At 45.2% G+C, this 142,556-nt stretch overlaps 6 protein-coding genes and 4 non-coding genes across 24 annotated transcripts in view; 4 read left to right on the forward strand and 6 right to left on the reverse strand.

The window, feature by feature from the left end:
* Positions 1-5,417: 5,417 nt before the first annotated feature.
* LOC121580718 (kinesin-like protein KIF1A) lies at positions 5,418-63,852 on the reverse strand. 6 transcript variants are annotated; one of them, XM_041895717.2, is made up of 48 exons: positions 63,400-63,852; positions 60,361-60,551; positions 55,683-55,756; positions 55,195-55,377; positions 46,787-46,855; positions 45,069-45,247; positions 44,825-44,936; positions 44,420-44,497; positions 44,134-44,199; positions 44,009-44,026; positions 43,757-43,835; positions 43,510-43,588; positions 43,043-43,185; positions 41,722-41,921; positions 41,120-41,199; positions 40,932-41,007; positions 40,690-40,769; positions 40,302-40,408; positions 35,454-35,552; positions 34,989-35,169; positions 34,815-34,887; positions 33,864-33,960; positions 33,593-33,753; positions 32,416-32,594; positions 32,117-32,254; positions 31,713-31,831; positions 31,477-31,571; positions 31,216-31,351; positions 29,291-29,489; positions 28,049-28,139; positions 27,757-27,875; positions 27,605-27,678; positions 27,386-27,494; positions 27,204-27,270; positions 27,036-27,120; positions 26,577-26,682; positions 26,284-26,307; positions 25,631-25,745; positions 25,365-25,498; positions 17,224-17,285; positions 16,590-16,735; positions 16,111-16,299; positions 15,860-15,931; positions 13,900-14,006; positions 13,565-13,687; positions 11,456-11,648; positions 9,403-9,521; positions 5,418-9,189 (listed from the first exon to the last, which is right to left on the reverse strand). In XM_041895717.2, exons 2-48 carry the CDS (start codon positions 60,464-60,466, stop codon positions 9,150-9,152), a joined length of 5,181 nt encoding a protein of 1,726 aa, XP_041751651.2. In that variant the 5' UTR covers positions 60,467-60,551; positions 63,400-63,852; the 3' UTR covers positions 5,418-9,149. The 6 variants fall into 6 exon arrangements, with proteins under 6 accessions (XP_041751651.2, XP_041751656.2, XP_041751654.2 ...); XM_041895722.2 differs by having other exon boundaries at positions 27,605-27,660; positions 29,291-29,471; positions 31,486-31,571; ... (2 more) ...; positions 41,722-41,852; positions 63,400-63,851; XM_041895720.2 differs by having other exon boundaries at positions 31,486-31,571; positions 33,593-33,741; positions 35,454-35,537; positions 41,722-41,852; positions 63,400-63,851.
* A 5,608-nt stretch (positions 63,853-69,460) lies between these two features.
* On the forward strand, positions 69,461-74,072 carry LOC121581451 (serine--pyruvate aminotransferase-like). Its single transcript, XM_041896948.1, has 11 exons — positions 69,461-69,928; positions 70,328-70,520; positions 70,690-70,754; positions 71,741-71,841; positions 72,004-72,074; positions 72,258-72,342; positions 72,491-72,589; positions 72,665-72,734; positions 72,913-73,008; positions 73,271-73,399; positions 73,663-74,072. The coding sequence occupies exons 1-11, from the start codon at positions 69,683-69,685 to the stop codon at positions 73,768-73,770; spliced, it is 1,263 nt and encodes a 420-aa protein (XP_041752882.1). The 5' UTR covers positions 69,461-69,682; the 3' UTR covers positions 73,771-74,072.
* A 1,352-nt stretch (positions 74,073-75,424) lies between these two features.
* On the forward strand, positions 75,425-87,017 carry thap4 (THAP domain containing 4). Its single transcript, XM_041895732.1, has 5 exons — positions 75,425-75,599; positions 81,418-81,571; positions 85,514-85,623; positions 86,123-86,226; positions 86,591-87,017. Exons 1-5 carry the CDS (start codon positions 75,575-75,577, stop codon positions 86,705-86,707), a joined length of 510 nt encoding a protein of 169 aa, XP_041751666.1. The 5' UTR covers positions 75,425-75,574; the 3' UTR covers positions 86,708-87,017.
* A 55-nt stretch (positions 87,018-87,072) lies between these two features.
* On the reverse strand, positions 87,073-94,663 carry LOC121580719 (bcl-2-related ovarian killer protein homolog A). Of its 8 annotated transcripts, XM_041895727.2 has the most exons (6): positions 94,556-94,659; positions 94,307-94,380; positions 93,539-93,869; positions 92,397-92,525; positions 88,898-89,061; positions 87,075-88,533 (listed from the first exon to the last, which is right to left on the reverse strand). In XM_041895727.2, the coding sequence occupies exons 3-6, from the start codon at positions 93,744-93,746 to the stop codon at positions 88,408-88,410; spliced, it is 627 nt and encodes a 208-aa protein (XP_041751661.1). In that variant the 5' UTR covers positions 93,747-93,869; positions 94,307-94,380; positions 94,556-94,659; the 3' UTR covers positions 87,075-88,407. The 8 variants fall into 8 exon arrangements, with proteins under 8 accessions (XP_041751663.1, XP_041751662.1, XP_041751661.1 ...); XM_041895729.2 differs by having other exon boundaries at positions 87,073-88,533; positions 93,539-93,712; positions 94,307-94,663; XM_041895728.2 differs by lacking the exon at positions 94,307-94,380 and having other exon boundaries at positions 87,074-88,533; positions 93,539-93,811; positions 94,556-94,657.
* Positions 94,664-121,866: 27,203 nt separating this feature from the next.
* trnav-cac lies at positions 121,867-121,939 on the reverse strand. The gene has a single exon. It is a non-coding gene; the product is annotated as a tRNA-Val (tRNA).
* A 6,724-nt stretch (positions 121,940-128,663) lies between these two features.
* On the reverse strand, positions 128,664-128,736 carry trnav-cac. The gene has a single exon. It is a non-coding gene; the product is annotated as a tRNA-Val (tRNA).
* Positions 128,737-129,313: 577 nt separating this feature from the next.
* On the reverse strand, positions 129,314-129,386 carry trnav-cac. Its single transcript has one exon. It is a non-coding gene; the product is annotated as a tRNA-Val (tRNA).
* Positions 129,387-130,109: 723 nt separating this feature from the next.
* Positions 130,110-130,182, forward strand: trnav-aac. The gene has a single exon. It is a non-coding gene; the product is annotated as a tRNA-Val (tRNA).
* Positions 130,183-130,735: 553 nt separating this feature from the next.
* Positions 130,736-137,057, forward strand: stk25b (serine/threonine kinase 25b). 2 transcript variants are annotated; one of them, XM_041895733.1, is made up of 12 exons: positions 130,736-131,141; positions 131,589-131,819; positions 132,049-132,105; positions 132,422-132,530; positions 134,509-134,666; positions 135,036-135,221; positions 135,611-135,756; positions 135,989-136,094; positions 136,183-136,254; positions 136,371-136,507; positions 136,614-136,628; positions 136,739-137,057. In XM_041895733.1, exons 1-12 carry the CDS (start codon positions 131,112-131,114, stop codon positions 136,776-136,778), a joined length of 1,287 nt encoding a protein of 428 aa, XP_041751667.1. In that variant the 5' UTR covers positions 130,736-131,111; the 3' UTR covers positions 136,779-137,057. The 2 variants fall into 2 exon arrangements, with proteins under 2 accessions (XP_041751667.1, XP_041751668.1); XM_041895734.1 differs by lacking the exon at positions 136,614-136,628 and having other exon boundaries at positions 130,737-131,141.
* Positions 137,058-139,421: 2,364 nt separating this feature from the next.
* The window catches only part of sept2 (septin 2), an 18,796-nt gene continuing 15,661 nt past the window's right edge, over positions 139,422-142,556 (reverse strand). For both annotated transcript variants that reach the window (XM_045224671.1, XM_045224672.1), the window contains exons 12-13: positions 141,438-141,535; positions 139,422-141,083 (exon numbers count right to left, since the gene is read on the reverse strand). In XM_045224671.1, coding sequence (XP_045080606.1) covers positions 141,449-141,535 — 87 coding nt within the window. In that variant the 3' untranslated portion in view covers positions 139,422-141,083; positions 141,438-141,448. The remainder of the gene's footprint in view (positions 141,084-141,437; positions 141,536-142,556) is intronic.

Below are 142,556 nucleotides of genomic sequence, written 5' to 3' on the forward strand. Positions count from 1 at the left end.
CCGTACTGGGAACACACACCACTGGCTTTAAACGGGGATCAGGAACGGGCCGGACCGGACTGGCAATACACCTCAGTACCTCTCGCCGTGCCTCTACGACTTCCTTCCCTCCTCTCGCCAATGGCTCCCGTAACCCGGTGGCCTTCTCTCCTCGTCTCCTATTTCGCCCTGTGGCAGCCTCCTGCTGCCCAGTCGCCCACGCCGTGTGCCCCCCTAAAAATTATTGGGGATGCCTCCCGTCCGTCCGACGATGGCACTGCTGACGCCGCTGCTCCTCTCCTGCCTGGGTCTCCCCCTTCATAGCCCTCCGGTACCGGACGGCCTCCTCCTCGGTAATCTGCCCCCAACCGAGGAGGACATCCACCAGCGTCACCTGCTGCGTGTGTTCCTGGACACGCTGCTTGGTCGTTGTATGGTGGGTTTTTCTGTCACGATCGTCGTAGGAGTGAGTAGACCAAGGCGCAGCGTGTGAAACAAACATGACTTTATTTAATTAAAGTTATCAAAACAAAACACGACTCGTGAAGTCCACGGTTAACAATACCGACACGGAACAAAAACCCACAACACCCAAGGGAAAACATACAGTTTAAATATGGCTCCCAATCAGAGACAACCAGCAAACAGCTGACACTCGTTGCCTCTGATTGGGAGTCACATCGTCAAACATAGAATAAAACAAACTAGAATACCCAACATAGAAAATGAACACATAGAATGAACACACCCTGGCTCAACATATAGAGTCCCAGAGCCAGGGTGTGACAGCCTGGCAGCGCTTCTGCACAGACACATTCTGGATCTGCCTCTCCAGGTAGAACAGGTTGTCCTCAGTCAGCAGCTCGAGAAACGGGCCCAGGATGGTGTTATGAGCCTGCGAGTACTTCCAGCCTTCCGCCTCTGAGTAGCTGTTAGCCATGTCCTGGTGGTAAACCAAAGGGAAAGGTTAACTTTCAACTTAAAACAATGGAAAGGTTGAAGCTAAAAGGGTTAGCATAATCAGCTACAAGCTATCATTAACTAGCTAAAGGCTAAACAAAACTGGTGTTGCGTCATAAAATACTTTGTTGAGAGGTTGTTAAAGATTCTGCTACAATATAAATGGCACAATCCTCAGACACCCAGTGGTCGTTTACTCCAGTCCATATCCTGAGAACTATGGAAGCAGATTGATGCCAGTATATTTATTTGTATTTATTTGGCATGAATGTGCTTCTAGAATACATCGACGATACTGAACGCTGAAGACGTACCTTCATCCTTTGCTCCTCCTCGTCTTGCAGCCTTGAGTTGGTGCACCATCACCTGCCTCTTCCACTCGGCTATGGGCTGACCGCTCTCGTCGTGGGTGAGCACCAGAGAGTCTATGTCAGCCAGGATCCGTTCCTCTATGGGGATGAGCTGTAGTAGCTCCCCCTTATAAGGTTCTGTCTGACATTTCTGTCAAAAATGAGTTAGTCACATATCTTTAGATGGTTCTTCATACAGTATGTCTGTGAAGTTCAATTTTTGGAAAAGTACCCATTTGAACATGGCGCTATAAGGTTCTATCTGCAATCCAATCACAAGCCAGAACAAATACAGACTGACCCATCAGAACACGTCTTTGCCATCTCCCTCTAAGTATGGTCTAGGCTAGTCTAGCCAGCGATAATGTCAAGCAAAAAAACCACAGTCAGAAATCTTAAAGTAAATGTTGTCACATTGTTGTTCAGTGATGACAGTAATTTGTCTGATGATCATAATACATTTCTTAATGTATTTGATGATGGATTCTGACTCTATCTCTGTAAAATAGTGTTATTTTATCATTTATGTATTCAAATGGCTACAGTTGTCTTAAAAACCGAACATGTCAAATGTAGAAGTGTCAGATAGAACCTTATGGCTGGATGTGAAAACTTTGATAGTCAATATCTCAGATCTATGCTTTGCGCAGATAGAGCCTTATAGTCCAAAGGTCACAACATCATGATAGAGCATTATATTACTGTACATGGAGCCTATCAATTATATTTTATTTATATAGGCCTACATTGAGTTGTGTTGCTCAACACTCAAGAACAAAAAACAATTGAAACAATTGCATAAGTATTCAGCTCCCTGAGTGAATACATGTTAGAAACCGCTATTATTTCACACAGAGTCCGTGTAACTTATTATGTGATTTGTTAAGCCACATTTTACTCCTGAACTAATTTAGGCTTGCCTGAACAAATGGGCTGAATAATTATGCAAAGACTACATTTTAGCTATCAAATTTTTATTCATCTTTAATTTTTCTTTCACTTTGACATTACAGAGTATTTCGAGTATATTGTTGACAACAAAATTACAATTAAATCCATTTTAAACCCACTTTGTAACACAATAAAATGTGAAGAAATCCAAGGGGTCTGAATACTTTTGCAAGGCACTGTATATTATATTATATTATATTACATGTTTTCTATATATTTATACTGTATAATATTCTATGATACATACAACACATCAAAGTATGAAGTTCACAGTTATCTCCATTACATTGTGAACCTTTTGACAGGAAACTATTAGATGGTGACTAGTTTCCTAGACTTTAGGGTTGGTCACCTTGCTGGTCTCCATTTCAGCCTGTGGATTGGTTTCTCAAGGTCAAGGTCAAGGAGTATCTTTGGACCCAGATCCTCCTTTGCTTTTCTTTCGAAAACAATGACATTTCTAAGTGACCCCAAACTTTTGAACGGTAGTGTAAGTATTCAGACCCTTTGCTATGAGACTCGAAATTGAGCTCAGGTGCATTCTGTTTCCATTGATCATCCTTGAGATGGTTTTACAACTTGATTGGAGTCCACCTGTGGTAAATTCAATTGATTGGACATGATTTGGAAAGGCACACACCTGTCTATATAAGGTCCCACAGTTGACAGTGCATGTCAGAGCAAAATCCAAGCCGTGAGGTCGAAGCTCCGAGACAGGATTGTGTCGAGGCACAGATCTGGGAAGGGAACCAAAAAATGTCTGCAGCATTGAAGGTCCCCAAGAACATTTCTGAAATGGAAGTTTGGAACCACCAAGACTCTTCCTAGAGCTGGCCGCCCCACCAAACTGAGCAATCAGGGGAGAAGGGCCTTGGTCAGGGAGGTGACTGAGAACCCTATGGTCACTCTGACAGAGCTCTAGAGTTCCTCTGTGGAGATGGGAGAATCTTCCAGAAGCACAACCATCTCTGCAGCACTCCACCAATCAGGCCTTTATGGTAGAGTGGCCAGACGGAAGCCACTCCTCAGTAAAAGGCATATGACAGCCCGCTTGGAGTTTGCCAAAAGGCGCTTAAAGACTCTCAGACCATGAGAAACAAGATTCTCTGGTCTGATGAAACCAAGATTGAACTCTTTGGCCTGAATGCCAAGCGTCACGTCTGGAGGAAACCAGACACCGCTCATCACCTGGCCAATACCATCCCTACGGTGAAGCATGGTGGTGGCAGCATCATGCTGTGGGGATGTTTTTCAGCGGCAGGGACTGGGAGACTAGTCAGGATCAAGGGAAAGATGAACGGGGCAAAGTACAGAGAGAACCTTGATGAAAACCTGCTCCGGAGCGCTCAGGACCTCAGACTGGGGCGAAGGTTCACTTTCCAACAGGACAACGACCCTAAGCGCACAGCCAAGACAACGCAGAAGTGGCTTTGGGACAAGTCTCTGAATGTTCTTGAGTGGCCCAGCCAGAGCCCGGACTTGAACCCAATCGAACATCTCTGGAGAGACCTGAAAATAGCTGTGCAGTGATGCTCCCATCCAACCTGACAAAGATTGAGAGGATCTTCAGAGAAGAATGGGAGAAACTTCACAAATACAGGTGTGCCAAGCTTGTACCTTTATACCCAAGAAGACTCGAGGCTGTAATCGCTGCCTAAGGTGCTTCAACAAAGTACTGAGTATAGGGTCTGAATGTGATATTTCCGTTTTGTACTTTTAATAAATTTGCAAACATTTCTAAAAGCCTTTTTTAGCTTTGTCATTATGGGGTATTGTGTGTAGATTGAGAAGGAGAAAAACACGATTTAATCAATTTTAGAATAAGGCTGTAACGTAACAAAATGCGGAAAAAGTCAAGGGGTCTGAATATTTCTGAATGCACTGTATGTATGTTAGAGAACCAACGGCTAGGGCAGGGGAAATAAATGAAGGCCTGTCAGTCAGATTAACCAGAACAGAGGCATTGAATACTTCTTGGCTGACTGGGTAGCCTTTATGTTGGAGCATTGGAGACATTCATTGGCATCAGGCTGTTGATTGATAAAGAGATTTGGCTTTGCAGTGATGGGGCCAAACAAAATGAGTGAGGCTATAGGGAGAACATGTGTGATAAGGCATAGCACTAAAGCCAAACACACACACACACACAATACAATAATAATTATAATTCCACATACAAACAGGCCATCTTCCCCAATATGTCACAGATTACAAAGGCCCTTTAATCCCTGAATTGGGCTGGATCACACACTGGCGCAGCGGTCAACCAAACAACTCATCGTCAAGTACACTGAACAAAAATATAAACGCAACATGTAAAGTGTTGTTCCCATGTTTCATGAGCGGAAATAAAAGATCCCAGAAAGGTTCCATTCGCACAAAAAGCTTATTTCTCTCTTTTTTTTTTGCACAAATTTGTTAGTGAGCATTTCTCCTTTGCCAAGATAATCCATCCACCTGACAGGTGTGGCATATCAAGAAGCTGATTAAACAGCATGATCATTACACAGGTGCACCTTGTGCTGGGGACAATAAAAGGCCACTCTAAAATGTGCAGTTTTGTCACACAACACAATGCCACAGATGTCTCAAGTTTTGAGGGAGCGTGCAATTGGCATGCTGACTGCAGGAAATGTCCACCAGAGTTGTTGCCAGAGAATTGAATGTTAATTTCTCTACCAACGTCGTTTTAGAGAATTTGGCAGGACGTCCAACCGGCCTCACAACCGCAGACAGCGTGTATGGCGTCGTGTGGGCGAGCGGTTTGCTGATGTCAACGCTGTGAACAGAGTGCCCCATGTTGGCGGTGGGGTTATGGTATGGGCAGGCATAAGCTACAGACAACAAACACAATTGCATTTTATCGATGACAGCACAAAAATACCGTGACGAGATCCTGAGGCCCATTGTAAGGCACTTTTTTTTAAAGGTATCTGTGAAGAAAAAACCTGCACACCATATACAGTAGGGCCCCAGGACCAGGACTGAACAGCACTACATTAGAGACACTTACAATTATAGTTGTCCAGTTTAGTTGTTTTGTTGCTCTGTGAAGTCCAAAAATAAAATGTTTTGTACAAATTTCAAACCAGCACATCCTTGCATAAGGTAGAATCTATGAGTTTCAGCTAATTATTGATGCCAGACAACAAAATCCAGACAAAGGACACAAGCAAATGTTGCATAAGTTTCACATTTATTTCACTTTATTTTGACAAATTGTTACGTGTCCACAAACATTAGAAGACACTAGAACTCCAACACTCAAAGATAACGTGAGCACTGAGATGACATCACAGGCCAGTTATTATGGAACGGGGGTTACACCTGTGTGATAGGACCCACCACAACCAATCAGGTTCATTATTGACAAGACAAGAGCCAATCAAATGTCAAGGTCAATGCAGAGTCATTTAGGCGGGCGTTTAGTCTACAGGGCTGTTTCTTTACAGGGCTGTTTCTCTACAGGGCTGCACTGAGGGGGATAGGGCGTCATTAGCAAGCAGTGAGGGAAAGAGAGAGAAGGGTGAGGAAGAGGCCGATCCACATGCTTGGATCCAGGAAACGTAATGCCACGTAAAAAAGCTGTCAAATCAATAACAGAACCCATCTGTATTCGTATATAGCCAACTCACGGAACTTCAAATGCGTCGTTGTAACTTCTTCTTTGAGGACGGAACTTCAGATATTCTAGTTTTAAGAAGTACCCTAGTTTTAAGAAATATCCTAGTTTTAAGAAGTACCCTAGTTTTAAGAAGTACCCTAGCTTTAAAAAGGACCCTAGCTTTAAGAAGTATCCTAGTTTTAAGAATTATCCTAGTTTTAAGAAGTACCCTAGTTTTAAGAAGTACCCTAGCTTTAAGAATTATCCTAGTTTTAAAAAGGACCCTAGCTTTAAGAAGTATCCTAGTTTTAAGAATTATCCTAGTTTTAAGAAGTAGATTTAAGAATTACAGTAGATCAGTCCATTCTTAATATGATAAATGATGATGTGATAAATACAATAAATTATACTTGGATGACAATTCAATAGCCCTAATATTCCCTAGTCACGTAATCCACCTCCACATAGAAACAAGAATTCATAAATAAAGCTTTCTTTTCTTCCATTGTTCAAGCAGGCAAAATAGTGGCATACTAGTGTAGACCAATGTAAAAAATGGCACACAACACACACCAAGATGACCACAACCCGTTCAGCAGGTAGGCTAGCGGTTAAGAGCGTTGAGCCAGTAACCAAAAGGGCGCTGGTTCGAATCCCGTAGCTGAAAAAGTGAGAAAAAACAAACATCTGTTGATGTGACCTTGAGCAAGGCACTTAACCCTAAATGCTCATGTAAGTCGCTGTCTGCTAAATGACATAAATGTAAAAAAACGATCCACAATATGAAACCCAGAAAACATAAAGAACCACTAGATTTTCCACAGAAATCAATCAACTCTCAATTATCACACGCAATATATTCCTTATAGGAAGGATATAAGAGGACATGTTCATAATTGAGGATATAAGCGCTTATTAACATCAGTTAGGGAACATCATGTGTGAGAATGTCATGACTTGCATGTTGCTCCCTTGCTGTGGCTATCTGAGCATGCTCTATAGGTTGGCAGATCTAAGGCATGCATAAACCCAACACTGTGTGTTAGACGGGAGAATTGTGTTTGACCAAAACACGAACCTCGCAGTACAAAAAAGGAACAACAGTAGGACATGATCCAATTGGCTGACTGGCCATGGCTGCACTCACACACGATGTTGCTGTAAACACAACACTAACACTTGTTTTTGAATAATGCAAAAGAACGTACAAGAGCATAGAACACTCAGACTATGAGACAACAGGCAACTTTAGTTAGAAATTGCCCATCTCCTATGGCTGCTAGACCAACGTAGCACTGAAGAGTCACTTTACCTCTGTCGGCAGTGCCCCCTTGATTCACTTTGGACTATTCTCATTTCAGATAGCAGTTTGTGGTCATCTGGGTGTGAAAGTATGGTCACAGCAACAATAAACCGCCTCCAAAGTCCCCAGGATGTGCGACTTCATAACATCTACAGGTTCATACTGTATAGGTTTCTGATACAAGCACCAGGCTGTAAAACAGCTATACAAAAGCGAGGATGTTAGCTGCTACTTTACACAAGGAGCTAGTGTAGTCTATAGACTGTACACATATTAGTCAAAATGGATAGAATCACATGGACACATTGCATCAATATAAGGTTCATAGCAACAGAGTAAATAAAAGCTTGCTTCGATACATGTAACATTGAGCTAATGTGGTGGACGTCAACGATATTAAAGTGTGGACTTGATGAAAAACAGGAAAAAGAGAGAAGTGGAGCAAGGGAGGCACTACCTGGTGCGTAACGATGCACTTTCAGACACAACTCGACTGGCGGAAAAAAGGTCCAAAATATCCCACTAACATATCAATAGAGTATAATCACAGGGTTCCTTTAAATTATTCAATATACTGTAACCCACCACCATAGAACGCAAAGTAACCCACCACCATAGAACGCAATAAACATCCTCTTGCTGGAGAGGAGCCATTCTTAGTGTATCCACGTGGAATATTTCACTTATAAACAGACATTCAGGGCCAATAGCAGAATCATAGGTTTCACAAAGGATTACATTAATATCTCACTAAAACCTAGGAGCCATTTTGTCAAGTCTACATGACGGACGATATCTTCACTATTTAAAATAGACAGGAATGCTTTGGTTAAAAACAACTGAGTGAAATGAACAGACATCAAGTCAAGAGAATAAAGTGTATATAACGCAACAATAAAGTGCCATGCGACAAAACCGGTCAGTAAAACAAAACAAAACAAATAAATAATGTATATACACAAAGAATATGTAAAAACACACAAGTCAAGGACACATTACTCTCCACTGTAAGTCAGGCAGCTGGCGTATTAATATGCCTAATACTCTACAAACGTGTTACTATGAAATGTCAACACAGTGAACTCACCATTATCAAAGCATGGAAGGCAAAGAGTAATCCTATTTTCCTATCATATCCCTATCTGTCCATTGCATTCTCAAACTATTACAGCACCCCACATCTATCCCACTGTGTACTGTCCAGAACCTGGATACAAAACACAGTCTTATTATATCACGTTCATCCTATACTGTCTATAACCTGGATACAAAACACAGTCTTATTGTATCACGTTCATCCTATACTGTCTATAACCTGGATACAAAACACATGCAACGACAATGAGTTACAGTATGCGACCGGCAGCCATTTTAACATGAGGTAAATGTGGATATGCTGTTTTAACATGAGAACACACACACAGAAACAGAGATGTCTTATGAGACGACTAGAAAAGGGAATATACCATTATTATTTTTCTTATCAGTCTACAGTGTTTATAAGAAATACATGAGAGGTTTTGATCTGGGGCATAATGTACAGTTAGAGTGGGACGGTAGTAAGTAGCAGAACATTGGAAGTGATAACGACTCGGACTAAGACTTACAGACTATAACGTTTCTCTTTGTTTTGCTAAACCCTATGGGGACTGTTAGTCTGTTAGATAATGGTAAAGTTTACATGCACATTACAATGGGGAGCGTCACAGCCAGCAGGGGTAAGCCCCACTACACAGGGTTGGGTTGTTGGTTAGTCTTATATGGGTCTTAATGGTGTTCAATGGGTAGTTTATACCGTGCATGTTCCAGGTAACCAGGAAAAGGCTTCAAATAGGGCATCAGCTGGGATGGTTTTAAGCGCCGTTTGAGGACGTATCAGCGACAGGATGGAGCACTGTTAGGACAGGGAGAGCTGTTTAGATGAGCTATATACAGGAGAGGGTAGGTGGAGCTTTGAGATTGTGTTGTTTTTTTGTTCCCCCCTCGCGCGTGTTCCTCTCTCTCACATCCTTGGGCCTGACTTTCTTCTGGAGAGCTTAGACCTTGGGGAGGGAGGGGGAAGAGGGGAGGGTTAATGTTTGACTGAGAATGATTGTGGGGAGACACTGAATTTGAAATTAGCTTGAACAAGTGTTTACTAGAAGATTTAAGTAACCTGGTATTACATAATAAAGGTTTGAGGAGGGGTTTCAATGAATGAACACATGAGGTAAAAAGGTTGAGGCAGTGAGGGTTTGGGTTAGGGGTTACTATACCTGATGGTTCCGGCGAGCAGGGGGTTAAAAGCATACAGCCAGTCGTGCATCTCCTTGTCATTACTGGCTTGGAGAAGTATTCCGCGATGCTCGGTGCACACTGCAAATGTGTTTGGAGTCTAAAAGCAGAAATTATTTAGTTACTAAAAGGACGGTACCTGGTAAATTAATTACAATTGGACAGATACAGGAAATCAATGGTATAAATATATATTTATTATATATATACAGTGAGGGGAAAAAAGTATTTGATCCCCTGCTGATTTTGTATGTTTGCCCACTGACAAAGACATGATCAGTCTATAATTGTAATGGTATGTTTATTTGAACAGTGAGAGACAGAATAACAACAACAAAATCCAGAAAAACGCATGTCAAAAATGTTATAAATTGATTTGCATTTTAATGAGGGAAATAAGTATTTGACCCCCTGTCAATCAGAAAGATTTCTGGCTCCCAGGTGTCTTTTATACAGGTAACGAGCTGAGATTAGGAGCACACTCTTAAAGGGAGTGCTCCTAATCTCAGCTTGTTACCTGTATAAAAGACACCTGTCCACAGAGGCAATCAATCAATCAGATTCCAAAGTCTCCACCATGGCCAAGACCAAAGAGCTCTCCAAGGATGTCAGGGACAAGATTGTAGACCTACACAAGGCTGGAATGGGCTACAAGACCATCGCCAAGCAGCTTGGTGAGAAGGTGACAACAGTTGGTGTGATTATTCGCAAATGGAAGAAACACAAAAGAACTGTCAATCTCCCTCGGCCTGGGGCTCCATGCAAGATCTCACCTCGTGGAGTTGCAATAATCATGAGAACGGTGAGGAATCAGCCCAGAACTACACGGGAGGATCTTGTCAATGATCTCAAGGCAGCTGGGACCATAGTCACCAAGAAAACAATTAGTAACACACTACGCTGTGAAGGACTGAAATCCTGCAGCGCCCGCAAGGTCCCCCTGCTCAAGAAAGCATATATACAGGCCCGTCTAAAGTTTGACAATGAACATCTGAATGATTCAGAGGAGAACTGGGTGAAAGTGTTGTGGTCAGATGAGACCAAAATCGAGCTCTTTGCCATCAACTCAACTCGCCGTGTTTGGAGGAGGAGGAATGCTGCCTATGACCCCAAGAACACCATCCCCACCGTCAAATATGGAGGTGGAAACATTATGCTTTGGGGGTGTTTTTCTGCTAAGGGGACAGGACAACTTCACCGCATCAAAGGGACGATGGACGGGGCCATGTACCGTCAAATCTTGGGTGAGAACCTCCTTCCCTCAGCCAGGGCATTGAAAATGGGTCGGGAATGGGTATTCCAGCATGACAATGACCCAAAACACATGGCCAAGGCAACAAAGGAGTGGCTCAAGAAGAAGCACATTAAAGTCCTGGAGTGGCCTAGCCAGTCTCCAGACCTTAATCCCATAGAAAATCTGTGGAGGGAGCTGAAGGTTCGAGTTCCCAAACATCAGCCTCGAAACCTTAATGACTTGGAGAAGATCTGCAAAGAGGAGTGGGACAAAATCCCTCCTGAGATGTGTGCAAACCTGGTGGCCAACTACAAGAAACGTCTGACCTCTGTGATTGCCAACAAGGGTTTTGCCACCAAGTACTAAGTCATGTTTCGCAGAAGGGTCAAATACTTATTTCCCTCATTAAAATGCAAATCAATTTATAACATTTTTTACATGCATTTTTCTGGATTTTTTTGTTGTTATTATGTCTCTCACTGTTCAAATAAACCTACCATTAAATTATAGACTGATCATGTCTTTGTCAGTGGGCAAATGTACAAAATCAGCAGGGGATCAAATACTTTTTTCCCTCACTGTATATAATTTTATATTTGTCTCTAAACAAATATACTTATGGGAAAAATATACCCAATAAGTATATTCCAACAAATATATTAGTGGTATACTGTATTTTTGGTATATCCATATATATTTTTAATAAATTAGTGATTCATTTGTCAAATGTATATGGTATATTTGTAATATATTTTGGATATATTTATGATATATTTGAAAGAAGTTTCTGTCAGTCCTACCCGGAGCAGAGTCTGCTTGTCCTCGCTGTATTCCACCTTGGCGGAGGAGAGGTTGATGACAGCGCGCTCCACACTGTCCCTCTCGTTGCGGTACAGGTAGACGTAGGGCCGGCGCACCACCACGAAGCGCTTCACCCAGCCACTGGTGTGGGGCTCCAGAAAGTGCAGGTAACCTTTCTTCGACACGATGGGGCTGCAGCCCAGGGGAGATAGAAGGACAGTTATATTTCACTTATATATGAAGTAAACATTATATTTTATTATTTATTGTTGATTTAGTAGAAATACAGCCCATTCGATACATTGATTATTATCCAAATAACTTAAGTATTGCATATATATTTTTTCATCTTTATAGTGATTCCAAACAATTAATCTAGCAGCGATACAGTGCTGCTTGAAAGTATGTGAACCCCTTGTCCAATTACAGATTTTTTCAGTTTTTACCATGAAATCTTCCTTTAATCAGAACCAGTCTTTTTGATCGGACATAACAGGTTTATATTTACCAATACCATATGTTGGTGTAGAGGAAATAATGCGTGTAGTAGAAAAACAAAATTAAAAAGGAATTAGTGCAGGTGCAAAAATAAGTGAACCCCATGTTGCGTTGGTTAAATCAAGTAGGTAAGCAGAATCAGGTAGGTAAATAATTAGCTACCAAATGAATCAATCAAAGGAGAGATCGTTAGGAAAGAGTTTGGGCGGGACTCTGATAAATAGAGATAGGAAACCTGGTCCGTTTGGTGTTACCCATCCAGATGAATGCAAAGCACACCATGCCGTGAGGAAAGGAGATCTCAGAGGCCATCAGGACGAGGGTAGTGAGAGCACATCAGTCTGGGGAAGGCTATAAAATCATCTCAAAAAGATTTTAGCTCCATCAGTCCACTGTGAGGCAAATACTTTACAAATGGAGAGCATTTAACATGACAGCAACTCGGCCTAGAAGTGGACGCCCGTCCAGAATATCCACAAGAGCCACAAGAACAATCATAAATCAGGTAAAAGCCAACCCAAACATAACATCTAGAGATTTGCATTCCTCCCTTGCTGCATCTCAGGTAACTGTGCATGCTTCAACAATAAGAAGAACACTGAATCGAAATGCCATTCATGGGAGGGTTGCTAGGAAGAAGCCTCTGCTGTCAAAAAAGAACCAAACTGCCCGTCTTAACTTTGCCAGAGACCACCTGGACAAACCTGAAGGTTAATGGAAGTCCATTCATTGGACCGATGAGTCCAAAATTGACCTTTTTGGTCACAATCAACACCGCTATGTTTGGTGAAAACCCAACGCTGCCTACCACCAAAATAACCTTATACCAACAGTCAAGCATGGTGGTGGGAATGTCAAGATCTGGGGCTGCTTTTCCTCCTCTGGACCTGGACGACTCCACATCATTAAGGGAACCATGAATTCTGAGGTATACCAGGAGATTCTTGAACAGAACGTCAGGCCATCAGTCAAGGAACTAAAGCTGGGCCGAAAATGGGTCTTCCAACAAGATAACGACCCAAAGCATTCAAGCAAATCTACCAAAGAATGGCTCAGGAGAAAGAAGATTTGTGTTTGGATTGGCCAAGTCAAAGTCCTGACCTAAATCCAATCGAGATGCTGTGGCAGGACCTGAAGCGGGCAGTTCATGCCAGACACCCCTCAAACCTCACTCAATTGGCTGAGTTCTGTAAAGAGGACAGATGTCAGAGACTGATTACTGGCTATAGGAGACGTTTAGTCCATGTTATCGCTGCTAATGGATGTGCCACAAGCTATTGACTGAAGGGGTTCACATATGTTTACACAAATCAAATCTGAGTTTCTGTTAAATAAACCACTTTTGTTAAATAAACAATGAAAATATATATTTTTTGTTTCTGTCATTTACCTGGAATGTCTTTATTAAGAATTGGTGTTTAGATAAGGATTTTATGTTTATATGAATATTTTATAGCAAAATAATGACCTGCCCTGTAGGGTTCACATACTTTCAAGCAGCAGTGTATATCATCATTCACCCCAATATCAAACTATGACTCATCTGACCTCTATGGAATCCTGTACAGTAGTCTAGCCCTAGTTTAAGCCCCAGAGTGGTCTGGTCTCACCTGACGCGGATCTCCTGGATGTCAGGGACGAAAGTGCAGCCTCTACCCAGGGTCCTCTTCCTATCTACAGGGCTAAAGGGGTCCAGGTCTGGGGTTGAAGCTCCAGAGCTGGGCTCAATGTGTCTGCAGACCAGGGACAACGTTCCATCAATGTTCTCTCAACGTTCTCAAAACATTCTCTGTGCTTTCTCAATGTTCTATCAATGCCCTTTTAACAAAGCTCTTTCTACAAAGAGAATCAATGAATTTGCATATATACTACTTGTCTAGCAGCAGGTCTGGGGTGAATAAAATGGGAGTGAGGGGTGACAGTTGAAAGGTGAAAGGACATATACCTGATGTCATAATGTCCCTCCACCAATGAGGGGCAAGTAGAGGACGGAGTTAGCGTGCTCAGACCAGAAGAGGTCGGTGACATCAGCGACGCTGACATCTCAGACAGCTGAAACACGTACACACAAGCACACAACGCATACAGATAATCACACAGACACACACAAAATAAGCACACACAAACACGCACATACATTGACACCATTATACATACATCAACAGTTCCCATGTATTGCATTTGGAGGGTCAGCAAGGTCTATGACATAATCTGATACTCATCAAGCAATACGATGAGTTCATGAGAGGACATGTGTTTCAGCCCCAGGCTTTGGTTAAACATGTTAGAGACAACATGCTGTAGTAGGTACAAAGAAGCCTGCCATTCTCTGAGAGGTGGGTGGGAGGAGAGGTGGGTGGGAGGAGAGGGGGGTGGGAGGAGAGGGGGGTAGGAGGAGAGGGGGGTGGGAGGAGAGGGGGGTAGGAGGAGGGGGGGTGGGAGGAGAGGTTGGGTGAAAGATTCCATAGAACAGAAGTAAATCAATGGAAAAGATGGGACCTCAGGGGATGGGGTTTACACCCTCAGCCGATTGGGTATACGCCCTCAGGAGATTGGGTTTACGCCCTCAAGGGATGGGGTTTACGCCCTCAGGGGATGGGGTTTACGCCCTCAGGGGATGGGGTTTACGCCCTCAGGGGATGGGGTTTACGCCCTCAGGGGATGGGGTTTACTCCCTCAGGGGATGGGGTTTACGCCCTCAGGGGATGGGGTTTACACCCTCAGGGGATGGGGTTTACACCCTCAGGGGATGGGGTTTACGCCCTCAGGGGATGGGGTTTACGCCCTCAGGGGATGGGGTTTACGCCCTCAGGGGATGGGGTTTACGCCCTCAGGGGATGGGGTTTACGCCCTCAGGGGATTGGGTTTACACCCTCAGGGGATTGGGTTTACACCCTCAGGGGATTGGGTTTACACCCTCAGGGGATGGGGTTTACACCCTCAGGGGATGGGGTTTACGCCCTCAGGGGATGGGGTTTACGCCCTCAGGGGATGGGGTTTACGCCCTCAGGGGATGGGGTTTACGCCCTCAGGGGATGGGGTTTACTCCCTCAGGGGATGGGGTTTACTCCCTCAGGGGATGGGGTTTACGCCCTCAGGGGATGGGGTTTACAGCCTCAGGGGATGGGGTTTACACCCTCAGGGGATGGGGTTTACACCCTCAGGGGATGGGGTTTACGCCCTCAGGGGATGGGGTTTACACCCTCAGGGGATGGGGTTTACACCCTCAGGGGATTATCTTTACGCCCTCAGGGGATGGGGTTTACGCCCTCAGGGGATGGGGTTTACGCCCTCCGGGGATGGGGTTTACGCCCTCAGGGGATGGGGTTTACGCCCTCAGGGGATGGGGTTTACGCCCTCAGGGGATTGGGTTTACACCCTCAGGGGATGGGGTTTACGCCCTCAGGGGATGGGGTTTACACCCTCAGGGGATGGGGTTTACGCCCTCAGGGGATGGGGTTTACGCCCTCAGGGGATGGGGTTTACGCCCTCAGGGGATTGGGTTTACACCCTCAGGGGATGGGGTTTACGAGTGATGATGAGCAACTGAATATTAATTAATTAATGAAGTGAATCAGGTAGTTATTTCGTTTTAAGGTTAAGTTCTTCGTTAGAATGTATTTCCTTGTTAGAATTCAGTTATTTGTTAAGAGTTTAGTTCTTTGTTTAACCAAGAACTAAATGATCAGAAAGGCTGCGTGTGTGAAAGAGACAGGGGATCAGGAGGGGAAAGGATGAAGATGTCTTGGGTGGAATCAGTGAGAATGGGCTGGAATCTATAGGGGGCACGTTTTGATGGGATCCAAAGTGCTTTGGGCTAGGGGCTGGTTGGGTAAAAGTATCCTGCACGGTGTACTGTAAGTGGGTTATAGAGGGGGTTAAAGGGCCTTGGGTCTGGGGCTCACCTTGCTCTCACTGGCACTGCTGCTCACCTGGCTGTACTCCCTGTTGAAGGTGTGCATGAGCAGCCGCAGACACTGAGACCACAGGAGGAGAGGAGGAGCAGAAAAATTGATTATTATTACTCATAATAAAAACCATTAAAAGTCCAAAAACGAGAGAGAACCAGAAAGTGGCCTAGCAAGCACGTGTTGTATTAGGAGCTCCAAGGTAGGCCGGGCCTGGTTCCTAATAGAAGCCAGGGACTTGTAGTCACCTTGGCAGCCAGCTCCCTTTGCCTCTGGCTGGGGCTCTCCAGGGCGGGACTGCCCCCGGGGATGTAGCTGAGGATGGGGCTCTTGGCAAAGTCGCTGATGTCGCCACTCTTGCAGAGCGCGTCCTGCCCCGCGGCCAGGGAGGCCTCTAGTTTCTCCCGCAGCAGCAGGTAGTGCCTGGTCTTCTCTACCTGTAGAGACACACACAGAGAAACCGCTGAGTCTCTGGCACAAAATGGCCACTGTCCATCATCCAGGTGAGTGACTCATTGGTGAGTAGTACCACCACACAATACTATTGTGAAAACAGCTACTGTTTATGATTGGAAACCATAATTGATTATTTATTATTCAGACCACATTTCAATGGCTGTTTATTTATTTCATTCATTCATTCATTCAACTAATTATCACACTTGACTCCACCCCTTTGGATTCTAGCCCCACCCACCCTAAAGATCCTACCAATCCCAGGCCTCACCTCCTGCAGAAGGCTGAGTTTCTCCAGCTCCCATTGGTGGTCCAGGATGAGGCTGTCACTACGGGGCCTCCACCCAGCCAGGTTCTCCTCTCCACGGACGTACGCCACTGAGGTGTCCAAGACGCGCCTGCGCCGCCGCTGCATGCCTGAGGGTAAAAAGACAGCACACAATGTCAAATATATAGCTCTGGAAAAACACAACTACATCTATATACTGCCAGATGTATCTCCAGATATAGAGTGACTGAATTGTTAAATTGACAGTTGCACACACAAGTTGGATGACATGCAGCCCAGATGCTTGTGTAGAATTAAGCAATAAGGCACTAGGGGGTCTGGTATATGGCCAACATACCACGGCTAAGGGCTGTTCTTGAGCACGACGCAACGCGGAGTGCCTGGATACAGCCCTTAGCCGTGGTATATTGGCCATATACCACAAAGCCCCGAGGTGCCTTATTGCTATTATAAACTGATAACCAACCTAATTAGAGCAGTAAAAATACATGTTTTGTCATACCCGTGGCATATGGTTTGATATACCACGGCTGTCCGCCAATCTGCATTCAGGGCTGGAACCATCCAGTTTATAATCATGTTTACAGTGAAGCATTCTGCCATTCCTTTACTCTACCTGGACTTCCGGCATCAGCGACATGGCAGAGACTGACTTCATACACTCCAGTGACGCGGTTACTAAGGAAGAGAAGAGAGAACAGAGTAAGTACTGTCAGATTCCACAGAGATGGCTTGAGGTTATATATAGTGAGGTTATATACAGTGAGATATATACAGTACCAGTCAAAAGTTTGGACACCTACTCATTCAAGGGTTTTTCTTTATTTGTACTATTTTCTACATTGTAGAATAATAGTGAAGACATCAAAACTATGAAATAACACATATGGAATCATGTATTAACCAAAAAAGTAGCCACCCTTTGCCTTGATGACAGCTTTGCACACTCTTGGCATTCCCTCAACCAGCTTCACCTGGAATGCTTTTCCAACAGTCTTGAAGGAGTTCCCACATATGCTGAGCACTTGTTGGCTGCTTTTCCTTCACTCTGCGGTGCAACTCATCCCAAACCATCTCAATTGGGTTGAGGTCGGGTGATTGTGGAGGCCAGGTCATCTGATGCAGCACTCCATCTTGGTCAAAAAGCCCTTACACAGCCTGGAGGTGTGTTGGGTCATTGTCCTGTTGAAAAACAAATTATAGTCCCACTAAGCGCAAACCAGATGGGATGGCGTATCGCTGCAGAAATCTGTGGTAGCCATGCTGGTTTAGTATGCCTTGAATTCTAGATAAATCACCCGCAAAGCACCCCCACACCATCACACCTCCTCCTCCATGCTTCACGGTGGGAACCACACATGCGGAGATCATCCGTTCACCTACTCTGAGTCTCACAAAGACACAGTTGGAACCAAAAATCTCAAATTTGGACTCGTCAGACCAAAGGACAGATTTCCACTGGTCTAATGTCCATTGCTCATGTTTCTTGGCCCAAGCAAGTCTCTTTTTCTTATTGGTGGCCTTTAGTAGAGGTTTCTTTGCAGCAATTTGACCATGAAGGCCTGATTCACACAGTCTCCTCTGAACAGTTGATGTTGAGATGTGTCTTTTACTTTAGCTCTGTGAAGCATCTATTTGGGCTGCAATTTCTGAGGCTGGTAACTCTAATGAACGTATCCTCTGCAGCAGAGGTAACTCTGGGTCTTCCTTTCCTGTGGCGGTTCTGTTCAAATATTTTTTATTGAACACACACAAGAATGGTGTATAGGTATGAAAGACATGTGTACAGTTCTTATCTAAACATAAGAGAACAGACATGAACAACAAGACCCAGAGTTCTGGACACAAAACAAATATTACAAAACACGACATACAGAACAGGGACAGGTAGAAAGAAAAAGGGTAGATGTAACCCCCCCCCCCCTATTCCACCCTATTCCCCTCCCGACTGCTCGAGTGTCGGGGCCAGCACACGCTGCCCAAAGGTATATATAAATATGACAATTGAGAGTGCGTTAAAAAGTACAAATTCACAGCACCGACTGGTCCAGGTAAGAGAGGAAAGGCTGCCAGATTTGATCAAATGTTGATAATTTATTGTTCAGAATATATCTAATTCTTTCTAAGTGTACAGTTTTTGCCACTTCGCTGAGCCATAATATGGTAGAGGGCGCTTCCCTCCTTTTCCAAAACAACAAGATTATTTTTTTTGCCGAGATGAGACTGTAAGAGATGAGTTGTTTTTGGGAGTTGGTTAATCCGTTTAGGGAGTCGGACACTCCCAGGATTATCAGAAGCGGGTCTGGGTCTATTGAAGTCTCCAGAACTTCAGAGAGGACCCCAAATATTCCACACCAATAACCATACAGACTAGAGCATAGGGCAAAGCAGTGGAGTAGTGTACCCTGCTCAGCCTGACATTTATCACACATAGGGGATGTATCAGGAAATATCCTATGCAGTTTAGTTTTGGAATAGTGTAATCTGTGTAATACCTTAAATTGTATGAGACGATGTCTGGAGTTAATGGAGCAGGTGTGGATATACTCCAAGCTATCCTCCCAGTCTGCCACCGAAATATCAGTCCCTAGTTCTTCCTCCCATTTTGCCTTAATGGCATCTGTAGAGGGTGCGCTAACAGATTGAAAAGCGTCATATAGACGAGATATCAGTTTGTCTGAGGTGGGGCATATTTTTATGCATCCGTCAAACATGGAAGGTTTAGCATTCTCAAATGTTGGGAGGTGTTTTCTAACATAGTCTCTAATTTGTAGGTATCTGAAAAAGTTACTTCTGGGAAGGTTATAAGTTTCCCTCAGCGCTTCAAAGGAAGCAAAGGTCCCTCCTATATATAAATCCCCTATGGTACTTATCCCCAACTCTCCCCATCGCTCAAAGGTGTTATCAAGGTTAGAGGGGGCAAAGGAGGGATTCCTGGCAACAGGGAGCATGAATGATATTGGTCTAAGCTCAAAGTGGACTTTAATTTGCTTCCAGATTTCGGACTGTGCTATGTATAATAGGATTGTTATGGTAAAGTGACATCTCCAGATTAACAGGTGACAAAATCACGGCACCAATAGAGAAGGGGTGACACTCCTCCCGCTCCATGCTAAGCCAGCTGGGTGGCGGGGTTGCGTCATCCAGCAAAAACGTAACAGCGCGGAGGTTAGCGGCCCAATAGTAAAATATACAATTTGGGAGAGACAATCCTCCTTCCATCTTGGATTTACATAGGTGTTTTTTACCTATCCTGTGTGTTTTATAATCCCAGATGAAAGGATTGATAATAGAGTCCAGTTGTTTATGAAATGATTTAGGTATGAATACTGGGATGTTCTGGTATAGGTAGAGCAGTTGTGGGAGGAAGACCATTTTAATGGCATTAATTCTTCCGAGCAGAGAAATTGGGAGAGTTCTCCAAAACTGTATGTTTGCCTTGAGATTTTGCATCAGAGAAGGGAAATTCTCTTTAAATAGTAAGGAGTATTGTTTGGTAACTACAATTCCAAGGTAGATACATTTTTCTGAAGATAACTTAACTGGAAGATGTTCTAGCCAGGAGGTGTTTTGCAACCGTATGGGCATTAATTCACTCTTGTTCCAATTTATTCTGTATCCCGAGAAGGTACCAAACAAATTAATCACCTCAAGAATAGCTGGAATACTAGCTTGGGGTTCTGTTACATAGAGGAGAATATCATCTGCATATAGGGAAATCTTATTTAGAGTATCTTTAGTATTATAGCCGTGTATTGCTGAATTAGATCTGATCGCTTGAGCGAGAGGTTCAATAATTAGGGGCGAAGAGCATAGGCGACAGCGCACAACCCTGCCTTGTCCCTCTGTGAAGGTTAAATCGGGGCGACATTGATTGGTTAGTGAGTATTCTCGCACAGGGGTTCCTATATAAAAGCTGGATCCAATTTATGAACCCATCTCCAATATTAAATTTCTGTAGGACCTTGAATAGATAGGGCCACTCAACTTGGTCAAAGGCCTTTTCGGCGTCAAGAGATATAACGGCAAGGTCCACGTTAGGTAACCTCTGAGAATACATAATGTTGAAGAGGCGCCTGAGATTGAAGAATGAGTTTCTATTAGGGATAAAGCCGGTCTGGTCCGAATGGACCAATTTGCCAATTAAAGTGCTAAGCCTGTTAGCCAGAGTTTTTGCTAAAATCTTTTGGTCTGTATTAAGGAGGGATATTGGTCTGTATGACCCTACCTCTTCCGGATCTTTACCCTTCTTATGTATAACTGTAATAAACGCCTCATCCAAAGTAGATGGGAGAGCTCCATCCTCATTGGCCCGAACCAACATTTTGTGCAGGTAGGGAGATAGCATGTTGCTGAATGTTTTATAGAATTCACCAGGGTATCCATCTGGGCTCGGGGTCTTGCCACTCTTTAGAGATTTAATTGTTTCTCTAATTTCTTCAAGAGATATTTCCTTATTCAGGAAGTTAGAGTCTTCCTGGTTCAGGGCAGGAAGATTACAGTCCTCCAAAAAGTTTTGCATAATTAAGGGGTTAGGATCCGCTTTAGATGTATATAGAGTCTCATAAAACTGACGGAATCTGTCATTGATGTCTTTGGGGGAGGAGAGTAATTCCCCAGATGCAGATTTAACTTTGTGAATCATTCGGTCACTCACGTTTTTTCGAAGTTGTCTGGCGAGTAATTTGTGTGGTTTGTCACCAAACTCAAAATATTTTTGCTTGGCATAGAGAAAAGATTTAGCAATTTTAGCCGAGAGGATCTGATTGTATTTAAATTTTAAAGACATAATTTGTTTATGTTTCTCCATAGATGGATGTCTAGCATTCTCCCTATCCAGTAAGTGAATTTGTCCCTCCAGTTCTACCAATTTTTTCTGTTTTGCCTACTCTTGGCAGTCTGAAAGGAGATGATACAGCCTCTCAAATAAGCCTTCAGCGTTTCCCACAATAATGCTGGGGAAGTCTCTGTGTTGTCGTTGGTATCAAAGAAAAATGTAATTTGGTCTTTAAGATGTTCACAGAATGTTGGTTCTGTGAGGAGCTGAGGATTCAACCTCCAGACCCTCTCGTTTGGTACGATGTCACCCAATCTCAGGGAGAAGGTGAGTGGACTGTGGTCAGAGATTATAATATCATGATATCTCACATTACAGGTATAGGGGGAGTAGTTTAGCATCAACCAAAAAGTAGTCAATTCAGTATATACATTGTGAACATGAGAGTAAAAGGAGTATTCCCTACCCGTAGGATTAGAGATCCTCCATATATCAAATAAATTAGAATTTTTTATGTAGGTATTCAAGAATTCGCTTGAATGGGAGGTAGGGGTTCGCCGGGTAGAGGATCGATCCAAATATTGGTCTAGTACACAGTTAAGGTCCCCTCCAATGACCAGATTAGTATGGGAGATATCTGGAATCAGGGCAAGGACTCTTTTGAAAAAAGAGGGGTTATCAATGTTTGGCCCATAGATATTTAGTAGAGTTACAGAAGTAGAATGGATCTCTCCTATTACGATCACATAACGACCCTCTTTATCCACAATAGTGGTTTTATGTAGAAAGGGAATTCCTTTCCGTACCAGAATCGCTGTGCCTCTCGTTTTGGCAGAGAAGTTAGAGTGATACACTTGTCCCACCCACTTACATTTAAGTCTGTTATGAGATTTGTTTTTCAGATGGGTTTCTTGCAAAAATATAATATCAGACGAAAGTGCTTTCAAGTGGGCTAGGACCCTGCCTCTCTTAATTGGTTCGTTTAAACCCTTGACATTCCAGGAAGTGAATGTAAGTCCCGCCCTCATTTGTAGTTCCTATGGTGGCCTGCATTACATGTAACTCACTAAAAAGGTAAGAAAGCGCACCAAACCATCACGATCAGCATATGTAGCACCTACACCCGAGCAGTATCCCGAAGCACCTTTACTCTCCACCCTGTTCCCCTACTTTCCCCAACCTTTACCCCCCCCATCAACCCACATTTAACAGGCATACACACATAGGACAGAAAAAAAAATGAAAATAAAAATAACAAACACATTGTCTGGCCGATGCCAAAAAAGCACGGCGCGACCTCGAACAAGAGGTAAAACACAAATAAAATCCCAACTATGCGCTCACCTCTCACTATCCTAGAACTTCTACTAACATATGAACTGAGGAGGCTCCCGCACTTAAAGTGTTCAATTAGCATCTAATAAACCTAAACAGAATAAGTTGCAACTTAAACATATTGCGCACTTAAGGTTCATCTTGGGTCAATCCCTGAGATAAGCAAGATGTATCATCACAAGATTCTATTGCTAAGCAATACCGGTCTAAACATAAACCATCAGTAACCGACATAGACAGCAGTACAGTTACATATTGTGGGTTAGGAGAAGGGAACAAGGATTTTGATAAATTGAACGTACCCCCCAATCAAAAAAATAACAAAGTAAATAAAAATGTAAAAATTTTTAAAATACATATGTGCACACATACACATACACATATACACATCCACACACACACATACATACATACATACATACATGTGTATACCTACATACATACACACACACACACACATACGTATATATATACGCACACACACACACATATACACACGTATACACGCACACATACATACACACACCCAAAAAATATATACATATAAAATAAATATTCTTAAATATATACAGATACATACACACGCATCTACATACACAAACATGCATACCCCAGAATAATAATCTATACAAATTTAAAATATACACATACATAATACTAAAATGCTAAGAGAAAATAATAATAAAGTACAAATAATTATTATTATATGTACACACAGGAATAATGTAAGAATTGAAAAATAAATAACGAAACAAAACAAAAATGGGGGAATATAAGTATATCCATCCGAAAGTGTCAATGATCCGACCTGGAAGGCCTCCCAAACAGGCATCGCTCTAAACCCAGTCGGAATGAAAGTGAAATTAACGTTAAGTGAGAGCTCTGACCACCCTCCATTGGTCAGCTCATCGTATTACATGTTCGGTAGCCCTTGCTGAGACCGTTGAATACGGTTTCACCCGTTATGGTATGGTATGGTAATTCGAGTCCGTGAGCAGACCTTAACACACAATGACAAGGCACTCTAACCTGTACGGGGGATTGGAGTATATTCCCGGACAAACTTCTCTGCGTCCAGAACCGAGGAGAGCCAGATCTTCTCCCCGGAAGGCGGGGTAATTCTTAGTCTTGCAGGGAAGAGCAAGGCTGGGCGAAGATGGAGTTTGTAGAGTTTGGTCATGACATCTCTGTAGCCAGCGCGGTGCTTTGCCACATCGGGCGCATAGTCCTCATAGACACGAAAGGGGTGCCCTTTATGTAACAGGTTGCCCCTCATTCGAGCCTCGTGCAGGATAAGATCCTTGGTCTTGAAACTGTGACAACAGATGATTACTGGGCGAGGACGCTGGCCCGGTCCAGGCACTGGGACAAGGGCGCGATGTGCACGGTCCAGTAGGGGATCCGACGCCAAAACATCCGGTCCCATTGCATCCTTCAGTAGCTTGGCGAAGAAGTCGGTGGGGCGAGAGCCCGCCTCCACCCCCTTCTGCCAGACCCACCACGCGAAGGTTATGACGCCTGGATCTGCCCTCCAGGTCGACCACTTTCACAGAAAGCCTCTGCACATTATCCTGCAATGACGTGCATAGCTTCTCTAACTCGTCGATCCTACCAGCGTTGAATTCAGAAGCTTTCTCAAGGTCCACAATACTCTGGCCCTGCGAAGCGACTCGTTCGAATGGTGCTCTCGATTTTAGTGTCCAGTTCAGCAATAGTAGCCTTAAGATCCTCCGCTATAGCAACACGTAGTTCTCCCAAAGCCCGGGTAAGTTCTGTAAGTGTCACGTTGTTACCTGTGCCTTCCGCCATGTTTGTCTCGTTGTTTGGTGGGGAGTAGGCCTCTGATGTAGATTTATTGTCCTTTGGTCGCTTATTACTAGGCATTTTCACATAGAAAGTTACAATATTGTATTAGAAAGAAAAGTTTGTTGTAACAAGTGCAATAAAGTAAGTTAGGTTAGATTATTTCGCAAAAAAGTTGCGGGAGCCTCTCACACACAGCCGTTCACTCCAACATGCTAGCTCCGCCCTCCTGTGGCGGTTCTCATGAGAGCCAGTTTCATCATAGTGCTTGATGGTTTTTGCGACTGCACTTGAAGAAACTTGACATTTTCCATATTGACTGACCTTCATGTCTTAAAGTAATGATGGACTGTCGTTTCTCTTTGCTTATTTGAGCTGCTCTTGCCATAATATTGACTGGGTCTTTTACCAAATAGGTCTATCTTCTGTATACCACCCCTACCTTGTCACAACACAACTGATTGGCTCAAACGCATTAAGAAGGAAAGAAATTCCACAAATTAACTTTTAACAAAGCACACCTGTTAATTGAAATGCATTCCAGGTGACTACCTCATGAAGCTGGTTGAGAGAATGCCAAGAGTGTGCAAAGCTGTCATCAAGGCAAAGGGTGGCTACTTTGAAGAATCTCAAATATAAAATATATTTTGATTTGTTTAACACTTCTTTGGTTACTACATGATTCCATATGTGTTATTTCATTATTTTGATTATTCTACAATGTAGAAAATAGTAAAAATCAAGAAAAACCCTTGAATGAGTAGGTGTGTCCAAACTTTTGACTGGTAGTGTATATAACCTAGAATAATATGTTCTAATTCTATTTCAACGGGCCTAGCTACCTCTCTGAGGGCCTGAGGCAGCCGGTACTGAAGAGGTTCCTAATGGATCGAGAGGCGGGGAGCTTGGCGTCACGGGAGTAGAACACCATACAGAAGTCTTTGGTGATCACCGTCGGCTGGGTGCAGTTCTCCATCTGAAAGGAATGGATCAGAACCAGCACTAAACTCACAGCCCTTTACATTGTACTGTACAGGCTAACTTTCCCTGTCAATATAGAGAGCCAACCTGGGTGATGTTTTGGGGTTGCAGCGAGGGAAATGTTTACCTCTAGGTAAGCTGAGAGGGTGATGTAGATCTTCTCTCCATAGGGAGTGACGCGGTTCAGAAGGAGGGAGTTGTGCATGGAGCTGTCCCACGCTGCCTCAAATCGGTAAAACGTCCTGTAGGTAAACGTAAGGGCAAAAGTGAGTGTTTTTTGTGTATAGCACAGGAGGCTGGTGGTACCTTAATTGGGGAGGACGGGCACGTGGTAATGTCTGGAGCGGAATTAGTGGAAAGGTATCAACAACATCAAACACATGGTTTCTGTGCGTTTGATGCCATTCCATTTGCTCCGTTCCAGCCATTATTATGAGCCGTCCTCCCCTCAGCAGCCTCCACTGGTATATAGATGTCGTTTTCAATTTGTCAATGGTGAATGAATGGAAACATGTAGTATGACTTTCCTTCATCGTCATAGATCAGGCAATATCAGGAGGAAAGAGTATTCAGTTGCGCAAGCCCCTCAAAAGACAAGGGGTAGTGAAACAAACTCTATACATGGACAGAAACAACAGCTTTTTAATTCACTGTTTAGCGTCAAGTCAAATGAACACGTGGGATTAAAAAAACAGCAGAAAAATGTTCGAAAAAAAAAGATTTAAAAAAAAGAAAGAAACAGAGTTGAGAGGAGAGAAGGGAAAAGGTTGTGTGTTATACCTATGGTCAACTCCCAGGGAAACACTGCAATACAGCGAAGCACAAAGAGAGAAGGGGGAGCGGGTTAAACAAGCAGCTTGGCTGTGGATTTCACAGTAGCAACGTGACAACAATACACAGTGCTAATATACAACAACAGAAAGAGAGAAAAATAGACATACTGCAGCATCACATTAAGGAAAATCATATTCAGTGCTGTTGTGAAAGAGAGAAACAAGCTAAGGCCATTGATACATAACTACAGTATGTACAGTGTGTACAGTAAAAGCTCCGAAAGGGGAAAGCGTACGTACTTGTCGTCATACGAGGGCCAGACGTAGCCTGCAGACAAGATGTTGAGGGAGAGGATGTTTGGGTCAATGATGGTCTCGTCAGCCTCCGGAGTGTTCCGGATACGCCCTGAGAGAGGTCAAAGGTCAAAAGTCAGAGATGGATCTTTATGATCCACCCGACACAGCCAGAAGAGGACAGGCCACCCCTCAGAGCCTGGTTCCTCTCTAGGTTCCTCCATAGGTTCCTGCCTTTCTAGGGAGTGTTTCCTAGCCACCGTGCTTCTACATCTGCATTGCTTGCTCTCTGGGGTTTTAGGCTGGGTTTCTGTATAAGCACTTTGTGACATCTGCTGATGTAAACAGGGCTCTATAAATATATTTGATTGATTTATTGATGTACTGTAAAGATGGAGCTAGTGGATCTTTATTGTCATTACGCTCTGTTGTCTCCTAATAAAGCATTCTTCCATCCGTACTCACCCACCACCAGCTCCTTGACCTCCTTCCACTCTACGTAATTTCCTGTCTCGTGCGCTACGGTAACTGTGATCCTCCTCTGGATGCCCTGTGGACAGGCCAGCAGACAGGAAATCAACACTGGAAATAGATTCAAATCAACTCCCCTCTGAAAAAGTTGCAATTCTTTACCTGGTGAAGGAGGAAGGTTCCATGGCAAGGCATGCCACCTTTGTGGTCCACCACTGAAGGGATGTAGCTGAGGACAGACACAGAACACATTTACAAACTATATGAGTGGATTATGATTGTTGTGTCCATTTGATTCCTTGATATGAATGGGGAAGTAAGGAAACAGATGTAAGGTTGCTCACTCTCCATTGGCCTCCAGCTCACAGATCTCAAAGAAGGCCATGAGGTCATATTTGGAGTGACATGGGCCAGCCGTGGAGCGGGTTAAGGTGTTTAGCTTGGTGGCCGGCACTGTGAAAGAGAAGGAATGAATGAATCTGTTCTGGTTAACGTTCTGGCTCTGTGACAAAATACTTTGCTAAGATAAAGAGAAGAACACAAAGCCACGTTTGACCCCTCACCTGGTTTAGACAAGGGCATGACCCTCGGGAATTGCCTCCTAGAAGGTCGAAGGGGACTGGGAAAAAAGTGTGAACTTTTAAAATGGACTGTTTTAGCAAGACAGTGAAACAGGACAATTTGAAGAAGAAGAGAGCAAGTACAGTTCTATCACCTGATGAGGTCTTTGCAGAGGGGTGGGAACGGCTGTTTCTGGTAGTGGCCAAACACCTCAAAGACGATGGGCTGGGTCTTGATGTACTCCACAAACGACTTGGTGACCTCCACTGTGATCTAATAGACAAATCAAAAGCGAGGTTAGCCATCACTCAATAAGGCGTATTACAATGGATGATACAAGGAAATACAAATTCATGATTAATTCATGGTAATATCATAGAAATAACACTTGTAGTCACCTATTAGTTGTAATGAATAAGAATATATCGTTTATGGTCAGTACTTACATTCTGTACATGGTAGAATCCCAGAGGAGGACCTCTGCCAGTGTTCTTCAGTGGCTCAGTGGAGAACGCCTCGTCATGTCGGTGGATGAAGCTGTAAGTAGGAAAACACATTCAATCAATATTAAATATTCAGTAATCATGTACATTGAGTGTATACAAAACCATATACATTATACTACTGCACTGTAACACTAATATACACTGAGTGTACAAAACATATTTCCATGACATAGACTGACCAGGTGAAAACTATGATCCCTTATTGATGTCACTTGTTAAATCCACTTCCATCAGTGTAGATGAAGGGGAGGAGACAGGTTAAAGAAGGATTTTTAAGCCTTGAGACAACTGAGACATTCAGAGGGTAAAGGGGCAAGACAAAATATTTAAGTAACTTTGAACGGGGTATGGTTGTAGGTGCCAGGCGCACCGGTTTGTGTCAAGAACTGCAACACTGCTGGGTTTTTCACACTCAACAGTTTCCCGAGTCCATGCCCCAACGAATTGAGGCTGTTCTGAGGGCAAAAGCGGGTGCAACTCAATATTAGGAAAGCGTTCCTAATGTTTTGTACACTCAGTATATACTATTTACTACTTGCAATATGCTGCACTGATTATGATCACATTTGGTGGACACTTGTCTTTCACCATCAGACGAGTCTGCCATAGGAATAACACTAACCCTTAGGAATAACACTAACCCTTGGGAATAACACTAACCCTTGGGAATATCACTAACCCTTGGGAATATCACTAACCCTTAGGAATAACACTAACCCTTGGGAATATCCCTAACCCTTGGGAATATCCCTAACCCTTGGGAATAACACTAACCCTTACGAATAACACAAACCCTTACGAATAACACAAACCCTTAGGAATAACATTAACCATAAGATTTTTGTTTAAATCAAGAGAGGATGGGGTGGTTTCTGGATAGAGAGAAGTGAAAATTCCTGAATGGCACGGCGTCGTCATAGCAATGAGCTATGAGACAGTTAGAATATGAGGACTGCCTGAGTTAAAGTACTTGAACCATAGACACTTGCAGTTGTTCCTAAGAGGAGATTTTAGAAACAAATGCCCCCATATGCAACATCTTGTCATCATCATCATTCCAAATGCTTTTCCTCACTGACATCTTGTCAAGTCTCTCTCAAAAACATTTAACCTAAACCTCAAAACACTTCCTGGTCAAATAAAGTATAAAATACATCAAAAAGCTGGGTGGGAGGCACTCACTTGAACTGGCAAAAGATATCGGCATATTCGGCGGAGATGCTGGAGGCCTGCAGCACGGTGACCCTGAAGGTGAAGGTGGATCCGATGCGGAGGTGGGACAGGCCCTTCTCCTGGTTCAGCTCCAGAGGTAGTTCCAGACCCAGAACCCCCTTCAACGGGCTCTGAGGGGCCTCCGGAGTGGCTGTGACGGGGGACAAGTCTGTGGTCATAGTGAGTACACGTCGACCTTTCAGTTTACATTTCATTTTCATATTATGGTTTATTTGGATAGGGACCGATACGAAACACATCGACACATTGAATAAACAATTATCCGATGCATTACACCCTAGATAGGCGTACATAAATACAGTGGGGAGAACAAGTATTTGATACACTGCCGATTTTGCAGGTTTTCCTACCTACAAAGCATGTAGATTGTCTGTAATTTTTTATCATATGTACACTTCAACTGTGAGAGACGGAATCTAAAACAAAAATCCAGAAAATCACATTGTATGATTTTTAAGTAATTAATTTGCATTTTATTGCATGACATAAGTATTTGATACATCAGAAAAGCAGAACTTAATATTTGGTACAGAAACCTTTGTTTGCAATTACAGAGATCATACGTTTCCTGTAGGTCTTGACCAGGTTTGCACACACTGCAGCAGGGATTTTGGCCCACTCCTCCATACAGACCTTCTCCAGATCCTTCAGGTTTCGGGGCTGTCGCTGGGCAATACGGACTTTCAGCTCCCTCCAAAGATTTTCTATTGGGTTCAGGTCTGGAGACTGGCTAGGCCACTCCAGGACCTTGAGAGATGCTTCTTACGGAGCCACTCCTTAGTTGCCCTGGCTGTGTGTTTCGGGTCGTTGTCATGCTGGAAGACCCAGCCACGACCCATCTTCAATGCTCTTACTGAGGGAAGGAGGTTGTTGGCCAAGATCTCGCGATACATGGCCCCATCCATCCTCCCCTCAATACGGTGCAGTCGTCCTGTCCCCTTTTCAGAAAAGCATCCCCAAAGAATGATGTTTCCACCTCCATGCTTCACAGTTGGGATGGTGTTCTTGGGGTTGTACTCATCCTTCTTCTTCCTCCAAACACGGCGAGTGGAGTTTAGACCAAAAAGCTCTATTTTTGTCTCATCAGACCACATGATCTTCTCCCATTCCTCATCTGGATCATCCAGATGGTCATTGGCAAACTTCAGACGTGCCTGGACATGCGCTGGCAGTGGGACCTTGTGTGCGCTGCAGGATTTTAATTCATGACGGCGTAGTGTGTTACTAATGGTTTTCTTTGAGACTGTGGTCCCAGCTCTCTTCAGGTCATTGACCAGGTCCTGCCGTGTAGTTCTGGGCTGATCCCTCACCTTCCTCATGATCATTGATTCCCCACGAGGTGAGATCTTGCATGGAGCCCCAGACCGAGGTACAGGTAACGAGTTCATACAGGTGCAGTTAATACAGGTTATGAGTGGAGAACAGGAGGGCTTCTTAAAGAAAAACTAATAGGTCTGTGAGAGCCGGAATTGTTACTGGTTGGTAGGTGATCAAATACTTATGTCATGCAATAAAATGCAAATGAATTACTTACAAATCATACAATGTGATTTTCTGGATTTTTGAAAATCAGCAGTGTATCAAATACTTGTGTATCAAATACTTGTTCTCCCCACTGTATGTCTTCTCTAAACATATTTGTGCGGTTAATATCTGTGGACCACAATGGGAATAAGTCCTTGACTTTGTTTGTCATCCTCAATGATTTGTACTGTGGGCGCTGCCATTGTACACCATTGAATATCTATTTATAGTAGAAAGTGGGGCCTAACTTTGAGACCACACTTGCAATACCAACAGAACTTACATAACACATTATATTATAGAGAAATCAGGTGTGATGATGATGAAGATGATGACGAAGATGCCCTCACCAGCACAGGTGTTGTTGTTGACCTCATCAGGGTCAGCTCCTATGTCAGAGGTCTGTCCCTCCCCCTCAACAAAGCGGAGCTCCTCTTGGGAGGTGTTAGAGTGGGACATGCCGCCAGAACACGACTCTGTCTGGAACTGACCAGACAAACACTTGATATTATATATATTAGAACCCTTTTAGATAATGACACTGCATTGTTTTAGATACAGCATGCAGACAGTGGCTTGGCAAATACTCAAGTTTTTATATAATTTCTTACTGATTCTACCTTCTCAAACTGTTGGTCCTCAAAGGAGATCTTGGCAGTTCCTGACTGTCTGACACCAGAGCCATAGTCAGGGGCTTCTTCATCAGCTGGGGAGAGAAGACAGCTGGTTGGTTACGACTCCAAACACTCAACAAACACTCGAAGCATCCATAAACAAACTGTAATAGCTGCTGGATCACTATGTCTTAGTCGGTCTCAGTCACACTACAAGAGTCAACTCTCAGTACCTGAGATGGCCTGCACTGCCACCCTAAGGAAGCCCTTCACCTCTCCCTTCTCACTGACGATGGCCACACGGTGCACCAGGGGCACGGGGTACAGCAGGTTACTCAGGTACACAAACGCCCTGTGGACGGGGACAGAGAAGGAGAGCGGGAGAGATAGAGAGGAGGAGCAGGAACAGACACAGGGCAATCATTTCAGAGCGTCGTAGAATCTTGAGGTGGTCTCTAGTGGGGCCCTGTTCAAATATTTTTCATGTGTATCCTCCCCTCCGTATCTGTATCCTATTGGATCTGTTTCCATCCTTTTGCTCTCATAATGAAAACACTGTCTGCTTAGTGATTACCTCAAGGAAGGAAGGGAAAGACGGATACATTTGAAAAGAACAGGGACTGGGTCCATGACTGACCTGCCCACCAGACGGAACCATGGGAAGCGGTCATAGAATGGGTCTCCCCCGGTCAGGGCCTGGTCACAGTCCTCCACGGTGCTGCTGGGCACCTCCGCCGCACGGTCGTACATCTCCCTCATCAGGTCCAGCCTCTGTCTACAGGGGGCAGAACAGTCAACACACAGTCAGCACAAATTACGTCAAAGCAACAGACACAGTAAAGTAGATGCTGGGTAACGTAAACCCATATAGTCCTACATACCTGAGCTACGTTTAAAATAAACCTGTACAAACTCCCACGATCCCCCCACACATACCTGAGTTTCTCCAGGGTCCAGTAGTGTGTGGCCCCGTTCTTCTGGTCCTGGACCTCCACTGCTACGATGGTGCGGGGGAAGGGCCGTCTCTCCCTCTCCTTGGCCACACTGGGGGGCAGCAGGTCCGGGGGCAGTGGGGAGTACAGTGTGTCGGTCAGCAGCACAAACTGGAACTGGACCTGCAAAGGAGAGAGAGGATCATTTTTACATTTTAGCACGTTAGCAACAAAATAGTTTTGTTGTAGAATGTTGTTGTCAATTTAAATCTCATTTCACTGACTCAACGAACCGATTCACAATTGTAAAGGTTCAATGACAACGCAAGGATATTTTTTTTCAATACCAGTCTTTGCTGACTCATTGAATGGATTTACAGTTTCCATTTAACATTTTTATACTTTAGTCATTTAGCACACTCTCTTATCGAGAGTGACTTACAGCAGTGAGTACATACATTTTCCTATTTTTTTGTACTAAGAATAGTAACCGTCTAATTCTATGCACACTCATTTGGTAGATTGACTGAACTGATTAACAACGCAGTTTCATTTGACTGATATCTTACAGTTTCTACGTGGAATCTTTGTTCTACTTTATAGATATAATGTACAGTGAGCTCCAAAAGTATTGGGACAGTGACGCATTTTTTGTTTTTTTGGCTCTGTACTCCAGCACTTTGGATTTGAAATGATACTTTGTGCCCAATAGAAATTAATGGTAAATAATGTGTTGTGTCATTATGGAGTCACTTTTATTGTAAATAGGAATATCATTAATTACGATTCATTTCTATTGAGCACAATAATATGAAACACAACTAAAACAAACAGCAAATGCATCTAACAAGTTTGTAGAGTCACAAGCTTGATGTAATCATTGCGTGCTATGGAATATGGGACCAAATACTAAACTTTTGACTACTTTAATACACATATAAGTGAATTTGTTCCAATACTTTTGGTCCCCTAAAATGGGTGGACTATGTACAAAAAGTGCTGTAATTTCTAAATGGTTCACCCAATTTGGATGAAAATACCCTAAAAAATGCTGTTTAACCTCATAGTCATTGTATCATTTAAAATCCAAAATTCTGGAGTACAGAGCCAAAACAACAACAACAACAAATGTGTCACTGTCCCAATACTTTTGGAGCTCACTGTATATAATGACAGTGTACCTTCTTCTTCAGCTCCACACTGATGGCGTTGGCTTCCTTGAGGAAGATGGCGTTGCCCCACAGCAGGTCCCTCAGGGAGGTGAACTGGTAGAAACGCCACTTACGGAATGCCCACAGTGCAAGCTCCGTCTCACACTTGGTCCACGGAACTATGGGAAAAACTTCAAACATTCCATCATTCTAAAAATGCTCCATTGTCTGGCCTCAGCAACGGGCATCTTATTTCAAAATTATTGTAAAAATGTGAAGAAAAGGTGGATCACTGTCTCACCTTCCTCCTCAGGCTCCTCCTCTTCCTCTGGGGACTCCAGGCAACGGGAGTTTCTGTCCACCTGTTTCTGCAGGGCCTCCAGTTTACTCTCATAGTCCTAGGAGAGACCGCGGTACAGACACATCAAATCACATGACAGAAGCCCATATATCGGCCATATATCTCCTATATACAGGTAAAAGTCAGTAAATTAGAATATTTTGAAAAACTTGATTTATTTCAGTAATTGCATTCAAAAGGTGTAACTTGTACATTATATTTATTCATTGCACACTTCAGCGTCTCTTGGTGGTGGATCTTGAAGCCCTGACTCCAGCAGCTGTCCACTCCTTGTGAATCTCCCCCACATTTTTGAATGGGTTTTTTTTCACAATCTTGACTAGGGCGCGGTGATCCCTATCGCTTGTACACTTTTTCTGACCACAGTTTTTCCTTCCCTTTGCCTCTCTATTAATGTGTTTGGACACAGAGCTCTGAGAACAGCCAGCCTCTTCTGCAATAACCTTTTGTGTCTTTCCCTCCTTGTGCAATGTGTCGATGGTCGCCTTTTGGACAGCTGTCAAATCTGAAGTCTTCCCCATGTTTGTGTAGGCTTCAGAACTGGACTGAGAGACCATTTAAAGCCCTTTGCAGGTGTTTTGAGTTAATCAGCTGATTAGTTTGTGGCACCAGGTGTCTTCAAAATGTAACCCTTACACAATATTCTAATTTTGTGACACACGGAATTTTGGATTTTCATTTGTTGCCACTTCAAATCATCAAAATTAAATGAAATAAACATTTGAATGCATCAGTCTGTGTGCAATGAATAAATATAATGTACAAGTTACACCTTTTGAATGCAATTACTGAAATAAATCAAGTTTTTCAAAATATTCTAATTTACTGACTTTTACCTGTATTTATAAAAACAACACTTTTAAAGGGGTATCTCTTAGTGGCCTGTCTTACCAGTCGCTGTTGTTCCAGAAGGTTACTGGCCTCCTCTCGTTCTCGGCGGTATTGATCTTCTAACTCTTGAAGCCTGGAGACAAAATTGGCACAAATCAGTTTTAACAAAGTCATACTATATAAAAGTTCATTACAGCTGGTGCTTTGCCAAAGGTAGTCCATCGATTATTGTACCTTGACTCCATCTCTTGCTTCATGTCGATGCCCTGTTTCTCCAGCAGCTCTCTCTGGGCGAAGGCCCAGTCCACAGGCTCCACGGGGGTCTCAGCGCAGGGGGTCCTTTCCCGCTCCTGCCGCGCCTGCTCCGGGTCATTGAAGCGAAACACATGGCTCTTCCCCATGATAATGCGGTTCCCTGGGGTCAGGAGTCAAAGGTCAATCAGAGGTCAACCGCATCACGCCTCAGTCATTTCATACATTTTAACCTATTGATGTTTTTCTAACCCTGGAGTGTTCACGTGTGAATCACCTGGGATGATTCTTTGTGTATTTGTAGATGTTGTATATGGAAGCAGATTCATGCCAAAACAAATAAAACATTTATAAATAAAATCCTTATAGGGTTTTTCAGTATGTTTTACGTGTGTGCTATATATGTTTTGCACGCTCAGTGGAAGACGCTGAGGAGTCAAGACTTACCTGAGCGAAGCAGAGTAGGCGTGGTCACCAGTTTCCCGTTAACGTAGATCTCCGCCCCCTCGCAGGGCTCCAGGATGACGTTCCCTGTGTCATCATCATCAACAGACAAGAACCACCGGGGATGGTGAACATTTGGCCGTTCTACAGTGGCTCCCTTTCCTACGCTACATGTACTGAATGGATAATTGTTTTGCCCTCAACGAGCTGTGATCTACAAAGCCTGGATAGGAAAAGGCAAGTGGGTAAAAGGCAACTGGTTGGCTAGCTACTGTCTGCTTCTGCTGTGATTATACTACTATACCTATAGTCTATAACCTCACTAGTCCACGTCTCTATAGTCTAGAACCTCACTAGTCCACGTCTCCATAGTCTAGAACCTCACTAGTCCATGTCTCTATAGTCTAGAACCTCACTAGTCCACGTCTCCATAGTCTAGAACCTCACTAGTCCACGTCTCTATAGTCTAGAACCTCACTAGTCCACGTCTCTATAGTCTAGAACCTCACTAGTCCATGTCTCTATATTCTAGAACCCAGTCATCCTAATCTATAGTCTATAACCCAGTCATCCTAATCTACAGTCTATAACCCAGTCATCCTTATCTCTAGTCTATAACCCAGTCATCCTAATCTACAGTCTATAACCCAGTCATCCTAATCTATTGTCTATAACCCAGTCATCCTAATCTATAGTCTATAACCCAGTCATCCTAATCTATAGTCTATAACCCAGTCTTCCTCATCTATAGTCTATAACCCAGTCATGCTAATCTATAGTCTATCATCCAGTCATCCTAATCTATAGTCTATAACGCAGTCTTCGTAATCTACAGTCTATAACCCAGTCATCCTAATCTATAGTCTATACCCAGTCATCTTTTCAACTCTGCATTGTTGGGAAGGGCTTGTAAGTAAGCATTTCACAATAAAGTCTACACCTAATCTATAGTCTAATCCTCTCCTCTCTTCTCCAGACCATTTCCGGAGACCTTCTCCCTTACCTCACCTCGCTCATCAACTCATCCTTGACCGCTGGCTATGTCCCTTCCATCTTCAAGAGAGCGAGAGTTGCACCCCTCCTCAAAAAACCTACACTTGATCCCTCCAACAACTACAGACCAGTATCCATTCTTTATTTTCTCTCCAAAACTCTTAAGCGTGCCGTCTCTAGCCAACTCTCCTGCTATCTCTCTCAGAATGACCTTCTTGATCCAAACCAGTCAGGTTTCAAGACTGTTCATTCAACTGAGACTGCTCTTCTCTGTGTCACGGAGGCTCTCCGCACTTCTAAAGCTAACTCTTTCTCCTCTGCTCTTATCCTTCTAGACCTATCTGCTGCCTTTGATACTGTGAACCATCAGATCCTCCTCTCCACCCTCTCCGAGATGGGCATCTCCGGCGCTGCTCACTCAGACGGAGCTGCTCTTCCTCCCGGGGAAGGACTGCCCACTCCATGATCTCGCCATCACGGTTGACAACTCCATTGTGTCCTCCTCCCAGAGTACAAAGAACCTTGGCATGACCCTGGACAACACCCTGTCGTTCTTGCTAACATCAAAGCGGTGACCCGATCCTGCAGGTTCATGCTCTACAATATTCGCAGAGTACGACCCTGCCTTACACAGAAAGCGGCACAGGTCCTAATCAAGGCACTTGTCATCTCCCGTCTGGATTACTGCAACTCGCTGTTGGCTGGGCTCCCTGCCTGCGCCATTAAACTCCTACAACTTATCCAGAACGCTGCAGCCCGTCTGGTGTTCAACCTTCCCAAGTTCTCTCATGTCACCCCGCTTGTCACGCCCTGGCTCTGGGGACACTGTTATGTTGAGCCAGGGTGTGTAGATTTCTGTGTTGTAGTTCTAGGTGTTTCATTTCTATGTTGGCCAGTGTGATTCTCAATCAGAGGCAACGAGTGTCAGCTGTGGCTGGTTGTCTCTGATTGGGAACCACATTTATACAGGCTGTTTTCCCACAGTAGTTGTGGGATCTTGTTTCTAGTTGGTTTGTGTTAGACCGTGAACTGTCATGTTATCGTTTTGTTTATGTTGTCGTAATATCGCTAAATAAAGAGTATGTTTGCCTGCAACGCTGCGCCTTGGTCCTCCTCTCTTACCGACGATCGTGACAGAAGATCCCACCAGAACTGGACCAAGCAGCGGGTCCAGGAGCCATTGCCAGGGAAATCCCTAGCGGATATCCAGCACCTTCTCGACTGGGTCAAGCCGGGTGAGGAAGAGAGGGGCTTGACGTGGAAGCAGAAGGGCGAAAGGCTGGCGAGAAGTATGGAGACCTGGTCCACGGGTAGGAGTGAAGCCCATAAATTTTTTAGGGGGGGGGCTAACGCCGTGGACGACGGGCCAGCAGGAGACCGCGACAGAGCGGCCCAGCGGGTTGGCAGAGGAGGCCGCCAGGTTACAGGGGCCACTGGTCGAAGAGGGGATGGAAGGTGTAGAGGCACGGCGAGAGGTACTGGGGTGTGTTACCAGTCCGGTCCGGCCCGTTCCAGATCCCTGCGTAGGGCCAGTGGTGTGTGTCCCCAGTACGGTCCGTCCTGTTCCTGCTCCCCGCACCAGGCCAATGGTGCGCGTCGCCAGCCCGGCCCGTCCTGTTCCTGTTCCCCGCACCAAGCCAATGGTGCGCGTTGCCAGCCCAGTCCGGCCCGTTCCTGCTCCCCGCACCAAGCCAATGGTGTGCATAGCCAGCCCGGTCCGGCCCGCTCCTGCTCCCCACACCAAGCCAGTGGTGTGCGTCGTCAGCCCGCACGGCTCCGTGCCTGTTCCCCACACCAAGCCAGTGGTGTGCGTCGTCAGCCCGGTCCGGCCCGTTCCTGCTCCCCGCACCAAGCCAATGGTGCGCATCGCCAGCCCGGTCCGGCCCGCTCCTGCTCCCCACACCAAGCCAGTGGTGTGCGTCGTCAGCCCGGCACGGCTCGTAGCCTGTTCCCCACACCAAGCCAGTGGTGTGCGTCGTCAGTCCGGCACGTCCCATGCCTGTTCCACCGGTGCCTGGTCCGGCACCGGTCAGATGCTTCACGCCGGAGCTAGAGCAATCCGCTCCACCAGTGTGCAGTCCAGCTCCGGCCAGCGGGGCCAGACCGGACCAGGGATACTTTGGGGGGTTGGAGAGGGAGCGGGGATCGGGCCCGGAGCCGGATCCGCCGCCTAGGCGGAGTGCCCACCCGGTCCCTCCCCTGTGGTATTTGGTTGGCGCGGTCGGAGTCCGCGCCTTTAGGGGGGGGTACTGTCACGCCCTGGCTCTGGGGACACTGTTATGTTGAGCCAGGGTGTGTAGATTTCTGTGTTGTAGTTCTAGGTGTTTCATTTCTATGTTGGCCAGTGTGGTTCTCAATCAGAGGCAACGAGTGTCAGCTGTGGCTGGTTGTCTCTGATTGGGAACCACATTTATACAGGCTGTTTTCCCACAGTAGTTGTGGGATCTTGTTTCTAGTTGGTTTGTGTTAGACCGTGAACTGTCACGTTATCGTTTTGTTTATGTTGTCGTAATATCGCTAAATAAAGAGTATGTTTGCCTGCAACGCTGCGCCTTGGTCCTCCTCTCTTACCGACGATCGTGACACCGCTCCTCCGCACACTCCACTGGCTTCTAGTTGAAGCTCGCATCTACTACAAAACCATGGTGTTTGCCTAAGGAGCTGTGAGGGGAACGGCACCTCCTTACCTTCAGGCTCTGATCAGACCCTACACCCAAACGAAGGCACTACATTCATCCACCTCTGGCCTGCTAGCCCCCCTACCTCTACGGAAGCACAGTTCCCGCTCAGCCCAGTCAAAGCTATTCGCTGCTCTGGCACCCCAATGGTGGAACAAGCTGCCCCACGACGCCAGGACAGCGGAGTCACTGACCACCTTCCGGAGACACTTGAAACCCTACCTCTTTAAGGAATACCTGGAATAGTATAACAGTAATCCTTCTACACCCCCTCCTCCCCCAGTGGTGGTTGTCCCACTGGCTATCCTAAATTGAATGCACCAATTTGTAAGTCGCTCTGGATAAGAGCGTCTGCTAAATGACTTAAATGTAAATGTATAACCCAGTCTTCCTAATCTATTGTCTATAACTCAGTCATCCTAATCTATAGTCTATAACCCAGTCATATTAATCTATAGTCTATAACCCAGTCATATTAATCTATAGTCTATAACCCAGTCTTCCTAATGTATTGTATATATCCCAGTCATCCTAATCTATAGTCTATAATCCCAGTCATCCTAATCTATAGTCTATAACCCAGTCATCCAAATCTATAGTCTATAACGCAGTCTTCCTAATCTATAGTCTATAACCCCATCATCCTAATCTATAGCCTATAACCCAGTCATCCAAATCTATAGTCTATAATGCAGTCTTCCTAATCTATAGTCTATAACCCCATCATCCTAATCTATAGCCTATAACCCAGTCATCCAAATCTATAGTCTATAATGCAGTCTTCCTAATCTATAGTCTATAACCCCATCATCCTAATCTATAGTCTATAACCCCATCATCCTAATCTATAGCCTATAACCCAGTCATCCAAATCTATAGTCTATAATGCAGTCTTCCTAATCTATAGTCTATAACCCCATCATCCTAATCTATAGTCTATAACCCCATCATCCTAATCTATAGCCTATAACCCAGTCATCCAAATCTATAGTCTATAATGCAGTCTTCCTAATCTATAGTCTATAACCCCATCATCCTAATCTATAGTCTATAACCCAGTCTCTACAGAGTCTCTATAACCTCTGGAGCACTCAGGCATAATCTGCTGATTATTCCTCCCATATAAATATAACTAATAGAACTAGCATGGTTCGTCCACAATTGGTCAATTCAGTCTCACCTTCTCCCCCGGGGCCTGTGGTGCTACTGAAGGTGCAGTGCTCATCTTGGATAAAATGGCCGCTGAGCACAATGTCCTGGCGACTTCTGGCATCATCACGACCCACCCTGAGGGAAAGATACAGAGGATATGGAGTCTAGAGTGATTTTCTGTACGCAGATGTGTTTCTTGTAAGAAAGCTATTTCAGTCTTCACATTCTGAAGATGAGAAAATATCCTAGCCCACTTCACAGGACCATTGATATTCCAGGTAGTCAATTTAAACAGCTGACCCCCTACTCCAAATCCATATATACTGTACTACAGGACTGGAGCCCACCTCAATAAAAAAGTGTTCTCAATGAAAAGTACACATTTCCTGCAGATTAAAGAAAACAGTAGTTCTTACTTGGTGGTCCCATCTTTGATGTAGTAGAGTAAGCACTCAGACATCAATGGGTCCTCATTTAGGTTCACCAGGTGAGGGGTCTAAAAGAAAGACATGAACATTATGACTTTGTGTCCAAATGTTGTTGACAGGGGTTGTTGTAGCATGATGGGAAAAAATGATTATGTACAGAGCATTATGGGTACTGTAGTAAATATCATTACAGTTGTGATAGGGGTGTACTGTATTTTTGAGGTTCTGACCTTCTTGGGAGAGAACACGCCCACGGTGCCTCCATCTTCTCTCATGGCCACGCCCATCTCAGCCAGTAACGCCTCCCTACAGATAGCAGAGAGCCACGGTAATTTGGGTTAGGGTTTGGGTTAGTTATAACGGTTATTTAAGACAGAGGGACTCAGATGAGGATAATGGTTAAATCCGTCTAACACACCTCTGCATCCGGATATCTTCAGTACGGCGCAGCTTCTCCTCCCATGTCTCATTGAGCTCTGCAATGATTTTCTCTGTTTCCTAGGGTGGAAAGAATGACAAATGTCTAAGTTGGCATGGTACATACATGGCATTACTTAGCATCGTGGTTAGCCTACCTCACCCTTGCCATCTCTCTCTAACTTCCTTCTCCTCCTCTCTTTCTCCATCTGTCCCCAGCCGTCTCCCTCTCTCTCCACTGCCCTTCCTCTCCTCCTCTCTTTCTCCATCTGTCCCCAGCCGTCTCCCTCTCTCTCCACTGCCCTTCCTCTCCTCCTCTCTTTCTCCATCTGTCCCCAGCCATCTCCCTCTCTCTCCACTGCCCTTCCTCGCCTCCTCTCTTTCTCCATCTGTCCCCAGCCGTCTCCCTCTCTCTCCACTGCCCTTCCTCTCCTCCTCTCTTTCTCCATCTGTCCCCAGCCGTCTCCCTCTCTCTCCACTGCCCTTCCTCTCCTCCTCTCTCTCCCCTTCCCACCCTGTCTCTTTCTCCTTCAATCTCTCTAGCTCACTCACTCACTCACCCACTACCTCTCATTTCACCCTCCCTCCCTCCCTCCTCCCTACCTTGAGCCTCTCTATGGCCTCCTCGGAGGCGGGGCTGAAGATGCGGTCGTGCAGGTTTGCCATGGAGCCTGCGCGGCTGGACAGAGCGGAGAGCGAGGGGGAGGGGCTCATCCCAGTCATGGCATTGGTCACTGTGGATAGATCACCCATTTGATTGACAGCCTGGCGATTATTGACAAAGTTGTTGTAATCGCACAAGTCTGCCAGAAGAAGAGCGGGAGCGTGTGGGGGAGAGAGAGGGAGAGAGAGGGAGCAGACAGCAGGAAGGTGAGGAAGAGGAGACATTGGGGCGGAGAGAAAACAGAGAGATGGACAGAAGGAAGAAAAGGAGGGGGAAAAAAAGAAGAAGAGCTGAAACAAAATGGATTGTAGAAGCAGAGACAGGTGCTTACCAAAGCCACTGCAGAGAGGGGAGCGAGAAAATAGCAACTTAAACCGATGGAATATGGAAAGCATACGATAAGTTAGAGCCAATGCATTTCTCTGACATTCATATGCAAAATACATACAATACCAAGCTAAAAACAAGCAATCTTATATGAAGACCAGCCAATATATAGGGCAGGCAATCTAGAAGAAATGTATTTTAGTTCTTACTTGCAGCATAATCTCCAGGCTGAAAGGCTGTGAAAGCATTATTCAATTAAATTCAATGCAATTCCAAAAAACGTTATTCATCCCGCAAGGGACAATTATGCTGGGCAAGCAGTGTGAATTAGAAGGTAGCTGAGCTCTAGAGCCCCAACCAGAGCCCACATTAAGAACCTGGCATAGCATAGCTCCTCTACAGAAGCAGAGCGTCCAATCAGCTAGCTACACACCCAGAGAACCGGAGTGTAACCAAGGCTGCATGCATCCCAACAGTCTAAAATGGCTTCCTCCCCTCGTCTCTTCTTGATCTGCACTGATTTGAAAGGACTGGACAGGTGAAGGTCTGTTCCCTAAGAGGAGTCCACCATCTTGCTTTCACCTATCCCGTGTTTGCAGATCAGTGCAGATAAGGGAGAGGAAATGAGGACTTGGAAAGTAACTATGAGAGCAGTTTCTCCTGTCATAGCTCTGTGTTGTATGGACTCTAGTGTGATAAAAGTTAGAGCTTAATTTTCAAGTTAGCTGCAAAAGCGTGAGGTTGCCAGAATATACACACTTTTCAAACCAGCTATCACAGGACCAGGACATCGATATGCTGAGAGGAGAGGGGAGAGAGAAGAGTGTGTGTGAGACACTCATCCTGTGTGTGTGTGTGTGTGTGTGTGTGTGTGTGTGTGTGTGTGTGTGTGTGTGTGTGTGTGTGTGTGTGTGTGTGTGTGTGTGTACTCACTGTCTATGATATCTCCCAGGCCCTGAGCATAGAGGAGGTCCTTGAGGCGACACACCTCCTCCTTCAACTCACGCACCAAACGGTTGTTGGGGTCCTCGTTGATGACAGCGTTACAGCGGATCTGCTTAGCGCGGTCAGCATACCTGAGAGGTTGAAAACCATTAAAGGGGAAGTTCACCCCAAAATCTAAATTCTACTTTTTTCATAACTATATGAAAAAATCGTAATTGACAGTGAAAACATGGGAGCCTTCAAGGTATCATTATTTGAAGCTCCTGGATTACTTTCTGGTTTAGTCTCACAATGCATTGTCATTACACTTGTGTACATTACATTATAAAGGGGCAGGGGTTTGGAACTAAAACTGCTCCTCACAAATAATGACAGTGATAGTGAAGTACTATAGGGTCACCCAATGACTACTATGTTTTTAACCGGAGAATGTTACCTCAGAGCTGGGTTCTTACCTGAGGGTGCTCAGGGTCTCGTCATAGTTGATGTCAGCAGGGCTGAGGGCTGCCACCATGGCGGTGCGAGAGTTACCTCCTAATGGACAGAAAGGGGAAAACAGGTTAATTGGGGATGACGGCGAGAGGAGGAAGGATTATTTACCGGGCATCTGCAGAGGAATTTAAAAAAAAAGAGTAAGCAGTGATGGGATGCTACAATTGGTGTAGTCTGCAGGATCTGGGCTACTAGGTGGAAAGTACGTACCCAGATTCTCTCTCAGTAGCCAGGTCAGCACTGAGTCTCTGTATGGGATATGGCTCTCCACCTTCTTCTTCTTCTTGTTCTGTTAACAGTTAATCTTCCCAATTAGGATACTGCTTCAATAGAAGTGCCTTTACATGTTGACAAATGTAGGCATACCAGTATAAGAAGAAACGCTTGTTAATCATCTCTAAATACCATTTCCCAAAATATTTTCTCATGACAGAAATTGAATAAGTCATTGAAATGGTGTACCTTATTTGGTGCCGAGTCCTAGAAAAATAAGAAATTGACAGTATTGAATGAATAGACAGTCTTACCAAATTGCTTAAATTACCATACATACAAAGAGTTGTGTACTGAAGAGTAAGGACTCTAACCACTTCAGCTAAAGCAGAGATGACTTTTCCCAGTGTGGTTAGAGATTTGTTGATATTTGCTCCTTCCTGAAAAGGAACAGATGGGGCGTAGTTAATCAAACGAGAAGCCTTGCTTGGGACACAAAAACTACAATCTCCACAATCTCGAGACACAGAGCCTAGGCTTTGTAAAATGCATAGACATGTCAACTAGAAATGTGAACTCAATACTTTGAGGAATTCATTAATTGATATCACTGGGGGATCGGATTCAGCCTATAAAGTAGACCCAAAAATAACCTCTCACCTTCAGCCTGGTTCCTTTGGCTCCTGTAGAGTCGGCTCGCTCACTCCCAGCCAGATCCACCAGGCTGATCTTGCTCACCTTAAACAAGAAACGACTCGGGTGTCATAATTTATTTTGGCATAAATATGCTACCGTACCAGATTCCTAATACACAGTGGCAGCTCCAATAAACTCTCTTTGAGGACTTATCTGTAATGAGCATAAATTATAACACTGTGGATGTCCAGATAACATGGCAATAGATCTCAACTATAAAAGTGTAAACCATACATATTGGTCAGAGTTATTAACCCTAGAGTGAAAATCACCTATCTACGGTTTATAACTCTATGGCCTCAAACTATTGCAGTAGCTTGAACAGGAGGTTGAACCTGGTTATTAAGTTGTTATAAGCCTGTACCGTACCTTCTCAGATGTGTTCTCTGAATCCATGTCATGTTTCTTCTGAGTGAAGATGATGTTGAAGACAGCGTGAGAGCGGCTGCTGGTCTCATTCATGTTGGTGGCTGCCACCGTCCTGAAGGAAGAGAGAATTTAACCGTATGACATCCATCCATCCCTCTCTCTTCCATCCACCCTTCCAACCCACCAAAGCCACCCGCCCATCCATCCATCTATCATCAATCCATCCATTCAAAGTCCCATTTACCTGGCCTTGTTGCCGGACTCCATGAGGTCCTGGATGTCGTTGTAGGAGGTGACAGCCAGCTTGGACAGGTCCTCCACGTAGGGCCCCATCAGAGGGTGCTCTCTCACACGCAGGTTCCCCTTGTTCTTCGGGTTCAGCAGATCACGCACACGCTCACAGTAGATCTCCATGTAGCTCACCTGTGGAGGTTGTCAATACTCTATATAAGTGCCAATCAAACGAACTAAGTGCCAATCAAATGTATATTGAGCACTTGGGGTAGAGAAGACACTCTTAACAGAACTCTTATCTTATGTTTGTGTTATGACAATACTGTGTCCTCCCCATTGCTTTTACATATCACTTATCTTTGGTTTAAGCACCGTAATGTGGATTTGCCATTTCATGACTGTGACCCACGTTAGGATACAATTAGTTATGGTGGATTCTATATAGATTTAACAGAGCTATTCATATCACCCAGTGGTTAAAGGAAAGGTTAACCCATTTTGAGTGTTATATTGTTTTTGTGCATCTCTGAGTGATGTTCTATCAATTCCCAGGGTCATTTCACGTTTTCATGTGTATCTGAGTTATTGGCATTCAAGCAGGCAAAAATTCGGCCAGTATGACGTAGCACTGTGATAAAGTCGCTCTCACTACACTGGAAGTTAATAGGAATACGACTTTTAGATCACGAAAACGTCTATCATACATGTCAGATTTCAATACTGGCCGATGTCATAACTCGGGAGGATGTCTTCTCTCGATTGAGCCATTGATCATATTTTTGCAATATTCCTACCTCGAGAAATTTGCAATTTAACAGAGGGTCTAGCACACTTTAGTCCAGGGTGCATTGCATGGTGGCGATGCCAGAGATATTATAGAAAGGAGATAGGAATCCAATGGATGAAGTATGTATAACGCACCCACCCAGCAGACTGTCGCCCAATCACGTTCATGCTGCGTCACGCGGTTGCTAAGCTAATCATCACGCAATCCCTTCTCAAAGTCAGTGTATATGTCGAGAAACATGCCTATTTTCCTCAAAAGTACGTAATGTCACAATTCCAAAGCTACTCGATAATACAGATAGCAAGTTAATTATCTCACATCTCGGAAAAGATTTGTAATGTTGTACTTCTTGTTGACGAAATTCGTGCTTCAATCCTTGAAGGAGAGCGCTCCTTGACCCAGAATCGCCCAGAATGCACAGCACGGGCAACATTTCCCATCTCCTCAAAAGTATATCTGCCGTTGCGAATGTCAGACTCGACTCTGTGAGGCACATCGATCTGTAGGTTGAACATGGTGAGATTGTAGACTCCTAAATTGATGGTGCAGTTTGTTTAGGCGATTTTACAGCTAACTAGCTACGTTACATGCTGATATTGTCTTTGGTACTATTGTGTGTAGCTACGTTTGCTAGCTAGCTACCTAGCTAGCCAGCCAGCCCATAGAGTGAGCATTGCATTGTGGATTTTGTAGTCGACTTGGGCTGCAACAGATTTCCACAACGATTTTCCATGTTGCTACCAAACTTATTATAACGCCAAAACGAAACATCTGTTCACAAAAAATATTGTTCTCACATATTAGTGTTATTTAACACTGTAAATTAAAGGAATGAGTGGTTTTGGGTGGATTTTTCCTATAAAAGCCCTAACCTACTATGGAGTAGGCCTCTCCCGTATTCAAGCTTATTCTAAAAACACAAGAGGGTCGGGAGCACTCACCTCTACGGAGTAGGACAAGCTGTTGTCGGTATTGCTGTCACTGATCTTGGTGAAGAGGTCCTCACACAGCTGGCAGAGAAGAAAGCATGGAGGATTATTGTTATTGTTATTTGTTGTTATTATTGTTATTGTTATTTGTATTTGTATTTATTAAGGATCCCCATTAGTTCCTGCCAAGGAAGAAGCTACTCTTCCTGGGGTCCAGCAACATTAAGGCAGTTATATACAATTAAAAATATTACTTGACATTACATTTTATAACACTTTTCACAACACATGAAGTGTGTTCCCTCAGGCCACCATTCTACTATTACATACCTACAATACAAAATCCATGTGTACATGTGTGTATAGTATGTGTCTTATCATGTGTATGTGTATCTGTGCCTGTGTGTGTGTCCCTTCACAGTCCCCGCTGTTCCATGAGGTGTATTTGTATCTGTTTTTTAAATCTGATTCTACTGCTTGCATCAGGTACCTGATGTGGAATAGAGTTCCACGTAGCCATGGCTCTATGTAGTACTGTGCGCCTCCCATTGTCTGTTCTTGACTTGGGGATTGTGAAGAGACCTTTGGTGACATGTCTTGTGGGATATGCATGGGTGTCCGAGCTCTGTGCTAGTAGTTTAAAACAGACACCTTGGTGCATTCAGCATGTCAACACTTCTTACAAAAACAAGTAGTGATGAAGTCAATCTCTCCTCCACTTTGAGCCATGAGAGATTTACATGCATATTATTAATGTTAGCTCTCTGTGTACATTTAAGGGCCAGCCGTGCTGCCCTGTTCTAAGCCAATTGTAATTTTCCGAGGTCCCTCTTTGTGGCACCTGACCACACGACTGAACAGTAGTCCAGGTGCGACAAAACTAGAGCCTGTAGGACCTGCCTTGCTGATAGTGTTGTTCAAAAGGCAGAGTATCACTTTATTATGGACAGACTTCTCCCTATCTTAGCAACTGTTGTATCAATATGTTTTGACCATGACAGTTTACAATCCAGGGTTACTCCAAGCAGTTTAGTCACCTCAACTTGCTACATTTCCACATGAGTTATTACAACATTTAGTTGGGGTTTAGGGTTTAGTGAATGATTTGTCCCAAATACAAAGTTTTTCGTTTTTGAAATATTTAGGACTAACTGATTCCTTGCCACCCATTCTGAAAATAACTGCAGCTCTTTGTTAAGTGTTGCAGTGATTTCACTCGCTGTAGTAGCTGACGTGTATAGTGTTGAGTCATCTGCATACATAGACACATTGGCTTTACTCAAGGCCAGTGGCAGGTCATTAGTAAAGATTGAAAAAAGTAAGGGGCCTAGACAGCTGCCCTGGAGAATTCCTGATTCTACCTGGATTATGTTGGGGAGGCTTCCATTAAAGAACACCCTCTGTGTTCTTTTAGACAGGTAACTCTTTATCCACAATATAGTAGGGGGTGTAAAGCCATAATGCATACGTTTTTCCATCAGCAGACTATGATCGATAATGTCAAAAGCCGCACTGAAGTCTAACAAAACAGCTCCCACAATCTTTGTATCATCAATTTCTCTCAGACAATCATCAGTCATTTGTGTAAGTGCCGTGCTTGTTGAATGTCCTTCCCTATAAGCGTGTAGAAAGTCTGTTGTCAATTTGTTTACAATAAAATAGCATTGTATCTGGTCAAACACCCTTTTTTCCCAAAGTTTACTAAGGGTTGGTAACAGGCTAATTGGTCGGCTATTTGAGCCAGCAAAGCGGGCTTTACTATTCTTGGGTAGAGGAATTACATTTGCTTCCCTCCAGGCCTGAGGGAAGCAAAACTTTCTAGTAGGCTTACAATACCGTTCAAAAGTTTGGGGTCACTTAGAAATGTCCTTGTTTTCCATGAAAACATACATGAAATAAGTTTGAATAGGAAATATAGCAAAATGCATAGGAAATGTAGTCATTGACAAGGTTAGAAATAATGATTTTTTATATAAATAATAATTGTGTCCTTCAAACTTTGCTTTCGTCAAAGAATCCTCCATTTGCAGCAATTACAGCCTTGCAGACCTTTGGCATTCTAGTTGTCAATTTGTTGAGGTAATCTGAAGAGATTTCACCCCATGCTTCCTGAAGCACCTCCCACAAATTCTTACGTACCAAATTGGGCACTTCTTACGGTCAAGCTGCTCCCACAACAGCTCAATAGGGTTGAGATCCGGTGACTGTGCTGGCCACTCCATTATAGACAGAATACCAGCTGACTGCTTCTTCCCTAAATAGTTATTGCATAGTTTGGAGCTGTGCTTTGGGTCATTGTCCTGTTGTAGGAGGAAATTGGCTCCAATCAAGCGCCGTCTACAGGGTATGGCATGGTGTTGCAAAATGGAGTGATAGCCTTCCTTCTTCAAGATCCCTTTTACCCTGTACAAATCTCCAACTTTACCACCACGAAGCACCCCCAGACCATCACATTGCCTCCACAATGCTTGACAGATGCATCAAGCACTCCTCCAGCATCTTTTCATTTGGTCTGCGTCTCACAAATGTTCTTCTTTGTGATCCGAAACCCTCAAACTTCGATTCGTCTGTCCATAACACTTTTTTCAAATCTTCCTCTGTCCAGTGTCTGTGTTCTTTTGCCCATCATAATCTTTTCTTTTTCTTGGCCAGTCTGAGATATGGCTTTTTCTTTGCAACTCTGCCTAAAAGGTCAGCATCCCGGAGTCGCTTCTTCACTGTTGACGTTGAGACTGGTGTTTTGCGGGTACTATTTAATGAAGCTGCCAGTTGAGGACCTGTGAGGCGTCTGTTTCTCAAACTAGACACTCTAATGTATTTGTCCTCTTGCTCAGTTGTGCACTGGGGCCTCCCACTCCTATTTCTATTCTGGTTAGAGCCAGTTTGCGCTGTTCTATGAAGGGAGTAGTACACAGCGTTGTACGAGATCTTCAGTTTCTTGGTAATTTCTCGCAACAAGAATAGACTGACGAGTTTCAGAAGAAAGTTATTTGTTTCTGGCCATTTTGAGCCTGTAATCAAACCCACAATTGCTGATGCTCCAGATACTCAACTAGTCTCAAGAAGGCCAGTTGCATTGCTTATTTAATCAGCACAACAGTTTTCAGCTGTGCTAACATAATTGCAAAAGGGTTTTCTAATGATCAATTAGCCTTTTACAATGATAAACTTGGATTAGCAAAAACAACGTGCCATTGGAACACAGGACTGATGGTTGCTGATAACGGGCCTCTGTACGCCTATGTAGATATTCCATTAAAAATCAGCCATTTCCAGCTACAATAGCCATTTACAACATTAACAATGTCTACAATGTATTTCTGAACAATTTGATGTTATTTTAATGGACAAAAAAATGGAAGTTGTCAGACCCCGGTGGCTTGTCATTGTTGATAGACAAAAAAATTATAATCACCTCTTCCACACTCACTTTACGGAATTCAAAATTACAATGCTTGTCTTTCATAATTTGATCAGTTACACTTGGATGTGAAGTGTCAGCGTTTGTTGCTGGCATGTCTTTCCTAAGGTTTCTAATCTTGCCAATGAAAAAAGCATTAAAGTAATTGGCAATATCAGTGGGTTTTGTGATGAATGAGCCATCTGATTCAATGAATGGTGGAGCTGAGTTTGCCTTTTTGCCCAAAATGTCATTGAAGGTACTCCAAATCTTTTTACTATCATTCTTTATATCATTTATCTTTGTTTCATAGTATAGTTTCTTCTTCTTTTTATTCTGTTTAGTCACGTGATTTCTCAATTTGCAGTTCTTTTGCCAATCAGTTGTGCAGCCAGACTTATTGGCCATTCCTTTTGCCTCATCCCTCTCAACCATAAAATGTTTCAATTCCTCATCAATCCATGGGGATTTAACCATTTTTACAGTCCTTTTCTTAATGGGTGCCTGCTTATTAGTAACTGGAATAAGCAATTTCATAAATGTGTCAAGTGCAGCATCTGGTTGCTCCTCATTACACACCACAGACCAAAACATATTATTTACCTCAACAACATAGGAATCATTACAAAAGGTATTGTATGACCTCGTATACACTATATTAGGCCCAGCCTTTGGAACTTTGGTTTTCCTAGATATGGCTACTGTATTATGATCACTACATCTGATGGATTTGGATAACGCTTTAAAGCAAATTTCTGCAGCATTAGTAAAGATGTGATCAATACATGTTGATGATTTCATTCCTGTGCTGTTTGTAACTACCCTGGTAGGTAGACTGATAACCTGAACCAGGTTGCAGGCACTAGTTATAGTTTTAAGCTTTTTCTTGAGTGGGCAGCTTGATGAAAGCCAGTCAATATTTAAATCACCCAGAAAATATACCTCTCTGTCTATATCACATACAGTGAGGGAAAAAAGTATTTGATCCCCTGCTGATTTTGTACGTTTGCCCACTGACAAAGAAATTATCAGTCTATAATTTTAATGGTAGGTTTATTTGAACAGTGAGAGACAGAATAACAACAAAATAATCCAGAAAAATGTTATAAATTGATTTTGCATTTTAATTAGAGACATAAGTATTTGACCCCCTCTCAATCAGAAAGATTTCTGGCTCCCAGGTGTCTTTTATACAGGTAACGAGCTGAGATTAGGAGCACACTCTTAAAGGGAGTGCTCCTAATCTCAGCTTGTTACCTGTATAAAAGACACCTGTCCACAGAAGCAATCAATCAATCAGATTCCAAACTCTCCACCATGGCCAAGACCAAAGAGCTCTCCAAGGACGTCAGGGACAAGATTGTAGACCTACACAAGGCTGGAATGGGCTACAAGACCATCGCCAAGCAGCTTGGTGAGAAGGTGACAACAGTTGCGATTATTCACAAATGGAAGAAACACAAAAGAACTGTCAATCTCCCTTTGCCTGGGGCTCCATGCAAGATCTCACCTCGTGGAGTTGCAATGATCATGAGAATGGTGAGGAATCAGCCCAGAACTACACGGGAGGATCTTGTCAATGACCTCAAAGCAGCTGGGACCATAGTCACCAAGAAAACAATTGGTAACACACTTTGCCGTGAAGAACTGAAATCCTGCAGCGCCCGCAAGGTCCCCCTACTCAAGAAAGCACATATACATGCCCGTCTGAAGTTTGCCAATGAACATCTGAATGATTCAAAGGAGAACTGGGTGAAAGTGTTGTGGTCAGATGAGACCAAAATCGAGCTCTTTGGCATCAACTCAACTCGCCGTGTTTGGAGGAGGAGGAATGCTGCCTATGACCCCAAGAACACCATCCCCACCGTCAAACATGGAGGTGGAAACATTATGCTTTGGGGGTGTTTTTCTGCTAAGGGGACAGGACAACTTCACCGCATCAAAGGAACGATGGACGGGGCCATGTACCGTCAAATCTTAGGTGAGAACCTCCTTCCCTCAGCCAGGGCATTGAAAATGGGTCGTGGATGAGTATTCCAGCATGACAATGACCCAAAACACACGGCCAAGGTAACAAAGGAGTGGCTCAAGAAGAAGCACATTAAGGTCCTGGAGTGGCCTAGCCAGTCTCCAGACCTTAATCTCATAGAAAATCTGTGAAGGGAGCTGAAGGTTCGAGTTGCCAAACGTCAGGCTCGAAACCTTAATGACTTGGAGAAGATCTGCAAAGAGGAGTGGGACAAAATCCCTCCTGAGATGTGTGCAAACCTGGTGGACAACTACAAGAAACGTCTGACCTCTGTGATTGCCAACAACGGTTTTGCCACCAAGTACTAAGTCATGTTTTGCAGAGGGGTCAAATACTTATTTCCCTCATTAAAATGCAAAATCAATTTATAACATTTTTGACATGCGTTTTTCTGGATTTTTTTGTTGTTATTCTGTCTCTCACTCTTCAAATAAACCTACCATTAAAATTATAGACTGATCATTTCTTTGTCAGTGGGCAAACTTACAAAATCAGCAGGGGATCAAATACTTTTTCCCTCACTGTACATTATCAAGCATTTCACACGTTATCCAGGTACTGACTGTTAGCACTTGGTGGTCTATAGCAGCTTCCCACAAGAATGGGCTTTAGGTGAGGCAGATGAACCTGTAGCAATATTACTTCAACAGTATTTAACATGAGATCCTCTCTAAGCTTTACAGGGATTTGGTTCTGAATATAAAACGGCAACATTGGCATTTCTGTGTTTTCTGTAGATGTTATAACCATGTATTGCTACCATTATATCATCAAAGGTATTATCTAAGTGAGTTTCAGAGATTGTCAGAATATTCATGTCATCTATTACTAGCAAATTATTGATTTCATGAACCTTGTTTCTTAAGATACATATGTTAACGTAGGCAATTTATCACACTTTTCTGGGATGCTTGCTTGTTTTCATTGCTTTACTCATGTTATTTATGTTAGTGCAGGGTGAGCTGCACACAGTGGACCTCCTACTAGGGCACAACACCTCAGTGTTAACAGTATAACTCTGGTTCATAGGCACATGATTACTGCATACAATAGCTGTAGAATCAGCAGAAGCATTCAGGGCAGTTTGAGGGACAGAAATTACGTTACTTACATTGTCTTCCAACGCCCCTGGGATAATGCACATTTGCTGAAGCATTGTGACAACACAGTGACACAATGGTAGGGATTAACTGAGCTGGGCTTGGGTCATTGAACACAGCATACAGAATGTATTATCACTAAGTGGCTTTGAGGGTTTTTGGTATAAACCTAAATGTGTTTTCATAGTTCCAGAATCTGACATGTACGTGATGAAGTACAGTGGGGGAAAAAAGTATTTAGTCAGCCACCAATTGTGCAAGTTCTCCCACTTAAAAAGATGAGAGAGGCCTGTAATTTTCATCATAGGTACACATCAACTATGACAGACAAAATGAGAAAACAAAATCCAGAAAATCACATTGTAGGATTGTTTATGAATTCATTTGCAAATTATGGTGGAAAATAAGTATTTGGTCACCTACAAACAAGCAAGATTTCTGGCTCTCACAGACCTGTAACTTCTTCTTTAAGAGGCTCCTCTGTCCTCCACTCGTTACCTGTATTAATGGCACCTGTTTGAACTTGTTATCAGTATAAAAGACACCTGTCCACAACCTCAAACAGTCACACTCCAAACTCCACTATGGCCAAGACCAAAGAGCTGTCAAAGGACACCAGAAACAAAAATTGTAGACCTGCACCAGGCTGGGAAGACTGAATCTGCAATAGGTAAGCAGCTTGGTTTGAAGAAATCAACTGTGGGAGCAATTATTAGGAAATGGAAGACATACAAGACCACTGATAATCTCCCCGATCTGGGGCTCCACGCAAGATCTCGCCCGTGGGGTCAAAATGATCACAAGAACGGTGAGCAAAAATCCCAGAACCACACGGGGGGACCTAGTGAATGACCTGCAGAGAGCTGGGACCAAAGTAACAAAGCCTACCATCAGTAACACACTACGCCGCCAGGGACTCAAATTCTGCAGTGCCAGACGTGTCCCCCCTGCTTAAGCCAGTACATGTCCAGGCCCGTCTGAAGTTTGCTAGAGTGCATTTGGATGATCCAGAAGAGGATTGGGAGAATGTCATATGGTCAGATGAAACCAAAATAGAACTTTTTGGTAAAAACTAAACTCGTCGTGTTTGGAGGACAAAGAATGCTGAGTTGCATCCAAAGAACACCATACCTACTGTGAAGCATGGGGGTGGAAACATCATGCTTTGGGGCTGTTTTTCTGCAAAGGGACCAGGACGACTGATACGTGTAAAGGAAAGAATGAATGGGGCCATGTATCGTGAGATTTTGAGTGAAAACCTCCTTCCATCAGCAAGGGCATTGAAGATGAAATGTGGCTGGGTCTTTCAGCATGACAATGATCCTAAACACACCGCCCGGGCAACGAAGGAGTGGCTTCGTAAGAAGCATTTCAAGGTCCTGGACTGGCCTAGCCAGTCTCCAGATCTCAACCCCATAGAAAATCTTTGGAGGGAGTTGAATGTCTGTGTTGCCCAGCGACAGCCCCAAAAACATCACTGCTCTAGAGGAGATCTGCATGGAGGAATGGGCCAAAATACCAGCAACAGTGTGTGAAAACCTTGTGAAGACTTACAGAAAACGTTTGACCTGTGTCATTGCCAACAAAGGGTATATAACAAAGTATTGAGAAACTTTTGTTATTGACCAAATACTTATTTTCCACCATAATTTGCAAATAAATTCATTAAAAATCCTACAATGTGATTTTCTGGAATTTTTTTTCTCATTTTGTCTGTCATAGTTGATGTGTACCTATGATGAAAAGTACAGGCCTCTCTCATCTTTTTAAGTGGGAGAACTTGCACAATTGGTGGCTGACTAAATACTTTTTTTCCCCACTGTAACTATAGATTATATGATGTCTTTACTACATTTTGTCATACATCCACCCATCCATCCATCCATCCTACCAGAGGGATGATGCCTTGCTGGTCCTTCTGGTCCTGCTTGCCCATCATGGTGTAGCTCTTCCCAGATCCAGTCTGGCCATATGCAAAGATACACACGTTGTAGCCCTCAAAGGCATGCAGCAACATCTCCTCTCCAATGTCTTTGTACACCTGCTTCTGGGAATGATAGTTGATGTCGTCCGGCTGCAGAGAGATAGAGAGAGAAAGCGAGAGAGAGGAGAGAGAAACAGAGAGAGAGAGAGAGAGAGAGAGAGAGAGAGAGAGAGAGCGCGCGAGAGGAGAGAGAAACAGAGAGAGAGAGAAAGCGAGAGAGCGAGAGAGCGTGAGGAGAGAGAAACAGAGAGCGAGAGAAAGAGAAAGAGATTGAGGTTTAATACACCTTTATTAAGCAATTACGGAATAAATACTGACCTCATGGCTTGCACGATCTTTAAATGCACGACATTCAAGTCTCTAGTGTGGGACTTCTGTGGTGTGGCAAAACTCACTGTGGTGTGTGACCAGTAGGAGTAGTCGAAGTTGAAGCTCTTGTTCTCTTTCGGCTGTTTGGGGTTTAGGATCGCTGAAAGGGCAGACAGGAAGGAAACAAAGGTTAGAAGTATCCAAACCAAAACCATAAATCTACACCAAGTAAATTATTGTGATACACTGTATATGGCAGACCAGATGTATAATATACACTGCTCAAAAAAATTAAGGGAACACTAAAATAACACATCCTAGATCTGAATGAATGAAATAATCTTATTAAATACTTTTTTCTTTACATAGTTGAATGTGCTGACAACAAAATCACACAAAAAATATCAATGGAAATCAAATTTATCAACCCATGGAGGTCTGGATTTGGAGTCACCCTCAAAATTAAAGTGGAAAACCACACTACAGGCTGATCCAACTTTGATGTAATGTCCTTAAAACAAGTCAAAATGAGGCTCAGTAGTGTGTGTGGCCTCCATGTGCCTGTATGACCTCCCTACAACGCCTGGGCATGCTCCTGATGAGGTGGCGGATGGTCTCCTGAGGGATCTCCTCCCAGACCTGGACTAAAGCATCCGCCAACTCCTGGACAGTCTGTGGTGCAACGTGGCATTGGTGGATGGAGCGAGACATGATGTCCCAGATGTGCTCAATTGGATTCAGGTCTGGGGAACGGGGCGGGCCAGTCCATAGCATCAATGCCTTCCTCTTGCAGGAACTGCTGACACACTCCAGCCACATGAGGTCTAGCATTGTCTTGCATTAGGAGGAACCCAGGGCCAACCGCACCAGCATATGGTCTCACAAGGGGTCTGAGGATCTCATCTCGGTACCTAATGGCAGTCAGGCTACCTCTGGCGAGCACATGGAGGGCTGTGCGGCCCCCCAAAGAAATGCCACCCCACACCATGACTGACCCACCGCCAAACCAGTCATGCTGGAGGATGTTGCAGGCAGCAGAACGTTCTCCACGGCGTCTCCAGACTCAGTCACGTCTGTCACATGTGCTCAGTGTGAACCTGCTTTCATCTGTGAAGAGCACAGGGCGCCAGTGGCGAATTTGCCAATCTTGGTGTTCTCTGGCAAATGCCAAACATCCTGCACGGTGTTGGGCTGTAAGCACAACCCCCACCTGTGGACGTCGGGCCCTCATACCACCCTCATGGAGTCTGTTTCTGACCGTTTGAGCAGACACATGCACATTTGTGGCCTGCTGGAGGTCATTTTGCAGGGCTCTGGCAGTGCTCCTCCTGCTCCTCATTGCACAAAGGCGGAGGTAGCAGTCCTGCTGCTGGGTTGTTGCCCTCCTACGGCCTCCTCCACGTCTCCTGATGTACTGGCCTGTCTTCTGGTAGCGCCTCCATGCTCTGGACACTACGCTGACAGACACAGCAAACCTTCTTGCCACAGCTCGCATTGATGTGCCATCCTGGATGAGCTGCACTACCTGAGCCACTTGTGTGGGTTGTAGACTCCGTCTCATGCTACCACTAGAGTGAAAGCACCGCCAGCATTCAAAAGTGACCAAAACATCAGCCAGGAAGCATAGGAACTGAGAAGTGGTCTGTGGTCAGCACCTGCAAAACCAGTCCTTTATTGGGGGTGTCTTGCTAATTGCCTATAATTTCCACCTGTTGTCTATTCCATTTGCACAACAGCATGTGAAATGTATTGCCAATCAGTGTTGCTTCCTAAGTGGACAGTTTGATTTCACAGAAGTGTGATTGACTTGGAGTTACATTGTGTTGTTTAAGTGTTCCCTTTATTTTTTTGAGCAGTGTATTTGGCTGACTACATACAGAAGATACAATTAGTGGAAAATGCATTGTCATCATTTCAGGAAGAATTGTGGAGCTGGTGGAATCTGACTGAGCAAGTCCCTTTCTATGAAAGCTTTAATGGCCAAGGCACTATTTATTTTTTTATAAGGTATGACTTCACATAAAAACTGTGGATGGAAACGTGGTTGCAATCCCTCAGTAATACAAGAGATGGGATTTCTGCAAACGTTCCCATCCTAATAGCCCTAAAATGGCTCCCTTTCCTATGTCCTAGTTCCTTATAATAACTGTAGAGTGGAAGCAACCAGGAAGAGGCTAGTTGATGTTTACAATGTTGCAAATGTCGGAGAGACAGACAGCAAGGTTTATACAAATCTCCGCTGTTGAAAACTAAATGTTAGTCTAAAAGAAATGTGAGATAAAGTCTAGCTGTTTTTTATAGTGGCGATCAAGTTTACAAATTGACTGGCTGGGCTGATGAGACAGTGGATTGCGCAGTCAGATGGAACAGAGTAAATAGGCATTTTAACGTCATAGATTTAGCCGGATGTAACTCGTGGAATAGACACCAGCTAGAATGCGGTTTTAACCAATCAGCATTCAGGATTAGACCCACCCGTTGTATAAATGGTAAACAGTACACTGTATTACCTCCACTAAAGTAATTTCACCGAGATTTCCAGAGATCTAACCTAATCTGTGCCATGCCAAAGACTGTGGGAATGAGGTCATCACCAGACCGCCGACAGGCACAAAGTGGCGGAATAAGACACATACACACACATCAGCTGACCCAGTGTCTCGGCTCAGACAGAAACAACGAGGCCTTTTGGACCCTCTGACTCGCGGGATGAGACGCTCTAGAGGTCCACACACATACACAGTTCTGACTGGACCCTTTGTTTCACTTCCTATGGAGATGTGTTACATGCCCCACTGCCCACCGTCGCGATGCTTTCAAGCATGTGTTCCAAGAACAAAGCACGAAGCGCAACGTTTCATTGATTCTCTACAGTAATTCTCCACAAGAGAGATGATAGAGCCAAGAAGGACCTATGTTGTGAAGTGATGAATTTCTGGAAATAAGTTTGAAATAGTGTTAGATCCAATTATATAAACACATGTATAGCCTTTTAAAACCATATACAATGTCATATTGTCACTGTCTGATGAACATCTCTTATCTCCAAAACAGAAACATTTCAGGAAATCGAAAAAAATGACCATGAATGAACATACAATCATGAAACTTCAGAAGCTATTTTGAATACATTTGCTTGGTCCTAGATTCATGAACTGTTCAGAGTAGGTTGGGGGGAGTTACTGCTTTCAATAAGTGTAAAAGAAAACTACAACATTTCAAAAATGTAGTTACAAGGGTTTCATCAGACCGCGACAATATGAGGTTGTCTCCTGAAGGCCCAATCTAAATCAGACCATATTAGTAAATATTTAATCAAAATGTATTTATTATTGATAACAACATCTTTGCCTGGAGTTATCAGACTGGAAAATGCTGTATATCCCAATGGAAGGCCTTTCAAGGATTCATCAATACATATTCCAGAGATATCACTATAGAACATTGCCTACATAGACTATAACAATGGCAGACTAGGCCTAATACCAGCATGTCCCCCAACTAAAATATTTTAGAACATCTCATTCCAAAATCATGGGCATTAATATGGAGTTGGTCCCCCCTTTGCTGCTATAACAGCCTCCACTCTTCTGGGAAAGCTTTCCACTAGATGTTGAAACATTGCTGCGGGCACTGATGTTGGGCGATTAGGCCTGGCTCGCAGTCTGCATTCCAATTCATCCCAAAGGTGTTCGATGAGGTTGAGGTCAGGGCACTGTGCAGGCCAGTCAAGTTCTTCCACACCAATCTCGACAAACCATTTCTGTATGGACCTTGCTTTGTGCACGGGGGCATTGTCATGCTGAAACAGGAAAGGGCCTTCCCCAAACTGTTGCTACAAAGTTGGAAGCACAGAATCATCTAGAATGTCATTGTATACTGTAGCGTTAAGATTTCCTTTCACTGGAACTAAGGGGCCTAGCCAGAACCATGAAAAACAGCCCCAGATCATTATTCCTCCTCCACCAAACATTACAGTTGGCACTATGCATTGCGGCAGGTAGCGTTCTCCTGGCATCCGCCAAACCCAGATTCGTCCGTCGGACTGCCAGATGGTGAAGCTTTACACCACTCCAGCTGACGCTTGGCACTGCACATGGTGATCTTAGGCTTGTGTGTGGCTGCTCGGCCATGGAAACCCATTTCATGAAGCTCCAGACAAGCAGTTATTGTGCTGACGTTGCTTCCAGAGGCAGTTTGGAACTCAGTAGTGAGTGTTGCAACCGAAGACAGACAATTTTTACACGCTACGCGCTTCAGCACTCAGCGGTCCCGTTCTGTGAGCTTGTGTGGCCTACCACTTTGCGGCTGAGCCGTTGTTGCTCCTAGACGTTTCCACTTCACAATAACAGCACTTACAGTTGACCAGGGCAGCTCTAGCAGGGCAGAAATGTGATGATCTGACTTGATGGAAAGGTGGTATCCTATGACGGTGCCACGTTGAAAGTCACTGAGTTCTTCAGTAAGGCCATTCTAATGCCAATGTTTGTCTATGGAGATTGCATGGCGGTGTGCTTGATTTTATACACCTGTCAGCAACGGGTGGAGCTGAAATAGCCCAATCCCCTAATTTGAAGGGGTGTCCACATACTTTTGTATATATAGTGTACTTCAATAGAAAAAAATTGTTTTGGTTGTGGTAGCCCAGCCCTGGATACTGATTTTTGTGGGCCATTAACATCCAGACCAGGTTCATCAATAAGTAACCTAGAACCAATGAAAATACTAGAAATGTCTTACAACACCAAATATGCAAATGCTCACTTGTGGTGTTCCCTGTCATCTGGATGATGCACTTGCTGTCCTTCCCGATCTCTCGAGAGTTGAAGGGACGGACCCGGACCGCCACCTTCACTGAAGCCCCCGCCATGCTGCCTGTCAGTGGGGGGCGACGCGACAATAGAGGAGTTCAGTCAGGAGGGGGAGGGGCTTGTCGTCAGGTAGACACCTGACACCTGTGGAGAGGGAAGTCATGGTGAGATGAAGCTGATTTTAACTACTTTGTAATGCCATCATCTAACAGAAAAACGGGTAACAACTTTACTTAACCTGCATGGTTGCATTATGATACAGTTATAGTGCATTGAAAGACTTCATGAGGTCCTGACCCCCTTATAAGGTATTATAATCATCTCATAATGATCCTGACTAAATGCCAGCCAGATAAGCATCAAGGGCCTTCCTGTGGCCCTTACCTTGTTTTTAGTAGCACTGTATGGTTGTAAGGTCTAGGCACATACAGTGCATTCGGAAAGTATTCAGACCCCTTGACTTTTTCCACATTTTGTTACATTACAGCCTTATTCTAAAATTGATTAAATAAATAAAAAATCATAATCAATCTACACACAATACCCCATAATGACAAAGTGAAAACAGGTTTTTATAAAAAAATAAAAACAGAAATACCTTATTTACATAAGTATTCAGACCCTTTGCTATGAGACTCAAAATTGAGCTCAGGTACATCCTGTTTCCATTGATCATCCTTGAGATGTTTCTACAACTTGATTGGAGTCCACCTGTGGTAAATTCAATTGATTGGACATGATTTGGAAAGGCACACACCTGTCTATATAATATCTCACAGTTGACAGTGCATGTCAGAGCAAAACCAAGCCATGAGGTTGAAGGAATTGTCCGTAGAGCCCCGAGACATGATTGTGTCGAGGCACAGATCTGGGGAAGGGTACCAAAATATTTCTGCAGCATTGAAGATCCCCAAGAAAGAACACAGTGGCCTCCATCACTCTTGAATGGAGCTGGAGGGCCTTGGTCAGGGGAGGTGACCTAGAACCCTAACCTTCCAAAAGGACAACCATCTCTGCAGCACTCCACCAATCAGGTCTTTATGGTAGAGCGGCCAGACGGAAGCCACTCCTCAGTAAAAGGCACATGACAGCACACTTGGAGTTTGCCAAAAGGCACCTAAAGGACTCTCAGACCATGAGAAACAAGATTCTCTGGTCTGATGAAATCAAGATTGAACTCTTTGGCCTGAATGCCAAACGCCACATCTGGAGGAAACCAGGCACCATCCCTACGGTGAAGCATGGTAGTGGCAGCATCATGCTGTGGGGATGTTTTTCAGCGGCAGGGACTGGGAGACTAGTCAGGATCGAGGGAAAGATGAACAGAGCAAAGTACAGAGAGGTCTGAATACTTATGTAAATGTGATATTTCATTTTTATATTTTTAATACATTTGCAAACATTTCTAAAAAGCAGTTTTTGCTTTGTCATTATGGGGTATTGTGTGTAGATTGATGAGGAAAAAATCAACTTAATCCATTTTAGAATAAGTCTGTAACATAACAAAATGTGGAAAAAGTCAAGGGGTCTGAATACTTTCCCAATGCACTGTATATTCCCCAGCTCAAGACAGTTTAATTTCATGCCTTCAAAAAAAACTGTTAAGAACTAAAGATCAATAACTCCGTTATGAATTGTCTGATAGCTGACATACAGTGTTTCTTATTCTGGCAGAATCACATGACATTTTGTCATAGCCTACTTGTTACACACAGAATAAATTCTCTTAAAGCTATTTTTGACAACCACAAACGTAGACTAGGCAGGTCTACATGCTGCGTCATTCGCCACCTCGTCAATTAATTCGGATGACCCACATCGTCACTTGCACTTGATTCGCCTACGATACCGCATCATGCCATCATCACAATTTAGCCCCTCATTCTTACTTCTTTTTTTTGTCGGATAAATCAAAACCTAAAATTACCAGATTATCAATACATTGCGTCATTTTAGTCGACTATAACCTAGTACATGTTGGGGTAAACATTATTCTAATCTAGGCTATCTCAAATTAAAATGGCTGCTTTCATCGTAGCGGACATCATTCCTTATTTTTCTCCATCCTCGACGGACCTACTTGCAATGGGCGCGTCTACAACGCTGCAGCTGATAATGCCGACTTTACTGCACCTGCCTGAAGACTCATAGCCTATAATATGTAGCCTAATTGGGGCCTGCGTCGGTAGGCCTATATTGACCAAAATATGCCCCATCCATTACAAAATGGGTTGGCTTGTTACGTTTCATGAATTCGTTGATTCTACAGACAGCAATATCAACGCGACGCAGCTGCTAAAAATCTTCCCAGTCATATCCTTTTATGTGCACACTGTCAGAGTATCACAAAACCTACAGCCCGCAAAAATACACAAATGACATAATTGAAAAGGATATTAAAGTGACAAACGTTATTATGCACCAACCTAGTTCGTGTTTTTTTGTTTACACTCGAAAAGACCCAACATTCATAATGTAAATATTGTCATCTCCACCATTTTGCGCTGCCGCACCTCAAACCCAACGCACTGTCGAAGCAATATAATATAGGCCATCACTCAATTTACTGCTAGGCTATTCGCCCACTGTAGACATCAATGTCATTGAATTCATCCAGCCATAAATTAATCCCTGCAACACATTAGCAAATTCATGATTATCAGATTTAGTTGTTTATTTTGGACTGTGGATCTGATCAAATTAAAGAGGCTATTGACAAGATTATTCGGACAATCTAAAAACAATTGTTTCACAATGTCTAATCATGTGGATGCCAATTTTCCTCAAAATAACAACACATTTAGCGTACATTATCCAAATAATCCAGACCTCATGCATAAACAAGTCACAGTGTCCGAAGGGCCTCAAAACGGCCAATCCAAACAGACAACCATGAGGAACAACAACATCCTTGGTTCCCCACTGCGTCAACACAAGGCCATGATCAAAAACAACATCTCATCAGAAAATAACAAAACTCAAATCGTCTTACCAAACCACCTCGAATTCAACAACCGCAGTGGGTTCCTCCTTGATATTTTTCCTCCCGTTGATATCAGCTAACAGCCTCCCTCAGTGTATCCATGCAGGGAGTATCTGCCCGGAGCAATAGAGAGAGAGAGAAACAGAGAGAGAGAGAGAGCTAGACCACCCCAGTCAGGGCTATGGCTGGGTGGGTTCTAACAACAGGGCCTGGTACACAGTGGTGCGTCAGTCGGTCTGCCAGCCAGGGTAGGGGAGTGGACAGGGAGGAGGGAGGAGAGAGAGGAGGGGGCTAGACTGGATGGATGCAGGAAGCGAGCTCAGAGTGAGAGAGAGAGAGCGAACGTCATATACGGTCGGTCCAAAGTAAAATGGTTATTGTGGCTAAGCCAAGGATGCTGGGAGTCAGTGATGACATCATCATCAGCATCATCGGAGTGGAGCAGGTAGAGAACAGTGCAGCAGCGCAGAGAAGGAGGGAGGGAGGGAGGACTGAGGGAGGACTGAGGGAGAGAGGGAAGACTGAGGGAGAGAGGGAGCAGGGAAAGAAAAGGGAGGGGTAGGAGGAGAAGAGCAGGTTGATGGAGGGATGGAGAGAGGGAGGAGGGAACAGGGAAAGAAAAGGGAGGGGTAGGAGGAGAAGAGCAGGTTGATGGAGGGATGGAGAGAGGGAGGAGGGAACAGGGAAAGAAAAGGGAGGGGTAGGAGGAGAAGAGCAGGTTGATGGAGGGATGGAGAGAGGGAGGAGGGAACAGGGAAAGAAAAGGGAGGGGTAGGAGGAGAAGAGCAGGTTGATGGAGGGATGGAGAGAGGGAGGAGGGAACAGGGAAAGAAAAGGGAGGGGTAGGAGGAGAAGAGCAGGATGATGGAGGGAGGGAGGAGGAATGGAGAGAGGGAGAGAGGGAGGAGGGAACAGGGAAAGAAAAGGGAGGGGTAGGAGGAGAAGAGCAGGTTGATGGAGGGAGGGAGGAGGAATGGAGAGAGGGAGGAGGGAACAGGGAAAGAAAAGGGAGGGGTAGGAGGAGAAGAGCAGGTTGATGGAGGGAGGGAGAGAGGGAGGAGGGAACAGGGAAAGAAAAGAGCTGGGAGGGAGGGGACATGCAGGTACCCATGGGAAGACCCCATTATACAAAGCACAGATAATTTAAGGTGGTACAGATCTCATTGGTGTCTCACTGAGCTAAACAGTAGCGAGTAAGATTGTAATTCTATCCTGAGTCAATGCATGTAGACCTACAGTACTACACCATAAATCTGGCTGTCCAAAGGCTGTCCACTGGCTGTAAACTGTGAATGAAGTCTTTGTTGTTCAAGTTCAAGTATTCAGCTGTGTGGACAATAGTCAACAATATGGGTCATTGTTTCTCATAAATATAGTTTCTTTGTCTAGTGACCACAACAAATGTGTTATTATACTGGACTGTAATGCTATTACAGAGTCGAGAGCAGATATATGTTAATACATCTTCTAAGAAGTAAATATTTTATTGTATTTTACATTTTCATGAGTGATATATGTGAAGGAAACATATTATACTTGAATGGGATTTTCCTCCCTCCAACATACTGTTGTTCTCTTCCAAGATATTCCATGTAAACTCTTTCTTCAAATCATTTTACATGTAAACTCGTTCTCAAATCATTTCACAAAGTAATCCATTTGAATAAAGAATATCTATCCTTGATCACGTTCTCTATCAGAGCCTGGTCATAGAGGAAGCTGAGGAGGGTAATAGAAGCTCATTGTTTGGACCCCATCTGCTGGACAGCTGTCACTATTACATAAAGCCAACATACACTGAGTGTACAAAACATTAGGAACACCTGCCTAATATTGAGTTGCACCCCCCTTTTGCCCTCAGAACAACCTCAATTCGTCGGCGGGCATTGAATTCAAAAGGTGTCGAAAGCGTTCCACATGGATGCTGGCCCATGTTGACTCCAATGCTTCCCACAGTTGTGTCAAGTTGGCTGGATGTCCTTTGGGTGGTGAACCATTCTTGAAACTGTTGAGCATGAAAAACCCAGCAGCAATGTAGTTCTTAATATATGCCATTTAGCAGACGCTTTTATCCAAAGAGACTTACAGTCATGCGTGCATACATTTTTAGGTATGGGTGGTCCCAGGGATCGAACCCACTACCCTGGCGTTACAAGCGCCATGCTCTACCAATTGAGCTACCAATTGAGCTACAGAGGACCACCCATGACACAAAACCGGTGCGCCTGGCACCTACTACCATACCCCGTTCAAAGGCACTTAAATATTTTGTCTTGCCCATTCACCCTATGAATGTCTCAGTTGTCTCAAGGCTTAAAAATCCTTCTTTAACCTGTCTCCTCCTTCTTCATCTACACTGATTGAAGTGGATTTAGCAAGTGACATCAATAAGGGATCTGGACAGCAGAGATAGGTGGGATGGACTGAGGGAGGCTGAGGGTTGGGATGTGGAATTGGAGACAAGTGGGAGGGGAGTTGCTAGGTGGGGGATAGAATGACGGTCAAAGATAAAAGTAAAAAATAAAAACAAAACAAAAAGTAAGTTTGAATGACACTGAGGGGCAGTGTTGTTACAGCTAATGCCTGTTTGCCTGAGGCTGATACCGTGCAGGTGTTTGTACACATGCATATACACACACTCTCATTCAAACACACACACGTGCACATACATGGACACACACACACACACACATGTAAATAGTGCCATACATGCACTCAAACATATTCAGTTGGCCTTGCTGTCATGATTTTTGTTGTCCTTGATATCTTTTGTTTTTTGCATTGTTGTTTTCTGTTTTCCTTTGTCTTTCTCTTTTTTCTCTTTTGTTCATTTAGTTGGTTGTTGGTGCATTGTGGGACGGGGGCTTGGGGACGGGGGCTTGGGGACGGGGGCTTGGGGACGGGGGCTTGGGGGACGGGGCTTGGGGGGACGGGGGGCTTGGGGGGGGACGGGGGGCTTGGGGGGACGGGGGGCTTGGGTGGGGACGGGGGACAGGGGGCTTGGGGGGACGGGGGTCTTGTAGGGGATCGGAGGCGGGGGGCCTTGAGGGGGACGGGGTGGGGGGCCTTGAGGGGGACGGGGGTCTTGGAGGTAGGGAATGGAATAATTTTTTTAAATTAGTTTTCTCGGGGGGGACTGTGGAGGGGCTCTCGGAAGGTTGAGTAGCATCTCTTGGGGAACTGTGGGGGGGATCTTGGAGGGCTGGTGGCCTGGCAGTTGGGAGCTTGGGCCAGTGGCTGATGGGTCGCTGGTTCGGGTTCCCGTTTTTGACCTTGTGGGAGATCTGTCAACGTGCCCTTGAGCAGGGCGTTGACCCTGGTTGCTTCTGCGGGTCGCTCTGGATGGGAGTCTGTTAGATGACTGATGTGATGTAGATGTTGAGCGGCTTCACTGCAAGTATATTGTATGTTTTAATATTCAATATACAATAAAAAAAAATATATATATATAATAAGAATAATAAGAATAATAAAGGGATCATAGCTTTCACCTGGTCAGTCTATGTCATGGAAAGAGCAGGTGATCTTAATGTTTTGTACGCTCAGTGTATATCATGCATTATAATGCGGTTATAATGCATTGTAAGACCTGCCATTAGCAATGTATGACTTCCTTTATCATTTCTCATTATCCTCTCATGATGATCCTAACTAGATAACATTGAGTAGAGACATAACAAATTCAAGACTCATACATGCCTATAACAATAGTAAAATGTTTCAAGGTCACTATTTTGAGAACCTCTTTTGCAGAACTTACCCATACATGGACCCCAGAAATGGCATACTCGGCTTGTGATGGACAACAGTGACGACTGACAGTTTGACAGAGGTCAAACTTCTGCTGCTCTTCTGTTCATCAGATAAGGAAAGATTTAGGCAAGACAAACAGTGTTACTCTGGCAGATTCTGAAAAAGTTATATCACACACACAGAGCAGGTGTCCTGACAGTACTCACAATAATAATCTCGCTTTACCCAAATCAACATACCCTTTCTCTCCCCCCCTCTCTAGTGCAAAGGCCACTGAGAGGTAAACCATGAGTCCCATTTACTTACCTGCCCGTCTAATTATTGACCACGTGGGACATTAGAGGGAGGCACACGAATCGTTCAAGGTCCTGTTGTGACATAATAGCTCAACCAGATAGACGGGTACGGAGTCGATTCAGGAAGAGCAGGAGGAGGCTTTTTTGATAAGGACTCACCCCGTTTTTGTACAAAGGACCGAAGACAGCTTTTTTAACAAAGTGACTTTTTGACAGGCTTTTTATGTCTTAAAAATGTTTTACTTTGTTAAATCATGTACACACATTTTAAAATGGCTTTTACTAGAATGGGTACTTTTATGTAGGATTGTTTTATTGTTTTAAATAAACAACATGTACCTTTTAAAATGTAATTGTAATATAATGCTGGTTTTAATGCACTTTATGCCATTTTTTATGTGTGTAAATGTATTTAAATAATGTGAGCTGTTTTAAAAAGAATTGATCAATAAAAACGTTTTCAAAAGAAAAATAGCTCAACCAGACGGGACAAACTTGAAGCCAGTTGAACTGCCCCCTACTTCCAGTAACTCACAACTTGGTTTTGTCAAATGAAGTCAATTCTAAATGATTAATCCTGTCCATTCACATTCATTGATTATGTAAATCCAACACTATTCCTTTTCTGTCCAAACTGTGTTGAATACAGGTGGATGTGCTGTACGCCACAGTGGCTGGCAGATTATATATTGGTACGGCTATTACATGCTTTTTTTGCATGGATTTGTCAATTCATCTATGTCTACATTTTTAAAGCGCTCTTTCTCAAAATAGATTCCTTGCTATCACATCGTATTCTCATTTTGTTGATCAGTTTATGGTGTGAATGAAATGGCCTCCAAACCAGCCATTTCATTTTTGGAGCATATATAATTGTACTCCTATAAATCGACTCGACAGGTTGGTCAAAACTCCCATACTGAATGACTATGTGAATAACAATGCACGTTTCTTGGAACAGGATCTGCACCTCAATATATGTCAGTATGCCTTTTCACGCAACTGACAGACCATCTAGTTTACTCCAGTCTTGTCTCCAACATACTGACCACTATTAGAAACAGCACGTTAAATATTATACCTTTTTGCCCGCCCACAATGAATGAATAAATACATTTGTTTTTGAGTAAAAGATGTATGAAGTTGTTCGGGGACTTTTTCTTGACACAGGAATCAGTAGGAAACGTTACTGCAGGTTGTTTTTCAAATCATGGCCAACTCAAATAATGATCCAATAACCACAAAAGGCTACCTCACTTTTCGAGGAAAGGGCTCTGACATGAGTGAAAATATTGAATAATTTGGTACACATGAAAGTGAATGTGAACTCTCGCGTGCGTGTGTGTGAATGCACATGCCTCATTGTCCGTCCTCTGTTCAGCCAATCCTCTCCCTTAAAATGGGTAGACTCCTCTCTAAATTCCTGAGCGAATGCAGAACTAGGGGTGGGAAAGATCAACAGCGCATGCACCTAGACCATACCCCTCACAACAACCCAAAACCAAACTCGACTGGATCCTAGCCTGTCCATTTCCAAACTGTGCCAGATGCAATCTTCACTTTTCTCATGATAGACACATGCTAGTAAGATATTCAGGATTTATACTGTACATACTCTATTTGAAATTAAATGTTTATTGATGTTTCAATTGATGAATAGACATTTTGTGAGCATTGTCTTGCAAAATTAGTTCCCAAATATTCCATAAAACAGGTGTTTCTGAAAATGTTCTGCCTATGTCATAACCAAGGGGAAACCATTTCACCTGTGAAATGACCTCTCCAGTTACCAATAAAGGCATTGCACTGTCTCTTCCACTCATTCCACTGCCTCACAACTCAGCAAATAATGGTAATAGTAGAAACCCTCTCTTCTCCACCCCTTCAAACTCGAAAACAAAGGCCTTCACATGGGAATAAGGTCATTATAACCACATGCACTCATTAATAATTGGTCGGTAATGTTAAAACGTCTGTTTTAGTGAACAATATTTAACAGTTAGTGTTTTTCTAAGCAGGTGGTTGACAATATAACATTTTAGCCAATTCCACCTCTGTGCAGTTTTTATATGTCCATGATGGGCTTGTTGTTACCAAAACCAACATGACGCACCACGCTAGGTGCCCAAGAGGTCAAATACCTGTTTGTTTTAAATCTTCACGAAAACCCAAAGTCAACTCCAGTACCTCCGTCTGTCCGTGCAAGTCACAGTCGTCGGTTACACCGGAGCGAGGAGCTAACGATGATGCAGCGGGCTTTATTTCGCAGGGGCGCGCTTCTGGCGCAACAGGCGGCTGTGGAGGTCTCACTGCCGCACATTGACCGCGCCATGTCCTCGGTGACCATCCCGCCCCCGGCGTGCATGCTCCGGCCGCTCGAGGTTCCTTTCCGCTACCTGTTTGGACCAGGACCGTCCAACCTGCCGCCCCGCGTTTTAGCCGCGGGGGGCAGGCCAATTATCGGCCATTTGCACCCAGAAATGTATGAGGTAAATGTGTAGCCCTTTTTGCTGATGAATTCATTGTTTGATAACTATTTTTGACTTCTTAGCACCGCCAGAGAGAGGGATATTATTAGCCAGCAGTTAAGTCATTTCTAGACTATCAGTGCGCTTATAAATTCATAGTCAATAATTAGGAACACATTTAGGATATTATTTATTTTTAAATTGAGATGTGTTTTAAAGTAGTTAACATTTGTACCATTTATTTAATTATCAAAGCAAGTCTGATGCGTAATTGCGAATGCGTCAAATAAGCATTTTTACCCTTCTTACCCTTCACAACGGATCTATCAACATTTGACAAAGGATTTGATGAACCACTCATAATTAATCTATGTAGGCCTAGAACTACAACTATTTAACAATTTGATGCGCTGCTTGTAGATCATGAACGACATCAAGAAGGGGATCCAGTACGCTTTCCAGACACAGAACACCATGACAATAGCTATGAGCGGCTCTGGACACGCAGCCATGGAGTGCGCAGTCTTCAACGCCGTAGAACCAGGGGAGAGCGTGCTCGTGGCGGTCAACGGGATCTGGGGAGAGCGCGTGGCTGATATCGCTGAGAGAATGGGTATGTTTTACGCACTGTTTTACGCACGAGTTTTCCCGTCATAAAATAAGACCAACAGTTGTGGTTTGATGTAATTTGATCAAATATTGTTGAGAACATTGTTTATAGTCGTGTAGACATCTGTTTTGTTTTCCTTCAGATATTAGACTTACATTTGGCTTTATTCCAGGTGCCAATGTTCACAGGATGGTGAAAGCCCCGGGTGGAATTTTCACCATTGAAGAAATTAAGAAGGTAATTGTTTGGTAATGCATTAGGCTCACCAAAGTAGCATTCACACAGAGATTGTTCAATACAGGCTCCTCAGCAACTTCAGCGTTACCAACCCTCCCCTGTATCCAATTCCATGTATACATAAAATATACTGAACGAAAATATAAACGCAACATGTAAAGTGTTGGTCCCATGTTTCATGAGGTGAAATAAAATATCGCAGAAATGTTCCATATGCACAAAAAGCTTATTTCTCTCAAATTGTGTGCACAAATGTCTTTACATCCCTGTTAGTGAGCATTTCTCCTTTGCCAAAATAATTCATCCACCTGACAGGTGTGGCATATCAAGAAGCTGATTAAACAGCATGATCACTCTAAAATGTGCAGTTTTGTCACACAACACAATGCCACAGATGCCTCAAGTTTTGAGGGAGTGTGCAATTGGCACTCTGACTGCAGGAATGTCCACCAGAGCTGTTACCAGAGAATGTAATGTTAATTTCTCTACCATAAGCCACAATCGCAGACCACCATGTAACCATGCCAGCCCAGGACCTCCACATCCGGCTTCTTCACCTGTGGGATTGTCTGAGACCAGCCACCCGGACAGCTGATGAAACTGAGGAGTATTTCTGTCTGTAATGAAGCCATTTTGTGGGGAAAATCTCATTCGGATTGGCTGGGCCTGGCTCCCCAGTGGGTGGGCCTTGCTCCCAAGTGGGAGGCCTATGCCCTCCCAGGCCCACCCATGGCTGCGCCCCTGCCCAGTCATGTGAAATCCATAGATTAGGGACACATTTATTTATTTCAATTGACTGATTTCCTTCTATGAACTGTAACTCAGCAAAATCTTTGAAATTGTTGCATTTTGCGTTTATATTTTTGTTCAGTATACATATATATGAATGTATTGTAAGTTCATATAGTCAACATTGCGAGGAATCTAACTATGGCATTTTGTGCAAAAAAATGTTGTTTATTATCTGACTGCTTATCCATCTATAGGCCCTGGCCAAACACAAGCCTGTTCTGTTCTTCCTCACACATGGAGAGTCCTCTGCCGGGCTCGCCCACCCCGTCGACGGCATTGGAGACCTCTGCCGCAAGTGAGACACAGCTCCATCTCAAACCTATACAAAGATATATATATATATATATATATATATACACTACAGTATATCTCCGCTGTATTTATCTCAATTCACACTTCTGATGATACATTGACGGCCACAACTTCAAATTCAAGCCCTAAATTCCTCTCTCCTCAGACACAATACCCTGTTTCTTGTAGATACAGTTGCATCTCTTGGGGCAACGCCTATTTTCATGGACCAGCAGAGTAAGAAAACGTCTAATCTTGGTTAACCCAGAACTAAAATCTGGCGTAATTTGGTCAGATGCCTGGTACCATTTATGTTTACATAGTCTGTCCATGAGTATTTAGAAAACGTCAGACTCCTATTTCATTGTCAGTCTGTCTGTATTAGTGTAATATGTTATCATAATTTTCTTGTCTTTGTAGATATTGACATCCTGTACACTGGCTCTCAAAAGGCCTTGAATGCACCCCCTGGCACAGCACCCATCTCCTTCAATGAAAGAGCATGGTAAGGACTCTGTGTGTATTTGTGTGCATGCGTGTGTGTTGTATGAGTTAGGGAAGAAAGAGAGGGATAATGATTGAATTGAGACAAAGTAAATGTTTGAATTTTGAGAAATGTGGACTTATACACTCCCTCTTGATACCCTATACAGCCAAAAGATGTTCAACAGGAAAACTAAACCAGTGTCCTACCTCTTTGACATGACCCACTTGTCTAACTACTGGGGAAACGATGGTCAACAAGCCAGACTGTAAGTCTACAGTATCCTCATGAACACTACTTTATGTGAAAACCGCCCATCCTAACAGGTTGAAATATGTTTCAGATACCACCACACAGGACCAGTGTCTGGGTTATTTGCCCTGAGGGAAAGTCTTGCTATTCTTGCTGAGAAGGTAAGAAAGAAGGACCTAAATGAATTAACCATGTTTGTGTCTATTAGCTGATTACTTTGAGGATTGCTTCTAATTCTCTAAATAAATCAGCTAAATTTACAATCAGTTTTGGACCAGTTTCAGGCTTTCAGACTCACTGTTCCTGTCCCATCAGTAGCCAGTCTTTGTCTCCCTCTAGGGGCTGGAGGAGTCCTGGAGGCACCACAAGGAGGTGTCAGGGTACCTCTGGAAGGGCCTGGAAGACATGGGGCTCAAGCTGTTCATCAAGGACAAGGTAAAAGACTTGGCGTGCATCTGAAATCGCACCCTATTCCCTAATAGTGCACTTATTTTAACCAGATGCTGTTTGGGTACTGCAGTATGGATTAGAGTGCCATTGCAGACAGCTCTGATTGTCAACAAACCGATCACATTCTACAATAATAGTGTCCATTTTTGTTAACACATCCTCCAGTTTCATGGCTGGTGCAATTATTTGGTCTTGAATTTCACAGAGGTGTGTCCAAATGTGTGACTGTGATATTTTGTCCATGCAGAACCTTAGGTTGCCCTCCGTCACCACCATTGCCATTCCTGAGGGCTACAACTGGAGAGAGATGCTGCTGTACATCATGAAGCACCACAAAATGGAGATGACTGGGGGTCTGGGGCCCTCCATTGGCATGGTGAGTGTGAGGGGAATGTTAAAGTTCCAGCTAATTGCCCATACGTAATTACTAACTATCTGTTTATTGACCATTGCATTTGATATGGGAGCTGAAACCCTGTATGTAGATACAATTGGATGGTTAGACTACCTATTTAGAGATGAAAGTGCCTTGTTGTTGTCATGGCAGTGTCTTGATGGTCGAGTCTTTTGTGCAACTATTTGATGGTCGAGTCTCATGTGAGCTCTCTGTGACGTATCCACCATTTTGTTATTCCTCAGGTGATGCGTGTGGGTCTGATGGGATACAACTGCCAGAAGACCAATGCCGACATGGCACTAGCTGCCCTGGCTGACGCTCTGAAGAACTGCAAAAAGAGCAAAGCATAAAGATGGTTTATTATGCCTTTTCTACGCTAAAGGTGAACAAACATGCAGCCGGCTATGCTGGAGGGCACCTGGAACAAATGGACAAAAGCGTCAAACTGTGAAAGTAGTATCACAGGTGTTTGTGAGCACAGATTTTAAGCACAAATGTAAAAAGCCAGATTAGGACATACATTCACTTACAACTGCTTTCCCAATAGAGTTTGTAATTATTGTAGATGGTGAATGAGTTCCACTGAGTGGCGCAGTGGTCTAAGGCACTGCATCGCAGTGCTAACTGTGCCACTAGAGATCCTGGTTCGAATCCAGGCTCTGTCGCAGCCGGCCGCGACCGGGAGACTCATGGGCGGCGCACAATTGGCCCAGCGTCGTCCAGGGTAGGGGAGGGAATGGCCGGCAGGGATGTAGCTCAGTTGATAGAGCATGGCGTTTGAAATGCCAGGGTTGAGGGTTCGATTCCCACGGGGTATAAAAAAATATGTATTCACTAACTGTAAGTCGCTCTGGATAAAAGCGTCTGCTAAATGACTAAAATGTAAATGTGAATGCACTCCTGGGAAATAATATAAAATATGTTTGAAAGAGTCAACAAAATATGTACAATTGTTTCAAATTTGGCCATTTTACCTTGGATATTAATGAAAAATTGCCTTCAAAAGACAAAGATGTTAGTGCCAACATACAGTACCTTCACCCCACAGGAGGTTGGTGGCACCTTACTTGGGGAGGACGAGCTCGTGTTAATGACTGGAGCGGAATAAATGGAATGCTATCAAATACATCAATCACATGGTTTCCAAATACTTTTCCTAACCTCAACCTAATTCTACTAACCTGTCACGTTAATTCTCCTAATTTGCTGTGTTAAATCAAAACCGGCAGATCTGCCCTGAGAACAATGTTAGTTTCCACCAATGCGCTAGGTTAGGTGTGAAAAAACAGACTGCTGCAACCTGATTGGCTGAACACAATACACAACATCCGGGATTAGCATTTAGCCACTCTAGCATGGTGGTGGAAAATGATGTTTCATAAGGAAAGTACGCATATTTTCCCCGTTTCTTTTTTTGCCTTTTCGCCATTAAATAAAGTTAAGGAGGAAATCGAAGACTATGCAGCCTGAATGGAGAATATTTTAGTTACGAACCGATCCATGAGGGATAGGAATGTATTGCCGGCTGCATACAATGCGTTTGGAAGGTTAAATGAAACGACTCAATATCGCCATCTGCCGGCCTTTGGGCTAATTAGGGTCACCTGGCAAAACTATGGTTCCTACCCTGTAATAGTAGCTTTTTTCTTCATTGTCCTGAATGAAGGTTTTTGTTTAAACATAATTATATCATAATAACTATATAATATAGGCCTATACCAGTGGAGGCTGCTGAGGGGAGGACGGCTCATAATAATGGCTGAAACGGAGCGAATGGAATGGCATGTGTTTGATAATATTCCACTCCAGTCATTACCACGAGCCCGTCCTTTCCAATTAAGGTGCCACCAACCTCCTGTGGCCTATACTGTTTGGCCAGTGTAGACCATCATTGTAAATAAGAATTTGTTCTTAACTGACTTGCCTAGTTAAATAAAGGTAAAATAAAAAAATATTTAAAAAATACTGAATCTCCAGCACAGTGGCAAAATACTACATCTCCCATGATTCATCTGTGAAAAAGGGGGCGTCAGTAATGCGATGGCCTGAGAAGAATATTGTCGCAGTATTATATATGCACTATTTCACTGCTTCACGACAGAATGGTCTTTATTTTCTAACATAATGACATACTTTGAATAAGAGAACCTTGCAATGGCGTGCCCTTTTCACCAGTCAGGTAAGCCATTAAAAAAAAACTAATTCCAACGGTGAAACATTTTATCATTGAACTGCTGCTTAGCCTACTCTCTATAAACGTATATTCAATGTCAACAGCAAACCAACTCGATACAATTTAACTCGGTAGATATAGCTTTACTTTATTGTTTAAAAAATATATATAAAACACTTGTGACATTGCGCTTTATGTAGGTTGGCTATAAGGTGAGATTCATAATATCGATAAACGGCCCAAGCAACACATTTATAAATTGTCTTCCTTATGGCCCTGCCACACTACAGCCATCGGGCGACTTCACCATTCATTTTCTGGATTCAGGTTCACTCAAACATCGTTTTAAGCGTTGTTTTACTATTGACAGTTACAGCTGACTTAGGGATTGTATATCTATCTATTCGCTCTCTTTAAATGTCATCTGATGCATTCGTTTGTCTCTGAATTGTTTAATCACAGTTTTCGCCGGGAGGTGGCAGGTAGCTTAGTGGTTAAAGAGCGTTGTGCCAGTAACCGAAAGGTCGCTGGTTCTAATCCCCGAGCCGACTAGGTGAAAAACCTAACGAAATCCTAGTGGCGCGTTCTAGCATACATTTCCTTATTTCCATTAGGGAACGTCTACTCTGTGAAGTGCGCTGTGCAATAACTCAATTCGCCCTTGCACTCCTTCTAAAGAACGCAATTTTTTGAAACTTTGGCAAAGGATAAAGTCTACGAAACGTAGTTCACTCTGTTCATAACATTTCTAGTTTTGGAAACAGAAAAATGTATTAAGATCAAATGTTTAATCGATGAGAGAATTTGCAGAATTTCGGCAAAAAATCCATCTCACTCCATCTTCTCCCACTGCCGGCCACTGGACTTCCTCTCATCACGATATTTGGTAGTGAGTGGAAACGCCAACCAGATGCTTCACATTTTAATCATTTGATTTAAACGTTTTAGTCATTTAGCAGACGCTCTTATCCAGAGCGACTTAGAGGCGCAATTAGTGTTAAATGCCTTGCTCAAGGTCACAGGCAGATTTTTCACCTACTCGGCTCTGGCTCTTAACCACTAGGCTACCTGCTGCAACCTACATCCGGTGAAATATCTGGCTAATTGTTCTATCTGTGAGTAAACTAGCTGGTTAGCTGAATTATGCTAGTTTTTGTCTTTATCGAGCTCACCAGTTTGTAATCCTAAAACCCAGAAATTAGTTAACTCTGGTTTGTTCAGCCATTCCTTTGGGGAAAGAATAGGGTTTTGGGATAAACGCTGAAAGTAATGTTTGAGGTTAACACAGGCTTAGGAGATCTTATACGTTTTGATCTATGAGATAATATCAGTATAACTGACTGATATTATCTCATAGAACAAAACATATACATCTGAAGACGTTTATGAATTGAAGCCTTTTATTTTTTAAATTACATAAATGCTTACAAATTCTCAAAAAGTGACGTTAGCTGATGAAGATAAGATGTACTAAGCCTGTGTTTACCACAGACCATATTTTCAGCGTTTATCCAAAACATCCATTCATTTTCCCCATAGGCTTTGTCCAACGAACCATGGCGGAGTTAGTGCCTACAAAAAGACGCCATTACAATTCTCTATTGCCAAACTTCATAAATACTGCACCGTCAACTTCAAAACTCCTTTGCTAGTTATACAACCATGTAACTAAGAAATTCACTGGAAATAAACTTAAATGATTGATTGGTTTGTTGAATAGCCATGACTGGTTCGAGCTATCGGGCTACAACACGTTGGCGAAGGATGTCATTGCTACTTAACGCGGATCCAAGTTCAGCTTTGAGATCCACCGGCGTCATTGGCATAGGGTTAGCTGGACATTTCTGACTGGTCTTGGAACTGTGACCCGCTCGGCTCGATGGGATATGTAGTGATTTTGCCAACACATCCAGAAATGTAGTCTTTTACCCTTAATCTTTTTAAACTGACTATCGTATACAGTGAGGGAAAAAAGTATTTGATCCCCTGCTGATTTTGTATGTTTGCCCACTGACAAAGACATGATCAGTCTATAATTTTAATGGTAGGTTTATTTGAACAGTGAGAAACAGAATAACAACAAAAAAATCCAGAAAAACGCGTGTCAAAAATGTTATAAATTGATTTGCATTTTAATGAGGGAAATAAGTATTTGACCCCTCTGCAAAACATGACTTAGTACTTGGTGGCAAAACCCTTGATGGCAATCAGAGGTCAGACGTTTCTTGTAGTTGGCCACCAGGTTTGCACACATCTCAGGAGGGATTTTGTCCCACTCCTCTTTGCAGATTTTCTCCAAGTCATTAAGGTTTCGAGGCTGATGTTTGGCAACTCGAACCTTCAGCTCCCTCCACAGATTTTCTATGGGATTAAGGCCTGGAGACTGGCTAGGCCACTCCAGGACCTTAATGTGCTTCTTCTTGAGCCACTCCTTTGTTGCCTTGGCCGTGTGTTTTGGGTCATTGTCATGCTGGAATACCCATCCACGACCCATTTTCAATGCCCTGGCTGAGGGAAGGAGGTTCTCACCCAAGATTTGACGGTACATGGCCCCGTACATCGTCCCTTTGATGCGGTGAAGTTGTCCTGTCCCCTTAGTAGAAAAACACCCCCAAAGCATAATGTTTCCACCTCCATGTTTGACGGTGGGGATGGTGTTCTTGGGGTCATAGGCAGCATTCCTCCTCCTCCAAACACGGCGAGTTGAGTTGATGCCAAAGAGCTTCATTTTGGTCTCATCTGACCACAACACTTTCACCCAATTCTCCTTTGAATCATTCAGATGTTCATTGGCAAACTTCAGATGGGCCTGTATATTTGCTTTCTTGAGCAGGGGGACATTGCGGGCGCTGCAGGATTTCAGTCCTTCAAGGCATAGTGTGTTACTAATTGTTTTCTTGGGACTATGGTCCCAGCTGCCTTGAGATCATTGACAAGATCCTCCCGTGTAGTTCTGGGCTGATTCCTCACTGTTCTCATGATCATTGCAACTCCACGAGGTGAGATCTTGCATGGAGCCCCAGGCCGAGGGAGATTGACAGGTCTTTTGTGTTTCTTCCATTTGCGAATAATCGCGCCAATTGTTGTCACCTTCTCACCAAGCTGCTTGGCGATGGTCTTGTAGCCCATTCCAGCCTTGTGTAGGTCTACAATCTTGTCCCTGACATCCTTGGAGAGCTCTTTGGTCTTGGCCATGGTGGAGAGTTTGGAATCTGATTGATTGATTGCTTCTGTGGACAGGTGTCTTTTTTACTGGTAACAAACTTGAGATTAGGAGCATTCCCTTTAAGAGTGTGCTCCTAATCTCAGCTCGTTACCTGTATAAAAGACACCTGGGAGCCAGAAATCTTTCTGATTGAGAGGGGGTCAAATACTTATTTCCCTCATTAAAATGCAAATCAATTTATAACATTTTTGACATGCGTTTTTCTGGATTTTTCTGTTGTTATTCTGTCTCTCACTGTTCAAATAAACCTAGCATTAAAATTATAGACTGATCATGTCTTTGTCAGTGGGCAAACGTACAAAATCAGCAGGGGATCAAATACTTTTTTCCCTCACTGTATGTTGAGTAAATCTGACTTTATTAGTATAATGAACAAAAATAAACGCAACATGCAACAATTTCAAAGATTTTACTGAGTTAAAGTTCATATAAGGAAATTAGTTAATTTAAATACATTCATTAGGCCCTAATCTATGGATTTCACATGACTGGGAATACAGACATGCATCTGTTGGTCACAGGTACCTTTTAAAAAAGGTAGAGGCGTGGATCAGAAAACCAGTCGCTATCTGGTATGACCACCATTTGCCTCATGCAACGTGACATTTCTCTTGCTGGATAATGGCGGGAACTGGAACACGCTGTCGTATACGTCGATCCAGAGCATCCCAAACCTACTCAATGGGTGACATGTCTGGTTAGTATGCAGGCCATGGAAGAGCTGGGACATTTTCAGCTTCCAGGAATTGTGTACAGAACCTTGCAAGATGGGGCAGTGCATTGTCATGCTGAAACATGAGGTGATGGCGGCGGATGAATGGCATGAGAATGGGCCTCAGGATCTCGTCACGGTATCTCTGTGCATTCAAATTGCCAACAATAAAATGCAATTGTGTTCATTGTCCGTAGCTTATGCCTGCCCATACCATAACCCCACCGCCACCATGGGGCACTCTGTTCACAACGTTGACATCAGCAAACCGCTCGCGCACACGACGCCATACACGCTATCTGCCCAGTACAGTTGAAACCTGGATTCATCTGTGAAGAGCACACTTCTCCAGCGTGCCAGTGGCCATCGAAGGTGAGCATTTGCCCACTGAAGTTGGTTACAACGGCAAACTGCAGTCAGGGCAAGACCCAGGTGAGGACGACGAGCACGCAGATGAGCTTCCCTGAGATGGTTTCTGACAGTTTGTGCAGAAATTCTTCGGTTGTGCAAACTCACAGTTTAATCAGCTGTCCGGGTGGCTGGTCTCCGACGATCCCGCAGGTGAAGAAGCCGGATGTGGAGGTCCTGGGCTGGTGTGGTTACACGTGGTCTGCGATTGTGAGGCCGGTTAGACGTACTGCCAAATTCTCTAAAGCTGCTTATGGTAGAGCAATGAACATTAAATTCCCTGGCAACAGCTCTGGTGGACATTCCTGCAGTCAGCATTCCAATTGCAAGCTCCCTCAATACTTGAGACTCTGTGGCATTGTGTTGTGTGACAAAACTGTAATGATCATGATGTTTAATCAGCTTCTTGATATGCCACACCTGTCAGGTGGATGCATTATCTTGGCAAAGGAGAAATGCTCACTAACAGGGATGTAAACAAAGTTGTGCACAAAATTTGAGAGAAATAAGAAAACATTGAAACATGGGACCAACATTTTACATATTGTGTTTTATATTTTTGTTCAGTATATAATGAGTAATCCAGGAATGTCACAAGTTAATTGACACGATAAAATAGCAACTCTACAGAGCGCAACGACTACAATGAATGGCTAAATTACTTCTGGACATGAAGGGTACACGGAGCTCCTCCTCCTCACCACCACTCTATCAAAGATTTTTATAACTAAACCAAGATAGACCACAGCCTGTCATTTCCAATGGGAACAGAACTGAGCAAGGAGGTGGGCAGAGCCAAGCACGAGCTAGATCCTCAATTTGCCTTTGCGCTCATTATAAACAACAGGATTTTATTAAACTTTTGCAAAGGGTAAAGTCTACAAAACTTAGTCCACTCTGTTCATAACATTCTAGTTTTGGGAACAGAACTGTATTGAGATCAAATGTTTAATCGACAAGAATATTAGCAGAATTTAGGCCAAAATCCATCTTCTCCCACTGCCGGCCAGTGGGCTTCCTCTCACTACCATATTTGGTAGTGAGTGGAAACGTCAAGCGGATGCTTCACATTTATACATCCGGTGAAAGAACAATGAGACAGATCTATCTGTGACTATTGAGGGAATGCTCAAGACTAGCCAAGGTTCAATTCTCGATGGCTGGCGCGCACATACATTCTATCTTGTGAATTGAAATACATTTTACTAAGATTTATGATGTCAAGAAGCTACAATGTTCACAATGTAAACAAAAGCAACTTGTGTAATTAGAGGATCATTTAGTACAACCACTAGCAACAATTGATAGTAAAGCAACGCAACTTGTATAGTGGAGCTGAAGCTGCGAGCGACTACGAGTTTTTGTTTTGTGTATTCATAGGCTACGTCGAAATCGGATACGCGCCGTGGTTGTCCGGGTAGGCCTACATAAATTACTCATATAGTGTCCTCATATGAACCCCTTGTTTTCCCCCATAGCTGAGCTGAACCCCGCGCTGCTGCCGTTGGACTGGCTTCTCGGGGTCTGGGAGTCCGACGAGCCAGGAGAGGGCTCCTTTTCCTCCATACCACCTTTCCGCTACACCGAGACTCTGCACTTCTCCCATGTGGGCCAACCAATCATCAACTTCATGTGAGTTTGACTGCCACTGACAGCTGAATAGGGTACAGCAGGCCTAACAAAAATCCCTCTACACAAGGAGAGCCTGTCAAGGTTGTGCTTAGCCTACTATGACATTATTATTGTCTTTGCCCTTATGAAAAGTATTTGTTGCTTTCTTGATTGATCACAGTGCATGAGTGCAATACTGCATGGATGGACCTAGCCTGGAGACCCGACGTTAAATTGTCCTTTCAGTTGGTAGAGTATGGCGCTTGTAACAACCATACATACGTCAAATGTATGCATACATGACTAAGTTGCTTTGGATAAAAGCGTCTGCTAAATGACATTTTATTAATAGTATTGGATTCAACATCGGGCATAAATGAGCGTTTGGATCAGGACAGTTTCCTATCACGACCTCTGCAAGCCAGAATGTTGAATAAAATTATATTTTGACTTACTTTACCTGTTGTCTGTGTGGTTGGTCCTTTCGCAGGTAAGAATGTGAGACAATATATCCAAAGGAAAGTATAATTACATCAACTTTTCAGCAAACAATATGATTCTGAGATAATTGGCTTTACATTTCCGAACCCTCATTGATTTGAATGGTGTCAGCAATTTTTATATTGTATTCTTTTTAATTTAACAACATGAATTTGGGTATTTAGAGTACTATATAGGTAGAGGACAGTGAACAGGGCTGTGTCAATAACTACATTTGGACAGAAATGCAGGTAGAACCTTTATAGTCCCAAGCTCTCAACACTGTCCAAGGAAATGCTTACTTTCAGGTTCCTTCTTAACAATGCAACCACAATAATAAATAATAAAAGATGAGAATACGAACATAAATTAAATGGCTCAGTAGAATAAACATTTTAGCATCAGTATAATACAGGAAGGCACAATTTATAGTCCAATATTTACACGTGTTTTGGGGATTGGGGGGCAAGTGTTTAACATTTTTTGTGTGTGAATGTCTGTCTGTGTGGGTGGGTGTGTGAGTGAGTGCATATGTGCAGAGAATCAGAGCAGGTGGTCAGTCCAGTTAAATTGTTCAGCAGTCCGATTGGGGGGCAAGTGTTTAAATTGTGCAGTATTAGCAATAGTAAATAAGAGTCTGGTAGCAGCAGTTTGTGTGTGTTTCTGGGTGTGAGTGCATATGTGCTAAGGTGTGGAGAGTCAGTGCAGGTGGTCAGTCCAGTTCAAGTGTCAAGCAGTCTGATGGTTTGTAGATAGAAACTGTCTCTGAGCCTGTTGGTATCAGACCTCATGCTCTGATACCATCCGCCCGACGGTAAGGGAGAGAACAGCTCGTGGCTGGAGTGTGTGGAGTCCTTGATGATGCTGCAGGACTTCCTCAGGCACCGTTTCTAGTAGATGTCCTGGATGGGTGGGAACACGGCCCCAGTGATGTCCTGGATGGGTGGGAACACGGCCCCAGTGATGTCCTGGATGGGTGGGAACACGGCCCCAGTGATGTCCTGGATGGGTGGGAACACGGCCCCAGTGATGTCCTGGATGGGTGGGAACACGGCCCCAGTGATGTCCTGGATGGGTGGGAACACGGCCCCAGTGATGTCCTGGATGGGTGGGAACACGGCCCCAGTGATGTCCTGGATGGGTGGGAACACGGCCCCAGTGATGTCCTGGATGGGTGGGAACACGGCCCCAGTGATGTCCTGGATGGGTGGGAACACGGCCCCAGTGATGTCCTGGATGGGTGGGAACACGGCCCCAGTGATGTCCTGGATGGGTGGGAACACGGCCCCAGTGATGTCCTGGATGGGTGGGAACACGGCCCCAGTGATGTCCTGGATGGGTGGGAACACGGCCCCAGTGATGTCCTGGATGGGTGGGAACACGGCCCCAGTGATGTCCTGGATGGGTGGCAACACGGCCCCAGTGATGTCCTGGATGGGTGGGAACACGGCCCCAGTGATGTCCTGGATGGGTGGGAACACGGCCCCAGTGATGTACTGGGCCGTCTTCACCACCAGCTGGAGGGCCTTGTGGTTGTGGACCGCTTTTGTAGAGGCGCTTTTGCGCTCTCGACTGGTGGTGTTATTGGTCCATGTCAAGTCCTCAGTGATGTGGATGCCAAGGAAACTGCTGACTGTTGATGTGGATCAGGGCGCGTTCCCTCTGCTTTCTGAAGTCAACAGTTAACTCCTTTGTTCTGTTGAGGGAGAGGTTGTTGTCCTGGCACCTCAATGCCAGTTCACTTACCTCCTCCCTATAGGCTGACTCGTTGCTGTTGGTTATCAGGCCTAAAACCGTGGTGTCATCAGCAAACTTGATGATGGAGTTGGTGTCGTGCAAAGCCACACAGTCGTGGGTTAACAGGGAGTACTGCAGAGGGCTGAGGACACACCTGTATTAAGAGTAGTGTGGTGGAGGTGTTGTCAATCCTCAGAGCCTGTGGTTTGCCCGTCAGGTAGTCCAGGATCCAGTTGCAGAGGGTGTTGTCCAGGACTCTGAGCTTGGTGTGGAGCTCAGAGAGAACAATAGTGTTGAATGCTGAACTGTAGCAAATGGGGCGATAGTCGTTTGGGCATGTCACCTTAGTCTTCTTGGGCATTGGGATGATGGAGGTCTCCCTGAAGCAAGTGGAGACTACAGCCTGGGACAGGTTGAAGACGTCCAGAAGACTGGTCAGTGCACACTGAGGACGCTGCCAGGGGACCATCTGGGCCGGCTGCTTTGTGTTTTCCTCACATCGGCCTTGGAGAGAAAAAGAGCTTGGTCTTCCGGTGCAGTGTGAGTCTTCCTGGATGGCTCGTTATTGTCTGTCTCGAAGCGAGCATAGAATGTGTTATGCTCGTCTGGGAGGGAGGCTTCGGTGGGCACTGTAGATAGCCTGTAGTCCTTGCCACCTGCGTCACGGGTCTGAGTTGTTGAACATCGATTCAGGTTTGAGTTTGTCTTTTTGCGCCCCAAATGGCTTTGCGGAGCTCGTACCTGCTTGCCTTGTACGCGTCGAGCTCCTTCGAGTCGTCAGTGTTCATTCTGCTGACATTGAATGCTGCAGTACGGGCTCTCAGCATGGTGCGGATTTCGCCGTTCATCCAGGGTTTTTGGTTGGATTGTTATTGTGGGTACAACATCAACACTTTTCCTAATGAAGCCTGTGACTAACAATGTATATTCCTCAATGTTGATGGATGAGTCCTGGGTGAGTGAAACTTTGAACATATTCCAATCAGTAATCCCAAAACAGACCTGCAGCATTGAGTCAGCGCCTCACTATTCTCTGTGTTGGTGGCTCCCTCTTGAGTTGCTGCTTGTAGGCGGGGAGTAAGAACAGAGATGTGATCTAATTGCCCAAAGTGAGGGGGTGGTGGATGGCTTTGTTTGTGTACACATGTTCCAGCACGTTGTTTCCTCTCATGGGTTAGGATACATGTTGGTAATACTTTGGAAGAATTTGTTTGGTTAAAATCTCCCGTGACAATAAAGACTGCTTCCTGGTGAGAGGATTCTTGCTGGCTAATGTTCTTGTACCGTTCGTTGAGTGCCGCCTTGATGTTTGCTTGCGCAGAACCATGTAAACACGTGCACGAGCTTGGCAAGTATGTATGTGTCTCGTGCATGTATTTATCTTGTGCGCATGCTTCAGGTGATAGAAACCTGAACGCACTTCCAGCACTTTGAAAAGTTGATGTAATATACTTTCCTGTGGATATATTTTCTCACATTCCTACCTGCAAAAAGACCAACCACACGGACAACCGGTAAAGTAAGTTAAAATATCATTTTATTCAACATTCTGGCTTGTAGAGGTCATGAGAGGAAACTGTCCTGACCCAAACGCTAATTTATGCCCCGTCGTAAAATTCTATGAAATTCGACGTTGGGTTTCCAGGCTAGGATGGATGTACAGTATATTAATAATAATAATAATAATAATAATAATAATAATAATTAATAATAATAATATCTGTGTACATTTCCCATGTTCTGCAGGTTTAATGCCTTCCATGCTGAGAATAAGAAACCTATGCACAGGGAATGTGGCTTCATCAGAATGCAACCAGGCGGCAACAGAGTAGCCTTCATTATAGCACAGAACTCAGGTACGGGACTGTTCAATGCTTAGACCTAATCTATACTTATCCCGCAGCTAATTTAGAGGGTTGCCCAAGTGGGACTTGAACCTGCAACCTTTAATCTGTCAATTCAACAACTAAGCTATTAAACCAGGAGGTCTGAACCTCTAATCTCGGATAACCCAGATCTAAAGTCTCACATAATTAGTCAGCTGCTCGATTTAAGGTCTGGTTCCATACGTGTTAAGAGAAGAGATGCTAGAACAAGGAGCAGAACCAGAACAAGGGGCTCCACCCTCTCTTTCCAAGTTACGGACCAAATGTCCCCTCCCGATTTTCGAAAGATGCTAACACCTGCAAAAATCGTGATATGTCCAAATAACCAGTGACAAAAAAAAAAAACAGAACTACTGCTGCTCGTTGTCCCATTTAGTTCCAGACAGATTCTACAGTACCAGTTATGTTTGCGTAGATCTGTCCATGGGAGATTAGAACCTCTAGAAATCTGGTGTTGTCTTCTCTACAGGCCTGGTGGAGATAGAGGAGGGTGATCTGACTGGACAGTGTTTAACTCTACACACCCATGCCCTGGCCAGAACCTCCTTCGCTAAAGAACCCCATGTACAGCAGGTGAGACCGGCGCTTTCCAGTCTGATGTCCATAGACTCTTTTCGATCCAACAAGATCGACCTATGCCCCTAATAGATATTCAATGCCTGGTCCAAAAACAACTGTTACGGCTTTGCTATTTCCTGATCTGTAGGGACTGGATAGCTTCCGGGGAGCTTAGGGAAGCTACCTTGTGCCAAATTGCTTACAATGTTCTGGTTCTTTTGGATCTTGACATTTGTTACATCATGGTTGACATACAGTTCCAATAGTGTTACAGAATTTAACAAGCACCCTTCCAATTGGTTACTCTCTGGTGCCAAGTGCACTACTCTGGTTAAACTACAGTAATTAGGATATTATGTATGCCTATTTTCCCCCTCAGATTTCCAGAGTGTTCCAGCTGAGACCAGAGGGGAAGCTTGAGCAGACGGTCTCCATGGCGATGGAGGGTGGGCCACTGATGCAGCATTTGCACATCACCTACCGCCGCTCCTCTTGACCACCGGGAGGTGACGGGGAGTGATAACATGCACTAGATTTAGTTAGACTGTCTTGCTCCTTGTTGCTGATCTAGGTTAGTGTTGTGTTTTCTCCCCTTGGGGTTTGGGGAGGATAAACCGATTTCTAGATGTGGTAATTGTACCAAAAGAGAGCTGCTTATGTAACGTGCATAGTGGAACAGGTGATTTGTTGTTCAAATAAGTGTGTTCAGCCTTTAATTTAATGCTACCATAATAAAGATGTCCTTCCCATAGAGGCTGTATTGAACCCAATGGATCAGTTGAATAAAAACAAATGTAACAAAATGATCTAATTGTGACAATTTCACTCCTGTTTACAGCACCATTATCTCGATAGGGTTTAAAAGTTTATTTTCCATATGAAAGTGTTTACATCAGTATACAGCACACATAATATTAAGGAAATACTGTAAGTGACTACAGGAAAGATACTTTAAAGATTCAATAATCACTACAGTATCTGAATAAAATACATTAGTCAAAGATAGTATTTAAAAGGATTCCAACATTCTAAAATATCCCCCATAGGCATCATCCTGTCTTTTGTAATCAATAGGGAGAGATTGATGGGTACAACTGGGGTGTATTCATTAGTGCACACCGTAGCAAAACATTATGCAACGAAAACAAGTTTCTTATTGGACAAATGCCTCCGTTTCGGCCCGTGCTTCCCTTTTAGTTCCTAGTGAATACACCGCTGAGATCAACAGCACTGTAAAGTGTGTACAAAGCCTGGATAGACTGTTGCATCCCACAACATAGTAGTAGCTCATCATACAATTCATGTCCTCCACAGTGGTGCAGCAAAAATAGGATTTGTTGTCCATAGAGCAAATGTTATCGCTTTGTCCATTATTTCAGTGTAAAGTCCCAGAGATGATATGTTGTAGTTATCAGACTGGATCTCACTTCAGAGGTATGAGCACCTACCACAGTACATATACTCACTGTGACGCGATAGTGGAAAATACATTACAACACTGAAAGATACATGGTTCTGTACAAGTACTTTGAGCAAAAGTTGATCATCTGAACTGAAGTGTATGGGTCGTTCCACGAAATAAGTGCCTTTTGCATCCCTTTGATATTTTAAGTAGACATTGTGCACAAATTAAATTTTAAAAGCTTGTTATTAAATGAAGTGCCCTTGAATTTTCCATGTGGTCTATATTAAATAAATCTGTTTTTTTAAATGAAAATACTTGCTAAAGTGCCAAAATTCAGCATTTTGACGTGCATCCTCTGACTTCTAGTCCCATAGATTCATTTTGCATCATACATTTTAAATTTGATTGCTGACATGCAAAACATTTTGGGACTATATCAACAATGGACTTATGAAACAAATTCCAAAAGACTTGTGTGGAATTTTCCTTTAGGTTGAACATATGCTCTTTATGACGATGTTAAAATTAGGTGAAATAAAACAATTTCGCCAAGTCGCGGCACCTAATTGGTGGAACGACCCGTATATGAAATTAACTGACTACTCTCTGGAAGAAGAGCAGTCATTGTTCATGATATTGTGACTTGTACTCGGCAAGAAGGAAAGTCACTGTTTAGACAGCCATCAACAATCTTCCAGATAATCGGTTCCATCAAAGTCAGTGGCTGTCCATCTGAAGCATCAGGACTTCAAGCGCATGTCAGTTCAACCACAATTATTCTCCCAAGTCTTTCATGGCTCCTTCATAATGTAGATGTACAGTGTTGACAGAAAGTGCTTGCAGGATTGGGCAATAGGAGACAGCCAATGGGGCTGAGGAACGGCATCTAACTTCACCACACACTTCTTAATGTCTGCCTGGAAAAAGACAAAGACAAACTATCAGGACATTCCTTGCGTCCTCCATCCTTACCTCCTTCTCAAAATGCATTGGTCAGAGGAAAATAACCTTGGATCTTCTAAGAGCTTTGAGGAGGAGAGGAGGATGTAAGGAATTGAAAATAAGCCTAAATCTGGTAATGTTGCCCCTGCATTTCCACTGGAAACCACTAGACGGCAGCATAGGCGAAACTGCATCCTTCAAAAAACTACATGGAGGGGAGGACTGCTCCTGAATGCGCCAGCTGCGCTTCAATACGCTTCCTCTTACTTAAACCACAACGATGTGGTAGTTACGAAACAAAACTGTCCCTTGGTCAGCAACAACAGTCCAGCCACTCACCCATCCTCCGCGTTTCTTCAGCCAAGGGACCAGGTTCTTGCGGACAAACTGACCCAGGCTGTCCACTATGGTTTGGACCGTAGCTGGCTGGTTCTGTCGCACGCAGTCCACCGCCAGAGCCCCGGCCACGGCATACATAGATACCACCTTCCCCCATGTGATACCTATGGGCAGGGGAGAGCGAGAATCACGGATCAGTTGGCTGATTGTGGTTAGTTGATCATGATGCTTCATGCTATTTATTGCAATACTGCAACATTAATGAAAAGTACGTAGCTCATATCAAAACAGTTGAGGCAGTTAGACTGCTGATAAGTGTGCATTGCAGTTCACCAGTCCCAATTAAAATACAGTGGGGTCCGAAATTATTGACACCCTTGATAAAGATAAGCAAAAATGACCTATAAAATAAAAAATTCAAATACTGAGCCGTTAGAGGCACACACGAAAAAGGGGAAATTATATTTTATAGTAAAACAATTGCTCAGAGAAAGAGATTTTAAAAGATTGTTAAACAAATCTAAAAAGGTAGGGGTAAAAATTGACACTCAATACCTAACCTTAACTGCACTGTGTGCAGCCAAGTTTCTGCCTCCTGGTACTGGGTAAAGTTCATGATGCCAATGACCATAAGAGCTCTATTTTCATGTCATGTGACCAAAGCTCCAGTTCAAATCCAAGTGCCAATACCATTTAGCAAACTCCAGGCATTTATATTTGTTGGATGACAAGAAAATAGAGCTCTTTGGCCACGCACAGCAATGGTGGGTTTGGCATCGAAATAAGAATGCATGAGCAGAAAATAACCCTATACCTAATGTGGGTTTTTGATGTTATGGGGCTATTTTGCTTCCACTGGTCCTGGGGCCTTTGTTAAGGTCAACGGCATCATGAACTTTACCCAGTACCAGGACATTTTAGCCAAAAACCTGGTTCAACATTTTGCATTGATATCTCAGTCTCCACTCCCCGGACTTGAAACCCTGTGGTTTGAAGTATTGAAAACAGGGGTGTCAATCATTTTGACACCTACCTTTGAGGAATGTTAGAACATTTTTATCAAGGGTGTCAATTTCAGACCCCATTGTACATTTTTTTCAATTGCTCTAAATCTACATGCTCCAGTCTAGTGCACAGATGCAGTCCCAAGACACTGCATACTTCAGAAGTCAACTGTACAGTATATCTATTATCCAACAGAGAGAAAGAGCAGATCTACATCAAAGAAACGGTCATTAGTTTCCTAGTAAAGCCGTTTGGGTGTCAGCTTTGTTGTGACTGATGCTTGAAGAAAGGAAAAACCTGCACTCAATCAATCAAATGTATTTATAAAGCCCTTTTAACATCAGCAGATGTCAAAGTGCTATACAGAAACCCAGCCTGCTTTAATGTATTTTTTTAGCAGCAGAGGTCAGAACAAACACATGCGTTTCGGCGGCAGCCTTCGTCAGCGTTTGGAGAATAGACATTCACCCATTTTTATAGATGACGTCACATTGCAGTACTGCTTCTTTCTTTACATTATAGTCATTTAGCAGACACTCATCCAAAGCGACTTACAGGAGAAATTATGGTTTAGTGCCTTGCTCAATGGCATAGACAGATTTTTCACTTAATCAGCTCAGGGATTCGAACCAGCAACCTTTCAGTTACTGGCCCAACGCTCTTGACCGCTGGGGTACCGGACGCCGTTTTTCATAATAATTATTTACATTAATTTTCTTCTATTTTCCACGTGCTTCAAAATAATCATAAACAAAGAAATGCACACCTGTTGCTCACAGGAAGCAACCTAACAGAAGTTCTTCATATGACTGTGATGCAACAAGAAGACTAATGGCATTAGCCTCCTTTAAGCCTTTTTTGTCAGCGGCCATTTTGTTTGCCTTCACTGACTGACCTGTGACCTGGTTCTAGGGATCTATGGACCTCAGGGAAGGCTTAAACAAGCTAACTCCCTCTGGAACAGGGAGTTATTCACGTCGTCTAACTCCCTACAGAGATCTGACCCTGACGTGAGACGACCCAGCCAAGAATAGAGAGATTGTCTGGGGATAAGGAGAAGATGGAGGGAGAGAAGGGATAGGAGTAGAAGGAAAGGGAGAGAAATTGGGGACATTGGGGAAGCAAGCTTAGTTGGTACACTTGGCAATGAGTAAAAGAGGAAAGGTTAGGCGAAACGTTTAGCCAAAGTACTTCCTTATCAAATGTAAAAGCAATGATGTCATAATGGTCTATGGTTGGAAGACTTCATTTCAATAGTTTTCTTAAGCACAGTTCATGATCAGAGTTGTGATTTTGATCCATTACAATCCATTTTTCTGAGTGCAGCATTTCATTGACATAAAATCATTATTCATTAGTCTCTATTGCAATCATTACATGTAAACAATCTTGCTTATCTTTTCAGTCTGATAAATATACTGCTGTTTAATCCCACATCCCAAAAGGCCAACGTTGCCTAGGTCAACAGTGAGTTTTTCTCTCTGGAGGAATCCCACGGTGGTCCAAAAATGCCCCTGGTGACGTCAAAACAGTCACAGTTCTGCCTAAATGCTCGCTCGAAAAATGCTTTCGAATGTAGGCCATTTTTATCTTTCCAGACACAGAGCCAAGTTTGAGCGATGTATTATTAATGTGGTCCAGGGAACCCATACTGTATGTCGCAGTAATTCATGTGTGACACTTAATTACCTTTTCGCTATTTAATCCTGCCGGAGTGACATGATCCACAGCAGAAACTGTGTGTACTAGTGACGGAATGGGAGTTGTTAGAGAATAGAAATGTATGTTTTTGTCAAAGTTTCAACTTGTCTATGTCCAACAGACAGACAAAGACGATGTAAAGTAAAGATAATAAAGGTGTAGGCTACTGTGTGACGCTTTTACACAGCAGAGACTGTATGTACCAGTGACGGAATAAGACAGTTGTTCCACACACCCGATGTTCTCGTGTTTCAAAGCTACATCAAAGTAGACAGACAAAGATAAGACATGTATGTGGGTTTTTGATACATGTTCAGGGTCGAGTGTCCCTATATTTTCAGCAATTTAAACAGCATTCCAGGGTTTAAGGGACATTTTTGGAGGTAGAGGAAACTGCAATAGGGGGTAGTGGTTTAGAGACCTGGACTGTCAGATGATAACCCTGTTCTGCCTTTAGGGATTACCAAACGGAAAATGTAACTACTGTGTGAAAAATATATCACCAAAACAATGTGAATCAAAGTGTTGCAAGAAACACTAGTCTCAAATAACCAGACATCTTGTAGCCCTGTCCCAAAACACACATTCCTCATAGCTCATGTAGGATTATTTACCCCCTATAAACACATAGGGCTGAACCACAACTTGACATTTGTTCTCATAACTTGGGACTTGAGTAAATCATGCATGTCAATGGAAAATGCGTTAAAATTTGAGTTGTGCAGATTCTTAAAGGGACAAATCAGCCCTGACTGGTCGGCTTATGCAACATCCCCCCCTTGAAGTTCTTCACCTGCTGCGAATATCTCTGTTGCCACGGCGACAAAGGCATCGGAAACCATGGTCTCCATGGCTACTGAGATGTTGAGCTGTCTCGCCACGTTCCGGTAGACACTGGGCCGCATGCACTCCAGCTCATCACCTTGGAAAACCAGGGAAGACCACAAGGCTGAACATTTAGGAACAGGATAGCACTGAGAAAGCATGACTGGTCTATCTACCCAATTAATGACTTAAAGGGGCAATCCACAATTGAAACAATAACAAAGTGCCTCCCCGCCCATTTCGGTAAAAAGCTGAGGGATAGGGCTGGAGAAATGTAATCGCTCAAATTCATAGACAGAGCTATGGATGCAAGGACTGACCATCCATGATATCAAAATTATAGTTTAAATCATATTGAGGCTTTATAGTGTTTGTTAACATCTACTTTGTTTACAAACATTGGAGTAAAAAACGCTTATACTTTGGGTTCTGATGGGGTACGACAGTTGAACTAAGCTCATGAGGCATTTATTTATAAGTTATATTCTTCAAGAATCAATGGGTACATATAATTAATTTATACATCCAAAATGGATGTAGCAACTGCAGATTGCCCCTTTAATTAGACAGTGAATCAATCATTGAAGCACAGGGGCTTTAAGAAAACCAGACTGGTCATAGAAACTAATTCAGTTTTTCCCCTATCTTTTTGGCTCTGTGACCAAGCTTTTAGAGATGTGTTGTGATCAACAAAGTAAACAAATCTATTGTCTTGTCCACAAACCAACCCAAGCTGAACAAATCAGCCATAGCCCATAACCCACCAGTGTGTCCATACAGGTCCTGCACCACCCATTTAGTAAACCTAGATGATGACCAAGAGGGCCCTGTGGGGTATGTAGGTGTCATCTCACCTGCCTTAATTAGCATACCAAACTGAACCATTTAGTAGCTTGATTGCCCTCACCTCGGACTGCCAGCCGCTTTTAATAGCTGTCTGGGTCATGCACGTCTGTCCTTAATCTCAAGGCAAGCCCCAATATACACGTGGTGGACAAAACCAGTACAGTGTGTACCATATCTATTCAGGGATCATAGGGATTCTCAAGAGAAACGCTGCTTATTTGATATGTTAAGTTTCACATGTAGCAGTTTGCAGCAGGTCCTTACCGAGACAGAGAAGCACAGCAGCCACCTCACAAAGCGTTGAGTCCACCTGAGTTTTGGACGAGCCTAGCCCATAGAGGTTGAGCCTAGAGTGTATGTAGTCCCTACACAGTGCCTTGGACTTGGACACCAGTTCTTTGTCGGACGGGGAATGGTCAAAGGCCTCCATCACCCCGGCTGCAAACACAGAGGAGCGACGAATCACCTCCATCTCCCAAGCAGGATTCTGATTAGGAAAACACCTGACCACTTCAGTGTATCAGTGCCTGAGTGGTTCTTCTCAGCGGTAGCCCCCAAAATGAAGAAAATGTTTCATCTGTTAAAAAAGTTAGGCCTATCACAAACGTTTAACATGTTAACTAAATCTATTTTTTTGATAACACAAATAAGAATTGTTCAAAATGCATTCAAAATCTTTAATATTTTAATAAACCACTGTTATGTAACTCCAAATAGGTTGTATGATTCATAAACTTGGCATAGCCAAGACAGACATGATCATAGGTCTACAATTATGTAATATCCGTTTATATGTATGAAAGAAATGTCACAAGCTAGAATAACCACACAAGTAGACTAGTGCATTTCCCCTCGTTCATTTTACTATGGAAATATGTATGGCTGAGAAATTACAGTGAAATACAATTTTCGTATTAATTAATCATTACTAAACCTCGATCAAACCTATTAGGTATTAAGAGTATCTTCCTAAATTGATATAGAAAATTCCACCCGACATCTGCTGAAAGACACGCATCACAGTGATCTTACCGATGCCATTTTGATTGGATTCAAATCATTCCTCAGGTGCCAAGTTAAAACATTGATATTCCTTCGGAAAAGTACTGTCGGATACAGTGCTCAAATTACAAATCATGTCTGCATACCGTCACAATCTAAATAAACAACGGCAATCTCAACGCAAAAATCGTTGATGAAATTCATTTTGTTGCGCGCGCAACCTTTTACAATAAACACTGAAAATAACCCATATTAACAAATGTAGCTACTAGCCTGTACTTCGTGTGTTGACCAAATTCATAGAAAACGGTAGGCCCACTCTTCGGTTTCCTTCGATGGCAAATGATTTGGGTTGAGGAGACGGAAGCGCAGCCAAAGAGTGCGTCTTTTGACGCCCCACCCTCTTCACCGGGCGCAGTTCTCAGCGATTGTTTGCCCCATTCATAAACTTTACATCCTAAATGTGTTGTTGTCTTCTTTAACTTTATAGGCATGAATATTAATTTGAAAAATATGCTATAATTAATTTGATCATATGTCTTGCTTATCTCAATTAATCTCATTCACATTTTTAAATAAATTAAGGGAAAAACTAGCCTAAATCAAATAAATAGGCTAACCTGGCTGCAACTCAAAAAATGATAATAGGCCCAGTAGCTATAATACATTTAAGGGTATTGAGCACCCGTGGCACTGTTCCCATTGTTAAGCCTACCTATACACCAAAAACGGTGTATTATCTCTTTTTAAATTGACCAAAACGACAGAAACGCCAAGCGTGGAGCACCTTCAAATCACATGGATTTTGTGTTGTAGATCTGTGGTAGTAGAGTAGTGGCCTGAGGGCACAAACCTAATGTGTTGTGAAATCTGTTGTAATTTAATGTTTTTAATTGTATATAAATGCCTTCATTTTGCTGGACCCCAGGAAGAGTAGCTGCTGCCTTGGCAGGAACTAATGGGGATCCGTAATAAATACTAATACACATACAGGGGTTAGAATGGTTAGAAATAGAATCCACCTCTTTATGAGCAAATGACATGCTCTCTAACTGTAGGTCCTCTGTAGCTCAGCTGGTAGAGAGCATGGCGCTTGTAACGCCAAGGTAGTGGGTTCGATCCCCGGGACCACCCATACACACAAAAAAAATGTATGCACGCATGACTGTAAGTCGCTTTGGATAAAAGCGTCTGCTAAATGGCATATTATATTATACTAATAAACATGAATGTATTACTGTAGAAGCATCAATTGATTTACAGTACCAGTCAAAAGTTTGGACATACCTACTCATTCAAGGGTTTTTCTTTATTTTTACTATTTTCTACATTGTAGAATAATAGTGAAGACATCAAAACTATGAAATAACACATCTGGAATCATGTAGTAACCAAAAAAGTGTTAAACAAATCAAAATGTATTTTATATTTTATTCTTCAAATAGCCACCCTTTGCCTTGATGACAGCTTTGCAAACTCTTGGCATTCTCTCAACCATCTTCACCTGGAATTGTTTTCCAACAGTCTTGAAGGAGTTCCCACATATGCTTAGCACTTGTTGGCTGATTTTTCCTTCACTCTGCCGTCCGACTCATTCCAAACCATCTCAATTGGGTTGAGGTCGGGGGATTGTGGAGACCAGGTCATCTGATGCAGCACTCCATCATTCTCCTTCTTGGTAAAATAGCGCTTACACAGCCTGGATGTATGTTGGGTCATTGTCCTGTTGAAAAACAAATGATAGTCCCACTAAGCCCAAACCAGATGGGATGGCGTGTCGCTGCAGAATGCTGTGGTAGCCATGCTGGTTAAGTGTGCCTTGAATTCAAAATAAATCACTGAAAGTGTCACCAGCAAAGCACCCCCACACCATAACACCTCCTCCTCCATGCTTTACGGTGGGAACTACACATGTGGAGATCATCTGTTCACCCACACCGCGTCTCACAAAGACACGGCTGTTGAAACCAAAAATCTCAAATTTGGACTCAAGACCAAAGGACAAATTTCCACCGGTCTAATGTCCATTGCTCGTGTTTCTTGGCCCAAGCAGGTATCTTCTTCTTATTGGTGTCCTTTAGTAGTGGTTTCTTTGCAGCAATTCTACCATGAAGGCCTGATTCACACAGTCCCCACTGAACAGTTGATGTTGAGATGTGTCTGTGACTTGATCTCTGTGAAGTATTTATTTTGCCTGCAATTTCTGAGCCTGGTAACTCTAATGAACTTATCCTCTGCAGCAGAGGTAACTCTGGGTCTTCCATTCCTGTGGCGGTCCTCATGAGAGCCAGTTTCATCATAGCGCTTGATGGTTTTTGCGACTGCACTTGAAGAAACTTTCAAAGTTCTTGAAATGTTTCGTATTGACTGAACTTCATGTCTTAAAGTAATGATGGACTGTCGTTTCTCTTTGCTTATTTGAGCTGTTCTTGCCATAATATGGACTTGGTATTTTACCAAATAGGGCTATCTTCTACCAAACTTTTGACTGGTAGTGTATATAAGGGTAAGGAAATCCCAAATAGATACTGTAGATTCCAGATGTCCGTCAGCTAGTGCACTAGCACTTAGCCAAGGTGGAAAAACGTACAAAACTCCCGTAGCCTACTTCACAGAGAACATGATGAAAAGTTCACGAAACAAAAAGGAGAACAGACGAGGTACTACAAAATTAGAGCAAGCAGGTATGATTTTGTCTTTCGTTTCGAACCCACGGGAGAAGACACCATGCTAATGGGTTCCCACTAGATAACACAAACACAAAGTCCGCTTCTTGTCTGCTTCTTGTTTACATCACCCTTCCTGTGATGGTGGATTGTAGCTCATCACCGCCAACACTTGGTCTGGAATGTAATTACATGCTAGCATGGCTAGTGGCTAACGTTAGCCAGCTTGAGCTAGCTACCAAACTAGCATACGAACTTGGTAGCACAGAGTTGATCCTCCATATGACATTGAGAAATAGTGCATTGGGGGTAGTTTAGAAGATATCCAGAAATAAGTTAATAAATATGTAATAACCCCAAAACATAAGTATGTTTGTACTTATACAGTGCATTCGGAAAGTATTCAGACCCCTTGACTTTTTCCAAATTTTGTTACGTTACAGCCTTATTCTAAAATTGATTCAATTGCTTTTTTTCCTCATCAATCTACACACAATGGCAAAGCAAAAACAGGTTTTTATAAATGTTTGCTACGAATAAACGAATAAAAAACGGAAATATCGCATTCACATAAGTATTCAGACCCTTTACTCAGTACTTTGTTGAAGCACCTTTGGCAGCGATTACAGCCTCGAGTCTTCTTGGGTTTGACACTACAAGCTTGGCACACCTGTATTTGGGGAGTTTCTCCCATTCTTCTCTGCAGATCCTCTCAAACTCTGTCAGGTTGGATGGGGAGCGTCGCTGCACAGCTATTTTCAGGTCTCTCCAGAGACGTTCAATCGGGTTCAAGTCCAGGCTCTGGCTGGACATTCTCAAGGACATACAGAGAGTTGTCCCGAAGCCACTACTGCGTTGTCTTGGCTGTGTGCTTAGGGTCGTTGTCCTGTTGAAAGGTGAACCTTCGCCCCAGTCTGAGGTCCTGAGCGCGCTGGAGCAGGTTTTCATCAAGGATCTCTCTGTATTTTGCTCCGTTAATCTTTCCCTCAATCCTGACTAGTCTCCCAGTCCCTGCTGCTGAAAAACATCCCCACAGCATGATGCTGCCACCACCATGCTTCACCGTAGGGATGGTGCCAGGTTTCCTCCAGAGATGACGCTTGGCATTCAGGCCAAAGAGTTCACTCTTGGTTTCATCAGACCAAAGAATCTTGTTTCTCATGGTCTGAGAGTCTTTAGGTGCCTTTTGGCAAACTCCAAGCGAGCTGTCATGTGTCTTTTACTAAGGAGTGGCTTCCGTCTGGCCACTCTACCATAAAGGCCTGATTGGTGGAGTGCTGCAGAGATGGTTGTCCTTCTGGAAGGTTCTCCCATCTCCACAGAGGAACTCTGGAGCTCTGTCAGGGTGACCATCGGGTTCTCGGTCGCCTCCCTGACCAAGGTCCTTCTCCTCCGATTGCTCAGTTTGGCCGGGCGGCCAGCTCTAGGAAGAGTCTTGGTGGTTCCAAACTTCTTCCATTTAAGAATGATGGAGGCCACTGTGTTCTTGGGGACCTTCAATGCTGCAGAAATGTGTTGGTACCCTTCCCCAGATCTGTGCATCGACACAATCCTGTCTCTGAGCTCTACGGACAATTCCTTCGACCTCATGGCTTGGTTTTTGCTCTGACATGCACTGTCAACTGTGGGACCTTATATAGACAGGTGTGTGCCTTTCCAAATCATGTCCAATCAAGTTGTAGAAACATCTCAAGGATGATCAATGGAAACAGGATGCACCTGTGCTCAATTTCGAGTCTCAAAGCAAAGGGTCTGACTTCTTGTGTAAATAAGGTATTTCCGTTTTTGATTTTTAATACATTCGCAAAAATGTCTCAACGTGTTTTTGCTTTGTCATTATAGGGTATTGTGTGTAGATGAGTAAAAAAATTAATTTCATCAATTTTAGAATAAGGCTGTAACGTAACAAAATGTGGAAAAAGTCAAGGGGTCCGAATACTTTCGGATACTGTAGGTAACCAGATCGTGACTACAACTAAGTTACTAAGTCTTTGACCACACTGTATTGTTACATTGGTGAGTAAAAACTCATGCTTCCTACCCTTTAAGCTTTGGTCAGGAATCAGGAGTAGGCTAAATAAAGCCAATGCAACATGAATGGGCGTTCATAAAATTGCATTGCGGGCCGACACTGTAGGCTACACTATTCTAGTTTTACGGGGGATAGGAGTGTGGCAATTTTTTGTCTAGGGTGACAGAATGGCCAGGACCAGGCCTGGCTGGGCAGTAGATATATTTTCCTGCCACTCCAGGAAAGCAGGTATGTGTGTCTGTGGGCTGTTGGGGCCTTGTCCAGACGGCCTGAGGGACGATGCTCTGAGGAATTTCTCTTTCCTCTGTTTTCTCCTTCTTAACTGCCCCCCCTCTGACGATTAGAACTTATCCAAACCAGAAACCATGGATGGCAGCATTCGCTCAAAACTGAAAATGCGAACCACCGCATTTATCCATGGCAAGGTGACTGGGAACATGGACGTGTACAAACAGACCAGCTATGACCTCCGTAAGGCAATCAAAGAGGCAAAACGACAGTACAGGGACAAAGTGGAGATACAATTCAACGGCTCAGACACGAGACGCATGTGGCAGGGACTCCAGACAATCACAGATTATAAAGGGAAAGCCAGCAACATCGCAGACACCGACGCTTCGTTTACGGACAAGCTAAACACTTTCTTCACCCGGTTCGATAAAAACAACACAGAGCTGACATGGGCCCCCACCGCTCATGAGGATCCGACGTGAGTAAGATGTTTAAGTGTGTTCACCCTCGCAATGCTGCCGGCCCAAATGGCATCCCAAGCCACGTCCTCAAAGCATGCGCAGACCAGCTGGCAAGTGTCTTTACAGACATTTTCAATGTATCCTTGTCCCAGTCTGTAATTCAAACATGTTTCAAGCTGACCACCATTGTCCCTGTTCCCATGAACTCCAAGGTAACCTGCGTAAATCGCCCTGTAGAACTCACATCTGTAATTATGAAGGGCTTTGAAAGGCTGGTCATGACACACATCAACACCATCCTTCCAGACACCCTAGACCCACTCCAATTCGCATACTACCTCAACAGATCCACAGATGACACAATCTCAATTGCACTTCACACTGCCCTCTCCCACCTGGCCAAGAGGGGAAATAGCTATGTGAGAATGCTCTTCATAGACTACAGCTCAGTGTTCAACACCATAGTCCCTCCAAGCTCATCACCAAGCTAGGGACCCTGGGACTGAACCCCTCTTTCTGCAACTGGATCCTGGACTTCCTGACGGGCCGCCCCCAGGTGTTGAGGGTAGGCAACAACGCCTCTGCCACACTGACCCTCAACACGGGGGCCCCTCAGGGGTGTGTGCTTAGTGCACTCCTGTACTCCCTGTTCACCCACGACTGCGTGGCCGTGCACGATTCCAACACCATCATCAAGTTTGCTGACGACACAACAGTGGTAGGCCTGATCACCGATGGCGATGAGTCAGCCTACAGGGAGGAGGTCAGAGACTTAGCAGTGTGGTGCCAGGACAACAACCTCTCCCTCAACTGCAGTAAGACCAAGGAGCTGATTGTTGACCATAGGAGAAAGAGGGGAGAGCACGCCCCCATCCACATCGACAGGGCTGTTGTGGAGCAGCGCAAGAGATTCAAGTTCCTTGGCATCCACATCATTAAGGACTTAACATGGTCCACACACACCCGACAGTCGTGAAGAAGGCACGGCAGCGCCTATTTCCCCTCAGGAGGCTGAAAAGATTTGGCATGGGCCATCAGATCCTCAAAAAGTTCTACAGCTGCACCATCGAGAGCATCTTGACAGCTTGCATCACTGCTTGGTGGTGCGGACAGCCCAGTACATCACTGGAGCCGAGCTCTCTGACATCCAGGACCTCTCTATCAGGTGGTGTCAGAGGAAGGCCTTAAAAATTGCCAAAGACGCCAGCCACCCAAGCCATAGACTGTTCACTCTGCTACTGTCCGGAGCATCGGCTCTCGAACCAACAGGCTCCAAGACAGCTTCTACCCCCAAGCCATAAAACTGCTAAATAAATTAATGGTACCCGAACTATCTGCACTGACTCTATCTTGCACTGACCCTACGCACACTCACTAGACTTTATATACACACCATATACACACTCACTAGACTTTATATACACACCATATACACACTAGTGCTGAGCGATTAGTGCTTTTTGAGGTCGGTTTCGGTTCGATTATTTTAAAATAATCACAGTTTTCGATTCTGGTTTCGATTATTTTAGACAAATGCACTATGCATTATGTGGGTTGAATGCTGTAACAACACAGAATAAAACAATTAATACAAGTCACATGATGGTAGTGACTGCCCATTACTCCTTATCACATATTAGCCATCATTTATTCATATTACTTTACTTTACTATTTCAGTTGTCTAAATTACATTTATTTAATTTGATGACTTTATTATTTTATTCCAAGTCATCATCTCATCTCTATAGAGCTGCTGCCTATACTGTCTGACAAAATCACTATTTTAGTAGTTCTTCAAAGTAAATAAGGCCTACTTTTATGACTGCTGAATACCAACTATCAATCACTTAGATCATGTATTTTCAGGTAGAGATACCTCACAAAGCAACTGCTTTCTATCCCTCTCGCGCGCGTTCTCTCTTCTCTCCATCTCCATCAACAAGGTGTGCAATGGATTATGGTCATTGTAGTTAATTACAAAATTTTCTGCACTAAACTATGTAGAATATTGGCCTGTTGGAAACTACAACTCCATACTACATCGCACAGTTCGGGCTTAATCTGATTTATCTCTACAGAAACTGAGCATCAAGCTCACAGAAAAAACCCCGCACAAAATGGAATTCAAATAATTGAACCGATGTCAGCCAATTAGTTATTTATAAACTGAAAAATAACAGAATAATGTAAGTTATTCCCTCAGCACTAACACACACTCACTCTATTTTATTTTTGGCCATGGCAGCAAAATACTCAAATGGCATCCATGAATTGGTGTGAGGCCTTCTGCTGCGTAAGTCTACAATACTTTTTTTAGAGCAGTAGAAGTACTTCAACTCTCTGGTCTGATCAAATAAATTAATGTTGGAACCATCACCGAGGTAGTTGGACTTTGGCTGGCTACACGCTACACAGGTCCTTGTTGTCGATCTTTGATGCTGCTGTTTCTCCAATATCTCTTTCATCATCCTCTTGAATGCAGCCTGGGTCAGCGGGCCATTAGAGTTTCAACAAAGCCGATACCAGTCTGCAGAATGGCACACCCCCTTACGCTCTCCCTCAATCTTATATAGTCTCCGCTTCAGTTTCCCGCTCTTTTATTGCTCCGCCCACTCCCTTTGTCTATGGTGATGGCTACATTCGACTTTCATTCAGTTCAGAATCAATAGTAATACACTTAATCAATCCCTTATCTTGCAAAAACACTCATGTTTAGTTTAAACTCTGTTCAACCCTGGCACCGCTCTTTATCACTTTGTGTGAGGAGAGAGACAAAAGGGAGAAATCTGACCCTAGGTCAGATTCCCTCTTTTACCCACACACACAGCGAAATGACCCAATTCAGTTAGCCACAAATAATGTTAACTATATGTTCATGATTAACTCAATTTTATCTGATAATCCATTAAAAATACACATCACTGACAGGGGCAGTGGTGGTGTTGCTGTCAGGGGCAGTGGTGGTGGCGGTGTTGCTGACAGGGGCAGTGGTGGTGTTGCTGTCAGGGGCAGTGGTGGTGTTGCTGTCAGGGGCAGTGGTGGTGTTGCTGACAGGGGCAGTGGTGGTGTTGCTGACAGGGGCAGTGGTGGTGTTGCTGACAGGGGCAGTGGTGGTGTTGCTGACAGGGGCAGTGGTGGTGTTGCTGACAGGGGCAGTGGTGGTGTTGCTGACAGGGGCAGTGGTGGTGTTGCTGTAAGGGGCAGTGGTGGTGTTGCTGACAGGGGCAGTGGTGGTGTTGCTGTCAGGGGCAGTGGTGGTGTTGCTGTTGCTGACAGGGGCAGTGGTGGTGTTGCTGTTGCTGTCAGGGGCAGTGGTGATGTTACTGTCAGGGACAGTGGTGGTGTTGCTGCCAGGGGAAGTGATGGTGTTGCTGTTGCTGACAGGGGCAGTGGTAGTGTTGCTGTTGCTGACAGGGGCAGTGGTGGTGGTGTTGCTGTTGCTGACAGGGGCAGTGGTGGTGTTGCTGACAGGGGCAGTGGTGGTGTTGCTGACAGGGGCAGTGGTGGTGTTGCTGTTGCTGACAGGGGCAGTGGTGGTGTTGCTGTTGCTGACAGGGGCGGTGGTAGTATTGCTGTTGCTGACAGGGGCAGTGGTGGTGTTGCTGTTGGGCAGTGGTGGTGTTGCTGTCAGGGGCAGTGGTGGTGTTGCTGTTGCTGACAGGGACAATGGTGGTGTTGCTGTCAGGGGCAGTGGTGGTGTTGCTGTTGCTGCCAGAGGCAGTGGTGGTGTTGCTGTTGCTGTCAGGGGCAGTGGTGGTGTTGCTGCCAGGGGAAGTGATGGTGTTGCTGTTGCTGACAGGGGAAGTGGTGGTGTTGCTGTCAGGGACAGTGGTGGTGTTGCTGTCAGGGGCAGTGGTGGTGTTGGTGTTGCTGACAGGGGCAGTGGGGGTGTTGCTGTTGCTGACAGGAGTGGTGGTGTCGCTGACGGGAGCAGTGGTGGTGTTGCTGACAGGGGCAGTGGTGATGTTGCTGACGGGCAGTGGTGGTGTTGCTGACGGGGCAGTGGTGGTGTTGCTGTCAGGGGCAGTGGTGGTGTTGCTGTTGCTGTTGCTGACAGGGGCAGTGGTGGTGTTGCTGACAGGGGCAGTGGTGGGGTTGCTGTTGCTGTCAGGGCAGTGGTGATGTTACTGTCAGGGGCAGTGGTGGTGTTGCTGCCAGGGGAAGTGATGGTGTTGCTGTTGCTGACAGGGGCAGTGGTGGTGTTGCTGTCAGGGGCAGTGGTGGTGTTGGTGTTGCTGACAGGGGCAGTGGTGGTGTTGGTGTTGCTGACAGGGGCAGTGGTGGTGTTGGTGTTGCTGACAGGAGTGGTGGTGTCGCTGACGGGAGCAGTGGTGGTGTTGCTGACAGGGGCAGTGGTGGTGTTGCTGACGGGCAGTGGTGGTGTTGCTGACGGGGCAGTGGTGGTGTTGCTGTCAGGGGCAGTGGTGGTGTTGCTGTCAGGGGCAGTGGTGGTGTTGCTGTTGCTGACAGGGGCAGTGGTGGTGTTGCTGACAGGGGCAGTGGTGGGGTTGCTGTTACTGTCAGGGGCAGTGGTGGTGTTGCTGCCAGGGGAAGTGATGGTGTTGCTGTTGCTGACAGGGGCAGTGGTGGGGTTGCTGTCAGGGGCAGTGGTGGTGTTGCTGTCAGGGGCAGTGGTGGTGTTGGTGTTGCTGACAGGGGCAGTGGTGGTGTTGCTGACAGGGGCAGTGGTGGTGTTGCTGACGGGCAGTGGTGGTGTTGCTGTCAGGGGCGGTGGTGTTGCTGACAGGGGCAGTGGTGGTGTTGCTGACAGGGGCAGTGGTGGTGTTGCTGACAGGGGCAGTGGTGGTGTTGCTGACGGGCAGTGGTGGTGTTGCTGTCAGGGGCAGTGGTGGTGTTGCTGTTGCTGACAGGGGCAGTGGTGGTGTTGCTGACAGGGGCAGTGGTGGTGTTGCTGACAGGGGCAGTGGTGGTGTTGCTGTCAGGGGCGGTGTTGCTGTTGCTGTCAGGGGCAGTGGTGATGTTACTGTCAGGGGCAGTGGTGGTGTTAATGCCAGGGGAAGTGATGGTGTTGCTGTTGCTGACAGGGGCAGTGGTGGTGTTGCTGTCAGGGGCAGTGGTGGTGTTGCTGTTGCTGACAGGAGCACTGGTGGTGTTGCTGTTGCTGACAGGGGCAGTGGTGGTATTGCTGTTGCTGACAGGGGCAGTGGTGGTGTTGCTGTTGGGCAGTGGTGGTGTTGCTGTCAGGGGCAGTGGTGGTGTTGCTGTCAGGGGCAGTGGTGGTGTTGCTGTTGCTGACAGAGGCAGTGGTGGTGTTGCTGTCAGGGGTAGTGGTGGTGTTGCTGTTGCTGCCAGAGGCAGTGGTGGTGTTGCTGTTGCTGTCAGGGGCAGTGGTGGTGTGCTGTTGCTGTCAGGGGCAGTGGTGGTGTTGCTGCCAGGGGTAAGTGATGGTGTTGCTGTTGCTGACAGGGGCAGTGGTGGTGTTGCTGTCAGGGGCAGTGGTGGTGTTGCTGTTGCTGACAGGGGTGGTGGTGTTGCTGACAGGGACAGTGGTGGTGTTGCTGTTGCTGACAGGGGTGGTGGTGTTGCTGACAGGGACAGTGGTGGTGTTGCTGACAGGGGCAGTGGTGGTGTTGCTGCCAGGGGAAGTGATGGTGTTGCTGTTGCTGACAGGGGCAGTGGTGGTGTTGCTGACAGGGGCAGTGGTGGTGTTGCTGCCAGGGGAAGTGATGGTGTTGCTGTTGCTGACAGGGGCAGTGGTGGTGTTGCTGTCAGGGGCAGTGGTGGTGTTGCTGTCAGGGGCAGTGGTGGTGTTGGTGTTGCTGACAGGGGCAGTGGGGGTGTTGCTGTTGCTGACAGGAGTGGTGGTGTCGCTGACGGAGCAGTGGTGGTGTTGCTGACAGGGGCAGTGGTGGTGTTGCTGACGGGCAGTGGTGGTGTTGCTGACGGGGCAGTGGTGGTGTTGCTGTCAGGGGCAGTGGTGGTGTTGCTGTTGCTGTTGCTGACAGGGGCAGTGGTGGTGTTGCTGACAGGGGCAGTGGTGGGGTTGCTGTTGCTGTCAGGGGCAGTGGTGATGTTACTGTCAGGGGCAGTGGTGGTGTTGCTGCCAGGGGAAGTGATGGTGTTGCTGTTGCTGACAGGGGCAGTGGTGGTGTTGCTGTCAGGGGCAGTGGTGGTGTTGGTGTTGCTGACAGGGGCAGTGGTGGTGTTGGTGTTGCTGACAGGAGTGGTGGTGTCGCTGACGGGAGCAGTGGTGGTGTTGCTGACAGGGGCAGTGGTGGTGTTGCTGACGGGCAGTGGTGGTGTTGCTGACGGGGCAGTGGTGGTGTTGCTGTCAGGGGCAGTGGTGGTGTTGCTGTCAGGGGCAGTGGTGGTGTTGCTGTTGCTGACAGGGGCAGTGGTGGTGTTGCTGACAGGGGCAGTGGTGGGGTTGCTGTTGCTGTCAGGGGCAGTGGTGATGTTTCTGTCAGGGGCAGTGGTGGTGTTGCTGCCAGGGGAAGTGATGGTGTTGCTGTTGCTGACAGGGGCAGTGGTGGGGTTGCTGTCAGGGGCAGTGGTGGTGTTGCTGTCAGGGGCAGTGGTGGTGTTGGTGTTGCTGACAGGGGCAGTGGTGGTGTTGCTGACAGGGGCAGTGGTGGTGTTGCTGACAGGGGCAGTGGTGGTGTTGCTGTCAGGGGCGGTGGTGTTGCTGACAGGGGCAGTGGTGGTGTTGCTGACAGGGGCAGTGGTGGTGTTGCTGACAGGGGCAGTGGTGGTGTTGCTGACGGGCAGTGGTGGTGTTGCTGTCAGGGGCAGTGGTGGTGTTGCTGTTGCTGACAGGGGCAGTGGTGGTGTTGCTGACAGGGGCAGTGGTGGTGTTGCTGACAGGGGCAGTGGTGGTGTTGCTGTCAGGGGCGGTGTTGCTGTTGCTGTCAGGGGCAGTGGTGATGTTACTCGTCAGGGGCAGTGGTGGTGTTAATGCCAGGGGAAGTGATGGTGTTGCTGTTGCTGACAGGGGCAGTGGTGGTGTTGCTGTCAGGGGCAGTGGTGGTGTTGCTGTTGCTGACAGGAGCACTGGTGGTGTTGCTGTTGCTGACAGGGGCAGTGGTGGTATTGCTGTTGCTGACAGGGGCAGTGGTGGTGTTGCTGTTGGGCAGTGGTGGTGTTGCTGTCAGGGGCAGTTGTGGTGTTGCTGTCAGGGGCAGTGGTGGTGTTGCTGTTGCTGACAGAGGCAGTGGTGGTGTTGCTGTCAGGGGTAGTGGTGGTGTTGCTGTTGCTGCCAGAGGCAGTGGTGGTGTTGCTGTTGCTGACAGAGGCAGTGGTGGTGTTGCTGTCAGGGGTAGTGGTGGTGTTGCTGTTGCTGTCAGGGTTAGTGGTGGTGTTGCTGTTGCTGACAGGGGAAGTGGTGGTGTTGCTGTTGCTGACAGGGGTGGTGGTGTTGCTGACAGGGGCAGTGGTGGTGTTGCTGTTGCTGACAGGGGCAGTGGTGGTGTTGCTGTCAGGGGCAGTGGTGGTGTTGCTGTTGCTGTCAGGGGCAGTGGTGGTGTTGCTGCCAGGGGAAGTGATGGTGTTGCTGTTGCTGACAGGGGCAGTGGTGGTGTTGCTGTTGCTGACAGGTCCAGTGGTGGTGTTGCTGTTGCTGACCGGGGCAGTGGTGGTGTTGCTGACAAGGGCAGTGGTGGTGTTGCTGTCAGGGGCAGTGGTGGTGTTGCTGTTGCTGACAGGGGCAGTGGTGGTGTTGCTGACAGGGGCAGTGGTGGTGTTGCTGTTGCTGCCAGGGGCAGTGGTGCTGTTGCTGTTGCTGACAGGGGCAGTGGTGGTGTTGCTGTTGCTGACAGGGGCAGTGGTGGTGTTGCTGTCAGGGGCAGTGGTGGTGTTGCTGTCAGGGGCAGTGGTGGTGTTGCTGTTGCTGCCAGGGGCAGTGGTGGTGTTGCTGTTGCTGCCAGGGGCAGTGTTGGTGTTGCTGTCAGGGTCAGTGGTGGTGTTGCTGTCAGGGGCAGTGGTGGTGTTGCTGTCAGGGGCAGTGGTGGTGTTGCTGTCAGGGGCAGATCTGAATGAGGCACAATAATCATTTAAAGACAAAGCCTTGACTATACACTAACCGTGTGTGTGTGTGTGTGTGTGTGTGTGTGTGTGTGGAAATTAACCCTGCTGACAATCCTCCAACCCTGCTGACTAAAGCATATTTGAGCCAACTGCCAACTCTATGGGAGCTGCTGACCTTAAAGTTGTGGGCCGACTGTTCAATTACTTTAGGCCCTATCCAAAAGGGTGTGCCCACGAAAACCTGTTCCCCTTGATCTGGGATGTCGGTCAGCTGACCCACTACGCCAAAGTCTGCCAGCTTCATTGTCATGAACCCTGCGTCCTGAGTCTGTTCCTGCCTGTGTTGCCGTTTTTCTGCTCGGTATCTCCTGTTTCCGAAGGTTCCTGAACGCACCCTGTCCGGTTGCCGGAGCGACGTTGCTAGGCGGGTGATATCTCGATTACCCGCACCTGCTTCTCATCAGCCTCAGCACACCTGGTCCTGATCATCACCCCTTCTTAAGCTCTGACCTGACATCCATTCCCTGCCGGATCGTTAGCCATTAACAGTATGTTTTGCCAGCGTATCAGCCTCTGAGTACTAGCGTTAGTTTTGTTGTCTACAGTCATTCTCCCGGAACCTTCACCCAACCCCTGCCGTGCCATCATTTAATCTGCCACTTCACCTCCACCTACTCATCTCCGACACCCGCTCCGTCTCCTGGATTATTCTGCATCCTTTTGAATCTGTAAATAAACACTCACCTTCATTCAACTCACCTTGTCCTGGTCTGCTTCTGGGTTCGGTCTTAGAGAACCGTGATGGTGGTGGTGGTGTTGCTGTTGCTGACAGGGGCAGTGGTGGTGTTGCTGACAGGGGCAGTGGTGGTGTTGCTGACAGGGGCAGTGGTGGTGTTGCTGTCAGGGGCGGTGTTGCTGTTGCTGTCAGGGGCAGTGGTGATGTTACTGTCAGGGGCAGTGGTGGTGTTAATGCCAGGGGAAGTGATGGTGTTGCTGTTGCTGACAGGGGCAGTGGTGGTGTTGCTGTCAGGGGCATTGGTGGTGTTGCTGTTGCTGACAGGAGCACTGGTGGTGTTGCTGTTGCTGACAGGGGCAGTGGTGGTATTGCTGTTGCTGACAGGGGCAGTGGTGGTGTTGCTGTTGGGCAGTGGTGGTGTTGCTGTCAGGGGCAGTGGTGGTGTTGCTGTCAGGGGCAGTGGTGGTGTTGCTGTTGCTGACAGAGGCAGTGGTGGTGTTGCTGTCAGGGGTAGTGGTGGTGTTGCTGTTGCTGCCAGAGGCAGTGGTGGTGTTGCTGTTGCTGTCAGGGGCAGTGGTGGTGTGCTGTTGCTGTCAGGGGCAGTGGTGGTGTTGCTGCCAGGGGTAAGTGATGGTGTTGCTGTTGCTGACAGGGGCAGTGGTGGTGTTGCTGTCAGGGGCAGTGGTGGTGTTGCTGTTGCTGACAGGGGCAGTGGTGGTGTTGCTGTTGCTGACAGGGGTGGTGGTGTTGCTGACAGGGACAGTGGTGGTGTTGCTGACAGGGGCAGTGGTGGTGTTGCTGCCAGGGGAAGTGATGGTGTTGCTGTTGCTGACAGGGGCAGTGGTGGTGTTGCTGTCAGGGGCAGTGGTGGTGTTGCTGTCAGGGGCAGTGGTGGTGTTGGTGTTGCTGACAGGGGCAGTGGGGGTGTTGCTGTTGCTGACAGGAGTGGTGGTGTCGCTGACGGGAGCAGTGGTGGTGTTGCTGACAGGGGCAGTGGTGGTGTTGCTGACGGGCAGTGGTGGTGTTGCTGACGGGGCAGTGGTGGTGTTGCTGTCAGGGGAAGTGGTGGTGTTGCTGTTGCTGTTGCTGACAGGGGCAGTGGTGGTGTTGCTGACAGGGGCAGTGGTGGGGTTGCTGTTGCTGTCAGGGGCAGTGGTGATGTTACTGTCAGGGGCAGTGGTGGTGTTGCTGCCAGGGGAAGTGATGGTGTTGCTGTTGCTGACAGGGGCAGTGGTGGTGTTGCTGTCAGGGGCAGTGGTGGTGTTGCTGTCAGGGGCAGTGGTGGTGTTGGTGTTGCTGACAGGGGCAGTAGTGGTGTTGGTGTTGCTGACAGGAGTGGTGGTGTCGCTGACGGGAGCAGTGGTGGTGTTGCTGACAGGGGCAGTGGTGGTGTTGCTGACGGGCAGTGGTGGTGTTGCTGACGGGGCAGTGGTGGTGTTGCTGTCAGGGGCAGTGGTGGTGTTGCTGTCAGGGGCAGTGGTGGTGTTGCTGTTGCTGACAGGGGCAGTGGTGGTGTTGCTGACAGGGGCAGTGGTGGGGTTGCTGTTGCTGTCAGGGGCAGTGGTGATGTTACTGTCAGGGGCAGTGGTGGTGTTGCTGCCAGGGAAGTGATGGTGTTGCTGTTGCTGACAGGGGCAGTGGTGGGGTTGCTGTCAGGGGCAGTGGTGGTGTTGCTGTCAGGGGCAGTGGTGGTGTTGGTGTTGCTGACAGGGGCAGTGGTAGTGTTGCTGACAGGGGCAGTGGTGGTGTTGCTGACAGGGGCAGTGGTGGTGTTGCTGTCAGGGGCGGTGGTGTTGCTGACAGGGGCAGTGGTGGTGTTGCTGACAGGGGCAGTGGTGGTGTTGCTGACAGGGGCAGTGGTGGTGTTGCTGACCGGGCAGTGGTGGTGTTGCTGTCAGGGGCAGTGGTGGTGTTGCTGTTGCTGACAGGGGCAGTGGTGGTGTTGCTGACAGGGGCAGTGGTGGTGTTGCTGACAGGGGCAGTGGTGGTGTTGCTGTCAGGGGCGGTGGTGTTGCTGACAGGGGCAGTGGTGGTGTTGCTGACAGGGGCAGTGGTGGTGTTGCTGACAGGGGCAGTGGTGGTGTTGCTGACGGGCAGTGGTGGTGTTGCTGTCAGGGGCAGTGGTGGTGTTGCTGTTGCTGACAGGGGCAGTGGTGGTGTTGCTGACAGGGGCAGTGGTGGTGTTGCTGACAGGGGCAGTGGTGGTGTTGCTGTCAGGGGCGGTGTTGCTGTTGCTGTCAGGGGCAGTGGTGATGTTACTGTCAGGGGCAGTGGTGGTGTTAATGCCAGGGGAAGTGATGGTGTTGCTGTTGCTGACAGGGGCAGTGGTGGTGTTGCTGTCAGGGGCAGTGGTGGTGTTGCTGTTGCTGACAGGAGCACTGGTGGTGTTGCTGTTGCTGACAGGGGCAGTGGTGGTATTGCTGTTGCTGACAGGGGCAGTGGTGGCTTGCTGTTGGGCAGTGGTGGTGTTGCTGTCAGGGGCAGTGGTGGTGTTGCTGTCAGGGGCAGTGGTGGTGTTGCTGTTGCTGACAGAGGCAGTGGTGGTGTTGCTGTCAGGGGTAGTGGTGGTGTTGCTGTTGCTGCCAGAGGCAGTGGTGGTGTTGCTGTTGCTGTCAGGGGCAGTGGTGGTGTGCTGTTGCTGTTGCTGTCAGGGGCAGTGGTGGTGTTGCTGCCAGGGGTAAGTGATGGTGTTGCTGTTGCTGACAGGGGCAGTGGTGGTGTTGCTGTCAGGGGCAGTGGTGGTGTTGCTGTTGCTGTCAGGGGCAGTGGTGGTGTTGCTGTTGCTGACAGGGGTGGTGGTGTTGCTGACAGGGACAGTGGTGGTGTTGCTGACAGGGGCAGTGGTGGTGTTGCTGCCAGGGGAAGTGATGGTGTTGCTGTTGCTGACAGGGGCAGTGGTGGTGTTGCTGTCAGGGGCAGTGGTGGTGTTGCTGTCAGGGGCAGTGGTGGTGTTGGTGTTGCTGACAGGGGCAGTGGGGGTGTTGCTGTTGCTGACAGGAGTGGTGGTGTCGCTGACGGGAGCAGTGGTGGTGTTGCTGACAGGGGCAGTGGTGGTGTTGCTGACGGGCAGTGGTGGTGTTGCTGACGGGGCAGTGGTGGTGTTGCTGTCAGGGGCAGTGGTGGTGTTGCTGTTGCTGTTGCTGACAGGGGCAGTGGTGGTGTTGCTGACAGGGGCAGTGGTGGGGTTGCTGTTGCTGTCAGGGGCAGTGGTGATGTTACTGTCAGGGGCAGTGGTGGTGTTGCTGCCAGGGGAAGTGATGGTGTTGCTGTTGCTGACAGGGGCAGTGGTGGTGTTGCTGTCAGGGGCAGTGGTGGTGTTGCTGTCAGGGGCAGTGGTGGTGTTGGTGTTGCTGACAGGGGCAGTGGTGGTGTTGGTGTTGCTGACAGGAGTGGTGGTGTCGCTGACGGGAGCTGTGGTGGTGTTGCTGACAGGGGCAGTGGTGGTGTTGCTGACGGGCAGTGGTGGTGTTGCTGACGGGGCAGTGGTGGTGTTGCTGTCAGGGGCAGTGGTGGTGTTGCTGTCAGGGGCAGTGGTGGTGTTGCTGTTGCTGACAGGGGCAGTGGTGGTGTTGCTGACAGGGGCAGTGGTGGGGTTGCTGTTGCTGTCAGGGGCAGTGGTGATGTTACTGTCAGGGGCAGTGGTGGTGTTGCTGCCAGGGGAAGTGATGGTGTTGCTGTTGCTGACAGGGGCAGTGGTGGGGTTGCTGTCAGGGGCAGTGGTGGTGTTGCTGTCAGGGGCAGTGGTGGTGTTGGTGTTGCTGACAGGGGCAGTGGTGGTGTTGCTGACAGGGGCAGTGGTGGTGTTGCTGACAGGGGCAGTGGTGGTGTTGCTGTCAGGGGCGGTGGTGTTGCTGACAGGGGCAGTGGTGGTGTTGCTGACAGGGGCAGTGGTGGTGTTGCTGACAGGGGCAGTGGTGGTGTTGCTGACGGGCAGTGGTGGTGTTGCTGTCAGGGGCAGTGGTGGTGTTGCTGTTGCTGACAGGGGCAGTGGTGGTGTTGCTGACAGGGGCAGTGGTGGTGTTGCTGACAGGGGCAGTGGTGGTGTTGCTGTCAGGGGCGGTGTTGCTGTTGCTGTCAGGGGCAGTGGTGATGTTACTGTCAGGGGCAGTGGTGGTGTTAATGCCAGGGGAAGTGATGGTGTTGCTGTTGCTGACAGGGGCAGTGGTGGTGTTGCTGTCAGGGGCAGTGGTGGTGTTGCTGTTGCTGACAGGAGCACTGGTGGTGTTGCTGTTGCTGACAGGGGCAGTGGTGGTATTGCTGTTGCTGACAGGGGCAGTGGTGGTGTTGCTGTTGGGCAGTGGTGGTGTTGCTGTCAGGGGCAGTGGTGGTGTTGCTGTCAGGGGCAGTGGTGGTGTTGCTGTTGCTGACAGAGGCAGTGGTGGTGTTGCTGTCAGGGTAGTGGTGGTGTTGCTGTTGCTGCCAGAGGCAGTGGTGGTGTTGCTGTTGCTGTCAGGGGCAGTGGTGGTGTGCTGTTGCTGTCAGGGGCAGTGGTGGTGTTGCTGCCAGGGGTAAGTGATGGTGTTGCTGTTGCTGACAGGGGCAGTGGTGGTGTTGCTGTCAGGGGCAGTGGTGGTGTTGCTGTTGCTGACAGGGGCAGTGGTGGTGTTGCTGTTGCTGACAGGGGTGGTGGTGTTGCTGACAGGGACAGTGGTGGTGTTGCTGACAGGGGCAGTGGTGGTGTTGCAGTTGCTGACGGGCGGTGGTGGTGTTGCTGACGGGGCAGTGGTGGTGTTGCTGTCAGGGGCAGTGGTGGTGTTGCTGTCAGGGGCAGTGGTGGTGTTGCTGACAGGGGCAGTGGTGGTGTTGCTGACAGGGGCAGTGGTGGTGTTGCTGTTTCTGACAGGGGCAGTGGTGGTGTTGCTGTTGCTGCCAGAGGCAGTGGTGGTGTTGCTGTTGCTGCCAGAGGCAGTGGTGGTGTTGCTGTTGCTGTCAGGGGCAGTGGTGGTGTTGCTGCCAGGGGAAGTGATGGTGTTGCTGTTGCTGACAGGGGCAGTGGTGGTGTTGCTGTCAGGGCAGTGGTGGTGTTGCTGTTGCTGACAGGGGAAGTGGTGGTGTTGCTGTCAGGGTTAGTGGTGGTGTTGCTGTTGCTGACAGGGGAAGTGGTGGTGTTGCTGTTGCTGACAGGGGTGGTGGTGTTGCTGACAGGGGCAGTGGTGGTGTTGCTGTTGCTGACAGGGGCAGTGGTGGTGTTGCTGTCAGGGGCAGTGGTGGTGTTGCTGTTGCTGTCAGGGGCAGTGGTGGTGTTGCTGCCAGGGGAAGTGATGGTGTTGCTGTTGCTGACAGGGGCAGTGGTGGTGTTGCTGTTGCTGACAGGTCCAGTGGTGGTGTTGCTGTTGCTGACCGGGGCAGTGGTGGTGTTGCTGACAAGGGCAGTGGTGGTGTTGCTGTCAGGGGCAGTGGTGGTGTTGCTGTTGCTGACAGGGGCAGTGGTGGTGTTGCTGACAGGGGCAGTGGTGGTGTTGCTGTTGCTGCCAGGGGCAGTGGTGCTGTTGCTGTTGCTGACAGGGGCAGTGGTGGTGTTGCTGTTGCTGACAGGGGCAGTGGTGGTGTTGCTGTCAGGGGCAGTGGTGGTGTTGCTGTCAGGGGCAGTGGTGGTGTTGCTGTTGCTGCCAGGGGCAGTGGTGGTGTTGCTGTTGCTGCCAGGGGCAGTGTTGGTGTTGCTGTCAGGGTCAGTGGTGGTGTTGCTGTCAGGGGCAGTGGTGGTGTTGCTGTCAGGGGCAGTGGTGGTGTTGCTGTCAGGGGCAGATCTGAATGAGGCACAATAATCATTTAAAGACAAAGCCTTGACTATACACTAACCGTGTGTGTGTGTGTGTGTGTGTGTGTGTGTGTGTGTGTGTGTGTGTGTGGAAATTAACCCTGCTGACAATCCTCCAACCCTGCTGACTAAAGCATATTTGAGCCAACTGCCAACTCTATGGGAGCTGCTGACCTTAAAGTTGTGGGCCGACTGTTCAATTACTTTAGGCCCTATCCAAAAGGGTGTGCCCACGAAAACCTGTTCCCCTTGATCTGGGATGTCGGTCAGCTGACCCACTACGCCAAAGTCTGCCAGCTTCATTGTCATGAACCCTGCGTCCTGAGTCTGTTCCTGCCTGTGTTGCCGTTTTTCTGCTCGGTATCTCCTGTTTCCCGAAGGTTCCTGAACGCACCCTGTCCGGTTGCCGGGCGACGTTGCTAGGCGGGTGATATCTCGATTACCCGCACCTGCTTCTCATCAGCCTCAGCACACCTGGTCCTGATCATCACCCCTTCTTAAGCTCTGACCTGACATCCATTCCCTGCCGGATCGTTAGCCATTAACAGTATGTTTTGCCAGCGTATCAGCCTCTGAGTACTAGCGTTAGTTTTGTTGTCTACAGTCATTCTCCCGGAACCTTCACCCAACCCCTGCCGTGCCATCATTTAATCTGCCACTTCACCTCCACCTACTCATCTCCGACACCCGCTCCGTCTCCTGGATTATTCTGCATCCTTTTGAATCTGTAAATAAACACTCACCTTCATTCAACTCACCTTGTCCTGGTCTGCTTCTGGGTTCGGTCTTAGAGAACCGTGACAGAACGATCCTCCCAGAAATGAACCCAGCGGACCTGGACTCTGTTCGCCATGCCATTACCCATCAGGAGAAGATGTTGGGACAACATAGCACGGCGCTACAGGAGATAGCGTTGTCAGTTCTGAACTTTTCTACCAGTCTGACGAAGATCCAGGCTCAGCTCAGTTTGCCGGTGGAGAATCGAGCATTTCTGGATTTGAAGAGGCGATTCACCAACGCTCCGATTCTCTCTCAACCTGACACTGCCCGTCAGTTTGTCGTTGAGGTGGATGCGTCTGATGTGGGGGTTGGTGCCATCCTGTCCCAGCGATGCTCCACTGACGGTAAACTCCATCCCTGCGCCTACTACTCTCGTCGTATTTCGTCTGCGGAGAGGAACTACGACGTGGGTAACCGGGAGCTTCTCGCAGTGAAACTTGCCTTGGAGGAGTGGCGCCACTGGTTGGAGGGGGCGGAGCAACCGTTTGTTGTCTGGACTGACCACAAGAATCTTGCTTACGTGCAATCGGCTAAACGTCTCAACTCCCGTCAGGCCAGGTGGTCGTTGTTTTTTGGACGCTTTAATTTTTCCTTGACGTTCCGACCGGGGTCTAAGAACGGCAAGGCGGACGCCTTGTCCCGGATGTTCTCCAAGACGGAGGAGAGTGGGGCCAAGACTGAGACGATTCTTCCCCGGAACCTTGTCGTAGGAGCCGTTATGTGGAGGATTGAGGAGGAGGTTATGGCGGCCCTTCGGACGCAGCCCGGCCCCGGTAACGGTCCACCCGGTCGGTTGTTTGTGCCTGAGTCGGTCCGTTCAGCTGTCCTCCAATGGTCCCACGCCAGCAAGATGGCTTGCCACCCTGGCGTGGCTCGGACGATGGCGCTTCTACGCAGACGATTTTGGTGGCCTGCCATGGGAGAAGATACTTGGAGGTTTGTTGCTGCCTGTCCAGTTTGTGCGCAGAACAAGCGTGCCAATCGGCCCAGCTCTGGACTTCTTCACCCCCTACCTATCCCCCGGCGACCATGGTCGCATCTGGCCCTGGACTTTGTCACTGGGTTGCCCTCTTCTGAGGGGAACACGGTCATTCTAACTATTGTGGACAGATTCAGCAAGTTCGCCCACTTTGTGCCCATCTCCAAGCTTCCCTCTGCCTCTGAGACGTCCAAGATCCTGGTTAGGGAGGTTTTCAGGGTTCATGGACTGCCCAGTGACATAGTTTCCGACCGTGGTCCTCAGTTCACCTCTGCTGTCTGGAAGTCCTTCTGTTTGGCCATTGGAGCTACAGTCAGTCTCACATCTGGATTTTACCCCCAATCCAATGGACAGGCAGAGAGAGCCAACCAGAAGATGGAATCCACGCTGCGCTGCCTTGTTTCCTCCAACCCCACCTCTTGGGTCTCTCAGTTGCCTTGGGTTGAGTATGCCCACAATACTCTCCCTACTTCTGCCACTGGGATATCTCCCTTCCAGTGCCTATATGGCTACCAACCCCCCTTGTTTCCTTCTCAGGAGAAGGATCTCTCGGTTCCCGCTGCCCAGGCCCACATTCGTCGTTGCCACCGGACCTGGCATCGGGCCAGAAAGGCCCTCCTTCGAGTTTCTGACCGGTATCAGCTCCAGGCGAATCGTCGCCGTATTCCAGCCCCAGCTTATGCCATCGGAGATAGGGTCTGGTTGGCTACACGGGACCTCCCTCTGCGGACTGAGTCAAGGAAACTGTCGCCGAGGTTCATTGGTCCTTTTGTGGTGGAGAGAGTGATCAATCCGGTTGTGGTTCGACTCAAGTTGCCTAGGACGCTCAGAGTCCATCCCACCTTCCATGTCTCCTGCCTCAAGCCTGTTCTCCTCAGCCCTCTGTTGCCCCCTCCGCCTCCTCCTCCTCCTCGGATGATCGGAGGAGGTCCTGTCTACACGGTGCGCCGCATCATGGATTCCAGACGGCGGGGTCGGGGTTTCCAGTATCTCGTGGACTGGGAGGGGTATGGTCCTGAGGAGAGGAGTTGGATTCCTCGGCGTCAGATCCTGGATGCTGACCTCCTTCGTGACTTCTTCCGCCCCCATCCTGGCGCTCCGGGTAGTCCGCCCGGTGGCGTTCATCGGAGGGGGGGTACTGTCATGAACCCTGCGTCCTGAGTCTGCTCCTGCCTGTGTTGCCGTTTTTCTGCTCGGTATCTCCTGTTTCCCGACGGTTCCTGAACGCACCCTGTCCGGTTGCCGGGCGACGTTGCTAGGCGGGTGATCTCTCAATTACCCGCACCTGCTTCTCATCAGCCTCGGCACACCTGGTCCTGATCATCACCCCTTCTTAAGCTCTGACCTGACATCCATTCCCTGCCGGATCGTTAGCCATTAACAGTATGTTTTGCCAGCGTATCAGCCTCTGAGTACTAGCGTTAGTTTTGTTGTTTTTGCACCTTGTTGACCTGCCTTGTACTTACCTCCGTTTTTTTCTGTCTACAGTCATTCTCCCGGAATCCTCACCCAAACCCTGCCGTGCCATCATTTAATCTGCCACTTCACCTCCACCTACTCATCCCGCCACCCGCTCCGTCTCCTGGATTATTCTGCATCATTTTGAATCTGTAAATAAACACTCACCTTCGTTCAACTCACCTTGTCCTGGTCTGCTTCTGGGTTCGGTCTTAGAGAACCGTGACATTCATGTTACCTTGCTCCGACAGCAGCACGTTGGCAGGGGGAAGGAGAGGTAAGGCTGGTGGTCAATGAATAATAATAATAATATATGCCACTAAGCAGACGCTTTTATCCAAAGTGACTTACAGTACAATGTGTGGGTGTATACATTTAATAGACAGCATCACAACACTCCCGACATTCAAAAAGAGACGGCAATTAAAGCGGAATGGAAACACTAGGATTTAGAATGCCAGCTAACTGCATTGTTGCATCACTGGCAGGAGAGAACATTTTGTGTTTCCATTCCCCTCTAATGTCTTATGTTTATCTATTGTACATTCATTGCTTTGGTGAAATTTCTGTTTTTACGATTCTCCAGCACAATCCCTGGCCCCACTTCATGTTCTATCATACTACGTACAGTAAGAACATAATAACAATGTCATAACATGATTAAATCCATTTACAGTGAGGGAAAATAGTATTTGATCCCCTGCTGATTTTATACGTTTGCCCACTGACAAAGACATGATCAGTCTATAATTTCAATGGTAGGTTTATTTGAACAGTGAGAGACAGAATAACAACAAAAAAATCCTGAAAAACACATTTCAAAAATGTTATAAATTGATTTGCATTTTAATGAGAGAAATATGTATTTGACCCCTCTGCAAAACACGACTTAGTACTTGGTGGCAAAACCATTGTTGGCAATCACAGAGGTCAGACGTTTCTTGTAGTTGGCCACCAGGTTTGCACACATCTCAGGAGGGATTTTGTCCCACTCCTCTTTGCAGATCTTCTCCAAGTCATTAAGGTTTCAAGGCTGAAGTTTGGCAACTCGAACCTTCAGCTCCCTCCACAGATTTTCTATGGGATTAAGGTCTGGAGACTGGCTAGGCCACTCCAGGACTTTAATGTGCTTCTTCTTGAGCCATGCCTTTGTTGCCTTGGCCGTGTGTTTTGGGTCATTGTCATGCTGGAATACCCATCTACGACCCATTTTCAATGCCCTGGCTGAGGGAAGGAGGTTCTCACCCAAGATTTGACGGTACATGGCCCTGTCCATTGTCCCTTTGATGCGGTGAAGTTGTCCTGTCCCCTTAGCAGAAAAACACCCCCAAAGCATAATGTTTCCACCTCCATGTTTGATGGTGGGGATGGGGTTCTTGGGGTCATAGGCAGCATTCCTCTTCCTCCAAACACGGCGAGTTGAGTTGATGCCAAAGAGCTCGATTTTGGTGTCATCTGACCACAACACTTTCACCCAGTTCTCCTCTGAATCATTCAGATGTTCATTGGCAAACTTCAGACGGGCCTGTATATGTGCGTTCTTGAGCAGGGGGACCTTGCGGGCGCTGCAGGATTTCAGTCCTTCACGGCGTAGTGTGTTACCAATTGTTTTCTTGGTGACTATGGTCCCAGCTGCCTTGAGATCATTGACAAGATCCTCCCGTGTAGTTCTGGCCTGATTCCTCACCGTTCTCATTATCATTGCAACTCCACGAGGTGAGATCTTGCATGGAGCCCCAGGCCGAGGGAGATTGACAGTTCTTTTGTGTTTCTTCCATTTGCGAGTAATCGCACCAACTGTTGTCACCTTTTCACCAAGCTGCTTGGCGATGGTCTTGTATCCCATTCCAGCCTTGTGTAGGTCTACAATCTTGTCCCTGACATCCTTAAAGAGCTCTTTGGTCTTGGCCATGGTGGAGAGTTTGGAATCTGATTGATTGATTGCTTCTGTGGACAGGTGTCTTTTTTACTGGTAACAAACTGAGATTAGGAGCACTCCCTTTAAGAGTGTGCTCCTAATCTCAGCTCGTTACCTGTATAAAAGACACCTGGGAGCCAGAAATCTTTCTGATTGAGAGGGGGTCAAATACTTATTTCCCTCATTAAAATGCAAATCAATTTATAACATTTTTGACATGCGTTTTTCTGGATTTTCTTGTTGTTATTCTGTCTCTCACTGTTCAAATAAACCTACCATTACAATTATAGACTGATCATTTCTTTGTCAGTGGGCAAACGTACAAAATCAGCAGGGGATCAAATACTTTTTTCCCTCACTGTACATATACTCACCGGATAGTTAATTAGGTACACCACCCCGTTCATGAAAATTGATAATTCCTACAGACAGTGAGTCACGTGGCCATGGCTTGCTATATAAAGCAGGCAGACAGGCATCAAGGTATTCAGTTACTGTTCGATTGAACGTTAGAATGGGCAAAACGAGTGACCTAAGCGACTTTGAGCGTGGTATGATCGTCGGTGCCAGGCACGCCAGATCCAGTATCTCAGAAACGGCTGGACTCATGTGCTTCTCAAGCACGACAGTGTCTAGGGTTTACCGAAAAAGGGTACGACAAACAAACATCCAGTCAGCGGCAGTCCTGTGGGTGAAAACAGCTTGTTGATGAGAGAGGTCAGAGGAGAATGGCAAGAATCGTCCAAGCTAACAGGCTACAACAGTGGTGTGCAGAACGGCATTTCGGAATGCACAACTCATCGATCCTTGTCACGGATGGACTATTGCAGCAGAAGAAGCTGCTCCAGTTGGCATACGATCACCAACACTGGACAATTGAGGACTGAAAAAACATTGCCTGGAACATGACAGCGAGTTCAGTTTATTTGAGTGGTCTGCGCAGTCCCCAGACCTCAACCCAATAGAGCATCTTTGGGATGAGATGTTTGCAGCATGAATGTACTGGTGTCGAACCTGCAGCAACTGCGTGATGCCATCGTGTCAGCATGGGCCAACATCCCTGTGGAACGTTTCTGACCCCTTGTAGAATGCCCCGAAGAATTCAGGCTGTTCTGGAGGCAAAGGGGGTTCCGAACCAGTACAAGATGGGTGTACCTAATAAACTGGCCGGTGAGTGGTACATTTTGTATACAGATATTTTAAAATACAGGTAGACTGCCCAGTTAGCTAAAAAGCACCATTAATACTACTATTATTAATAATATTAAATATTATTATTATTATTATTATTTACTATGCCAATTTCTTGAGCACTTTACATAAATATCCAGACCCACAGATTAGTTTGTCTTTCTCAGAACCTGAATTTAAGTCTTTGTACTTTTGGAGTATCATGTAGGACTATGAGTATGATGTGTAGAATATTTCTTAGCCTATTACCATTTAATTGTTGCTGGTTATTTGCAGTGGTGCAAAGTACTTAAGTAAAAATACTTTAAAGTACTACTTACGTAGTTTCTTTGGGTATCTGTACTTTACTTTACTATTTATATTTTTGAGTACTTTTAGTTTTACTTCACCACATTCCTAAAGAAAATAATGTACTTTTTACTCCATACATTTTCCCTGACACCCAAAAGCACTCGTTACATTTTGAATGCTTAGCAGGACAGGAAAAGGGTCCAATTCACGCGCTTATCAAGAGAACATCCCTGGTCATCCCTACTGCCTCTGATCTGGCAGACTCACTAAACACACATGCTTTGTTTGTAAATTATGTCTGAGTGTTGGAGTGTGCCCCTGGTTTTCCGTAAATCTGGTTTGCTTAATATAAGGAATTTGAAATGATTTGTACTTTTACTTTTCATACTTAAGTATATTTTCGCAATTACATTTACTTTTGATAGTTAAGTATATTTAAAACCAACTACTTTTACTCAAGTAGTATTTTACTGGGTGACTTTCACTTTTACTTGAGTCATTTTCTATTAAGGTATCTTTACTTTTACTCAAGTATGACATTTGGGTACTTTTTCCACCACTGGTTATTTGAAATGTCCAACACTGCTATTTACAGTGCATTCTCAATCTCTACCGCACCTGCTATTTCAACCTCTAAATGCCCGGCTATGAAAAGCCAAGTGACATTTACTCCTGATGTACTGACCTGTTGCAACCCCTACAACCACTGTGATTATTATTTGACCCTGCTGGTCATTTATGAACGTTTGAACATCTTGAAGAAAAATCTGGCCTTAATGGCCATGTACTGTTATAATCTCCACCCGGCACAGCCAGAAGGGGACTGGCCACCCCTCAGAGCCTGGTTCCTCTCTAGGTTTCTTCTTAGGTTTCTGCCTTTCTAGGGAGTTTTTCCTAGCCACCGTGCTTCTGCATCTGCATTGCTTGCTGTTTGGGGTTTTAGGTTGGGTTTCTGTATAGCACTTTGTGACATCTGCTGATGTAAAAAGGGCTTTATAAATAACATTTTGATTGATTGATATTCAGACCACTTGACTTTTTCCACATTTTGTTTTACATTACAGCCTTATTGTAAAATGGATTAAATAGTTTTTTTGTTAAAAATTGTTTCCGCCCGGTTTCGAACCGGGGACCTTTCGCGTGTGAGGCGAACGTGATAACCACTACACTACGGAAACTGAAAGAAAAGTGAACTTGGGTGTCGTCTTGGCTGGGTGGAGGGGTCGTCGTGCTCAGAACCTAATGTAGTTAGAAATTGCTTAGTCTATTACCATTGCCACTTGTTATTTGAAGAAATGTCCAATGCGGTTCTATTTATGTATACTGTAGGCCAGGGATCATCACCTAGATTTAGCCGCGGCCCGATTTTTTCCTTGAGCGGATGGTTAGGGGGCCAAAACATTATTACAAATAATTTATAGACTGCAAATTGACCGCAAGAAGCACAAAATATATATAATATTTGACTAAAATATAATCATTTCAAACCATTCTTACATTTCTATACGATCACATATCGCTCTATTATGCATGGGAATACTTTGGAACAGATTTCCAAAATTAAAATCACTTGGAACTGATTTGCTGGTGTTTTTACAGACTTTTATGTCCAACAATAATAAAAAATTATATGAAAAAACTTGGGGGGCCAAATAAAATCACCCTCGGGCCAAATTCGGACCCCAGGCCGCCACTTCTTTATTGACCGAGTCACTGGTGCTTCCTGCTTTAGTTTTTGCTTCTAAGCAGGTATTAGGAGTATAGAATTTTGGTCAGATTTGCCAAATGGAGGGCGAGGGAGAGCTTTGTATGCGTCTCTGTGTGTGGAGTAAAGGTGGTCTATAGTTTTTTTTCCTCTGGTTGCACATTTAACATGCTGGTAGAAATTAGGTAAAATTGATTTAAGTTTCCCTGCATTAAACTCCCAGGCCACTAGGAGCGCCGCCTCTGGATGAGCATTTTCCTGTTTGCTTATGGCCTTATACAGCTCATTGAGTGCAGTCTTAGTGCCAGCATCAGTTTATGGTGGTAAATTGACAGCTACAAAAAATATAGATGAAAACTCTCTTGGTAAATAGTGTGGTCTACAGCTTATCATGAGATACTCTACCTCAGGCGAGCAAAACCTCGAGACTAACTTAATATTAGATTTCATGCACCAGCTGTTGTTTACAAATATACAGACCGCCACTCCTTGTCTTACCGGAGGCAGCTGTTCTATCCTGCCGATGCAGCGTAAACCCGGCCAGCTGTATGTGATCCATGTCGTCGTCCATGACTCGGTGAAACATAAGATATTACAGTTTTTAATGTCCCGTTGGTAGGATATTCGTGATCGTAGCTCGTCTATTTTGTTATCCAGTGATTGTACGTTGGCTAATAGGACTGACAGTAGAGGCAGATTACCCACTCGCCGTCGGATCCTTACAAAGCACCCCGACCACCGTCCCCGATATCTCTGTCTCTTTCTCATGCGAATGAAGGGGATTTGGGCCTTGTTGGGTGTCAGAAGTAAAAATATTTGTCCAGTACGAGGTGAGTAATCGCTGTCCTGATATCCAGAAGCTCTTTTCGGTCATAAGAGATGGTGGTAGAAACATTATGTACAAAATAAGTTACAAATAACGTGAAAAAACAATTGGTTAGGAGCCCGTAAAAAGGCAGCCATCTCTTACGGCGCCATATTGGGGAAGATTGGGACTGGCCAAACCCCTACCGCCCATTATATCCCAAATGAGCTCAAAGTAAATACTGTATGTCTACTAAAAAGTTTCCGCATCACTTCTGCATCACTTCCAATCCCCCATATATGGGTTTTTCTCATAAATATATATATATATATATATATATATATTTGCGAGAAAATGTGTATATATATATATATATATATATATATATATATATATATATATATATATATACACACATACATACATACACATACATACATATAAATACATATACATACAGCTCTGGAAAAAATTAAGAGACCACTGCAAAAATATAAGTTTCTCTGGTTTTACTATTTATAGGTATGTGTTTGGGTGAAATTAACATTTTTGTTTGAAAAAATAAATAAAATAAAATACAATAAATAATGTATGCACTCACTAACTGTAAGTCGCTCTGGATAACAGTGTCTGCTAAATGACTAAAATGTAAAATGTAAATGTTTTATTCTATAAACTACTGACAACATTTCTCCCAAATTCCAAATAAAAATATTGTCATTTAGAGCATTTATTTGCAGAAAATGAAAACTGGTCAAAATAACAAAAAATATGCAGTGTTGTTAGACCTCGAATAATGCAAAGAAAATAAGTTCAATTTTAAACAACACAATACTAATGTTTTAACTTAGGAAGAGTTCAGAAATCAATATTTGGTGGAATAACCCTGATTTTCAATCACAGCTTTCATGCGTCTTGGCATGCTCTCCACCAGTCTTTCACATTGATGTTAGTTGACTTTATGCCACTCCTGGCGCAAAAATTCAAGCAGCTCGGGTTTGTTTGATGGCTTGTGACCATCCATCTTCCTCTTGATCACATTCCAGAAGTTTTCAATGGGGTTCAGGTCTGGAGATTGGGCTGGCCATGACAGGGTCTTGATCTGGTGGTCCTCCATCCACACCTTGATTGACCTGGCTGTGTGGCATGGTGCATTGTCCTGCTGGAAAAACGATTCCAGCCTTGCTGAAGGACCCCCAGATCATCACCGATCCTCCACCAAATTTCACAGTGGGTGCGAGACACTGTGGCTTGTAGGCCTCTTCAGGTCTCCGTCTAACCATTAGACGACCAGGTGTTGGGCAAAGCTGAAAATTGGACTCATCAGAGAAGATGACCTTACTCCAGTCCTCTACGGTCCAATCCTTATGGTCTTCTGCAAACCTCTGCCTGGCTCTTCTTTGCTTCTCATTGATGAAGGGCTTTTTTCTAGCTTTGCACGACTTCAGCCCTGCCCCTAGGAGCCTGTTTCGAGCCGTCCTCGCCGTGCACTTCACCCCAGCTGCCGTTTGCCATTCTTTTTGTAGGTCACTTGATGTCATCCTACGGTTGTTGAGTGACATTCGAATGAGTTGGCGGTCATCCCGGTCAGTAGAGAGTTGTTTTCGCCTGTAGCTTTGTTGTCCCCAATGTCTGCTGCTTGACCTTGTTCTTATGAACCGTCGTCTTTGAAACTTTAAGGACGGAAGCAACCTGACGCTCACTGTATCCCTCTGCCAGTAAAGCCAGAATTGAACCCTTCTTTTCCTCACTCAAAACGTTCCTTTTCAACTCTTTTGGCATGGTCAATAGTTATTTTTTTATTAATATTACTTTTGAGGTACTATTAGCACTGTTTTTGCCATCCAGCTGGTCCTATTGCAAGAGGATAGTGATGACCACAGCAGTGGTTTTTATACTTTTCCTCGTTAAATAGGATTTGGTTCAGGTGATCACCTAATCAGTACCTAATTCAGTAGAATGAGGTGTGCCTGTGTTGGAATTCAACAGACACTGGAATGGAATGGCTGTCATTCATGTAGAGATGCTGATTTAAGAAAAATTTGCAGTGGTCTCTTAATTTTTTACAGAGCTGTATATATATACACATATATACACATATATATATCCTTTTAAAATACACTGCTCAAAAAAATAAAGGGAACACTTAAACAACACATCCTAGATCTGAATGAATGAAATAATCTTATTAAATACTTTTTCTTTACATAGTTGAATGTGCTGACAACACAATCACACAAAAATTATCAATGGAAATCAAATGTATCAACCCACGGAGGTCTGGATTTGGAGTCACCCTCAAAATTAAAAGTGGAAAACCACACTACAGGCTGATCCAACTTTGATGTAATGTCCTTAAAACAAGTCAAAATGAGGCTCAGTAGTGTGTGTGGCCTCCACGTGACTGTATGACCTCCCTAAAATGCCTGGGCATGCTCCTGATGAGGTGGCGGATGGTCTCCTTAGGGATCTCCTCCCAGACCTGGACTAAAGCATCCGCCAACTCCTGGACAGTCTGTGGTGCAACGTGGCGTAGGTGGATGGAGCGAGACATGATGTCCCAGATGTGCTCAATTGGATTCAGGTCTGGGGAATGGGCGAGCCAGTCCATAGCATCAATGCCTTCCTCTTGCAGGAACTGCTGACACACTCCAGCCACATGAGGTCTTGCATTAGGAGGAACCCAGGACCAACCGTACCAGCATATGGTCTCACAAGGGGTCTGAGGATCTCATCTCGGTACCTAATGGCAGTCAGGCTACCTCTGGCGAGCACATGGAGGGCTGTGCGGCCCCCCAAAGAAATGCCACCCCACACCATGACTGACCCACCGCCAAACCGGTCATGCTGGAGGATGTTGCAGGCAGCAGAACGTTCTCCACGGCGTCTCCAGACTCTGTCACGTCTGTCACGTGCTCAGTGTGAACCTGCTTTAGAAGGATTACTTTATCCTATCCCAGGTATTCCTTAAAGAGGTGGGGTTTCAAATGTCTCCGGAAGGTGGTGAGTGACTCCGCTGTCCTGGCGTCGTGAGGGAGCTTGTTCCACCATTGGTGTGCCAGAGCAGCGAACAGTTTTGACTGGGCTGAGCGGGAACTATGCTTCCGCAGAGATAGGGGAGCCAGCAGGCCAGAGGTGGATGAACGCAGTGCCCTCGTTTGGGTGTAGGGACTGATCAGAGCCTGAAGGTACGGAGGTGCCGTTCCCCTCACAGCTCCGTAGGCAAGCACCATGGTCTTGTAGCAGATGCGAGCTTCAACTGGAAGCCAGTGGAGTGTGCGGAGGAGCGGGGTGACGTGAGAGAACTTGGGAAGGTTGAACACCAGACGGGCTGCGGCATTCTGGATGAGTTGTAGGGGTTTAATGGCACAGGCAGGGAGCCCAGCCAACAGCGAGTTGCAGTAATCCAGACGGGAGATGACAAGTGCCTGGATTAGGACCTGTGCTGCTTCCTGTGTAAGGCAGGGTCGTACTCTCCGAATGTTGTAGAGCATGAACCTACAGGATCGGGTCACCGCCTTGATGTTAGCGGAGAACGACAGGGTGTTGTCCAGGGTCACGCCAAGGCTCTTCGCACTCTGGGAGGAGGACACAACGGAGTTGTCAACCGTGATGGCGAGATCATGGAACGGGCAGTCCTTCCCCGGGAGGAAGAGCAGCTCCGTCTTGCCGAGGTTCAGCTTGAGGTGGTGATCCGTCATCCATACTGATATGTCTGCCAGACATGCAGAGATGCGATTCGCCACCTGGTTATCAGAAGGGGGAAAGGAGAAGATTAGTTGTGTGTCGTCAGCGTAGCAATGATAGGAGAGGCCATGTGAGGATATGACAGAGCCAAGTGACTTGGTGTATAGCGAGAATAGGAGAGGGCCTAGAACTGAGCCCTGGGGGACACCAGTGGTGAGAGCACGTGGTGCGGAGACAGCTTCTCGCCACGCCACTTGGTAGGAGCGACCGGTCAGGTAGGACGCAATCCAAGAGTGAGCCGCGCCGGAGATGCCCAGCTCGGAGAGGGTGGAGAGGAGGATCTGATGGTTCACAGTATCAAAGGCAGTAGACAGGTCTAGAAGGACAAGAGCAGAGGAGAGAGAGTTAGCTTTAGCAGTGCGGAGAGCCTCTGTGACACAGAGAAGAGCAGTCTCAGTTGAATGACCAGTCTTGAAACCTGACTGGTTTAGATCAAGAAGGTCATTCTGAGAGAGATAGCAAGAGAGTTGGCTAAAGACGGCACGCTCAATAGTTTTGGAGAGAAAAGAAAGAAGGGATACTGGTCTGTAGTTGTTGACATCAGAGGGATCGAGTGTTGGTTTTTTGAGAAGGGGTGCAACTCTCGCTCTCTTGAAGACGGAAGGGACATAGCCAGCGGTCAAGGATGAGTTGATCAGCGAGGTGAGGTAAGGGAGAAGGTCACCGGAGATGGTCTGGAGAAGAGAGGAAGGGATAGGGTCAAGCGGGCAGGTTGTTGGGCGGCCTGCCGTCACAAGTCGCAAGATTTTATCTGGAGAGAGAGGGGAGAAAGAAGTCAAAGCATAGGGTAGGGCAGTGTGAGCAGGACCAGCAGTGTCATTTGACTTAACAAACGAGGATCGGATGTCAGTCAACCTTCTTTTCAAAATGGTTGACGAAGTCATCCACAGAGAGGGAGGAGGGGGGGATTCAGCAGGGAGGAGAATGTGGCAAAGAGCTTCCTAGGGTTAGAGGCGGATGCTTGGAATTTAGAGTGGTAGAAAGTGGCCTTAGCAGCAGAAACAGATGAAGAAAATGTAGAGAGTAGGGAGTGAAAAGATGCCAGGTCTGCAGGGAGTCTAGTTTTCTTCCATTTCCGCTCAGCTGCCCGGAGCTCTGTTCTGTGAGCTCGCAATGAGTCATCAAGCCACGGAGCTGGAGGGGAGGACCGAGCCGGCCGGGAGGATAGGGGACATAGAGAGTCAAAGGATGCAGAAAGGGAGGAGAGGAGGGTTGAGGAGGCAGAATCAGGAGATTGGAGGGAGAAGGATTGAGCAGAGGGAAGAGATGATAGGATGGAAGAGGAGAGAGTAGCGGGAGAGAGAGAGCGAAGGTTGCGACGGCGCATTACCATCTGTGTAGGGGCAGAGTGAGTAGTGTTGGAGGAGAGGGAGAGAGAAAAGGATACAAAGTAGTGGTCGGAGACTTGGAGGGGAGTTGCAGTGAGATTAGTAGAAGAACAGCAGTGTATATATTTCCCTTTATTACTTTCCAACCCCACCACCCCTTCCCTAACTGGAGTAAACTAGTGAACAACAATGCTTAGGCCTCTCCTTCCAGTTTATACATACTATTTACATTTTATGGACACAGTCAATTTATGGATTAGGCCTATGGATTTGTTTGCGTATTTTCCGTTATTGGCCCTATCTATTTTGATAAAACTTGTTTCCGCCCGGTTTCGAACCGGGGACCTTTCGCGTGTGAGGCGAACGTGATAACCACTACACTACGGAAACTGAAAGAAATATGAACGGAGGTATGATTTTGGCTGGGTGGGGTGTTCGTCGTGCTCAGAGAGCCTAATGAAGTTAGAAATTGCTTAGTTTATTACAATTGCATCGCCACTGTTTTTTTAAAGAAACGTCCAAGACGGTTCTATTTATGTATACTGTAGGCCAGGGATCATCAACTACATTCAACCGTGGGACGATGTTTTTATTGAGCGGATGGTTAGGGGGCAGGAACATAATTACACATAATTTGTAGACTGCAAATTCACCGCAAGAAGCCCAAACAGATATAATACTTGACTAAAATATAATAATTTCAAACATTGCATTCATTTGTATACGATCACATATATCTCTATTATGCGTGTGAATCCTTTGGAATACAGATTTCACACATTTAAATCACTTGGAGATGATTTGCTGGTGTTTTTACAAACTTTTATGTACAACAATTTTAATTAAAACACTTTTTAAAAACTTGGGGGGCCAAATGAAATCACTCTGGGAGATGGGAAATCCTAACGTAGGCCTATGTATTTGTTAATTTTTTTCCGTTATTGGCCCTATCAATTTTGTTAAAACATGTTTCCGCCCGGTTTCGAACCGGGGACCTTTCGCGTGTGAGGCGAACGTGATAACCACTACACTACGGAAACTGACAGATAACAGCTGTAGTGGGCAAGATTTGGAGTGCCCAAAACCCTACCACCCATTATATCTCAAATGAGCACAAAGTAAATACTGTATGTCTACTAAACTGTGTTTTCGCCTTGTCTCGAACCAGGGACCTTTCACTGTGCTGTCCTGTTGCACAGACAAACAGACAGATTACTTGGATCTTCCTCTCAGAGTGCAAGTACTTTAGTCCCTTCAGTATTTACCTCAGTATGATGGCGATATAGGTATATTCTAGAGGCCCAGGATGTAGCTGAAGAGAGAGAAGTAGAGAGATAATACACTGACAATAATTGTTCTGTAAGAGAAGAGCCTTCAATTCAATACAATTTTACTTATCCCCTCAGGAGCCATTGTTTTTACCAGGTCCAGCTGATCCCCTCCCAAATATTACATTTTTCGTGCTTCATGTCCAAATCATTCTAAAGTATCTAAAATTGATTGTGTAGCTCAATGCAGTCACTAACGGATGATTTGGACATGAAGCGCTGAAAATTGTAATATAGGTACTATTGACTTTCATTAGATTTGTGCCACAAATGCTAAAACCTTAGCATTTCCCAGTGCCAGGGAAACAAAATCAAAGCATGGATTGCTGTCGTACATTGTCCATAGACTGCTTACAGGATAAGGAAACCAATGCCATGTTGTAATTTCGGTGAACTATCCATCTAACTTTAGTTAACCTAGATGAGCATTATCTCGTTTCCGTAGTGTAGTGGTTATCACGTTCGCCTAACACGCGAAAGGTCCCCGGTTCGAGACCGGGCGGAAACATGTTTTTCCAAATTTCACAGTGCCCTAGGTCTCACGAAAGAAAATTACAAACAAATAAATTGACTCAATAAATAAATCCCCCCAAAAAATTATATATAAGGGACATGGACATTTCTTCAACCACATTACCTAAAAAGCCATTTAATAATCATTCACATTATACATTTACATTTTAGTCATTTAGCAGACGCTCTTATCCAGAGCGACTTACAGTTAGTGAATGCATACATTTTCATACATTCTCTTCTATCGTAGAGAAACAGTGCCTCCTGTGCACGACTTTCAGTAAAGTACTCTTCTATTCACCTTTGGTATACATACATTTATGACAATATAATGATTCAGTTTGAAACAAAACCCTTTTGGAGATACATATTTACTGCGTTGCATGAGATAGTTTGTTATGTAACAACTTGCTACAATTGGAGATAAATGGCAACAGTGTACATGTGTATGATGAACTCTGTGGATAAAATGTACAACGTGTCTGACGCGACTGCGCGTGGAAATACAACTCCCACAATCCTGCACTCCTTGAAAGACGCACGTGCGCATGCGCTGTTCAACCCATTATTTTGTCCACCTCAAGCAACAAATGAAGAACAGGCTGAGTGTTCTTTGATATGAATTAAATATTAATATACGGAAACATTTTGTTCCTGTTCAATGTCACTCTTATACATGGAGTTACACGATACATAGCTTGCATCTTGGCCGGGCCGTAGAGCCCGCCGTCGGGGGATTCGAGGCCGAAAACACTCCGGAGTGACAGCACGATAGCTTGGGTGTTTAGCTATTTGGCTAGCTTGTCTGCTAACGGAAGGGGTTCGAGAGGAGGAAGGAAAAATAAGATAGAGGAATTTTGACAACTCCATCTTTCAGGCAGAAAGGGCTGCGGCTGCCCTTTTCCTGTCAAACCTGCCGACGAGATGGCGCACCTACGCGACATGCAGAACCAGGTAGGTAGCCTAATCTGTAGGGACTGTCACCCCGTTTAGCCAAGGCGAACACCGATGACTGCGAGGCATTCGATGAATAGATGGGCGGGTTTAGGTGGGTGGGGGCGCCTAGCTAAATCATTACACACACTGAAACAGACGACTGGAGATTTCAAAGATAGCGGAGATGTACACACCCATCCGAAATCCATTCAGCCTCCAATGTTTAATCTTGTCGCTGTCAACAACACACATCCTCCTAATCCCCATCAAGTAAACCAGCTAACCAATAACATTGTAGCCTATTTGCACGACATATAATCAAATTACCTTATTTCTAAAAACTGTAGTTTATCCAAAACCAGAATGGCCAAATGTCTTGACAGATCCAGTTTACGAGCTAATAAAGCCTGTTGTTGTGCCTCTTACTAAGTCGTTCTGTGTTGTCACTGCTTTCCTGTGGAGCAGAATTCCAGGCTGGACCCTGAGGAGTACTTCACCAAGCAGGAGCGCATTGGGAAGGGCTCCTTTGGAGAGGTCTACAAGGGCATCAACAACCGCACCAAAGAGGTGGTGGCCATCAAGATCATTGACCTGGAGGAAGCCGAGGACGAGATTGAAGACATACAGCAGGAGATCACCGTACTGAGTCAGTGTGACAGTCCCTTTGTCACAAAGTACTATGGCTCCTACCTGAAGGTAAAGCTAAACGCATAGACAGAGACCCGAAAGAGAGACACACACAGATAGACATACAGACACATACAGATCACTCATACACCAATATATATATATATATATATATATATATATATATACACACACACACGCACACAAACTCACACACTCTGAGACTTCTGCCTATGTTCAGGTCAAATCTCACAGCAGGCCTTCGCATTGAAAAACGTCTCGGTCTCTGTTTCTCCAGGGCACTAAACTATGGATCATCATGGAGTATTTGGGTGGGGGATCAGCTCTGGACCTGGTAAGACAATGCCTTTCCTAATTGCTCCTGAGGGGATAAGTACAGTTGTATTTAACTGAATCAGTGGAGCAGCTATTGACATTGTATGCCAATTGTTTGATTAATAAATGCTGACTTACATTACAAAAGGCATGAGTTGGAAGATGCACACGTATTTAGCAATAATCTAAATAGGCTCTCAGCAAGAAACTCCCAATGACTGAGTCATCCTCACTCTCCCTCTCTCCCCCTCTCTCTCCCCCACTCTCCTCTCCCCTCATTTTCTCTTTCTTTCTCTTCCATTATCTCTCTCTCCCCTCTATTTCTCTCTCTTCAGCTACGTCCTGGGCCTCTAGAAGAGACCTATATCGCCACCATACTGAGGGAAATACTGAAGGGACTGGAGTACCTGCACTCCGAGAGGAAGATCCACAGAGATATCAAAGGTGCAGGCTGCTCCCTTTGGTCCCCTATTCATCTGTCTATGCAACAGGACAGCAACCCCTAACAGAATCCCCCACCCATCAAAATGATACCCTGAGCCTGCACTCTACTGGTGGTTTCCGTAGTGTAGTAGTTATCACGTTCACCTAACACGTGGAAAGGTCCCTGGTTCGAAACCGGGCGTAAACATATTTTCAAAAAGTAAATAGCAGCTGCGGAACCAACTTTTTCCAGACTTTTTGTTCCCCTAACTATGTTCCAACATCTAGTGGAAAGCCTTCCCACAAGAGTGGAGGCTGTTAGAGCAGCAAAGGGGGGACCAACTCCATATTAATGCCTATGATTTTGGAATGAGATGTTTGACAAACAGGTGTCCACATACTTTTGGTCATGTAGTGTATATTATGCAGGTATGAACTACACATTGACACATCCAGCCCAAAGCGGGAGGTTTAACAAAATACTTACTAGTTGCCAAAGTACCGGAGCATGTCATTAATAGTTGAAAAAAATACTAAAGACTGATCTGGGAAGACCATGTAGAACAGGGCCCTAGTAGACAGCTATAGGTGCCAGTGGATATATGGTTCAGCCGCCACAGGTCTGTCCAGTCCAAGATATCTTCAGAACAGGTTTATTACAGATACTTGGTTCAACCACACCACACTGCTTGTTTTGACTGCCTACTGTGTAAGTGAGTGTAAAAGTAGTTATATTGAAGGCAGAGGAGGCTAGTGAGTGGAGGACAGCTCATAATAATTAATGGAATGGAATCAAACACATGGAAACCAGGTGTTTGATGTGTTTGAGACCATTCCATTAATTCTGTTCCAGTAATTACTAATTTATGAGCCCATCCTCCCCATTTAAAGTGCCACCAGCCACCACTGATGGCGGAATAGAAAGTTAAGTGGCTTACATTACATACAGGCCCATAGAGTAGACTGTGGGGGTTTACAGAATACATTATGACATGGTACTACTATGCCATGACAGGACAAAGATCAATTTACTGGTAAGTAAATGTGACTGGAATGTATCCAAGGTCTTGCATGAGACCAGAACCAACGTGGAATAGTAGGCAACTGCACCATGTGGAAAGGGACAGGCTTTTAGTCTATATGTAACATGTGGCTACATACAGTACCTACATACTGTAGCTACATGATAGGATTACATGAGGCTACACAAAATACTCTAAATGTCCACAAACACGGCTATAACTTTAACCTGACAACATAGAATAATATTATGCCTAAAACGATGTAGCGTTATGCGCTATCCCAAGACTAACAAGCTAACGTTAGCATGGCTGGCTAACATCTTGGTTTAGCTAGCTAACGTTAGCTAGCTAGCTGTATGACCTGCAATTGCATGAAGCACATGGACAAGGAAAATACCATAAACATGGTAAATAACTAAACTGCCTTAGCAATGACATGTCACAGTACTTACAATTAGATGCATGCACTAAACACAGGTCAAATTCGATAAACTTGAGGAACAGTCCAAGGAGTACAAATTTAGCTTTTGACTTCGATCTCACTCTGAAGATGGGGGGTGCTGAAACGACTAGCTAACTGCTAAACTGTTAATTAATGGTGCTCTTTGGCTAACTGGTTAGTGTTGTGATCTACCTGTATACAACATGTATATGGTTAAATCTTGTTATTACATGTCGTTAATGCTAAAACAGTAGATGTTCTGATCCATCAGGGTCTGGAGATTTTGCAGGAGAATCATCCATAAAAACGGATTTCTACAAAGCAGTAGGTGTAGGCCAATAGATCAACATAGAGAACATTCATTGCCGTCTTCTTTTTGAACGATGTGAGTGTTGTGATGATATCTATTAAATGTAAGCTAAGCACTTAAATGTAAGCTAAACGCATCTTCTAAGTGGTATATACTATTATTTATTGACCACCAACCCTCCTCTCTCTCTCTCTCTCCCTCCCCTTCTCCCTCTCTCTGTGGCAGCTGCCAATGTGCTGCTGTCAGAGCAAGGCGACGTGAAGCTGGCAGACTTTGGCGTGGCGGGTCAGCTGACCGACACCCAGATCAAGAGGAACACATTCGTGGGCACTCCCTTCTGGATGGCGCCCGAGGTCATCAAACAGTCAGCCTACGACTTTAAGGTCAGCAACCCACATGGAGTTGGCAGTTGGCTCTAATATGGCCTAGTCCACATGGTTGGAGGAGCGTCAGCAGGGTTTATTTCCGTTAGTGCAGGATATTGAATGAAACTCAAATGTGAGAACTGAGAAGAGCCTCTTATTGTCAATTAGCATTTTTCTATTTTTGAATTGGAAGATCGTTTCACTTCCTTAATTGAGGTGGAATTTACACAAATCCTGCTGCTGCTCCATTGTTTTTGATGTCAGGCTCTTGATACATGTTCAGCACATCCCTTATGAATTCTGTACACATAAATATCAAGTGTGTCTGTACATATGTATCTATTTGTGTATACATGTCTGTCTTACACTTGTCTGGCTTCCTCCCAGGCGGATATCTGGTCCCTGGGCATCACGGCCATTGAGCTGGCCAAAGGGGAGCCCCCCAACTCAGACCTGCACCCCATGAGGGTCCTCTTCCTCATTCCTAAGAACACCCCTCCCACCCTGGAGGGATCCTACAGCAAGCCCTTCAAAGAGTTTGTGGAGGCCTGCCTCAATAAAGACCCACGCTTTGTGAGTCAATTACTTTCTCTGTTGAAGTTCTCCATTGACAATTATTTTTAGTTGAGTGCTAGGCTTAATCTGGGTTCTGGGAAACTGGCCCTGAAAAGTCTACCTGTTTGAGGGGACTAGCAGTAGACGACCTATCAAAATAACAATTTTAAAGAGCATGACTTTGTAGGCATCCTTCCATAAAATAAACATGTGTACTTAGGCTGTTATAAGCATTTGTTTGTTTTATTCATAGAAATAGACTTACAATACCTCAATGGTGTTGCTGGTGCACCTATATTTAGAGTTTTATCATAATAATACCAACTTCATTTATAAAGCGCTCAAAGCAGTCATATTTAGTATGGGATTGAATGCATGTCTTTGTACTACGCTCTCTCCCTCAATAGAGGCCGACAGCCAAGGAGCTGGTGAAGCACAAGTTCATCACACGCTACACCAAGAAGACGGCCTACCTGTCGGAACTCATCGACCGCTACCGCCGCTGGAGGTCCGAGGGCCACGGGGAGGAGTCCAGCTCAGACGACTCAGATATGTGAGGCCCTTAACACACACACACACAGTGACGCGCTCACACACACAAGCACAGACATATACAGTACACAATGGATGAATCAGTTTTAAAACAAACACACACACACACACGACAACCTACCCAACATATTCAATATTTCTGACTGGCTGTAGATATAGAACATGCACTTCTCTATTTTACGTGGTACTGAATTAAAGATCTCAAACAGACCTACTGTCTCCTCTTCTTACAGGGATGCTGATGGTGACGACAACCAGTGTCCTATGTGGACCTTCCCCACAGTCCGACCCAGCTCCATGAACAAACTACAGAAGGGCTACATACATGCCGATACAGAGGTGAGACCATGTTGGTGCACACACAAACAAACAGCTTGGGCTGGGACACTGTGTGAAGTAATTTGTTGTCTCTGGGGGTTTTTTTCAGTCTGCGGATTCGGTGAAACGGCAACCCAAGTCACAGTGTCTGTCGGCATTGGTCACTCCCATTTTCAAAGAGGTAACAAGTTCCAGAAGCTACGTCTTAGAATGTGCACATTGTGTGGACAATACAATTTTCCTTTTCTATTAACGCTATGCTGAAATCTAATTAATCCCTGTGTTTGTCCTGTCCAGTTAAAGGAGAAGCGGAGGGCTGCTGGAGGTGGCGTGGGGGCCATCGAGGAGCTGGAGAACGCCTTTAACCTGGCCGAGGAGTCCTGTCCCGGCATCTCCGACCGCCTCGTCACACACATGATGGAGAGAGTCTGCAGGTGAGTTTGGTGGGCTGGCCTCAAGCACACGCACAATTCCAATACACTTCAGTGACATCCTTTTCTCACCTCTTGTCCTTTGTGACTAACACCACTGATCTGAAAGGACAAAGAATAAAAGGTGAGGTATGACTATATGGACACAGACGAGTGCAATTCATTGGTGTCTTATCACTACAATATCACCTATTCACTCATTTAAATCTACTCTCCTTCTCTTCTATTCATCAGGTTCTCTCTCAATGGTAACACCACCCCCTCCTCGCGGTGAACCCCTGCTGGCTGCTACTCCAAATCCCCTTCCGTCTACATCTATTCCCCCTCAGACCGTCCAACGTCCCCCCATGGACCACGAAAACCCACTCCTCTGCCCCCCAGTCCACCTGACGACCTCCCAGAGAGCTTTTAATTAGTTACGATTAAATATTTTTACATTTTTTCCTTTATAGAACGGAGAGTATTTAAGACAAAAAAAAGCCATGACATTAAGAACGCTGTGTATACCTGTTAGATCGAGACACAATCCTAAAATAAAGTCTATGGAAACGTCTATGGGTTTGTGAGCTTCTCTGTTGCATCACATGCACAGTTGTTACACAACATTCAAAATGTTGCAGGTTTTCTATGAAGCCAATTCTATTCAATGTATTTCAGCAAATAACACCTGGGTCAAATACATAGTTTAAAATATTTGAAATACTTCAGGTGTGCTGGTTTAGCTTGCCTGGTATATGGAGTTTGCACCTTCGACACTATTCCATTGTGCTCGACACGCCAAATCAAGCACACCACAAGTATTGCAAGTGTTTGATATACATATTCAATCTAGATCTGCAGCAAATTCTCTGAACATTTTGTCCCATATAAAAACCACCATCCCAGTTAGATCGGTGGCAAGTTCCAATGTTTCCACCTGTCCGGTTAATTTAAGCTCCTTAGCTTTCCTCACACTCGCAGTGAATGGCAGGGCCTCAGGTGACCTAAGTCTTAGCCAGGCACGCTGCTCCGCTGTTGCCGTTAGTGTCAGGAGTTTATGCTTTAAACCTTTTTTCGCCCTCCTCTGACTAGGCTGTATAAACACACAAACACTGGGTTACAGTATTAATGACATAGGTCTTTGAACTGAACATTCTCTGTGAAAGCAGGACCATATTCAAAGTAGTTAGTTTGGCTAAATGTTTTCAGAGGAAATAACACTGCTTGCCCTGGATATTTCAGTTAAGATTCTGTAAAACATGTCATATTATAGATATTCAATCAGATATTTATTAGTCAGTGTCATCACCCATCAAATTACACTGACACAGATGCCTGCTGATGCCCACAGAAGGTGCCCATTGTAGTATAGTGATTACCCAGAGGTGTGTCCACCAGGATGGCACAGTAGAACTCAGGGGGGTGCGGGCAATGCCAACCGCTGCCAATCTGGTCAAACATTCCCAGTGGGAGGCACCTTGGCAGCAGCTCTGCCACATCCCTCTGCTTCAGGGCACCGGTGATCAACAGCACCCCGTTCTCAATCATGTAGCTGTAGCAGACGGGGGAGAGTGTGGGCCTAGTTCGAATTAATTTCATTTACTTTCTACCTCAAATCAATCACTGATATGCAAAGATTAGATGGGTGAATCTGCTATGATGGAAATATTGCCTTCACTTCCAGTCACCTGTTGCCTTCACATTCGGATCAGTGATTACCTCAATTAAAATGGAGAAAGTAAGGATTCATTTTTAGAAACAAACATTGCTGCTGTTAATACTGTTTTGGCCAGGGTACCCTCATACCAACTACTGAGCTTTAAATAATAGATACATTTGGATCATTGTAAGTATTAGTGTAAGGAGGTCTTTTACAATTTCTCTATTGATGAAAGTTGCATTTCAAACTGAACAGGAGCACTGAACTCATGAATCTAAATAGATTGGCAAATAACTACATTTTTAAAGGGGAAAGAATGTCTGTTTTCAATGCATCAGTGACGGCCAAGAAGCTAGCAGAAAGAGGGAGGAGGAGGAACATACAAATGTTATTTGTTTAGCATATTTCACATATAGCCCAAAATGTACTACTAATTTTGATTTAAGGTTACTGGCATACATGTACTTAGTCAAGGAAGGTGTAGAGACGCAGGCAGACAAGACAGGAAGCCAAGACAGCCAGCCAAAGATAGCCAGCCTGCCAGAGGCAAGGAGACATGAGGTTGACAGTGATGTAGTCGAGGAAGGTGGAGGGGGGCACTAGAGAGTGAGCGTAGTCAGCATGTTCTCCTTCAGTCAGCATGTTCTCCTTCAGTCAGCATGTTCTCCTTCAGTCAGCATGTTCTCCTTCAGTCAGCATGTTCTCCTTCAGTCTGCATGTTCTCCTTCAGTCTGTGGTCGACGAGTGACACGGTCAGGTCAACCTGAGGTGAACTGGCAATATCTTACTGTATCATGAGTCAGAAGCCACTGGGAGAACATTACCAGCATTACCAGACTGAAGATATGGTAATCTGTAAAAAGAAAATCTGGATGGAAGATTAGATAAGGAAGGATTTATCCCATGGCTAGACATGAGCCACTTAAGCAATAAGGCCCGAGGGGGTGTGGTATATTTACCACAACTAAGTGCTGCTCTTAGACAATGCGAAGCGGAATGCTACAGCCCTTATCCGTGGTATATTGGCCATATACCACAAGCCCCAGACGTGCCTTATTGCTATTATAAACTGGTTACCAATTTAAATAGAACAGTAAACAAGCATTTCTGTGTAATACCTGTGGTATATTGTTTGATAGAGACACGGTTGAAATGCTGTTTCAGCCAATCAGCATCTAAACTACCTGATTTATGAACACTTGGATCAAGATTTATTTATTTTGAAATTACTAATGAAGCAAACTAGAATCTAGCTTTAATAAAAACTTTAATACAAGATTGTATACGTCAAGGGTTTTATTTGACAGTTATTGGATAAAACAGCAGAAACTGGAATGTTAAGAACTCTGGCTTGGCTTGTGTGGGATATGGGCCAAGCGGGTGACACAAACAAACCAGATCACCATGATGATGGTCATAGCCACTGTAAATGGGCCTGTCCAACATCCAAATGTCAGTCTTAACCCATTGACACACAGCCATAAAGAACAGAAGGATATGGATAGGTATCATATAACACAAAGTACAGTGTGCCTTTACAGCACGACCTCATCACACATACTCTGGACGCACGTTATTCCACAATCAATATCACGGGGGGGCCACGAAGAAAAGCCAATGTCATCTGCAATGCATGAGCCTGGTCCGAACATCACAGTAATTCAATGTACTTTTAGTTCACCAGGACTTGCGCCTCGAACCTCAATTCCCTTTACAATATGTTAAAGCCTGGGGGCGTAGGGAGCCCCATAAAGCATCTCAGAGTAAGAGTGCTAATCTAGGATCAGCCCTTACCAAAAAAGATTGCTGTCAGAGTGCAGAATAACTGCAGTAAGCTGCGTCCGAAACAACACTTTTTCTTACTGCAGTAATTTTGCAGTGGAACTGCAGTTAAGAGTGCAGTAAAATTGCAGTTTAACTGCAGTTATTCTGCGTCCAAAATACCAGTCGACTGCAGTTACAAAACTGCAATCTTTTTTTGTAAGGGAGGTCCCCCAGTCTATGTAACCATATTCATCATGATCTAAAAAGGCTGAAAGGATCCTAGATCGGCACTCCTCCTCAGACTCTTTACAGGCCCAGTATTTATAGAGGCACATACAGTAAAAAACACCAAGGTATGTCTCCTTCATTGGTTCAGGGCTACAGGATGACTGGGAAGGTCAGTGTCATGCATTTCAGTCATAACCAGTCGTTTCAACACAACGTCAGACAGGGTTAAGAACTGCATGCAAGGGGAGTGGGAGAAAGAACCCTGTCAATGAATCCTAGGATTAAGGAAAAATCATTTAGCTGCTTTTTGAAAGACTAGATCTTTAAAAAATATCTTTAACAATAGACTATCTTTAAAGAATTCTCCAACATTGGCATGACAACCATTAAAGAAAAAAAAAAGTATTACGGTTTTAGCTGTATGGCTCCATGAAAGACAGAAGAGAGCTGCTAACTTTCACAGTAAATTGGCCTTTCCCACTTGTAACCACAGTTGGCAACATGATTGATGGTTGGTGAGTGGTTTTAGATGGAGCCGAGTGGACAGCCTTGGCTATGACATTACTGAGGAGGCGCAGCAGCAGCAGCAGCTTTTGGCTTTCTCAACAGCAAAAAAACAAAATAACAATGGCCACTATAATAAGAGCATACTCCAGGTTAAAGGAGTGTTATTCTTCATTTGGTGACTAACTGGCATGGTCCAATAGAATGGAACAAATGAATAATGAGCAATATGGAATATTACAAAGAAAGTGTAAATATAAAAACATAATACTGTTTATATAAAAATAAAGAAAAACAACAAAAGAAAACTCAAAATAATCCCAAGTAGGAGCGAAATAAACTAAAAATAGTGGCAAGCAGTATGAGACAAGGACCAGTTATCTTCCTTCTCTTCTGCAATCCTTCCATCCATGTCTGGTCAAGCTCAAATAACAGCTTTAAAACCTGCAAGGAAAGACCATACTGTAAAATTCTGACTTGTACTTCCTAACTTTGGATGTATATGAACACAAAATACTTAAAAAATATTAACAAATCTGCTTGAGTATCTCTGAATATAGTAATCAAAATTATATTTACCACTTAGCAGACACTTTTATCCAAAGAGACTTACAGTTCAGAGAGTTCAAATATTTGTTGTATGTGTATTTGATACAGGTATTGAATCAACGACCTTGGCATTGCTAACGCCACGCCCTTACCAACTTAGCCATACAGGTGCACAATATGCCATAGTGTACATTTCAGTCTTCACAGCACAGCTTTGTTGTGTTTAGTGTCAAATGGACTTGTTCTTACCGTGGTGTATTTCACACATGCTGGACATCTCCCGCTCCGTCAGGCTTAATCTGCATCTGGGCCTGCATCTTGGTAATCATGTCCTGCATCCTCCTCAGCTGCACAGAACAAACAGCATTACTACCAAAAACATAGAACACTGACTGACTAAAATCCCCCCCCTCAAAACAACCACCTATCACATGAAATAAACGTATCACAGTCCTTCAAGTACAAGTGAGGGTGTAGGAGGTAATGCGAGTGGGTATTCAAGATCATGTGACACTCCCATAAAAGGTGATATTTGAATGGACGTATATATATACACACATTACATACACACTACCGGTCAAAAGTTTTAGAACACCTACTCATTCAAGGGTTTTTCTTTATTTTTACTATTTTCTACATTGTAAAATAATAGTGAAGACATCAAAACGATGAAATAACACATATGGAATCATGTAGTTACCAAAACAAGTGTTAAACAAGTCAAAATATATTTGAGATTCTTCAAATAGCCACTCTTTGCCTTGATGACAGCTTTGCACACTCTTGGCATTCTCTCAACCAGCTTCACCTGGAATGCTTTTCCAACAGTCTTGATGGAGTTCCCACATCTGCTGAGCACTTGTTGGATGCTTTTCCTTCACTCTGCGGTCCAACTCATCCCAAACCATCTCAATTTGGTTGAGGCCGGGGGATTGTGGAGGCCAGGTCATCTGATGCAGCACTCCATCACTCTCCTTCTTGGTAAAATAGCCCTTACACATTCTGGAGGTGTGTTGGGTCATTGTCCTGTTGAAAACCAAATGATAGTCCCACTAAGCCCATTCCAGATGGGATGGCATATCGCTGCAGAATGCTGTGGTAGCCATGCTGGTTAAGTGTGCCTTGAATTCTAAATAAATCAGACAGTGTCACCAGCGAAGCACCCCCACACCACACCACCTCCATGCTTTACAAAGACACAGCGGTTGGAACCAAAAATCTCCAATTTGGACACATTTTCACCGGTCTAATACCCATTGCTCGTGTTCCTTGGCCCAAGCAAGTCTCTTCTTCTTATTGGTGTCCTTTAGTAGTGGTTTCTTTGTAACAATTCGACCATGAAGGCCGGATTCACACAGTCTCCACTGA

Source organism: Coregonus clupeaformis, chromosome 14, assembly GCF_020615455.1.
Source record: "Coregonus clupeaformis isolate EN_2021a chromosome 14, ASM2061545v1, whole genome shotgun sequence".
NCBI lineage: Eukaryota > Metazoa > Chordata > Actinopteri > Salmoniformes > Salmonidae > Coregonus > Coregonus clupeaformis.

Coding starts and splice junctions, on each gene's coding strand:
- LOC121580718 (XM_041895717.2), bottom strand. CDS start 60,466: ATGGCGGGGGCTTCAGTGAAGGTGGCGGTCCGGGTCCGTCCCTTCAAC. Junction 34,888..34,988: donor AAGCAAGAGATGGAGTCAAG/GTACAATAATCG, acceptor TTTTGTCTCCAG/GCTTCAAGAGTTAGAAGATC. Junction 27,679..27,756: donor CTCTGCAAAGACCTCATCAG/GTGATAGAACTG, acceptor CCATTTTAAAAG/TTCACACTTTTTTCCCAGTC.
- LOC121581451 (XM_041896948.1), top strand. CDS start 69,683: ATGATGCAGCGGGCTTTATTTCGCAGGGGCGCGCTTCTGGCGCAACAG. Junction 69,929..70,327: donor TGCACCCAGAAATGTATGAG/GTAAATGTGTAG, acceptor CGCTGCTTGTAG/ATCATGAACGACATCAAGAA. Junction 72,735..72,912: donor TTGCTATTCTTGCTGAGAAG/GTAAGAAAGAAG, acceptor GTCTCCCTCTAG/GGGCTGGAGGAGTCCTGGAG.
- thap4 (XM_041895732.1), top strand. CDS start 75,575: ATGGCGTGCCCTTTTCACCAGTCAG. Junction 81,572..85,513: donor CAACCAATCATCAACTTCAT/GTGAGTTTGACT, acceptor CATGTTCTGCAG/GTTTAATGCCTTCCATGCTG. Junction 86,227..86,590: donor AAGAACCCCATGTACAGCAG/GTGAGACCGGCG, acceptor TTTCCCCCTCAG/ATTTCCAGAGTGTTCCAGCT.
- LOC121580719 (XM_041895728.2), bottom strand. CDS start 93,746: ATGGAGGTGATTCGTCGCTCCTCTGTGTTTGCAGCCGGGGTGATGGAG. Junction 92,526..93,538: donor TGCTGTGCTTCTCTGTCTCG/GTAAGGACCTGC, acceptor TGGTTTTCCAAG/GTGATGAGCTGGAGTGCATG. Junction 89,062..92,396: donor AACAGAGATATTCGCAGCAG/GTGAAGAACTTC, acceptor CCCTGCCCATAG/GTATCACATGGGGGAAGGTG.
- stk25b (XM_041895733.1), top strand. CDS start 131,112: ATGGCGCACCTACGCGACATGCAGAACCAG. Junction 131,142..131,588: donor TACGCGACATGCAGAACCAG/GTAGGTAGCCTA, acceptor CCTGTGGAGCAG/AATTCCAGGCTGGACCCTGA. Junction 132,106..132,421: donor GGGGATCAGCTCTGGACCTG/GTAAGACAATGC, acceptor CTCTCTCTTCAG/CTACGTCCTGGGCCTCTAGA.